Here is a 124416-nt window from a genome sequence, read left to right as displayed (position 1 = left end):
CTCATACACACTTACACTTGTGTACATACTGCCCCTCATACACCTTACACAAAGTGAAAAAAGGTTCCCGTGGCCAACGCACCTTGGTTAGTCCTGCAATGTGCAGGGACTCTGTGACAGTATATACTGCAAACTAAGCCCTAAAAGATAGATCACCACCTCTGCTCAAGACACGGGCCTATGCAGAGCTTTCTGGAAGTTTCCTTTCAGCCCAGCCTGGTGGTGAAGGCCTGTCATCCCAAGATACTCAGGAGGCTGATTCAGGAGCTCACAAGTTCAAGACCAGCCTGGACTTCAGAGGGAGTTCAGGGCCAGCTGATTGAAACCTTATATTGAGATAAAAAGTAAAGAGGATGGGTCTACAGAGCAGTACAGAGCCTGCCTAGAACCCCCCCAACCCCAGGGTCAGAGGGCATTGCTCTGTGATGGGCCTATGCAGGCCCCAAGTTCCATCCCCAGCCGCCCATCCTAAACACTGCTCCTACGGTGTGCTCAGAAATGGTTTCCCAAAACGAACCTCAGGCCCCTGGACCCTGAGATTTGTCTCAGATTCTTGCTTACTGTTCCAGCTTAGGCCATGGAGCCAGACTGCCTTGGGGGCGAGGTGGGTCCCCAACCTAACCTCTAACGGGCGGCCATGGAAAGTGACCCAGATCTCTGGAGGTCTCAGTTGCCCCTGTGGCTGCCGTAATGAGACACCAGACCAGAAGCAACTTGAGGGAGGGAGGGGGAATGAGAGTATAGGCCATCATGGCGTGGAAGGATGGTGGCTGGCTGGTCACATTGTATCCCCAGTCAAGCAGGGAGCGGCAGGAAGTAGGACCGAGACACAGACCCCTTCCACAATCTTGCTAAACAGCACCACCAACTGGAGAGCATGTACCCAGACACGCGGCCGAGGGGGCCGTTTCACACTGACTCCACAGTAGTTTCCCGGTGAGTAACTTGGCTGTGGCACAGGCCTCATGAGGTATTACTTGTCTGGGACTACAGCCTGGGCCTCAGTCCCGCGACACACCAGCAAAGGCCTTGCCCCAGGCTGGACCAGGTGGGAGAGCTGGAAAGCCTGAGGAGCTTCTTTAGGGCCTGGTGAAAGAGACCTGGGGAAATACACAGTGCATCAAACGAACCAGCGTGCGTGCGTGCGTCTGTGTCTGTGTGTGTGCGCGCGCGTGTGTGTCTGTCTGTCTGTCTGCGTATGTGTGCATGGCACTTGTGCACACGCAGAGGCCAGAGGAAGACATGCAGTGTCCTACTTCTTTAATCTCTGCCTTATTTCCTTGAGATAGGGTCTCTCATGGAACATGGAACTAGGCTGGTGGTCAGTAAGCCCCACCACCTCTCCAGTCTCCACCTTCCACAGCCCTGGGGTTACAAGTGTTCCGTTGCCCAGCCCCCACTTCCTTCGGGTGGTTTCTGAGGATTTGAATTCAAGTCATATGCTAATACAGCAGTGCTCCTGACCTGCTGAGCCATCTCTCCAGCCCTAAAATGTACCATCTTAACCATTCCTTTAAAAATTTATTACACTTTTTATTTACTGGGTGGGGGGGGGGGTGTGTGCAAGCTATGATTTGTGTGGAGAAGTGCTTTCCAGGAGTTGGTTCTCTCCTTTCATCTGTGGGACCTGGGGATCAAACACGGTCCATCAGGCATGGTTGCAGGTGCCTTCACTTGCTGAGTCATTTTGCTGGCTCCTCCTATCTTAATCTTTCTAAAAAGATGTATTTATATTTTTATTTGTGTGCAGATGTCTGTATGGGAGTATGTGCACATGCATTCAGGTGCCACAGAGTCAAAAAAGGGCATCAGACCCCCACTTTGAGCTGGAGTTGCTGAACTCAGGTCCTCTGCCAAACAGTGTTCTGGCTGGGTTTCTGTTGGTGAGATAAACACCATGACTATGCAGCTTGGGAAGGGAAGGTTTTGATTCATCTCACAACTCGGAGGTCACACTCTGTCACTAGGGAAGCAAGGGCAGGAACTCCAGGCAGGAACCTGGAGGCAGGGACAGAAGCAGAGACCATGGAGGAACACCGCTTCCACTTTTTGCCTGCTGTAAACAATGCTGCTGAGCAGACGTGTCTGTTCTGTCCCTGCCTGCAGTCTTCTCAGGATATAGCTAGGGGTAGAATTTCTGAGTCGTGTGTGTTGAATCAGTCCCGCAAACACAATCTTTCAGACCAGTCAACCTATAGGGTCCCAGCACATCAGCACCGTGGACAGCACAGTCTGACGTGCTACTAAGACCCTCTACTGAACCCCCAATGAGCCTACACCCTCCAGATCCCTGAGCTTCAGGGGTGAGGAAGCAGATGAAAATGAAAATTCAGAGACTGGGGGGCTGGCTCTGGTTAAGAGTCTTGATGTTCTTGCAGGGAATCTGTGTTCAATTCCCAGCACATACTAGCTAGTAACTGTCTCTAACTTCAGTTCTAGGGATCAGATGCCCTCTTCTGGCCTCTGCTGGCCTCTGCATGTGCAGACTTACATGAACGCAAAATACTGGTACACACAAAACAGTTATTTTTAAAAAATGAAAACTCCGTCTATGCCACATGGTAATGCCTCCATCCTAATCATCGAGTGCCTCCTTTCTCTGCTGTTCCAACTCCATCAGCATGGAGTTGTACTTTATGTTTACGGATGTTCTGTCTGCATGGGTCTCTGTAGACAACATGTATGCCTGGTGCCTTTGGAGACCAGAAGATGGCATCAGATTCCCTGGAGCCAGAGTTTCAGATGGTTCTGAGCTCCCATGTGGGTGCTGAGAATCATATTCAGGTCCTCTGGAAGAGCAGCCAGTGCTCTTAATCTCTCAAAAATTATTATGGACCTGTAGCTAGAGTTTTCCTGCCTGGCCCACAGTCAGGACAAATCTTTGTCTCCCGCCAGTCCCACAGCCGCTCAGACCCAACTAAGTAAACACAGAGACTTACATTGCTTTCAAACTGTATGGCCGTGGCAGGCTTCTTGCTAACTGTTCTTATAGCTTAAATTAATCCATTTCTATACATCTATACCTTGCCACGTGGCACGTGGCTTACCGGCATTTTCACATGCTGCTTGTCCTGGTGGTGGCTGGCAGTGACTCCTTCTGCCTTCCTGTTCTTTTATTTCTCCTCTCTGTTAGTCCCGCCTATACTTCCTGCCTAGCCATGGCCAATCAGGTTTTATTTATTGACCAATCAGAGCAATTTGCCATACAGACCATCCCCCAGCACAGCCAAGTGCAGACCATCTCAGACACCTGCACTCAGGCTTGTGGTCCTAATCATCCTCTATGCGGACCTGCTGGGTAAAGCCATGAGGAACCCAAGAATGGGCTCCCACAGGACATACAGAACATCCCATAGCATGGACCAGCATTAATAATCTTCCCCGGGGCCCAGAAGAGAAGCTATGAAGGCGTGGATTATTTTCGGGAAAAGAAGTACACCGAGCTCTTTGTCCATCTGCTTTATTCCTCTGGGATAAAATTCTGTCTACACAGCTTCAGTTCTGTTCTCATGCCTAGCTCCTTTCTTATCTGATTTCTCTCTACATTTATCTTCTGTCCCCTCTAAGCTCTATCTTAATTCTCTCATCTTAGTTCTGCCCCATCTGGCTCTTCCTCATCTTCCATCTCATTCTTCTAGTTCTCCATCTAGTTCTCCAGTCAAAATCCCCCTAAGTCTCTGAGGTTAATAGTTATATACCCATGCAATAGTAATGCTCTAGCTAAAGCAAGGTCACCAGACTTGACCTTACAGGGTCATAAAGGCAGACAAGAGTTTTCCTCAGGCAGTGACTGTCAGGCTTTCTTTCACAACCCAAAGAGTGGTAAAGGACTAAGAGCTAAAATCAGTTAATATATCAGAAAAAGGGAGTTTAGGTGCTCAAACTACATTCCTAGAGGTGGTTAGGTAAAACGTTAGGAGTCTATAATGTTAGTATAAATACCACTAAGGCTATGTAAGAAAGGAGGGTCTGGCCAGGCAGTGGTGGCACACGTCTTTAATCCCAGCACTCAGGAGGCAGAGCCAGGCGGATCTCTGTGAGTTCGAGGCCAGCCTGATCTACAGAGCGAGATGCAGGATCGGCACCAAAACTACACAGAGAAGCCCTGTCTCAAAAAACAAAACAAAACAAAAAAGCAAAGAAAGGAGGGTCTGAGCTTAATTTACCTTAATTCAGGAGATCATTTGATCTTGGATGCTTGGTAAGTATTTCAGATAAAATACACTGTTAGTAGTTCTCGGAAGCATATACAGCATATAAGAAAATCACTGCAGGAATCAGTTAATATATATACAAAAGCTTCTTAAGCTATGGCTTGACCTTCGGAAAGGTCCTTGTCCTCTTCCAGGAGTCACTTTTGTGACAGAGCCGGATTCCATTGTGTTTTCCTGCGGTTTGCAGCGTTAGTCACCAAGCCATCTCTCCAGCCCTGGTCACCTCCTGAGTTCTGGGAGTTTCACCATCAGTGCTTCAGTTCCTGCATCTCTATTTGTTCTTTATGTATTTGAGTAACTCTGCCCCAGAGCCCCTGGAACTGGGGTTACAGGTCCCTGTGAGCCGCCATGTGGGTGGGTACCAAACCCTGCAAGAGCAGCAGATGCTCTTAATGGCTGAGCCATCTCTCCAGCCCACATACTAGGTTTTGATTTCCCAGTACTGCAAGAAAAAAGAAGGTGCTTTGAGACTTAAGCAAGGGGAAATGTACATGCACTTAACTATATAAATATATCTTTCTCAGCCCCTTTAGCTTTGCTTGTGTGCATGTGACTTCAGGATTGATCACTTGGTATTGAATAATCAACTGGGGGCTCTTCCCTTGGAAAACTATTCTCCTGCTCTCCGCATTCCTTGTTTGCCTGCAGTTCTTTGTCTAGTGGTGGACCCCGTGAGATCTCCCTCTCCATGCTCCATGTCTACTGGTGTTATCATTGCCCATGTCTTGTTTCAGCACCCAGATTATTGAGCTATCATAGGTGAAGCTTCCTGTCATTTCTAGGAGACACCATCTCACAGCACATGTCCTGGTCTTTTGGCTCTTTCAATCTTTCTGCTCTCTTCCACAGTTATCCCTGAGCGCTAGGTGCAGGAGTTGTCTTGTAGATGTGTCTATCCACTGGAGCCCGTACCTGCAATCTGGAGTTCTCTGTGGGCTTTTGTTTGTTTGTTTTTTTCTTTCTTTCTTATTTCTCTCTCTCTCTGTCTCTCTCTGTCTCTCTCTCCTTCCTTCCTTCCTTCCTTCCTTCCTTCCTTCCTTCCTTCCTTCCTTCCTTCCTTCCTTCCTTCCTTCCTTTCTTTCTTTCTTTTTTTGTTTTGGGGCTTGTTTGGTTTTTTTTGTTTTGGTTTGGTTTTGGCTTATCAAGACAGAGTTTCTCTGTGTAGTCCTCGCTGTCCTGGAACTCACTCTGTAGACCAGACCTTGAACTCAGAGATCCACCTGCCTCTGCCTCCCGAGTGCTGACATTAAAGGTATGCGCCACCACCGCCCAGCTTGTTCTCTGCATTTTGACTAGCGGCTTTCTCTAATAGTCTCCATCTGAGGGGAAAAGAAGCTTCTCTGATTAAGGATGATATCTACACTTGTCTGTGGGTGTAAGGATTAGTTTTTAGAATGTAATGAGGAATTATGCTGGGTTAGGAAAGTGACAGTGGTCGATTCTCCTTTAAGATCCATGACCTCACCAGCCCTGGGAAGTTGGCCATGACACCAGTACCGCAGGTTTGCCTCCTGTGGAGTTCAATTAGACAATTGTTGCTTCTCAGCAGGAGCGAGTGTCAATGTTGCACCTTTTGAAATATGTTTGCAGAGCTGGTCATTGTTGCGAACCACAGGCTTTACAGCTGGGAGGGACTATTGCTTAACCGAAGTCTTGCTTTATTTTCTACCACTAGGGGGCTCCCATCAGGGATCCCATTCAGGGATCTGGTGGGAAGAAGGCAGCTTTCTGGGAGTACAGCAAAGGGAAATTGTAAGAATTAGTATGGAGGAGCCGGGTATCTCCTTGCCTTTATTCATCCATCCATCCATCCATCCATCCATCCATCCATCCATCCATCCATCCATCCATCCATCCTTCCTTCCATCCATCCATCCATCCATCCATCCATCCATCCATCCATCTATCTGTTTCGGTTTTTCTAGACAGGATTTCTCTGTGTAATTTTGGTGCCTGCCCTGGATCTCGCTCTGTAGACCAGGCTGGCCTCAAACTCACAGAGTGGTGGGATTAAAGGCGTGCACTACCACCACCTGGCTTTCTTGTCTTTATTTTATTGAAGGCAGGAGAGAAGTGTTATTATGAAACTCCTGGGTAACTAAAATAAGCTTAAAAACAAGTGAAACAACAGTAGCAGCCATAGGCGCTCCTCTGGAGACACAAGACCAGGTGGACACATGGAAAAAGATTTGAGGCCATTCCAGCACTCAGGATCAGAGGCAGCTGGATCTCTGAGAGGTGGAGACCATCCAGGGCTACACAGTGAGACTCGGTCTCAAGGAACAAACAAACAAAAATGAAAAAAGAAAAGAAAAAGAGTTTGAGGCCACCCTGGGTTATAGCATAAGACCTTGTCTCAAGAATTATAAAAAAAAAAAAAAAAAAAAAAAAAAAAAAGAGCTGAGGATGAGGCCCATTTGGTGGAGTGCTTGCCTAGCATGCCTAGCAGGCAGGAGGTCCTGGGCTCTGTCCCTAGGCCTGCATAAATCAGGAAGAGTGGTGCCCAAATGCCATTCTAGCACCTGGAGGTAGAGATAGAATGATCAGAAGTTCAAGGTCATCCTCAGCTACATAGATAGTTCAAGGCCAGCCTGGGCTATATAAACGCCCCCCCCCCCCCCCCATTCTTTCAAGACAAAGTTTCTCTATGTAACCCTTGCTGTGCTGGAACTCACTCTGTAGACCAGGCTTCGAACTCGGAACTAACAGCTTTTTCTCTTTTTTCATATTCATCCTCTTGCTCTACCCTCAATTTAAACATTGTTTTATACATTAAAAAAAAAAACAACCTTATTTATTGGTGATGGAGCCTTTAATCCCAGTACTTGGGAGGCAGAAGTAGGTGGATCTCTGTGAGTTTGAGGCCAGCCTGGTCTACAGAGAGCTCTAGGACAGCCAGGGATACATAGAGAGATCCCATCTTAAAAGTTAATAAGGAAGTCATTTATTGTATGTGTGGGCATGCACACACCGTGACTTGCATTTGAAGGTCAGAGAACAACTTACTGGGATCAGTCCTCACCTTTCACACGTGAGTCCCTTGGGTTGAACTCAGGTGTCAGACTTGGTGGCAAGCCCCTTTCCCAGCTAACCCATCTCGCAGGCCCCTTGATTTAAACATTCCAAGTTTGCTTTTACTGAAACTCAACCATGTGAGAGGGAAGACTGGATGATTCTAAAACACGCCAGAGAAAGAAGACAAACCACAGCCTGTCAGGAGGGATTTGTTCAGTTTCGTTTTGACCTCCTGTTTGGAAACACTTTAACCTATTCAGGTGTGTGGATCGAACCCAGCACCTTACAGCAGGCAAGTGCTATACTTGAGCTATGCCTTGGGTTGCAAGCCTAGTGGACTGTACATCTTGGCCTTCACCCCATGTGGCAGATGTTGTTCTTGCTCTGTCTGAGCAATAGAAACAGGTCCAGAGGCCCAAGTGACTCACCTAGTCATACTTCAGAGCTGGAAACATTACAGCTTTTTTTTTTTTTTTTTTTTGGTTTTTCGAGATAGGGTTTCTCTGTGTAGTTTTGCGCCTTTCCTGGAGCTCACTTGGTAGCCCAGGCTGGCCTCGAACTCACAGAGATCCACCTGCCTCTGCCTCCCGAGTGCTGGGATTAAAGGTGTGCGCCACCACTGCCCGGCTAACATTACAGCTTTTAAAGTATTTAATTTTTTTTAACTTAAAATACAATTCCATTATTTCCTTTTCTTCTCTCCCGGCTCCAACCCCTCTCTTGTTCTCAGAGATCAACCCCAGATCCCAACCTCCACCTGGATTTTTGTGTCGTTCTTTTGGTTTTGTTTTTTGTTTTTTTGAGACAGAGTCTCTATGTAGACCTGGCTGTCCTGAAACTCATATGTAAGCCCCGAACTCAGAGCTCTCCTGCCTCTCCTCTGGGATGCTGGGATGAAAGGTGCATGCCAATACACCTGGGTTTTTTTTTTAAGACAGGGTTTCACACTGGGACCCCATCAACTATGCTGGTCGGCCAGTGAGTCCCAGGGAATCTTCCTTACCTCTGCCTCTCCAGCACTGGGATTACACATGTAAGCCGGCTTTTCACATGGGCGCTAGGCACCCAGCTCAGGTCATCCTATCTCCACATGTCCTGTGCCTCCCTCCACAGTGCATTCAGTGTTGAGGACTGAAGCCAGGCCTTCATGGACACAAAGGTCAACACTCTGCCGTCTGGGCCACAAATCCAGCTCCTCTTTTTTAAGACAGGAATTCATGTGGTCCAGCCTGGCCTCCAACTTGATAAAACAGCAGAGACTGGCCTTGAATTCCCATCCTTTTTCCTCTGCCATGCTGGGGTGACCGGAATGCTCCCCAACACCCGACAATAGGTCACTGACTTTTAGCACTGAATAATATTGCTTTGAAAGAGCCCAGCTTCTAGAATCTTACAGGCAACTCGCAGATAGCTGAGTATCCCACCTCCGTAGCGCTCTCACACATTTTATTCTTATTCCTTAATTTGGGAAAAGGCTAAAAATATTAGCAAATCCAGCCTTACTGAGAATTGGATTAAAAAAGCTATTGAAACAGAAAACGACAATCATTTTTAAATCTGGTCTGTGTATATGTGTGTGCCTGTAGGTAAATACATATATAGATATAGATATAAATACACACACACACATATGAATGTATGTAAAGACAGGCACATGTGTGTTTGGAGGCCAGCGGTCAGCCTTGGATGTACTCATTCAGGAGTTATCTATCTTGGTGTGTGTGTGCAGGTGAGCGTGAGTGTGTGCAGGTGTGTGTGAATGCATGTGGTGGCCAGAGGTCAATATCAGGTATCTTCTTCCTTAGCTGAGCTCTATTTTATGCTTTATGTTATTGCTACATTATTATAACATATTATTAAATATAAATAAAATAATATATAGTGTTAATCTTACGTGTATGAGTGTTTGCCTGTGTGTGTGTGTGTGTATGGACATGACATGTGGCCAGAGGAGGGCATCAGACCCCCGAAAACTGGAGTTACAGATGGTTGTGGGACTCCAAATGGGTTCTAGGAACCAAACCCTGGTCGTCTGCAAGAGCAGTAACTGTCCTTAACCAATGAGAGCTCTCTCCAGCCTCACCCACCTTATTTCTTTGAGATGAGATCTCTCAACGAGCCTAGAGAGTACCAGTTCTGCTAATCTGGGCCAAAGAGCCTGGGGATCCTCACCTCTCTGCCCCCACTGACCACCAAGCAATAGGGTTACAAGCATATGCCATCACATTTTATGCAGTTGCTGGGGATCGAACTCAGGCCCTTATGCTTGCACAACAAGCCCTTTTCCAGCCCAGCCACCGCCTCAGTCCCCAACCAGCACCTTACTTTTATGAGACAAGGTCTCTTACTGGAACCTGGGGCTCACTTTGTTAGGCTCGTCGGACTGGCCAGGGAGCCGTTGGGATCTCTGCCTGCCTCTCCTTCCCCAGACCTGGGTTATAACTGTGTGCCACAGGGCCTAGATTTTTTCGTAGATGCTGGGAACTGAACTCAGTTCCTCATACTTGCGTGGAAAACACATAACAAATGGAGTTATCTCCCTAGCCACTGAAAGCTCCAGTGAAGACCATTTCTCCCCTTCCTTCTGTTCCCTCATTTCCCATTCCATCTCTTTCCTCCACATACTCATTTCTCCCTCCTCTCTCTCCAGGTCCCTTCCCTGTTCTCTTCCCCCTCCTATTCATCCCTTCCATTTCCCATCCTCCGTTCTCCTCCTCTCTCCCTTTCTTTCTTTTCCATCTGGGCCTCAGGCTGCCCAGGCTAGCCTCAAACTTCTATCTAGCCTAGGATAATCTCCTGCTTCTCCTGCTTCCACCACCTGAGCTCAGGATTATGGGACTATACCACCACACCTGGTTTATGCTGGCGATGGAACCCGGGGACAGACCTGGCGTGGAAATATTCCTCAGTATCCTGCTCTGTGGAAAAAGAAGCCAGGATGCTGAGTGCAGGCGGATTGCCCTGGAGGTGAGGACCATGAAAAAGGTGCAAGTAGGAGCATGCAGAGCGGTTGCAGTGAACTCCCTGAGCTCCCAGTGTTTTAACTGGGAAATCTCAGGGAGAAATGTCTGTGCTTCTGTTGTCTTCGCCCCTTTCAGAAGGAGGCTGTATTAGTTAGGAGAATTTGTAGAGCCCCAGGAGGTATCTTGTTATTGAAGGTGAAATATTCCTTGAGCCTCCTCCACCATGGTTGTTTTTAGCTTCATTGTCATAAATGAAATTGGGGTGGAGATTTCTCTTCCTCTTCCTCTTCCTCCTCCTCCTCTTCTCTCTTTTTCAGGTAGGTTTTTGTTTGTTTGGGTTTTTGTTTTGTTTTTTCAAGACAGTGTTTCTCTGTAGCCCTGGCTGTCCTGGAACTCACTCTGTGGACCAGGCTGGCCTCAAACTCGCAGACATCCCTCTGCCTTTGCTTCCTGAGAACTAGGATTAAAGGCGTGCACCACTACCCAGCTCTGGCGGGTCCTTAATATGTAGCCCAGGATGACCTTGAATTTGAGATCCTCCTGCCTCAACCTCTTCTTTTCATTTCCTTATCCCACCCCCCACCCCACCCCACCTCTGTCTTCCTCCCTACTTCCTTTTAAAAACTGTCATTACATTTATTTTTTGGGGGGAATACATGTCCTGCAGCAAGTGTATGGAGGTCAGAGAACAATTTATGGGAGTTTGTTCTCCTTCCACTACGGTTCGTGAGTCATAACATCAGACTCCTGCAGTAAGTCTCGGTTAGCCCAGGACGATCTCGAACTTCTGAACCTCCAGCTTCTACCTCCTAAGTGCTGGGATCACAGCACCTCCATGCCTGGTTTATCCAACACTTGGGATGGAACCCAAGCCTCCTAGCAGGCTAGGCAAGTGCTCTACCAACGTAGCCGCGGTCCCAAGTCCTCAGTGGCTGCTTCCCATCGACTCTGAGGTGTTATTGCAGTCCCTGAGTGAGGACATTCTTTCGTTTTCTCTGTTCCTGTTCTTAGGAAAAACAAACACTGGACCTGACGGCAGCAGCTCACGGCTGAGTAGTTTCTTTGTAGTGCTTGGGTACACTTGGCTAGGTTGCTCGGGAAAGGATGGAAAAGGTTTGCCGTCACCAGCAGCGGGTGGAAGGTCTTGTTTCATAGCGCAGTCGGAAACTCTTAGACAGGAGAGCCGGAAGAACTCTTGGACGCACAGAACACGGTTAGGACGCGCGAGGGAGGCCCTGGCACATTACCCCTCCCCAGCCAGACAACAACAAACTCGGCCCGGTGATAGTAGGGGTGGAGGCAGGAGGATGAGAAGTTGTGAGTTTGAGGCCAGCCTAGGCTACATGAGACCCTGCCCCCCCCCCCCCCACACCTCCAAGAAAGTCTAGGGCTGGAGAGAAGGCTGGGTGAGTAAACCGCTTGTCACCTAAGTGTGATCCCTAGAACCACGGGTGGAGAGAATGGACTCCACGAAATTATTATCTGACCTACAGGGACCATGGCATGTGCACGCCTGCATTCACACCTGGAAACCCACCAGATAAAAACCAGTCCCTTGTGGGACATGGTGGCATACTCTTTAATCATGAAGCAGACGCAGGTGGATCTCTGTGAGTTTGAGGCCAGCCTGGTCTACAGAGTGAGTTCCAGGACAGCTAAGGCTACACAGAGAAACCCTGTCTTGAACCCTTCCCCACAAAACAAACAAACAAACAAACAAACAAACAAACAAATAAATAAATAAATAAACCTTTCTTAAACTTCTGGAAAAATGATGGGGCTGGGTGTGGTTAGAACACCGTTGACTCCTAGTGAAAGACAAAAATCCCTGATAAACAGACAGACAGGGAGAGGGGCCAGGGCTAGGTAATAAAGGCGGCAAGCTTCCAAGATGTCAGCTTCTTCCTCACCCTGCTGACCAGAGACAAAGGCCTGGAAGCTGAAAACAAAGGCCTTCCAGGCTTTTGTCTCCACCGGCAGGACCCCGCTGCTCAGCTGGGTCAAAAACTTCAAGCCTGCTCAGTTGTGGGCCAATCAGCCATCCTGTCTTTCTTCAAACTGACCAACCCTAAATTAGAGAGGAAGACTTCAGAGACTTGAGAACCCCAGCCCTCCCAGCAGAGATGGGATCTTTCAGCCTCTGCTTTACAGAGTCTCTTTCTCTCGGCGTATCTGCATGTGTACGCTTCCTCATGCCTGTCTTCACGGCTGAGTCCGTCCGCTGCTGTTTTGGGGTGTATGCTTCCTCACGCCTGTCCTCACGCCTGAGTCTGTCCGTCCGCTGCTGTTTTGGGGTGTTGTCCATTTCCCACCGACACCTGCCATGCTGAAGATTGTCCTGCCTTCTAATTCTTTAATTGGAAAATGAGCCCGGTAAAGACCCTTAGACTGTATTTCTAGGACTTAGGAAGCAGAGACAGGTAGATCTCTGTGAGTTCTAGGCCAACCTGGTTTATATTGCAAATTCCGGGACAGCCAGGGCTACATAGTGAGACCATGTCACAGAGAAAAACAAAAGAAAAAGTTAATGAGCGCAATTTGTTTTTTTATATTGTCTCACAACATTTATTTTTATTTATTTATTTATTTATTTAGTGTGTGTGTGTGAGCACGCGCGCGCACGCGCGCGCGTATGTGTGGGCGCACGCGCATGTGGAGGTCAGAGGACAATTTGCAGGACTCAGTTCTCTCCTTCTACCTTGTGGACCTCAGCGATCAAGCGTCAGCTTATCAGGCCTGGTAGCCATTGTTTTTTTTAACTGGCTGAGCCATCCTGCAGCCCTCCATCCCCCGCCTCGCTTTAAAGTCTTACTTCAGTATGCAAATGCTTTCCAAGTCTCTGCTTCTGTGATATTTTTCTATTGGTCCAAACAAGTTATGTGATTGGCCCTGAGTTGGGGCAGGGGGGGGAGCACTCAGAGATGCAGACATACTGGGAGTCATTACTGCAGTAATCTACTACGTGATCCACGTGATCCTCTCTGCAGTAAGTTTCTGCTTCATGTTTCTTCATATTCGTAAGTAGCGATTTTGCATGACCAGCTTATTTACCTACGTGCAGTGAGAATATTGAGCGTGTGTGTGTGTGTGTGTGTGTGTGTGTGTGTGTGTGTGTGTGTGTGTAGACCCAAGATTAATCTTAGATATAGTTCCTCAGGAGCCATCCCCCTTGCTGTTGTTTAAATTTTCTTCTTCTTCTTCTTCTTTTTTTTTTTTTTTTTTTTTTTTTGTTGTTGTTTTTTCAAAACAGGAGACAGGATTTCTCTTCGTAGCCTTGGAACTGGAACTCGCTCTGTAGCCCAGGCTGGCCTCGAACTCACAGAGATCTGCCTGCCTCTGCCTCCTGCGTGCTGGGATTAAAGGTAAGCACCTTTTGTCCTAGCCAGCCCTAAATTTTTATTTAATAATTTAGTTTATGTGCATCTTCATGGGCCTCATTGTATGAGCACCATACACACACACACACACACACACACACACACACACACACACAGTGCTTGGGCAGACCAAAAGAGGGTGTTGGATTCTCTGGAACTGGAGTTACAGGTGATTCTGAGCTGCCCAGTGTGGGTGCTGGGAACTGAACCCGTGTTCCCTGCAAGGGCAGGTGCTTTTCTACTACGTCATCTCTTGGGCCCTTTTCAGTTTTTATTTTTTATTACATTTATTTACTTTAAATGTGCACATGGCACACCAGTGGAGGTCAGAGGACAACCTGCAGGAGTCAGTTCTCTCCTTCCATCGTGTGGGTCCCAGGGCTTGAACTCGGGTTGCCAGCCTTAGCATTAGCAGCAAGTACCTACCTCCTTTGCCCACTCAGCCACCTGGCTGATTTTCTCTCTCTCTCTCTCTTTAAGGCAGGGTCTCACTCTGTACCTCTGGCTGGCCTGGAACTTACTATGTAGACCAGACTGTCCTTGAACTCACAATGATCGTCCTGGCTCTGCCTCCAGAGTGCTGGGATTCAAGCGTGCCGCAGCACCCCAGCTAGCAGTGGCTTTTTGTATGGGTGCTGAGGATCAAACTCGGGTTGTTACACTTCTTTTACAGGGACTTCACTGACTGAGCCATTTTCCCAGCCTAAGATGTCTTTTCTTGTTTGTTCCTTTGAGACAAGCTCTCACTGTGTAGTTCAGGCTGGCCCCAAGTTCCCCACCCCCTTGCTTCAGCTTTTCAAGCATCCTGGATTACAGGTGTGCACCACCATACCCAGCTCAAGACCTCTGTGTTGATGGACTACCTGGCTATTCCTAAGCTCACTTCTCTTCCCAGCACTGTAATAACCGCAACTGTGTCCCCAGAACACGGGTCTCATGGGGATGGGATCTGCTTTCTTGTCTGTCTTCATCTACATGACATCCTTACCCCTAGCACATACCACGTGCTCTGTGAGCCCACACAGTGGGGTCGGTGAGCTGGATAGGCAGGCAGAGAGCAGTTTGCCTCACACGTGCTCTGTAGCACACCCGTGCCCCTCCACAAAGTAAATAATAACAATGTGTTAGTTACTTTCATGTTACTGTGACGAAATCCTGGGCAGAAACGACGTAAGGGAGTGTGATAGTGAATATTTTCAGCCTGATGGGGTCTAGAAGCACAGGGAGATGAAGCTTTCTGGGCATTTGTGTAAGGGAGTTTCTGGAGAGTCAACTGAGGTGTGAGGACCCACTCTGAATATAGGTGGCCCTGTCCCATGGGCTGGGGTCCCTGCTGCAATGAAAAGGAGAAATGGCGCTAAACACCAATACGGATGTAATATGGCCAGTGGTCTCACTCTCCTGCCACCCGCTTCCTCTGCCACAGTTGACTGCTCTTGAGTTGTGAGTCCAAAGGAATCTTCTCTTCCTTTAGTGGCTTTTTGTCAGGCACTGTATTATTACTCATTATGCTTTAATATGTGTGTGTGTGTATGTGTGTGTGTGTGTGTGTGTGTGTGTGTCTATGTGTATGTGTCTCTGTGTGTGTGTGTATATGTGTGTATGTGCCTGTCTCTGTGTGTATGTATGTGTGTATGTGTCTCTGTGTATGTGTCTGTGTATGTCTGTATGTATATGTGTGTATGTGTCTGTGTATGTGTCTCTCTCTCTCTGTGTGTGTATGTGTCTGTGTATGTCTGTGTGTGTATATGTGTGTATGTGTCTGTGTGTGTGTGTCATATACTTGTGCATGACAGAGGACAATTTATAGGAGTTAGTTCTCTCTTTCTACCATATGGTCCAGGGGACTGACCTCAGATCCTCAGACTTGTGGTGAGTGCCTTTACCCACTGGACCATCTCACTGGTATCTTGATGTCAGATATTTTTTAATAATGAAGGGGAAATTAAATAATACAGAGAAGAAAGGTTTATTTTGGCTCATGGTTACAGTTAGTGGCCCAGACCCAAGGGTGAATGTCACCTTCAAAACCCACTCATAGCAGGGTGTGGTGGTGCCTTTAATTTCAGCTCTTGGGAGGCAGAATCAGACACATCTCTGTGAGTTTGAAGGCAGCTAAATGATACACAGTAAGACTCTGTCTCAAAACAACAACAACAAAAAAAAAACAAACAACAACAACAAAATACTTCTAGTGCCAGCGATGTCCCACCTCCGAAAGGTTCCACAACCTCTCAAAATACAGCTAATCACCTGGGAAGCAAGTATTCAAAACAAGAGTATATGAGTACATGTCAAATTCAAACCATAACACATACTCAAAATGAAACCCTGTGACTTTTTTGCTTGTTGAATGGAACGAAGAACCTCATAGATACTAAGTAAATTTCTATCATTAGTCTACATCTCCAGCCCTCAAACCTGTGATTCCTGTGTGTGTATGTGTGTGATACGTGTGTGATATGCATGTATGTGTGTGGGGGGGAGTGTATGTGTGATATGCATGTGTACAAACAAGAGACAGAAGCTAAGCTTGGCATAGTGGTGCATGCCTTAAGGAGGAGAGACAGGAAGATCTCTGTGAATTTAAGGCCAGCATAGTCTATAAAGAGAGTTCTAGGACTGCCAGGTCTACATAGAGAGACCCTCTCTACCTTATTTTTAAAATTTATTTGTGTTTAATTTTTTTTTTTTTTTTTTTTTTGGTTTTTTTCGAGACAGGGTTTCTCTGTGTAGCTTTGCGCCTTTCCTGGAACCCACTTGGGAGCCCAGGCTGGCCTCGAACTCACAGAGATCCGCCTGCCTCTGCCTCCCGAGTGCTGGGACTAAAGGCCTGTGCCACTACCGCCTGACTTGTAGGGCATTTTCTTAATTGGTTTTTGCTGGGGGAGGGCCCAGCCCATGTGTGTGTAGCCATCCCTGGGCTGATAGTCTTGGGTTCTATAAGAAAGCAGTCTAAAGGTGGGCAGCAGTGGTGCACACCTTTAATACCAGCACCCAGGAGATAGAGGCAGGCAGATCTCTGAGTTTGAGGTCAGCCTGGTACAGAGTGGGCTCCAGGACAGCCAGGCTACACAGAGAAACCCTGTCTCAAAAAGCAAAGCAAAACAACAACAAAAACAGAAACAAGAAAAGAAAGGAAGAACGAAATAAAGAAAGAAAGAGGGAGAGAGGGGGGAAGGAGGGAGGGAGGAAGGGACAAGCCAGGAGGAGCAAGTCAGTAATGAGCACCCCTCCATGGTTTCTTCTTCATCTGCTCCTGCCTCCAGGTTCCTGTCCTGTATGAGTTCCTGTAATGACTTCTTTTCACGATGAACATGAACAGAGATGTGGAAGTGTAAGCCAAATAAGCCCTTTCCTCCCCAACTTGCTTCGGTCACGGTGTTTCATCCCAGCAATATTAAGACAGGATCTGAAACTCAAGCTTATGCAGGGGCACTTTACCTACTGAACCATCTCTACAGATCAAGCCTTTGATTCTCAGGTTACTCCATGCTGTGTGCATTGTAGTCATGTTTGGGACACAGTACTTAGTCAAGACACTGAGAAGTGAGGAGGGCAGTGAGGCTGGGATAATGGGAGACCAGAAATTCCTGGGATGGCTGGTGGCCTGGTTTTTTATTTCTGTTGCTGATCAAATACTGACATGGGCTGGAAAGATTGCTCAGTGGTTAAAAGTATTTGTTGCTCTTCAGAGGACCCAGATTCACTTCCCGGCACCCACACTGCAGCCCACAACTGCCTGTAAGTCCATTTCCAGGGGTCTGGCCTCCATGAGCACTAGCACATATGTGTACATATAAACACACACACAGGCACACACACACACAATAGACATAAAAATAAATTAAGCAAATGAATTTTTTTTTAAAAACTGAGCTAAAGCAACCTAGGGGAGAGAGGACTTCTAGAACCCCAGGGAATGGTGTCACCTACAAAAGACAGGTCCTCTGCATGAATTAATGAAGTCAAAACAGTCCCTCACTGACACGATGGCAGCCCAACCCCATCTAGACAGTCCCCAGGTGTCTTAGGGGTTCTACTGCTGTGATAAAAACACCAGGATCAAAAGCAACATTGCAGGGAGCAAAGAGTTTATTTCATTTTACATTTCTACATCACAGTCCATCACCGGAGGAAGTCAGGAACTGAATCCCGAGCCGTGGAGATTGCAGCTCACTGGCTTGGTCCTCATGGGTTGCTCAGCCTGCTTTCTTTTTTTCTTTTCTTTTCTTTTTTTCTTTTTCTTTTTCTTTTTTTTTTGTTGTTGTTTTTCGAGACAGGGTTTCTCTGTGTATCTTTGCGCCTTTCCTGGAACTCACTTGGTAGACCAGGCTGGCCTCGAACTCACAGAGATCCGCCTGCCTTTGCCTCCCGAGTGCTGGGATTAAAGGCGTGCGCCACCAACGCCCGGCCTCTGCTTTCTTATACAACTCAGGCCCACATGGCATGTGTGAGCACACACACACACACACACACACACACACACACACACACACACACACACACGTCTGTGTGCTGTCCCCCGCCCCTGGTGAATCATTAAATAGGAAAATGGCCCCACAGGCTTGCCTACAGGCCAGTCTTATGAAAGCATTTTCTCAGTTGTGGCTCCCTCCTCTGAGATAACTCTAGCTTATCACATTGATGGGGGGTTGGAGAGACGCCACAACCAGGACACCAGGTGATTCTAGATTGCGCCAAATTGACAGTTAAAGCTCTCTGCTTCAGCTGGGAAACAGACTCCACAAACGTCAATCATTTCACTCATGATTCTGCTAAAGGCCGAACTTTGTAGCTGAGAGACTCCAGACAGACTGTCTCTCAGTAGTGAGCTTCCTGTTCATGGACGAAATCAAGGAGAGAGCAGGCTCTTTGAGCGCTGGGTAAGGCTTTGGACTCACTGGTGTTGGATCTTCCTTTTCTCTAAGAATATCTGATTCCAGCAGAGGGTTGGAGAGACAGTCAGGAGCGGGGAGCGCCCACATGGCTGCTTACAACTGTACCTCCAGTTCCAGGGGACTCAGTGCCTCTTCTCACCTCCATAGGCTCCAGAACACACGCAGCATACACTCATACACATAAAATAAATATATTTCTAAAATTCCCCAGAGGAGATTCAGTTTGGGGGAAAGATGGAAGATATAAAAGGTCAAAAGATGAAGCTGCCGAAGCTGGGTGGTGGTGTCGCACGCCTTTAATCCCAGCACTCAGGAGGCAGAGGCAGGCGGATCTCTGTGAGTTCGAGGCCAGCCTGGTCTACATAGTGAGTTCCAGGCAGGCTCCAAAAGCTACACAGAGAAACCCTGTCTCAAACACCCCCACCCCCCAAAAAAAAGGCTGCTGGAGAGTGGAGAACAGTAGAGAGCTAATGTGCTGGAGGGAAGACTGGGGGAGGGCGGCAGACTTCAGGGGAACTTCCTGCTCTCATCTCCCCGGCAGGGGCTCATGAACCCCAGGCTGACCTCAGACTTGCTCTGCACTGGAGGGTGGCCTTGAACTTCTAGTGTTCCTGTCTCCACATCTGAGTGCCAAGGTGACGGATGTGCACCACCACAGCTGGATTTATGTAGTTCTGGTGAGGGAACCCAGGTCTGTGTGGGGCTGGGCAGCGTGACTAACTGAGCCGCATCCACAGAGCTTGACCTTGCTTTTCCTAGTTGCTAAGTCACTGCTTGCTTTGCCCAGACACCTCCTCCTCCCTCCAGAGGAGTGGAACTGAAGAAAGCGACCAAGTGGACAAAATGTTTCTTCTCATCAAGGACACACAAACGACCAAGGACGCACCAGCGAGCCGGTATCCTGAGCTGCTCCAGGACTGACAGTATACAAGTGTGTGAGTGTGAGTGCGTACGTGCATGCGTGTGTGTGTGTGTGTGTGTGTGTGTGTGTGTGTGTGTGCATATGTGAGTGCCCAGGGGCACATAGATATTTGTGTCCATGAGAGAAACCAGGTGAAATTATGGGGCACATTGATAGACAAGGAAGTGCTGATAGATAATAGTTCAGTAGTATGCCCATTACATGTATTCTTGCTTTACGTATTCGTGTGTGTAAGTGTGTGTATGTCCATGTGCACAGGGCTGAAGTCATCCTCAGGACCCCATCTTCCTTGCTTTTAATCTTTGTATTACAGTTTACTTATGTGCATGTGTGCGCACATCTGGAGGTCAGAGGACAAGTTGCAGGAGTCGGTCTTCTTCTGCCACGTGAGTCCCAGGGATCAAACTCACATCTGTAGTCTTGGTGGCAAGCACCTTTGTGCCCTGAGCCACCTTGCCTGCCCTATCCTCTGCTTTGAGCGGCTCTCTTACTGGCCCGGAACTTGCCACTTAGGTCATCCCAGCCGGCCAACAAGTCCTACCAACCGCTTGTTTGTCCCCAGGACGGAGATTAGAAGCACACGCCACCACAGCTGCCCTTTTCACAAGGGCTCTGCGGCTCACACTCCGGTCCTCGTGCTTGTAGAGCCAGCACTTTTCTCACTCTCTCCCGCTCTCTTCTTGTATTGAGATAGGGTCTCGTGTAGCCCAGGCTGTCCTAGAGCTTCCTGTGTGTCCGAGAATGACCTAGAGCTCCTAATTCTCCTGCCTCCACTTACTGAGTTTTGGGCTGACACACACGCAGCCACCATGCCCCTGTTATGTGGTGCAAGGGATAGAATCCAGTCCTTTGTGCATGCTGGACAAGGACTCTGCCGGCGGGACTCATCCCCAACCGCAGTAAGAAGCCTTTCAGATTGCCTTCTTCCCCTTTGTAGATTTCCTGTGTGTCTGTGGATCCCACTGATGCTGTACTGAATATGTGCAGACTTTTCTTCCTTGTTATCACTGCTTTCCAAACACAGTTGAACATCCATTTGCATCCCATTAAGAAATCATCTAGAGATGGTTTCTACTCTACAGGAGAAAGGCCTGGAATATCTCTCTCTCTCTCTCTCTCTCTCTCTCTCTCTCTCTCTCTCTCTCTCTCTCTCTCTCTCTCTCTCCTCTCTCTCTCTCTCTCTCTCTCTCTCTCCAGTCTCTCTATGTAGCCCTAGCTGTCCTGGAATGTTCTGTGTAGACCAGGCTAGCCTCAAACTCAACAAAGATCTGCCTGCCTCTGCCTTTTCTGAGTGTTGGGATTAAAGGGGCGCCACCACTGCCCAGTTCCTCACTCTTGAGGCTGAAGTAGAAGATGGGGAGTTTGAGGCTAGCCTGAGCTACAAATTGAGTTCCAGGTCAGCCTGAGCATATAGTGTGACCCTGCCTCAAAAACTGAACTCAGGCTGAGGATGTGGCTCAGCTGATAGAACGCTCGACTAGCATGCCCAAAGCCCTGGGTTCAATCCCCAGCACCACATAAATCAGGTGTGGTGGCCCACACCTGTCATCCGTGGAAGCAGGAAGACAGGAACTCAAGGTTAGCTTTGCGTACATGGGACCTGATCTCAAAGCACTCAAGTCCGGCTGGGGACGTAGGTCAGTTTAACAGAGCCCTTGCTTGGTCTGCAGAAGCCCTGCATTCCATTGCCAACAGCCTGCAAAACCACTGTGGTGGTGCACACCTGCAATCCTAGCACTTGGGAGGTAAAGGCGAGCAGTTTTCCAAGCCCCATTACCGTTTTGAGACAGTGTTGCTATGTCACCCTGGTGGCCTTGAACTCAAGATCCTCCTGCCTCAGCTTCCGCAATTCTGGGATGACAGTCATGTGCCACCTTGCATCGCCATAGGTGCCTTCTTTAAAAGATTTGTTGGGGTGTGTGTGTGGGGGAAGGTGTCATGGTGCCTGTGTAGAGGTCAGAAGACAGTTTGCAGGAGTTGGCTCTCTTCTGCCACTGTGTGGGTGCCAGAGATTGAATTCAGTTACCAGTTTGGCGGCAGGTGCCTTCACCCACAGAGCCACCTTGTAGCTCTACTCACTTTCTGTTTTGTCTTTTGAGTCAGGGTCTTTCTACACAGCCCTGATTGTCCTGGAAATTACGGGGTAGACCAAGCTATCCTCAAACTCACAGAGATCCACCTGTGCCAAGATGGCCCATCTCCACTCTCTTCTTAGCACTGGATGCTACATGATTTCCTTGTTCATTCACTTACTGAAGGGTGTCTTGGGTCATTCCAAATCCCACATGATATTGTATCAGTGGGCTGGGGAGTTTTGAGTCAACTTGACCCAAGCTAAAGTCACCTGAGAGGAGGGAACGTCAATTAAGAAAATGCCTCCCTAAGATCCGGCTGTAGGCAAGCCTATAGGGCATTTTTAAAAATAGTGATCAACGGGGGAGGGCCCAGCCCATTGAGGGTGGGGACATCCCTGGGCTGGTGGTCCTGGGTTCTGTAAGACAGCAGGCTGATGAGCAAGCCAGTAAGCAGCATCCTTCCAGGGCCTCTGCATTAGTTCTTGTCTCCAGGTTCCTGCCCTGTCTGTGCTCCTGTCCTGGCTTCCTTCAGTGATGGACAGCGATGTGGAAGTGTAAGGCAGATGAACCCTTTCCTTCCCAACTTGCCTTTTGCTTGTGGTGTTTCATTGCAGCAGCAGAAACCCTCACTCAGACAAACAGCAAGAAGGAATGGGGGGGGGGCTGGAGAGATGGTTCAGCAGTTAAGAGCACTGGCTGCTCTTCAGAGGACCTGGGTTCAGTTTCCAGCACCCAGAGGGAAGCTCACAACCATCTGTATACAACTCTAGTTCCAGGGGATCCAGACATACACACAAACACTCATACACCTAAAAAATACCATCAATTTTCCTGGGCATGCTGACACATCCTAGCACTTGGGCAGCAGAGGCAGGTAGGTCTCTATAAGTTTGTGGCCAGCCTGATCTACACAGTGAGTTCTAGGCTATTGAGAGCTACATTCTAAGACACTGTCTCAAAAATATATAAATAAGCTGGGCAGTGGTAGTGCATGTCTTTAATCTCAGCACTCTGGAGGCAGAGGCAGGCAGATCTTTGAGTTCGAGGCCAGCCTGATCTACAGAGAATACCAGGACAGTCATGGTTATGTAGAGATGTAGAGAGACCCTGTCAAAAAAAGAAAACAATAACAACAAAAACCAGAACCTAGTTTCTGGTGGTTTACTAGCCACTGTATCTGTATGTTACAAACTTCTAGCCTTCTTGATATCCCTTGGGGACCTGAAACTGAATCCATGCAAGGCGACACTAGCCATCCTCACCCAGCCCCTCATCGAGTGTCCTCAGCCCTGTACCTGGGAGCATCAGCTTCCTAGTTGAGAAAGGCAGAGAAATCTGAGTGTTTTCAAGGCCCCACCCCCGCCTCCCACTCTTGCCTTCCTGGGTACATTCATTGGCAAGTACTGTCAATTCTATCTCCAAAACATGTTCTGAGTCCCTGCATTCTTCCCGGCCCTAAAACCACACCCTAAGGTTGGCCTCTTTAGTGGAGTGTGTGTGGTCCACTGGGTACCAGCAGGAATGTCTTAGAAATGGTGGGTCCCTCAGGGCCAATCTGAAGCTCACATATGTGTATGAGCTCTCCCGGACCAGGTGTTCAGCTAGGCTCTGTTACTTGCACACATCCTTGGTCACCACACCCTCCCCTGCCTCCCTTAGTTGTACTAAAGGATTGAATTTAGGGCCTCATATGTGCTAGGTCAGGTTTCAACTGCTGAGCCCCACCCCTGGTATCTCACTGGTGGATTCTAGGCAGATGCTCATCTTCTGAGCCCCACCCCAGCCCCTCACTAACAGTTTCTAGGCTCTCCCAACAAAGCACACCTCCTTGCACTATAGACTACTTTATTTTAAAATTTCTATTTATTGTTAGAGTGCTTGTATTCGTGAGTGCGGGTGTGTATGCTGCCATATAGGTGTGGAGGTCAGAGGAGGTAAGAGAACAGCTTGCAGGACTTGTCCCCAATCCTGATGACTTCTGTTTGATCCCCAGAAGCCACATGTTGGAAGGCGAGAACTGGCTTCTCCAAATTGTCCTTTGAGACACACACATGCTGAACAAATAAAAACATAAATTTTAAACATTAAGGAAGCATTATATTAATTTTAATTTTAACTCACCATTTGTTGTGAAATATTATTTTAAGATGTGTTACATTTGTTTATGCTGTGGAACATTTGTTTAATGATGCCTAGATGTGTTGCATTCTTTTATGTTGCATTTGTTTAACTCTGTGAAGCTGTGTTACTTTGCCTGTCTAAAACACTTGATTGGTCTAATAAAGAGATGAGCAGCCAATAGCAAGGCTGGAGAGAGAAATAGGTGGGGCTGCCGGGCAGAGAGAATAAAGAGAAGAGAAAAAGAAAGAAGATTGAGGAGCGAGAAAAGAAGGAGGAAGACACCAGGGGCCAGTCATCCAGCCATCCAGCTACATAACAAGCCACAGAGTAAGAAGTAAAGAAAGGTATACAGAAATAGAGAAAGGAAAAAGCCCAGAGGCAATAGATAGACAGGATAATTTAAGTTAAGAGAAGCTGGTTAGAAACAAGCCAAGCTAAGGCCAGGCATTTATAATTAAGAATAAGCCTCCGTGTATTTACTTGGGAGCTGGGTGTCGGCCCCCTAAAGACCCAAAAGAGCCCAAACAGTAGAAAAAAACAACTATAACCATTAGTAACTAAGTCCACTCACTGCTTTGAGCGCCTCAGTTCTCCCAAAATGCCTCTTTTCTATTTCAGGACCTACCTTGGGTCCCAAATGACACTGCTTTTTTTTTTTTGTTGTTGTTGTTTTTGGATGAAACCAAGGGCCACAAACATGCTAGGCCAGTTCTCTGCGCCACACTCACAGGACCACATGTCACATAGTTATCAAGTTTCTCCAGATTCTTTTTGCCTGGGACAGTTTCTCAAATACTCCTTGTGTCTGGCTCTTGGCGGATTGCAGGAAGGCTAGGGTGTGCTGCAGAACTCCTCTGTCTTTCCGTCTGTCTCTCTCTGTCCTCCTCCTCCTCCTCCTCCCTCCTGCCAACAGGATCTTATGTCTCAATGTCTCATGTTACTTAGTCTACTAAGTAACCAAGGATGACCTTGAACTCCAGACCCTCTAGCCTCTATTTCACCACCATACCCCAGTTTGGAGGGTCCTGAGATGGATGGGATCCAGGGATTCCCTAATGGCAGGCAAATTCTCTCTCCTCTTTCTTCTATATATGTATCATCTTTTTCATCTCTCTCTCCATCCCTCTCTTTTTCTTGAGACAGACTATCACTATGTATTCCAGACTAATTTCCAGCTCTTAGCAATGCTCCTGCCTCAACAACCTTAGGTTGAGATTACTGGTGTATACCACACCTAGTCACCTAGCTTTTTTTTTTTTTTAACAGACAGATGTCATGTTGCTCAAGCTTGTCTGGAACTCCTGCCTCAAGTGATCCCCTGCCTCAGTTCCCCAACCATGCCTGGCAGATGCATTGCTTCTGTTTCACGGGTTAGAGAAAGGCTGAGCCAGGCATTGGAGACAGTGTGAGATATCAAAGAGAGCAAGCGCAGGAGCCCCTTTTGGGGGAGGGGGAGTTTGAGACAGGGTTTCTCTGGGTAGCCCTGGCTGTCCTGGAACTCTCTCTGTAGACCAGGCTGGCCTCAGACTCAGAAATCCACCTGCCTCTGCCTCCCAAGGACTGGGATTAAAGACATGCACCTGGCCTCGGAGCTCCTTTTAAATTCCTTATTCCACAGGGCACGTGCATCCCTGTTCATTCTGCCCCAGGGGCTCTGCCCTTACAGGTCCCTCTGTTTGGAATGTTCTTTGTGAAGTTATCTCCTATCATCCATCATTCCAGCATCTACTCTACCTCCATTCCTCCAGAAAGCCTTCCCATGACAATGTCCCAGCAGAGGTAACCTTCACCAGGCAGTATACACTCTTTCATGCAGAGGGCCTGGGTTCGAGTCCTGTGGGCACCTGCATGCATGCACACACACATAATCACAAATAAAGAAAACAAAAAATATTTGAAACTACACTTTGTTTATTTATTGTGTATGTGTGTATTTGTGTGGACACACTTGTGCCATGTGTGTAGAGGTCAGAAGACAGCTTCATTATGTGGGTTCTGGGTAGCAAGCTTGAGTTGTCAGACTTGGTGACAAGCCCCTTTAGACACTGGGCCACCTTAGCAGCTCCATGGTTAGTTTAGTTTTGTTTCGATTTTGAGATTAGGGTCTTGCTATGCAGCTTTGGCTGGCCTGGAACTCTGTGTTGACCAGGCTAGCCTGGAACTCACAGAAATCTATCTGCTTCTGTCTCCTGAGCCTAAGTACTGGGATTAAAGGTGTGCACCACCACCTGGCCTGTGGTTTTGTTTTTGAGGCAGAGCTTCATGGAGCCCAGGTTGGCCACATTTTTTAAAACTTTTTATTTTATGTACATTGGTCTTCTGCTTGCATGTGTGTCTGTGTGAAGGTGTCAGATCCCCTGGAAAGGGAATTACAGACAGTTGTGAGCTGCCAGATGGGTGCTGGGAATTGAACCCAGGGCCTCTGCAAGAGCAGCCAGTGTGCTCAACTGCTGAGCCATCTCTCCAGCTCCCCACAAATTTATATAGCCAAAGATGACCTTGAACTTGTGATCTTCCTGCCTCTGCCTCCCAAGATCTGGGTTGACAGGTGTACCCCACCATGCCCGTTTACGGGGTACAGAGGACAGAATGCAGGGCTTCCTGCCTGCTAGGCAGTTACTCCCCCCACTGAACTACATCCCCAGCCCAGAGACCCTCCACCTCAAGGGAGAATATCATTCTATTTTGTTTTTGTTTTTTTGAGACAAGGTTTCTCTGTGTAGCTTTGCACCTTTCCTGGAACTCACTCTGTAGCCCAGGCTGGCCTCGGACTCACAGAGATCTGCCTGCCTCTGTCTCCGAAGTGTGCCACCACTGCCTGGCAAAAATCATTCTATTAGCCTGTTTCAAGGGTTAAATTATTATGCTAAGATTTTGAGGGAGGATTAAGTGAGAAAAAATGCACACACAAGCAAAAATCTTGCAGATGACTTTTGTGGGAATTCACTGGCTCTCCCAAACTTAATCCTGAACACCCCTGACCTATAAACTTTCTAAGTCATCCCCACCCCCAAGCTTAATAACCAGGGCCTTTCTGTCTCAGGAGGTAGGAGGCGTGAGAGAGAATAAGGATCCAGGTGAGGGAGGAGGAAGGAGGCAGGAATTTGCTGGGAGCGGGAGGGAGGCTGCGGGTTGGGGGCTGCCTGTGATGTGTACACAGAAGAACCAGTGTGTCTGAGGCTGCCCTGGCTGCAGGAACAGGCCCCCAGGGGCAGGTGGGACCTCCATTCCAGCCTGCCTGGCCAGTGTGTGGGTGGGGCGGTCTAGCCCAGCCAGGCTTACAGGTCTGCCAGGTGTGGGGGCTGGGCCCCATGAGTGCCCCGAGGGCCCTGGGGTTAGGGCACTAGCCTGGCTTCTGCTAGGACACTTTTCCGATGCCCCCTGCCCTTCCAGCCCAGGGTGGATGAGAGTCTGCAGCCCTCTCCTGGGATGAAGACAAGTACCTGCACGTCCGCCGCCTTGTGTCTCTTGAGTGTTTGCAGCAAGCTGCAGGTGCTGTGGCTCCCCTAGGCTTGTCCTTGGGGTCCACAGAGGTCATGAGCACCTTCTCAGGAACAGCAAACGAGTGAGTGAGCCGGGTGGGACATGCCAGGCTCACAGTGGTGACAGGGTGGTAAAGGGAACACTCTTCCTTGCTAGGGAGTCTCCTCCGGTGTTCCCAGCCCCTTGCATACAGCAGATAAGGAAACTGAGGCTCAGTACAGACGTCACCTGGTATGCATGCTTTAAGAGACTGGGCCAGGAGCCAAGACATCCCGATGCGAAGGTGCACGTGTACGCCAACACACTACACACACTGGCCGCTTTGTGCACCCACACCCACTCCTGCTTAGGCACATCCAGACAGGAGGACACATGCCCCAGCTCCCCTCCCTCGGGCACACCCACCCCCCTGCCCAGTCACATGCTCTGCTCTCCACCGTGAGACCTAAGCCTGAGTAGGTATGTGTGTGATGTGCAGCAGGACATTGAACTTTCAACAGAGTCGGCCCTGGGGATGGAGAGCTTGAGGACCTGAATTTATTGATGATGATGATAACAGTAACTCCAGATCCAGGTGATCCAATGCCCTTTTCCAGCTTCCACTGGCACTAGGCATGAATGTGGTGCACACACATACGTGCAGGTAAAACATTCATACACATACAAATAAAAATAAATCTAATGGGGCAGTAGTGTTGCACACCTTTAATCCTAGAACTTGGGAGGTAGAGGCAGGGGGATCTCTGAGTTCAAGGCCAGTCTAGTCTACAGAGTGAGTTCCAAGATAGCCCAGAGCTGTTACACAGAGAAACCCTGTCTTGAAAAACCAAATAATAATTATAAAAAATAGCCTTAAAAATAAAGAAAATAGCATAATATTTGCATTAAATTTGTGCAATATTCTCATACACTTTCTATATTGTATGCATGTGTGTGCACAGCATGTGGTACATGACATGGCTGTGTGGGTGTTCGAACATTTGGAAGCCAGAAGATGTTGGATATCTTCCCCCACCACTGTTTGCCATGTACAACCAAGGAGCTCCCAGCATCTGCCTGTCTCTGACCTTGATGCTGGGATTATAGGTACACAAAGTCATACATGTCTTTTCAGGAGGGTTCTAGGGATTTGAACTCAGATCTTCCTGCATGCACAGCAAATGTTTCTATCCCACTGAGCCATCTCTCCAGCCCCTACCATATACATGGAGAGAGAGACATTGACAGACAGAGACACAGAGAGGGTTCCATCATGAAGCCCAAGTTGGCTTTGCCTTAAACTCACAGCAATCCTCCTGTTTCAGGTTTCTGAGTATGAGCATTTCAGGCTTACAGGTATTGTCTTTTTTTAATGAAGCAGAGTTGGGGTTTAATAAGAATATTTTAACATAGGCGTAAGCAGGAGAGTTGAGAAAGAGAGGAGCTCAGAAGAAACACACGAGAGCATGGGTGTCCCCTTCTTGGGGAGTTGGAGAAAGTAAGACATACCCAAGTGCCAAGCGTGGGCATGGACTCTTTCTTCAGGAGGGGTTTCATGTAGCTCAAGCTGGCTTTAAACTTCTAATCCTCCTATCCCTGCCTCCTAAGTGCTGGGGTCAGAAGTGTATACCAACATGCGTGATGATAAGGATGGAACCCAGGTCTTCATACATGGTAGAAAAGCACTCAGCCAATAGAGCTACAGCCTCAGTCCTCATATCCTTTCAATCATCTCTACATGACATGGTTAGTAATATATATATATATATATATATATATATATATATATATATATATATATATATATACCGTCATTATAGTGTTTGTTTGGCTTTTTTCTTGAGATAGGGTCTCACTGTGTTGTCTAGGCTGGCCTTGAACTTTGTATGTAGAGCAGCCTGGCCTGGACCTCACAGAGATCCGCCTGACTCTTCCTTTCTGAGTGCTGGGATTAAAAGCCTGCACCACCAGCCCAGTTCTGTCATCATATTGTATTGCTTGGAGAATAATTTTTTTTAAGTTTTTATTTATTGTTTACTTAGGACTCAGATTTGGGAGCTTGAGAGATGACTCAGAGGTTGAGAGTTCACGCTGCTCTTGCAGAGGACTGAGATTCAATTCACATTGGGAGGCTCACAACCATCAGAAATTCTAGATCCGGAGGGTTTGATGCCCTCTTCTGGCTTCCATGTGCACATGCACACATGTGTGCACACACATTCAAACTTAAACACACACTCAAACTTAAATACACACACACACACACACACACACACACACACACACACACGAAATTGTTAAAAAGTACTTTTTAAAATCTTAAATTCCTGATCTTCTGCCTCCACCTCCTGAGTATGATGTGTGGTACACCTGGGACTTAGACATCATCTGTTTGGTTTTGGTTGGTTGTTGGTCCTTTGTTGTTGTTGTTGTTTTGAGAGTTTCACTATATAGCACTGGCTGGCCTAGAACTCACACTGATCCACCTGCCTCTACCTTCAGGGTGCTGGGAGTCAAGGCATACATGACCACACCCAGCTTTTGTTTTATATTCAAGGCTGGTCTTAAACTCATGGACTATACTTTGGTCCCAGCCAAATCACTTATTCTTTGACAAGTTCATACATATATGAAATGTATTTTGATCCTATCCACCCCAATTCACCCTGGCACTGCCCCCAAAACATGGCCCCTCCCATCTTCATACCATTTTTTTGTAACCTACTGAGTCCAGTTAGTGCCGCCTGCTGAATATTGACCGGTAGTGCTATCATGGTCTTGGGCAGGTCTAATGCAAGTAGCCACAGCTGCTGTGAGTGCCATGGCCGTGTCCTATCCAAAGACTGCTTTTCATAACACTCCTCCCCGTCTTCCAGCTCTTCAGTTTTGCTGTCTCTTGTTCCATGTTGTTCTCCAAATCTTGGTGTATGTGTGTGAGTGACACAGATGGGCTATTATTTAGGGCTAAGCACTTAACAGTCATGTATCCTCAGCATTTGGGTCAGTTATTTCCAATCTGCAAATGATGAAAACCATGGCTGCTGAACCCCGAAAACACAAAAGACAGACTGTGTGTGTATGTACAAAAATTACACACCTAGAAATCATTACTCACAAACACAAAACCTCATGCATACAGCCACACCCACACACTCACATACAAACCCACTCAGACCCAGCATATCCTTACCTACACCCAGTAGAGTCCTCCCTCAACAAATACTGCAGATACCAAAGGTACACTCAAGGATATTTGCAAAAACACCTAGTAATAAACACAGAACCACTCTCTCTTACACCGCCTTTTTCCTGCCTAAATACACACACTCAGTATCTCCACCATCTTCCTGCCTTGATGGAATCAATAACCACACCCCTATATTATAGACAAACATGGTTAGAGTCACACACACACACACACACACACACACACACACACACACACACACATACACACACACACTTTTCAGTCTTAGAACACAGAAACTGTGTAATACAAATCTTTGATGATCGTTTATTGAGTCTTATGTAGCCAAGACTGACCTTGAACTCCTGAAAATTCTCTTCTCCCCACCTTCCTAGTGCTGTGACTACAGGCATGTGCCACCAGGCCTAGTTTATGTGGTGCTGGGGATGAACCCTAGGCTTTGTGCATGCTAGGCAAGCACTCTACCAACTGTGGTACAGCTGCAGCCCTGTATTACAAATCTTGTACATACAACATGTGTGAAACAGACACCTTTCCACACAGATGACATCACATAGCTAGGTACCTGTGGACAGAGACCGTTGCTTGAATCCGTTCACAGCTGCTCTCAGACACATGGATACAAACACATTCCTTTTCTTTTTAAACGAAGACAGCGTCTTGCTCTGTAGTCCTGGTTGACCTAGAACCCACTGTATAGACCAGGGTAGCCTCAAATTCATAGAGATCCACCTGCTTATGTGGGGGATCAAGGGCATGTGGCACCATTATTTTTCTTATACAGTTTTTAAAGTCCAAATTTTATTTAATTTAAAAATCACTATTAATGGAAGGGGACAAGAGGCAGGAATCAGTTTTTGCATCCCACCATGAGGGCACCAGGGATTGAATTCAAGTCTTCAGGCTTGTCAGCTAGTTAATTTACCTATGGAGCCGTGTCTTCGCTATCCCCAGTCACCATTCCTGTACCCACACAATTAGAACAGGTGCGACCACACACTATCGGCCCCTGACTGGGCCAAGCAGTATAAACGCACACAGGTGCTCACTCAGAGACCCGAATGTGGACACGAGCCTGCATGGACATCCAGGGTCCAGGGGTGAGCAAGATCTCACACACACACACACACACACACACACACACACACACACACACACACACACTCACGCAGACACGCACATGCGTTCCTCTGCAGCCCTTCCCTCCTCCGCCATCACCGCAGCCCTTTGCAGCAGAACTACCCACAGAAGCGTTGGTGGTGCCCGTGGGGACCCGTGTGGGGACCTAGGGGACCCGAGAGGACTGAGTCCAACCCAGGGGGCGGGGCGCACCTGGGCTCCTCCCCGGGGCGGGGTCGACGCAGCGTCGCCAGCGCGATCGGCCGCACCTGGTTCAGCGGCGCCTCAGCAGCAGCGTTAGCAGCAGCAGCAACAGCAGCAGCAGCCGCCGCGGCAGCGGGGACCGTGGTGGCGACGGCCCCGCAGCAGCGCAGCCCAGCCCATCCGAGCGCGCCGATCAGGGCGGCTGTAGCCCCGGCGTCGCCATGGTGGAAGCGGCGCCCGCGGGGTCCGGGCCACTGCGGAGGACTTTCCTGGTCCCCGAGATCAAGTCATTGGACCAGTACGATTTCTCTCGGGCCAAGGCGGCGGCGAGTCTGGCGTGGGTGCTGCGGGCCGCATTCGGGGGAGCAGGTAACCCGAGGGCCTTTGGGCAAGGGACAGGGGCGCCAGGCTGGGGCGCGGCAGGTGCGGGGGGCGGGGCGCCAAGCCGGGGCCGTGGGAACAATAGCATCGGGGCTGCCCAGGGTCCCCCGAGCTCTCGGTCTCTGCTAAGCTGGGCCTCCAAGCTTCCTGCTCGGCCTGGGCCCTTGGACTTTGCCCGCCCGGGTCGCTGGAACGCAGTGGGGGGTGGGGCCCGCCAAGCAGCTGTGCGCCGGGGGACCCTGGGATCAGAGCCCCCAGGTGAGCAGGGGCGGGGTCTGCAGACCAATTTTGGGTGTGTGGGGGAAGGGTCTCCTGCTACGGTCCTCTGCTTCCCGCCTCCACCCCCACTCCTCAGACCCCAGGGCCTCCCTGCATGGCCAACTCCCCTTTTACACACATTAAAAGCCTATAAGGATTCCCCCAACCCCACCCAATCCCCACCCCGCAACACATACCCTAGCTTGGACTCCCCGAGGAGCGTTTTAAGAGCTCAGATACACAGACCTACAGCTCTGTGACTGGGACACACACCCTGCATTGGCTCTGTCTGCGTTGCGGGTGACCAGAGTGTGTGTCGGGGGACTCTGGGAACCCTCTCCCGCCCACCCCCCTTTCGTCTCGATGGCTCTTGCTACAGGATGGCAGCTGTGACTTATTGCCCCATTTTCCCGAGGATTCAGGAGAGCATAAATGGCTCATCCACCAGGTGTCCTGGGGTGGCAGCCTGGCTGGCAGGCCTTCTCTTAATTGAAGCCGACCCTCTCTCTGCTCCTTCCTCATGCACACAGGCCTGAGGGATTAGGGCTCTGCCTGCTGGGGAGAATGGGGGTGGGTTATCAGACCTAGGAAGGCTCTCCACGTCCTGGCTTTGGGCAGTTTCAGCCACCGCAGGCCAGAGCTGGGAGGCCAGGCTTCGTCTTGGGAAAAACAGGGGTTAATTAAGGTCTAGGCCTTCCTGGGAGCAGCAGCAACAGTGTGTGTGTGTGTGTGTGTGTGTGTGTGTGTGTGTGTGTGTGTGTGTGTGTGTGTGTGTGTGTGGTGGGAGATGCCCTGCCCTCCCACTGATCTTGGCACTAACTGGGTACAGCCCCTCCCCTGATTCTGTTGTCTTCCCAGACCGACCTGTTCTGGGTGTGGGTCTCCTGTGAGAGCTGTCCATCATTTGCTTCTGCCCAGCCCTGTCTTTCCCACTTTCTCTCAGTCTCTTTCTGCACCGTCCCCGGATGGCCAGCTAGCTCCGACACCTGCCCACCCGCTAGGAGTTTGCTAGAGAAAGAAAAGATTTGGGAGTTGGGACCTATGTCCAAGTCCCTCACATGCTGAAAGAATTCGATTAGAAAGACTGGCTCCGTAGGCTTTTTAATTGATTTTTTTAGTATTATGCGTGTATATTAGTGTGGGTGTGCACCACAGCATGTACATGGAGGTCAGCAACGGTGGAGTCAGTTTTCTCCTTCCACCTTTATGTGAGTTCTGGACCCCTGAGGTCGTCTGGCTTTGGGAGTAGGCTCCTCTACCCACTGGGCAGTCCTGCTGGCCCAAGCGCACAACTGTGTTAAGTCATAATCAGGTTTGAGTCCCAGCCCCTCTGCAGTGTGGAAGAATAATTCAGATTCTCTGAACTTCTGTTTCTTTTTGTATAACAAAAAGGTGTTTGTCCGCTTCTGTGTCCGTGCCTGAGGAAAGAAGTTGCTTCCGCGTGGCACGTGCGGTGGTTTTCCACCCCAGTACTTTTTTTTCTTCGAGATAGGGTTTCTCTGTGTAGCCCTGGCTGTCCTGGAACTCACTCTGTAGACCAGTCTGGCCTTGAACTCACAAAGATCCACCTGCCTCTGCCTTCCAAGTGCTGGGATTAAAGGCGTGCACCACCACAGCCTGTCGACCTCAGTACTTTTTAAAAAATTATATTTACTTATTTGTGTGTGTGTGGGGGGGCACATATGTGGAGGTCAGAGAACAACATGGGTCCTGGGCACCAAACTTAGGTTGTCAGACTTGGTGGCAAGCACCTTTATCTGCTGAACCTAAGACCCCCAATACTTTTGGGGCCAAGTTGCTGAGAGGTAAATTCATTGTTCTGTGTGGCACAGGACACAGCTTGGTGGGCGCTCACAGTGGCTGCTGCCGGGACCGGAGAGAGTGGTGTTTTGGTAATGCCTTTCACTGTCCCTTAGCCGGAGCACAGTGCAGAAGGATCTGTATCATTTTATAGAAGGGAAGGAAAGCCCCTTGAGGGAGCCCCACGAGTTCAGATTAACCATTTCTCTTCCTATTGATCCAGCCCCTTCCACTGAACAATGGCTAGAGCTGCCCTGGGGATCAAATTCATATGTCATCTACCTGTCTGTCCCAAACAAGGGCGGCAGATGTTGGAGGAAGTAATGAGGAACAGAACTAGGCTAGATCAACCCCTAAAATATTCTTTCTGTCTATCTATCTATTTATCTATCTATCTATCTATCTATCTATCTATCAATCAATCTATCATCTGTCTGTCTATCTATCTATGTATCTATCATCTGTCTTTCTGTCTGTCTGTCTATCTATCTATCTATCGTGTGGCTCTGGTGTGTGTGGAGGTCAGAAGATGACTTGCGGGTGTTACCTGGTATAGGGTGTCAGGGATTGAACTCAGTTTGTCAGGCTTGGTGGCAGGCACCAGCAAAACCGTCTCACTCTTCCTGGTGTGTTTTGTTCGTTTTGGTTTGGTTTTTTAATTATCAGCACTTAGGTTGGAGCCTAGGGCCCACATGCTAGCAAGAGCTATGACCCCAGCCCCTCACTGGGGGATTCTAGGGAGGCCCTGTACCGCTGAGCCACACTTACAGACCCTCACTGGGGGATTCTAGGCCTGTGCTCTGCTGCTGAGCCACAGTCTCAGCCCTCTTTTTACTTTTTATTTTGAGACAGCCTCACTAAGTTGCCCAGGTTGATCCATACTCTCTCATTCTGTAGCCCAAGCAGGCTTTGGACTTCCTTTTCTGATAAAAAAAAAATTATATATATATATATAAAATTGTTTATGTGGACATGTGCACCACAGAAGGCATGTGGAGGTCAGAGGACAACTTTTGGAAGTTGGTTTTCTCCATTCATGTCTGTGTGGGTTCTGGGCATAAAACTCAGGTCACCAGGCTGGCAATGTTAAGCCATCTCGCTGGACCCCAGCTTTGATCCCCCTGCCTCAGCCTCCGGATTTGCTGAGATAATAGGCTTATGCCATAGGCCCTACAAACTTGATATTCTTTACAAATGCCTTTCAAGAGGCAGGCCATTGCTGGGTGCTGAGGGTGTGGAGGAGATGCTGGGAGAGATCCAGGAGAATGGGGATGGACACCAACTTAGATCCTGGATACCTATAGTGGTAAGACCTGGTATGGTCCAAGCAGCTAGGCCTGGAGGAGAAAATTCCCAAGATCTTCCAGAGAGAGAACAGGGGCCTCTCCCCCCTCCGAGAAGCAGTCTTGAAGGCCACCAAGGGGGAGGAGCTTGTGTATGCAAAGAACTCAGAGGAGAGCTTGAAGCTCCTCCCACCAAGGGGGAGGAGCTTGTGTATGCAAAGAACTCAGAGGAGAGCTTGAAGCTCCTCCCGGTGGCTGGAGGTCAGAGCAGGATGCAGAGTGCCCTCCAGAAGGGAGACCACTCAGACCAAGATCTGAGGGCACCGGGGAGTCAGAGAAGGTTTTCTGGGGACCAACAAGATCAGACCGGCAGTGAACTGGGGCCTGGGGAAGGGTAGTTCTGGTGTCCCCCAAGGCATGGGTGTGAGGAATGCAGGCTGGTGGGCTCCAAGGAGACAAACTTGGAGGTAAGGAAGGGTTCTAAGTCAGTCTGAGAACTGCCGAATGGCATTCCTTCAGGCCTTGAGAGTATGGCAGGGGTATGCGAGGAAAACTGGCTTCATTTGCCACCCCCACCCCCCACCCCCCACCCCCACCCCCGTTTGCTGGCTGTGTGATTCTGGACAAGTTAGCGCAGCCCTCTGAGTCCAGGTTTTCTTATCTGTACATGTACAGGTATTAGAATAAATGTCTCGGGCTAGGAGTGGAGCTCAGTCACACACAAGACAAGACCTTATTTGCCAGGACAACAACAGAAGTTTGCTTTGGGATTAAACACATAGAAGGTCATGGAATGGACAGTACTTGCTGTGTTATAGAAATGTTCTGCCCAGTAGGGTTGGGACTAGTCCCCATATGGTTATTGAGCACTTGAAATGTGGCTAGTATAATCCAGATGTGCAGTTAATATAAACACTGGAACAAAGTACGTTGCCACACACCTGTCCCCCTAATACTAGGGAGGCAGAAGCAGGAGATCATGGGTTCAAGGACCCTGTCTTAAAACAAAACAAATAAACAAACAAACAAACAAACAAACAAAAAAACCCAGCCGGACATGGTGGTGCCCACCTTTAATCCTAGCACCCAGGAGTCAGAGGCAGGCGGATCTCTGTGAGTTCTGGTCTACAGAGCGAGTTCCAGGATAGCCAGGGTTACACAGTGAAACCCTGTCTCAGAAAAACAAAGGAAAACGCCAATAACAACAAAACAGAACCCAGAATGTGGGGCTGTGGCTCAGTTGATAGAGTGCTTTGCCTGGCTCCAAGGAAACCTGGGTTCCATGCCCAATACCACATAAACTGGGCATGTCGAGGCACACCTGTCACCCTAGCGTGTGGGAGGTAGAGGCAGGAAGATCACAAGTTCAAGGTCATCTTCAGCTGAGTTTGAGGCCAACCTAGGCTATAAAAGAAAAACCCTATCAAAACGAAAATCAAAAATCAAATATCCTATTAATGTTTTGTTACTCATTATATATTGAAGTGGCTGTTAGGATGTGTATTGGGCTGAATAAACTGTCGCTAGATGAATGGTCTTTATTTTGACTTTTAACTTTATTTTTAGCATTTTCTTACTGTTTCATTTTTTAACTAAATTTTAGTGTGTGTGTGTGTGTGTGTGTGGCACATGCATGCAAGCATGCTTACCTTGTACATGCCATGGTTTGTGTTGCAGGTTAGGGTTGATCTCTCCTTCCATCATGTGGGTACCAGAGATTAAACTCAAGTTGTTGGGTTCCGTGTCAAGTGTCTTTACCCTCTGGACCATCTCACTGGTCCATTTTGTTTTGTTTTGTTCAGATAGTATTATACTCTATAGTTCCGGCTATCGAAGAGCTTACTGTATAGCCCATGTTGGCCTTGGATCTATCCTCCTGCCTCAGCCTTCCAAGTGTTGGGGTTACAGGCATGAGTTACCTCATCTGTCAATTTTGCCTTTTTGAAACAATTTTTACTATATAGTCCAGGATGGCCTTGAACTTGTGACCCTGTTGCCTCTGCTTCCCAAGTGTGGCACCATGCCCTGCTGGCTGTCTCTACATTGGAGGAAGATGGGACAGTCATAAATTTTGCTAGACCTCACACATTCCTACCTTGTGTCCCCTCACCCCAAATGTCAGTCAAGTGGGAGGACACTGGTGTAGAATGAGTGCTTGATAATACATCTGAGACGAGGGCTGTGGGTGTACCTTAGTTGATACAATGCTTGCCTAGCATGCTCAAGGCTCTGAGTTCAACCCCCAGCAAGGCATAGACTAGTGGTGGCACTTGGATGACTGTACTCCTGGCACTGGTAGGGTGGAGGCAGGAAAACTGGAAATTGGAGTTCGTCCTTGGCTATGTAGCAAATTTGTGGCTACTTGAGACCCTGTCTCAAAATAAAATGAAGCAAAAGACAGTGATAAGGGCTTCTAGGTCACTTTTCTTCCTCAGGGAAAGTCCTTACATTTTGCTCTTGGGAACAGGAAGTGCTCCTGGGGTGGGGGCTGGGGAGATGAGGAGGGTCAGGATTTGTGTGATGTCAGAAGGTTGGCTGCAGCGTGGGGCAGGTAAAGGCGGGGTGGTGATTTGTCGCTGGGATGGAGACTGGGGGGTGGGGTGTGTTGTGATGGCAGGGTGGAGGAACAGTGGGGCACATCCTGGTCTGCAGCAGGTGGCCATCAGATGGCGGCCATCAGATGGCCGCAGAGCCTACACAAGATGGGGTGGGGCTCGTTCCTCTGGAGTAAGATAGCAGGAGGAAGCCCTGGAAGGAGGTCCTGGGCACGGAGCCTAGGTGCACTGTGGACCTGTGAGTGTGTGTTTGGCTGGCTGCTGTTGGCCTTGGGGAGGCTAGGGACAGAACGGAAGCTGAGTCTAGGATGGCAGCCAGGACAGGGAGGTTGAGGTAAGGCCAGTGATGGGACAGTAGGGCCAGGGAGAGGAGGAGTTGAGCCTTTAAATTCTTCATCTTTCTTTAAAAATTACATTAAAAAAATGTTGTGTGGGCATGCACCTCTTGCGGCACAGATGTGGAAGCTAGAGAACAACTTTTGGAAGTGGATTCTCCCCTTCCATCACGTGCATCCTGGGCATCAACTCAGGTTTTGAGGCTGGACAACAAGTGCCTTTACCTGCTGGGCCATCTGGCCAACCTGAAATCTCTCATCTTTCAAGGAGCAAAGCTAAGGACTCTCCATAGGAGTACCCTTCCTGGGAAGGTCACGTGTGGCTTTAGGGGGTGTGGAAGAAGATGTGGCAAGACCGGGTTTCTGTCAATGATGCCAGGTCTTTAGGTCAAGCGGTCTCTTGAGAGCCTGGCTCTGAAGAATGAACGCTCTGGTCTGATGTATCTTGTTCACATTGTTGATATATCTTCTTCACTTGTGAAATCCAAAAGGCTCCCAAACGTGTTTCCCCCTCTGGTGCTGAGCCACACCCCCAGGCCCTCACTGGGGGTTCTAGGCAGGGGCTCTACCTCCTCCTCCTCCTCCTCCTCCTCCTCCTCCTCCTCCTCCTCCTCCTCCTTCTTCTCCTCCTTCTTCTCCTCTTCCTCCTTCTCCTCCTCCTTCTTCCTCCTCTTCCTCTTCTTTTCTTTTTCTTCTTTTCTTTGGTTTTTTGGAGACAGGGTTTCCCTGTGTAGCCTTGGCTGTCCTGGATTTTTACTGTAGACCAGACTGGTCTTGAACTCACAGAGATCCGCCTGCCTCTGCCTCTGCCTCCTGAGTGCTGGGATGCCTGGCTCCCTCACCCACTTCTTTCACACACATTTACCGGCTGCGCTGATTAAACCAGGGATTGAGGCTGTCAGTCCCTGACCAAGTGATCTTAATTAGTCACCTCCTCTCTAACCTCACGAGTTCTTCCTGGTTTTCTCCTCTTTTTAAAATAGACTTTGTTCTTTGATAGTTTCACACACTTGTGTATACAGTGTGTTTTTATCCCATCCACCATCAACTCCCCTCCCTGACTCTCCCTTGTTGTTGTTGTTTTAAGACAGGGCCTCTCTTTGTAGTCCAGGTTGGCCTGGAAGTTAATGTACCCATGTTGGCCTTGAGCTTGGAGAAGTTTTCCTGCCTCAGCCTCTTGAGTGCCAAGATTACAGGAGTGAACTGCCACACCTCATTGGTTTTCCTGCCTTGATTTTATTATAGATATATATAGTGTGTGGGGGTGGGGGTGGGGGTGGGTATTGATGCTGTGGTGCGTGCATGGAGGTCAGAAGATAACACTGAGGAGTTCGTTCTCTCCACCTTGATGTGGGTTCTGGAGAGTGACCTTAGGGTTGCAACTTTATCTGCAAGCGCCTTTGCCCACTTAGCCATCCCTTTGCCTTCTCTTTTGATTTTTTTATTTATGTGTGTATGCATGTGTGTGTGTGTGTGTGTGTGTGTGTGTGTGTGTGTGTGTGTTGTCTATGCTATGGTGTATATATGGAGGTCAGAGGGCAACTTGTGGGAGTTGGTTCTCTCCTTCCACCATGTGGGTCTTGGGGATGGAACTTAGGTTGTCAGGCTTTGTGGCAAGGTTGAGCTGTATTCTTGACCATTTCTTTTAAGACAAGGTCTCACTGTAGCTCCGACTGGCCTTGATCTCTCAATCTGCTTGCCTCCCAAGTGCTGCAGTTATAGACACGGGCTTTGGGTGGGCGTTTTGAGTCAGGGTGTCATAGCACAAACTGGCTTGTTACTGTTCCATAGCTTTTCTTTCTCAGTTTCCCAAGGCTAGGATTACAGCTGGGCACACTGGGCCTGCCTCTCGTCTGTACCCCTCAAGTATGGTTTTCCTGGCTGACTCAGTATTCCCCTAAGCCCCTGATCCTTATGTCCCCAAGGCCTGGCACACCCAGCTTTTACCTTGGCCTCTTGTCTCTCCTGTTTCTGCTCCCTCCCCATGGAGTCCTGCTCACCTTCTCCTCTCTCCCCTTTTTCTTTAGTCCAAATTTAACCCCCTTTGTCTCCTCAAGGAACCTGCTCTCTGCCTGCCTTTGGCACATACATCCTGGAGGCAGCCTCACAAGCACCCTAGCCACCAAGATGACAGAGGGTACAGGGTCTGCTTAAGGCCTGGGTTTGAGTGTCAGCCCTGCCATTGGAGACTCGCGTAGCCTTAGTTGGTCGCTCTCCTTCCCTGTGCGTTCTCTGTAAAGTGGAGTTTCTGGGGCTGTGGATGGGGCTGGCTGGGTAGAGTGCTTAGGAGCATGTGGGAAGCCCTTCGCTCTGTCCCCAGCAGGGTATAAACTGGGCATGCTGGTGCATGCCTGTGATCGTAGGACTCTGGGAGAGAAGATGGGAAGGTCAGAAATTCAAGTCATTCTTAGCTAGATGGCAGTTTTGAAGCTAGCTTGGGATACATGAGACTCAACCTCTAATATCCAGACATATAGGCACTGAGGAGATGCCTCAGTGGGTAGCATGTCTTGCTGGGAAAGCATGAGGACCTGAGTTCAGATCCCCAGCATCCAGAGAAAAAAGGACTGGACAGGCTGGAACCTAAGCTCTGGAGAGGTGAAGACACGTGGATCGTGGAGGGCTCACTGGCCAGCTAGTTCAGCCGGAATGGCAAAGCCCAGGTCCAGTGAGACTCCCAGGCTGGAGATGTGCTCAGCTGTCCAGGGTTCTTGCTGCTGTCCTAGCTCATTTCCCGGCTTCGGTGTCTGGTGGCTCGCAACTACCTGTAACTCTAGCTTCTGAGGGTCTGACTGGCGCCACCCTCTTCTGTCCTCAGAGGGCACCTGTTCAGGGTGCTCGTGCACATGCGCGCACACACACATTTTTAAAAATTTAGAGCCATGCAGGAACATAATCAGTAGGGGTCCTCTGGCTTCCACAGGCACACAAACAGGTGTGTGCACACACACTGGGCGGGGGGGTGGAGTGGGGAGTACCGTGTGTCTTGGCTGCTTCCTAGATTTGAAGCCTTAAAATATGAAACCAACACTCAGAATTCTGACTCCCTTCCCAGCTCAGGTGGCCTGGAACACCCTGCAGGAACCCTGGCTTGTACCTGCGCGTCTGGCCCTGTCTTCCTAGGCCAGACCCTCCCTTGCTCGGGATCATGTCTTTGTAGGGTAGGGAGGTGAGACGGTGGGCTGGGTGTTGATGCAACCCTCCGTGTCCCTCCCCACTGCAGAGCACGTGCCCTCGGAGCTGTGGGAACCTTTCTACACAGACCAGTACGCACAGGAGCACGTGAAGCCCCCGGTGACGCGGCTGCTGCTCTCTGCCGAGCTCTACTGCCGGGCCTGGCACCAGGCACTGCCACAGCTTGAGCCGCCCCCCAGTCCCTCTGCGCTGCTGGCCTTGCTGGCCAGGAGGGGCACGGTGCCCTCCCTGCCTGAGCACCCGGTGCGCGAGGCTGACCTGAGACACCAGCCAATTCTCATGGTAGGCTCTGCTCCTGGCCCGTGATGCCCCGCCTACCAGGCTCGGCTCCTCCCCTTAGCCACCCTGACAGCCCTGAGTTCACACTTTACCCATCTCCTTTCAAGCTCCACCCACTAATCCTGGTTTCTCCCACCAGTTTTTTTCTTCTCTAGCCACACCCCCATGCTCGACCTATTAGATATAGCTCCTCCCACAAGCTTAGCTCCGTCTGTCAAACCTATCTCCATTTTCCTAGCCTAGCTTCTCTCACCAAACTCAGGGCATCACACTCAGTTCTGACTTTCATGCATGGCTCCTCCCTCAAGCTCCTATAGCCCTCCACTCTTCAATCTCCTCCAACCAAGCCTGGTTCTGCCCCTGATTTCCATACATGGGCCACTCTTTTGTAAATCCTGGTGTTTAGCTTCAAAGCCTAGCCCATTCTGTGTGCCTCTCTCTAGCCCTCAAGGTCCTACCTGCCAATCCCTAACCCCATCACCAGTCCCTGGCCCAGCTCCTCCTACTTCCAAGTTTTTCCTCTTCTTTGGAACTAGAGGTGGAGAAGTAGCTCCCCGTCCTGCCTTCTGGTCTCATCTTCCAGCCTTTGCCCCCACAGGGTGCCCACCTGGCTGTCATTGATGCCCTCATGGTTGCCTTCTCCTTTGAGTGGACAAAGACACTGCCCGGTCCCTTGGCTCTGAGCAGCTTGGAGCACAAACTCCTTTTCTGGGTAGACACAGTAAGTAGGGTCAGGCCAGGCCATGAGTGGAGACAGTGGCGTTGGCCAAGTGATCAAGCACTGACTTCTCTCTTACCCCTAGACCGTTCGTCGGCTGCAGGAAAAGACAGAGCAAGAAGCAGCCCAGCGTGCATCTCCTGCAGCTTCTTTGGATGGGGCTGCTCCTGCCCAGCCCTCGGTGAGGCTAGGGCGATGGATGGATGGATGGATGGATGGATGAATGGATGGATGGATAGGTAGATGGATGGATGGATAAATGGATGGATGGATGGATGGAGGGATGGATGGATGGATGGGAGGATGGATGGAGGGATGAATGGATGGATAAATGGGTGGGTGGATAGATGGATGGATGGATAAATGGGTGGATGGATGGATGGATGGATGGATGGATGGATGGATGGATAAATGTGTGGATGGATGGATGGATGGGTGGATGGGAGGATGGATGGATGGGTGGATGGATGGATGGATGGATAGATGGATAAATGGGTGGGTGGATGAATGGATGGATGGATAAGTGGCTGGGTGGATGGATAGGTGGATGGATGGGTGGATGGATGGATGGATGGATAGATGGATAAATGGGTGGGTGGATGAATGGATGGATGGATAAGTGGGTGGATGGATGGATAGGTGGATGGATGGATGGATGGATGGATGGATGGATGGATGGATGGATAAATGGGTGGATGGGTGGATGGGTGGATGGAGGATGGATGGATGGGTGGGTGGATGGATGGATAGGTGGATGGAGGATGGATGGGTGGATGGATGGATAGATGGGTGGATGGAGGATGGAAGGATGGATGGGTGGATGGATGGGTGGGTGGGTGGATGGATGATGGATGGATGGGTGAATGGAGGATGGATGGGTGGATGGATGGATAGATGGGTGGATGGGTCGATGGAGGATGGATGGATGGATGGATGGATGATTGTATGATTGTGAGGCTGGGTGGGAAGGGATGGGCTGCACCTCCTGGCCGTTGCTGAGGTTGGGGGTGGGCCTGGAGGTGACTCTCTTTTCCTCTTTCTCTCTGCACCTCTTTTTGCACCGGCCCCTGCTGTCCCCTTCTCTGTCCCTCTGGCAATAGTGCCCCACACGCTGGTACTGGAAGCTGGTTCCTGTAAGTGGGGCTGTCTGTCTTGTCTGCCTGTTCTGCTTGTTTCTGTCTTGTCTGTGTCTGTTTCTGCCTGATGGCCTGCATCCTTCCCCACCCCCAGCTGTGAGCAATGGAGGTAGCACCCTGGCCCTGGGGATTGGGAGAACTTTTTGGAACCCAATTATGTGGTGAATCTGTCATTAGCAAGGACAGAGGTGGGCATGCTTTTGTATATCTGTAACCCAGCTTCTAGGAAACTGAGGCAGGAGTATTGCAAATTTCAGACTAGCCTAGGGTATATTTGGAGAACCTATCTTTAAAGAACCACAAGCAGACAGAGGGTTGAAGCTGGAGAGGTGCCTGTAACTTCAGCTACAGGGGATCCAACACCTTCTGGCTTCCATGTGCACCACATACACATACCCATTCCCATACACAGACAGACATAATCTAAAACAAAACAAAACAAAAACCTGAAGTGGACAAGCTTTTCATTAACTAAGAAGGCAGGACCTTCTGCGCCTGTCCTTAGCTTGAGGAGCAGGGTTCCTTCGCCTACCAGATACATAGACACTGACCATAAATTGCAGATACATGGAGGGAATCTTCCTAGCCAAGAAGATCTTCAACTTTCCTAAGGGGTGGGGGCCTGAGGTTTAGAAGATTTTAAGTTCTCTCCCCCTCACTAATTAGCCATGTGATCCTGCACAATGGTCTAAACTTCTCTTTGCTTCATATAATTTATTCCTGCAGTATATAAATAAAGGGAAAGTGGGGGCTGAATAGGGTCCCCGCCTTTGCTCACTGCTTCTCCCCACCCTGGGGTCTGGGTTGGGGGGTTGATTATTTCTTCTGCCTACCTGCTTCCTCTGCATCTTCTTCCTAAGCCGGGGCCTGGGCTTGTCATGGGAGGCTGCTTTTGTGGGGTTCCTCAGGGCTGGGAGGAGCTGGGGTCCCCGAAGCTGGCCAGAGTATGATTAGGGAGCTAGATGGCCAAGGCTCAGGACAGGGGTCAGCACTCCTCCTTTCCCCGGAGGAGGCTTTGGGGGTCCAGCAGGCCTTGCTGACGGCCGCTCCTTCCCCCCCCCAGCACGCAATTGCCTTCTGTTTGAAGGAGTCGGGGAACAAACCCCCTATGGTAATGTATGCCCCTTCCCTGGGGTCTCAGGAGGCCCCGTCCCTAGCCCCTGCTGCTGGCCTGGCTGCTCGCAGACAAGTCTTCTGCCTCTTGCTGCTCTCCCTTCCCTTGCTCCAGGCTGGCCCCCTCCCCTCCCATTCTGGCTCTGGGGATCCCGAGCTTCCCACCCCTTCATGGCAGAAATCCCGGTCTTCCCTATTCCAGCCTGCATGCCTGCCAACCTGCGGAGGGCCAGCCTGACTGCTAACCTCACTCTGCTCCTGTCCACAGATTCGATACCGCAAGGACCGTGCCATCGCCCGACGGGCCCCCTGCTTTCCAAATGTGACCACCCTTCAGGACCTGGCCAGTGGGGCAGCACTGGCTGCCACCATCCACTGCTACTGTCCCCAGCTGTTACGGCTTGAGGGTGAGTAGTGGATAAGTCAGCCCTGATCCTGGGAAGGCATCTCGGTCTGCAGGACCGGTGTGATTCAGGATTGAGCCAAGGTCTCACACAGCCTAGGCTAGCCTTGACCTCACTTTGAACTTCTCATCTTCCTGCCTTCACCTCCTGAGCGCTGGGATCACAGGTGTTCACTAGTTCACTGGTTCACGCAGTGCCGGGAATAGAGTTCAGTACTTCATGCACGCTCAGGGAGCACTCTCCCAGCTCAGTCACCTCCCCAGCCTCTAAGGTCTGCTTCTAGAACCAGAACATTGAGGCTTGCATCTCTCTCTTCCGTTATTAGCTCTGTGACCCCGTACAAGAGGCTAAGCTTCTCTGTGCTTTCAAGTGTTCGTGCTTGCCGAAGGTCATGTTCCAGACCCCACTTTAGGTGCCTTGAAACAGAGGCACACTCCTGACTTCTGGACATTCTGATTAGGGCAGTGGTTGGCTAAGAAAAAGAGACTTGTTTTGAGACAGAGGTCTCTCTGTAACCCAAGCTGGCCTCAAGCTTCCTATCTTCCTGCCTGAGGCCTCCCATGTGCTGGGATTACAGGTATGTGCTACTACATCTCCCTAGCAAAGAGTGTTTTGTTTTGTTTTTATTGAAGCAAGAGTCCTATATAGCCTAGGCTGGCCTCAAACTCACTGTATACCCAGGATAGCCCTGAACTCCTGATACTCCTGCCTCTACCTTCCAAGTATTGGGATTACAGATGTGTATCCCCCAGGCCAAATTTATGGGACACTTTGGGGGTGCAAGCCAGGCTTTACATATTCTATAAGCATTGTTCTAACTGACCTGTATTCTCAGCCCTTAGGAAGCTGGTTTTTTAAAGATGTTTTTAGTTTTTAATTATATGTATATGTGTGGGGATCTGTGCACATGTGAATGCAGGGAGCCCCGGAGTCTAGAAAAGCGTGTTGGATCTCCTGTAGCTAGACCCTTCTGATGTGGTGTTGGGAACCTAAGTCTGGTCCTCTGCAAGAGCAGTACATGCTCTTAACTGCCAGGCCATCTCACCAGAAAACGTGTTTTGAGAAGGATGGGAGATGGCTCAGTTGATAAGCTGGGTTTGCGTTCTCAGCATCTCTGTATAGCAGTGAGCACCCATAGTCCAGTGCCAGGAAGGCGGAGACAGGAGGATTCTGGGGACGCGCTGGCCAACTAGTCCAATCAGCAAGCTCCAGTTTCTGGGAGAGATTCTTAGGATCCTAAGGTAGAGAGCACGTGAAAGGAAGGCCCCCACTGTCAAACTCTAGCCTGCAGACTGGTGCACACACGTGCACACGCATGCACACAGAGGACAAGAACAGAAGAGCTCTTGAGTTAAGTCGTAGGGGGTCAGCACTTTATAGTGTGCACTTTGCAGAAGGTATAAGACCTGGCTCGTAGGAGGGCTTCCCTGGGACTCCATCTTCCTTTCCACTGAGTTGGAGACCCAGACATACTGTCCCCACAGAGGTGTGCCTCAAGGACCCCATGTCGGTGGCAGACAGCCTGTACAACCTCCAGCTGGTGCAAGACTTCTGTGCCTCCCATCTTCCTCGCGGCTGCCCCCTGTCCCTCGAGGACTTGTTGTATGTCCCACCACCCCTCAAGGTAAGGTCATCTTGGGAGTGTGGGGGTGAGACTCCAGGCCTGAGGTCCACATCCAGGCCTGTTCCACCAGTCAGCTGACCTCCTTCTGGCCTGCAGGTCAATCTGGTGGTGCTGTTGGCTGAGATGTATATGTGCTTTGAGGTTCTGAAGCCTGATTTTGTGCAGGCCAAAGACTTACCCGATGGACATGGTGAGCCCCGGGGTCCTGGCTTGCCTTGGGGTCTGGAAGAGGGCAGAGGGGCCTTGCCCTGCTTGATCTCTCTTTGTTCATCCAGTAGCTATCTCCCCGCGGGGTACTGAGACTTTACCATCTCAGAACAACAGCGGTAGCAGGTATGGGTCCTCCTCGGGGTGGATGGAGGTCCTCTTTCATGGGGGTTCTTCCTGCCTACCTGGATGCTAGGGCAAGCCTGGGGACACCCGCGAGAGGTGACTGAAGGCTGATGTGTGTCTGTTTGGCAGTTCTCCTGTGTTCAACTTCCGTCACCCGCTACTGTCACCTGGTGGCCCCCAGTCCCCGCTCCGAGGATCCACAGGTGAAGAGAGAATATGGCTTCTGTTATCAGGAAACTTCAGCCACAAGACTCCCCCAGCTGCCCTCATGTTGAGTCCTCCAGTGGCCCTCACTGGGGCTTTCTGGCTTCATTTTTGGCTAGCTTCAAGGCGCCTTGCATCAGCCGGTGTGGTGGCTCCCACCTTTAATCCTAACACCAAGGAGGAGGTAGATATAGGGGAATCTCTGAGTTGGCGGCCAGCCTGGCCTACACAGAGTGTTCCAGTCCAGCCAGGATTGCATAGTGAGATCCCAGCTCAACAAAACACAGAAGACGCCTTGTATGACACCAACCAGCCCCAACTGTTAAGATTTGGTCGTTTCATTTTAATTTTTAAATTGTGCTTATTATTTGTGCATGTGTGGGGGTGAACATGTGCCTCAATGTGTAGAGCTCCAGAGAGGACAACTTGCGGAAGTTGTTTCTCTCTGGTCACCCTGTAGGTCCCCAATATTGAACTCAGTTCATCAGGCTTGGAGGCGAGTGCCCTTATCTGCTGAGCCATCTCATCGGCCCAAAAGAAACTGCTAACTGTAGTTTGCAGTACTAGAGATTGAATCCAGGGCCTCACACATGCTAGGCAACTAGTACATCATTGAGCCATCCCAGAAGTTCCAGCCAGTCATTTTTGGAAACCTAGCACAACCGGACATGTAATGACCCATCAGTGACTCACTTGGTGATATTGCAGAGGTTGCCCCAGACACTAGCCAACCCCCACATCAGTGACCTCCCCCTCCACACTGACCAGTCTCTGTCCCTCCCCAGGCTCCCTGAAGTCATCTCCGTCCATGTCTCACATGGAGGCTCTTGGCAAGGCCTGGAACCGCCAGCTTAGGTGAGTGTGTCCTAAGGGGCCCTGCGGCCTTGGAGGAGGGATTGGGCTAATCAGGGCAGGGGCAGAGGCCTGTCCCAGGGGCTGACCCCTCCCTCTGGCCGCCCAGCCGTCCGCTCTCCCAGGCTGTGTCGTTCAGCACTCCCTTTGGCCTGGACAGCGACGTGGACGTGGTCATGGGAGATCCTGTCCTGCTCCGCTCCGTCAGTTCAGACAGTCTGGGTCCCCCACGTCCTGTGTCGTCATCGTCCCGGAATCCTGCTCAGCCAACCCCAGAATCTGGAGACCTCCCTACAATTGAAGAGGCCCTGCAGATCATCCACAGTGCTGAGCCCCGGCTGCTCCCTGATGGGGCTGCCGATGGCAGCTTCTACCTCCATTCTCCTGAGGGTCTCTCCAAACCACCGCTGGCCTCTCCCTACCCTCCTGAAGGATCCTCAAAGCCACTGTCTGATGGGCTCAACAAAGCGCCCATCTATATATCCCACCCCGAGACCCCTTCAAAGCCATCTCCCTGCCCAGCAGGGGAGGTATTGAAACCACCGCCCCCATCTGAGGGGTCCCCCAAAGCTGTGGCTTTGTCCCCAGCAGCCAACAACTCAGAAGTAAAGATGACCAGTTTTGCTGAACGCAAGAAACAGCTGGTGAAGGCTGAGGCTGAATCGGGAACGGGGTCTCCAACGTCCACTCCTGCCGCACCTGAGGCCTTGAGCTCAGAGATGAGCGAGCTGGGAGCCCGGCTGGAGGAGAAGCGCCGAGCCATAGAGGCTCAGAAGCGACGCATTGAGGCCATCTTTGCCAAGCACAGGCAGAGACTGGGCAAGAGTGCTTTCCTGCAGGTGCAGCCTCGGGAGGCTGCAGGGGAGGCTGAGGAGGAGGCTGAGCTGGGCTCAGTTCCTGGTGGGGAACGACCAGCAGGTGAGGGCCAGGGTGAGCCATCCTCACGGCCTAAGTCAGTCACCTTCTCTCCAGATCTGGGCCCGGTGCCCCCAGAGGGACTGGGGGATTACAATCGAGCAGTCAGTAAGCTGAGTGCCGCTTTGAGCTCTCTGCAACGGGACATGCAGAGGCTCACAGACCAGCAACAGCGGCTTCTGGCCCCTCCAGAGGCCCCTGGACCTGCCCCACCACCTGCAGCTTGGGTCATCCCTGGACCCAGCACTGGGCCTAAAGCGGCATCCCCTAGCCCAGCCCGCCGTGCCCCAGCTGCCAGGCGCAGCCCAGGGCCAGGCCCCAACCCAACACCCCGTAGTCCAAAACATGCAAGGCCGGCAGAGCTGAAGCTTGCACCCCTAACAAGGGTGCTCACACCACCCCATGATGTAGACAGCCTCCCTCACCTACGCAAGTTCTCACCCAGCCAGGTGCCTGTACAGACTCGCTCTTCTATCCTCCTGTCGGAGGGGACACCTCCTGAGGAGACCACCACCAAGCCTGCCCTAATTGAGATCCCCCTAGCCAGCCTGGGAGAGCCTACTGCTGATGAGGAGGGAGATGGGAGCCCCCCTGGGGCTGAGGATTCCTTAGAAGAAGAGGCATCTTCTGAGGGAGAGCCCCGGTCTGGGCTTGGATTCTTTTATAAGGTGAGTCACCTGGGCAGGTGAGAAAAGGAAGAGGTGAGCTGATAGGTGGATGTATGAATGGATGGAAGTGGGGATGTCCTAAGGGACTGGTAAGGGGGGTGGGAGGTAGTGGATAGGTGTTGGATGGGAGGGGGGGTCCTAGGGGGGTGGGAGGTAGTGGATAAGTGTTGGGTGGGAGTGGGGGGCCTAGGGGGGTGGGAGGTAGTGGATAGGTGTTGGATGGGAGTGGGGGGGTCTTAGAGGGCTAATAAGGGGGACAGGAGTTAGTGGCTAGGTGTTTGGGGATAGAGCTTTGGTAGGTCGGTGGGTGGATGGGTGGCTAGATGGATAGGTAAGTTGGGTAGGTGAGTGAGTGGTAGGTATAGGTTGACTAGGTAGATGGGTAGGTAGGTTAGAGGGAGGGGGGATGGATAGGTAGGTGGATAGGCTGGTCAAATAGATAGATGGAAGATGGACTGATATGTGGCTAGGTGGGTGAGCAGACAGAGGGAAGGTTGATTGGTAGACAGATAGTTGCTGGGCAGATGGATGGGGTGAGTGAGTGGGAGACAGATGGACTGGTGTGGGTGGCTGGACAAACAGGGCTTGGATGATCCTAGAGTTCCTCTTTCCTGACCTGTCCTCCATCTTCATGCCACCTGCAGCCTAGGCCACAGTAATGTTGTAACTGAACAAGGCATACTCAGTTCCTGCTGGTCTAAACACGTTCTTTTTGTTTGCTTGTTTTCCTGAGCAGTTAGGGATTTCGACTGCCCCCCTTTTCCCTGAGGACAAAAATCCTGCCCACTGCTTTGGGCTCTACTCCCTTCTGACCTTAACTTGTATCATTCTCCCCAGCTCCGTGCTCCAGACATACTGGTTTGTTCTGCCCTCGAGGGCTTTGAACTTTCTATTCCATCTGTCTGGAGAGTTCCCCTCCCTTCTTCCCAGTTAAGTCAGTCCCTTTCCCTATCCCTCAGGGGTCCTTCTGGGAAGCCTCTCTTGGTGCCCCAGAGCGGGGTAGACTGTGGTTCAGCCTGGCAGCACTCCAGGCATAGTCAGAGCAGGAAAGGTCTATCTATCACTTGATGGTCTTCCCTTTTGGTCAGATGCTTTAAGTGTGCAGCTCCCTGGTCTGTAGGGCTGAGCATAAAGTAGGCACCAACTACATACTCTGAGGACTTTCAGAACGGTCAGGTGAGCCACGGGCTGGGTCAGCGGGGAAGTCAGCCTCGAGCCATAGCAGGGAGAGGTGGTCAGCCGGACTCTGATGTCATCCTCCAGGACGAAGACAAGCCCGAGGATGAGATGGCGCAAAAGCGAGCCAGCTTGCTTGAGCGGCAGCAGAGGCGGGCAGAGGAGGCCCGGCGGCGCAAACAGTGGCAGGAGGCTGAGAAGGAACAGAAACGGGAGGAGGCGGCGAGGTGAGCCTGTGGCTGGAACGAGGGGACGCTGGTCTTCGATGTTGCTGCCTCGGTGCCCCATATTCTTCTCTGCTTGGTCCCCTTCTGTTCAATCTGCAGGCTGGCTCAGGAGGAGGGCCCAGGCTTGGCCTCCGCAGCCCCCGTTGCCTCTGCTGCTCCAGTGGCCACCCTGGCTCCTGCTACCAGAGCTGTGGCCCCAGCTGAGGAGGAGGTGGGGCCCCGGCGGGGGGACTTCACGAGGCTTGAGTATGAGCGCCGGGCACAACTGAAGCTGATGGATGACCTTGATAAGGTGCTACGGCCCCGGGCCTCAGGGACCGGGGGACCAGGGCGGGGCGGGCGCAGGGCCACCCGGCCACGCTCTGGTTGCTGTGATGACTCGGCCCTGGCACGAAGCCCAGCCCGCGGCCTGCTGGGTGAGGACCCTGTGGGAAGGGCCTACTTTGTGGCTGGGAGAGGCTCCATGGTTGTGGAGCAAAGGGAGCATCTGCAGAGGTGTAGTGATGGGACAGATGTGTGGGGGGAGCAGGACTTCCAGTGAGGTGAGGGGGCCTCCCTCCTTGTCTGAATTAGTGAGGAACTCCCTTCTCTGTAGGTATGTGGATGGGAGTGTGAAGTGTAGCTAGAGTGTTTGCAGTCTGGAGTGTATAATGCCGAGTTCAATCCCCAGCACTAGAAAAAAAATTTCTTCGCCATATTAAGCCCGGCATGGTGGCACCCGGCTGTCATTGCAACACTCAGGAGGCTGAAGCAGGATTTTGATGTTGATTCCAATCTGGGGTACTGAGCAGGTTTCAGGCCAGTTTAGGCTACACATTGAGATCCTGCCTCAACACACACACACACACACACACACACACACACACACGCACGCACGCACGCACGCACGCACGCACGCACGCACGCGCACACACATGCATACGCATGTGCACACAGAGGGGAAAGTTCAGAGGAGTGTTGGTGACCCAGTTGGTAGAGTGCTTGCCTAGCATACAGGAAGCTCTGGGTTCCGTCCCCAACATAAACCAGGTGTGGAGGTAGAGGCCTACAATCCCAGCACCCAGGAAGTAGACAGGAGAATCGGGAATTCAAGGTCATTCTCAGCAAATGGAGTTTGAAGCCAGCCTGGGCTACAGAGGACCCTGCCTTTAAAAAAAAAAGCCAATAAAGCAAACACTGGGAGTCAGGATGCAAAAGGCCAAAAGGGTCTTGGGAAGAGCAGACCCTGGGCCCTTGGGCATTAATGGAGGTAAAGGGGCCTTAGGTAGGGCTGACTGGCCCTGTCTCTTCCTAGGCTCACGGCTCAGCAAGGTCTATTCCCAATCCACACTGTCCCTGTCTACTGTGGCCAATGAGGCTCCCAATAACCTTGGTGTGAAGAGACCCACATCTCGGTGAGTTTGAGCAGACCGGGACTCAAAGCCCATCATTATATATAGACATCTCTGGAATCTAGGGTGGAATATGGATGGACTGTATAGATGGAAGGAAGCACATGTATGCACAGATAGGATCTGGGGAACCTAACAGGTCAGGAGAACATGCCCCCATGTAGTGTAGGTGCATCAGAGAGGCTGAGTATATGGGAGGGCGTGGCATACATGGACTTGGGGGAGTATGCAACACACATGTACCCCTCCTCTGCAGCGTGCTGTGCTTGCCTCTCCCCTCATCTCACTGTACACTGGGGGCGCTTCCCACACTACTGACCCCACTCCCACCCCTCCCGTCCCCTGTAGGGCTCCTTCTCCATCAGGCCTCATGTCTCCAAGCCGCCTGCCTGGCAGTCGAGAGCGGGACTGGGAGAACGGGAGCAATGCGTCCTCCCCAGCGTCAGTGCCTGAGTACACAGGTGAGTGCGGCTTGGATCGTGAGAAGCCACAGGCTCTCCCCCTGCCCCATCCCTGCTGACTGACTGCCCTCTAGGTCCCCGGCTGTACAAAGAGCCCAGCGCCAAGTCTAACAAGTTCATCATCCACAATGCCTTGTCACACTGCTGCCTGGCAGGCAAGGTGAACGAGCCCCAGAAGAACCGAATTCTGGAGGTGAGCCCTGCACCTGCCTGGGTGTGTAGGGCTGGTGGGTGGGTCAGTGGTCCAGCCTGACCAGCTGACCGGCTTCTTAACACCATCCCTCAGGAAATCGAGAAAAGCAAGGCCAACCACTTCCTGATTCTCTTCCGGGACTCAAGCTGCCAGTTCCGGGCACTCTACACTCTTTCTGGGGAGACAGAGGAGCTGTCGAGGCTGGCAGGCTACGGGCCTCGTACTGTTACTCCAGCCATGGTCGAAGGCATCTATAAGTACAACTCAGACCGCAAACGCTTCACCCAGATCCCTGCCAAGACCATGTCTATGAGTGTGGACGCCTTCACCATCCAGGGACACCTTTGGCAAAGCAAGAAGCCCACCACGCCCAAGAAGGGTGGCGGCACCCCCAAATAGCGCCACTTTGGGCGATGCACAGGCTGGGTCTGTTGTGTTTGGGCCACCGCACTCTTGGAGGACAATGCATTATTTCTGGATCCTGTCTGGTCATGCTGTGGGGGGCTGAGCTGGGAGCTTCAGGGACTCAGGGCTCAGTTCAGTCCCCTTGTCTGTCCTCCACTTTCTTGAATAAAATAATTGAAAAGAGAAGCTGAGACACGGTGTCTCCTCCCTGGGCTGGACCGAGTTTGTGTCTGGTATTCTCTCAGCAGCTCCAGCCTGTCTTCATTGTTTTCTTGCTGGCCCTGCGGTAGCCTCTGCCAAGGTCTGTGGTGACCTTCCTGTTGACACTCCCTCCCCCGGGATGTTCTCGGCCACCTCTGAACCGACCTGGCAGGAGGTTCCAGACCAGCTAGCCTCTCCTGGGCCTTCCCTGCCCCCACCTGCTAATTTTCCTCCTCCATGTGGCTGTTATTCATCTTCCCCGGCATTTGGTGTGCAGCCAGCTTCTAACTCGATCTCCGTTTCCTCTTGCCAACCTGCCTTCATTTCTGGGCTCAGTTACAGTCTCTGAGCTTGGGATTCTGTGTTCCTTCCTCAGAGTCCTATATCCAAGGATCCAGTGGCCACTGCAGGTGCAGGGCTCAGGTGTGAGGCTCACTACAGTCTGGCTTCCCAGACACTGCCAAATCATACAGCTCACCTCCTAAGCCACCTGACTACCCCATGATCCAAGCCAACAGCTGTCTCCAGCTGCCCCCTGCTCACATGGCAGCCTGCGTGACCTGCTCAAAACACAAATCTGATTATGTCCCCTGATGCCAAAAGCCCCTTAATGGTTTAGAGGCACTAATGGCTTCCTAGAACTTAAGCAATAGGCCTCCACCCTCCACCAGGATGTGGCCTGTGCACAAGGCCTGGTCCTGGCCTCCAGCCAGTGATTCAAGCGCCTTACTAGTGGGCTTTCCAGGGCCTGCTGACTACATGGGGCGCTCACGGGTCTGTGAAGCCGCAGGGCTGTGACACCCACACAAGAGGGGCCGGCTGCCCCTGAGCTTGAGGCTCGAGCAGGCTTCTGACTGGGCAAGCCTGACAAGAAGCCTGGGGTGGGGCAGGGAACTGGCCCTGCAGAGTCCAGAACTGGCTCTGCAGGGTGAGGGCAGACTGTCCACCTGCCACCGCCCCACCTCCCGTCCCAGCCAATCAGGGCTCAGGACCAGGCAGCTCTAAGGTAGCATGCCCCGAGGCACCTGGGCAGCAGGAAGGAGGCTGAGACAGTGATGTACAAAGAGGGGCTGTATTACAAGGTGGTTAGGGGGAGGGACCACGGAGGAAAAAGCGTGGAGGATGTCAGTCTTCCTTTAGGCTCCCGAACACAGCAGCTGGCACGCTCTGCTGCTCCAGTCGGACTTCTGTGGAAAGTGGTCACGGGTCAAGGTGGTTACTCCTGGGGGTGGGGGTGGAGAGTGGCCTACCTCTGCCCTTAACCCCGCCCCGGGCAGGCCACTGACCATTGGGCTCCAGGTCCATCTCATCCTCATCCTCGTCCTCGCCCAGCTGGATCTCCTCGGGGTTGGCCTGCTGAGCTAGCTCTGCCAGCTCCTCCCTGGATGCATCGCTCCTGGAGTTGGTGAGGGAGGGTGGTCTCAGTGGACACCTCCCCTGCAGCCTCCCTGGAACACCCCTTCCCTAAGAAGGGCTGGCCCACGTCCCTCCTGCCCTCACCTCACAAAGAAGATCTTGCTCTGTGCCCTTGGAGGCTGGTCCCGCTCAGCCTCAGCTGCGAGCTGCTCTGCCCGCTGCTCCAGCAACTTCATGTCATCCATGCCGCTCTGCCCAGGAGCCAGGTCAGACACTGCGGGTGCAGGGTGGGGGGGAGGAAAGGTCAGGGGCAGACCTCAGGCCCTATCCAAGGCCCATCAGACCAGCCCAGGATGGAGGGTCCCAGGATTGACTCCAGATGCGGCCAGACCTAGGAGGCCTAGGCTGGGTAGTGAGTGCTCTGGGATGGGGAGGACATGGCCCCATGTGGCGTGGCCACGGTAAGGAAAAGGAGGTTCCAGCAGCTCACCGGTGCCTGTGGCACTGCCTGACACCTTGAGCATCTGTGAAGCCATGAAGTTGACCTGAGTATTGTATGTGGCCTGCACACTCCGACGTATCCTCAGCATCTCCCTGATGGTGTCCTCATTGCCGTGCCGAACCTCAAAGTCCTTCCATGTTTGCCAGAATGCCCCAGTGGTCTGTGGGGGGAGCAGGTATGTGGGTGAGCTAGGTGCCTTGAACAGATCCCCACTGCTCACCCTTACCTTCCCGAACCCAGGCCCAGCCCTACCCTGGGATCACAGATCTGGGAGCAGAAGCTGTAGATAGCTCGGGCTCGGTCGATTTCACCAAGCTTGCACTCCATGTCTGCAAACCGCAGGCACATCTCACGGGCGTGCTCATCGGACAGCACCTGCACCATGTGGTGAGGGAGAGCAGGGGTGAGGGGAGGGGGTCGGTACCCGGCTTCAGGAAGGCCTTCCTCCACCCTCTACACAGGCAGGCTTCCTGGGATCCTTCTGTCTGCCCAAATGTCAACCCCACACCAGGTCACTAGTGGCGGGTACCTCAATGGCCTTCTGGTAGATGCCCCGAGTGTGGGTGACGCCATAGATCTCAGCAGCCCGCTTGATGTAGATGTTGAACATATCATACTGCTGGGCTGGCTCCACTGCCCGGGTAGCGCGGTCGTACACAGCCATAGCGTGACGGGCAAGGCCCCACTCCTCCTCCAGCTGTGCGTAAAGCAGGTACAGGGCTGCACAGGGTGAAAGTCCAGTTAGCAGTCCACAGCTCGGCCCACACCCCCATCCCCATGTCCTGTGACAGCCCACAGATCTCTCACTCTTGGCATATTTGGGTGGGCAGCCGTCTAGTGCCTGCTCGAAGAGGTCCCGTGCGCGCTCCAGCTTGCGGCCCCCATAGCGGGCAATGAATTTGGTCAGGTAGGTGCTCCAGATGTCTGACACGTTGGGCCACTTGAACAGCGAGATGCCACGCTCATATGCCTGTCTCCAAGGAAACCATGGAGGTATCGGTATCCCGATGCCCTTGGCTCAGGTCTCCCACAAGCCTGCCCAGGCCCCTTCCTTGTCTACCCTCCATCATGGCACATTTAAGTATGTCACCTGTCCCCTTCCACCAATGAGAGGGACCTAAGGTATGGGCACAACAGGGACTTTCTAAGAGTGTGGTACTTCATGGATGAGGTAGCTCCTAACCTCTACAGACACAGGCACCCAGGGTCCTGGGAAAGGGTTCACATTCCTAGGCAGAAGGATGGGGACGTGGATAAATGCAACTCCCCGTGTATCTGCCTGTGGCCAGCACAGACACACACACAGCCATGTACCCACCCACACCCTGTCACTTGATCAGTGGCCAACGGTGCTGCACACATGGCGCCCACATTTGTTCTATTTCACCCAAGTACTCGGAGGAAGAGTCAGTATTGGCTATGGGGAAAGTGCCCTATCCCATACCATTCACATGCTGAGGCCCTGGTGTCCGTCCTTCACCATGCAAGCATTTTATTTGGAAATGAGGAAACAGACTTAGAGTGATATTGTTAGGGTAGGCCTAACCAGTCATGACTGGTGGCTTTATGAGAGATCAAAGACTGAGATGTTGTTCAGTGCTTCGAATGCCCAAAGCCCTGGGTTCCATACATAGCTCTGCCGAAAGGAATAAAAATGGACCCATGACAGTTACTGCTGTCAGCGTAACACGATTCTAGAATAACCTAAAGGATTATCTAACTCGTGTTGACAGAGGCAGGAAGATCCATCCTAAATGTGTGTGTGTGTGGGGGTACCATCCATGGGCTGCGATCCTAGACTACGTACAAAGGAGAGACTGAGCCCATCACCAGCATTCATCCCTTTCTGCTCCCTGACTGCAGGTGCACCGTGGATAGCCACAGGATCTTTCTGCTGCTGTGCCTGGCCTGCCATGATGGAATAGAGCCTGACTGTGAGCCAGAATCAACTTCCTCCCTTGGCTTGCCTTTGTTCGACGGTCTGTCCCAAGAACAGTAAGAATAACTAATACAAGCCACCACCCCATGGTCCTGACGTGTCTAAACACAGATGTACAGACACTGACAGCGAGAGGACACAGACAAGTGGACATCTGCAGACAACAAGGAGCCGCCTTACTGCACCTTGGCCTTGACATGCAGCCTTAGGGCATGCCTCACCTTGAAGCTCTCCTCGAAGTACTTGTGCTCCTCCAGGAACATGGCGTAGTTGATGACGATCTGCGGTGTGGCTATGCGCAGGTCCAGGATCCGGTCGTACACGGCCTTGGTTGACTGTGGGGACAGACAGGTCAGGGAATGCTCCGCTCTGGGGCTGAGAACAAGCTCTGCCTCACCTTTGCCCATGGCAGCTGACCTGGAAGGTGCCCAGACTTTCCTCCAAGTCGGCAAGCATGGACCACACCTTCAGTGACTTGTATACACGGTTCTGCACGGGCTCCGAACCATCAAAGTACTCAGCCCGACGGGCAGGCAGCGCCGTGGCTTTCTGTGGAGAGATAGTGGCAGAGGCAAGGAGACACTGAGAGGCTGTCCTGGCCCCACTACACACCCCCGGCTGGTCTTCACATCCTTACCCGCAGCAGCTTCAAGGCCTCATCATAATTCTCATGCCGGAGCTCCAACTCCCCACACTGGCACCACACGCTTGCCAGGTCATCCACTTGCTTAAAGTTCACCTTGGTGGCCTTCTCTAGGATGACACGGGCCTATGGTGATGGGCAGAGACTGATTGAGGCCCTGCCACGTGGCCACCCCCAAGTCCCATGGTGAAAAGACCTGTATGTAGATGCATGCATAAATGTAACTCACATCATCCAGCTGTCCATTATCTTCATAAAACTTGGCAAATGCAACCCACAGTGTGTGGGGCTTGCCTGTGGCCTTGAAGGGGTCCACTGTCTGCACAGCCTCTGTGTACGTGTTGATAATCTGGAACAGGAGGGTCAGACAGTGAGGGCAGGGCTGGGCTCTAAGGGGCAGGGCAAGATGGGTCTGGGGACCGTCACGCACCTCCCGGGGGCGGCCCTGATGCAGGGCCACACGCTTGTGCCACTCGTGGACGTGGTGCGGGTTCTGGCGCAGCAGGACGCTGTTCAGGAGTAGGGGCCGCCGGCTAATGAGCTGCTCGAAGCGGGCCAGGCGCAACTCCAGGTCCACGTCATCTGGGAGCCAAACATGTTCATGAAGCTGGGGAGGTTGGAGGTGACAGCACAGGCCTCTGTCTCTAAGCTTCTCCCTCCCTGAGGAGCCGGGCTGGCCACCCTGCACGTAGCCCCAACCCTCCCGCCCCCCATGCTTGTACTCAATTATGGCTGTTCGAGGACACCCTGGCCCCAGCGTCCACCCAGCCTTTCTCCTTGCCAGCCTCTGTTCCACCACAGTGGCTAGGAATTCAACCTCTCCTCCCCAGCCCACTGTCCCACATCGCACCCTCCTCCTCGCGCCCCAGTTCAGAGGCAGTCTCCATCTTTGCCGCGATCATGCTCTCCTCAAACTGGGCATAGCTGTCGAACACCTGGGTGAAGTCTCGCACAGTCATCACGGTGCGGACAGCCTCCTCATACACGTCCCGAGCCTGTGGGGTTCAGACATGGCGTGAGGAAAAGTCTATAGGAGAGGCACACCCACAAGGACCCACTGATAGCAACCATGGCCTGATCAGTGCTAATCCTCTGGAGACTCTCCGAGTCCCACCAAACCCTTTCCAGCATGCCACTGGAAAGCAAGGATAGGGGCAGCCACAGTCAAACAACCTGAGGGGCATTTATCACATCGGGCGCCTGGTCAGCACTCGGCCTGTGCTGTGGCACAGTTCCTTACAGTGAAGTGCGGCCATCACCCCCATTTTGCGAACTGGGGCATCTGTGAGGGCAGCCTGGCTGCGACAGCTGTCACCCCATTGGATGCCAGAGTTGACTCGGCTGATTGGGCTGGCTAGGGAGGTGTCCTTTCCTTCCTCACCGCCCCATGTATGTCCCTCCCAAAGGGGCATGCCACATCACTATGTCAAAAGGACAATCTTCCCAGAACAGAGAAGCCTGGGCTTCAGTCAGGGTATGCGAGTGGCCACACTCCTCCAAACAAGCTTTCAAACAGTCAGGAGGTGAGAGAAGCAGACCCTGAGTCAGCCTGCCCTGTCTGCAGGCTGCTGAACCACCCTCACTGCTGGGATGGCAAGTGTGTGTGTGTGTGTGTGTGTGTGAGATGTGTCACACATAGCATGTCTGTGGCTGTTTCCTGCCTATGCACTCAGAGTGACCTCCAGAGACTCACAGCTCAGGCCTAGGCACCCACATACCTTCTCGAAGTGGCCACTGCGGATGTAGTAGTCAGCCAGGGAGCACCACAGCTTGCCCAGCTGGTCGGTGAAGCGGGTGAGCCCACCACGGATTATGGCGTCTACGTTGAGGGACTGTACCTTGTCCGGGTTCTGGGAGATAAGGTCGCACAGCTCGTGCCACAGCTGCAGGACACAGGGTGTCGGGGACATCTCAGTCTTGGTCCAGGAGGGAGGACACATCTCACCCAGCCTCTCCTCCAGGAGACCTACCTGGTAGTTGGACTTGCCTGCCTTGGACACAAAGCGCTCATCATTGACCACGGTGGCCAGGCGCTGTGCAGCCTCGTCCAGCCGGTCACTGGATTTGAGGTACTCGATGTACTCCTCGGCACTCTCAGGACTGAGCTGGAGAACACCCACCCCGCTGGTGAGTGGGGCTGCAGCAAATGACATCTCATTCCCGACTAAGTGGCTCTACGCCTCCCACCCCCATTTACCAGTTTTTTAGCAAACAGCCAGCCCAACTAAGCCAGCCTCAGCTCTCTGGAGGTCCAGCCTGGGCTCAACAGTCCAGCCTCGGACTTTACTGGTCTGGCCTTGGCTCCTCTGGGTCAGTCTTGACACCACGAGTCTAGCTTGGCTATAGTACTTGTGATGGTCAGTGTTAACTATCAACCTGGCAGACTCTAGAGATGGGCCTGTAGTTAGAGCATGTGTGTGACAGATTATCTGGACTACGTTCATTTATATGAGAACACTCATGTTACTTATGGCCGGGGTCATTTCCTGGGCAGGATCCTGTATGATGTGCAGAGTGAGCAGCACACAAGCATGCCTACAATGCTGTTTTCTGATCTTGGATGTGATGTGACTAGCTTCTCTTCTATGCACCCCTGAACTGTGAGCCACAACAAACCCTGCTCCTTTAGACTGTTTCAGGGTGTTCTGTCACAGCCACAGGAAGAGGAACTGAGACAGTAATCTAGCCTGGGCCTTCAGCCCTGAGTGGTCCAGCCTTGGCCTTTCCTTTAGCTTCAACAGCTTCCCCCGCCCCCAACCCTGTCCAACTTCAGTTCTAAGCAGTCCAACTTAGACTCTGATGGTCAGGAAAGGACCTGCTTCTGTCACAAGCTACACCCATGCAGTCCCATGCTAAGGAATTTACCATAACAGATATCAGAAGCCGGGCACAAACGCTCCGCCTGCCATGATGTCTACTGCACATGTGTCTTATCCCTCTCTGTTTCACACAGCTGGTTCACGCATGTGTCTACTGAAGGTCCTGTGCAGCCGGTGATGACTGCCTTATGCATGCTGTCCCTAGCTCTCATCGCTATACCTGCTGTGGAGCAGGTACAAGCTAAAAGCTAATTCCTTAAAAACTAAAGATAATAAAACCACAGTGGGTGGGGAGAAGGATCAGTGTACAAAGCATTTGCCTTGCAAGTACTCAAGTACACACGCACGCATGCATGCACGCACGCAGAAAGAAAGAAATCACAAATAAACTGTATCTATTCATAGGAGCCTCTTCGTGCAGCCTATCTGTTGCCTGAGGGCCCTTATCCCAATGAGACAAGGTTTGGAAGCCGACCTGGGAACTGGGCTATTCAATAGTGCTCACCTTGAGGAAGCGACGGTAGCCTCTCACAGCAGTCTCAGGCAGTGGGTGGGAGCGCAGGAAGCGAAGATACAGGGGCCAGATGCGAGAGTGCTGCGTGATGGGTAGTGCCCGGAGAGCACGGTCAAAGGTGCGGCGGGTGTGTGTGACGCGTCCCTGGTCCATGAGGAACTGGCAGTAGTCTAGCCACAGACGTGGCATCTGGAAATAATGGAGAGTGATGGGCTAGGTCTGTCTGAGCCACAGGCTCCATGCTTGCTTACCATCCTATCCAGAACATAAGGGCAACAGGGAGGCAATAGGTCTCATCACCCCTCACTCGGGCTCTGTAAGTCAGCCCAACAAACTCGTTAGTTCCTTGAGCTGGCGGGACATCCTGGTGGACCTGTGCTTTTGCTGGAGTACGATAAGGGTAGACGTCTGTTCACATCTCCCGTGGGAAATATTTCCCACTGCATCCCCTCTCTGGCTCCCCACCTTGTGAATGAACACACTGCATCTAACTCTCCAGCTCCCCACCTTGTGAATGAGCACACTGCACACCCCTCTCCGGCTCCCCACCTTGTACATGAACACACTGCACACCCCTCTCCGGCTCCCCACCTTGTGCATGAACACACTGCATCCCCTCTCCGGCTCCCCACCTTGTGCATGAACACACTGCATTCCCTCTCCAGCTCCCCACCTTGTACATGAACACACTGCATCCCCCTCTCTGGCTCCCCACCTTGTACATGAACACACTGCATCCCCCTCTCCGGCTCCCCACCCTGTGAATGAACACACTGCATCCCCTCTCCAACTCCCCACCTTGTGCATGAACACACTGCACACCCCTCTCCAGCTCCCCACCTTGTGCATGAACACACTGCATCCCCTCTCCAGCTCCCCACCTTGTGCATGAACACACTGCATCCCCCTCCTCTCCGGCTCCCCACCTTGTGCATGAACACACTGCATCCCCTCTCCAGCTCCCCACCTTGTGTATGAACACACTGCATCCCCCTCTCCGGCTCCCCACCTTGTGCATGAACACACTGCATCCCCCATCTCCGGCTCCCCACCTTGTGCATGAACACACTGCATCCGCTCTCCAGCTCCCCACCTTGTACATGAACACACTGCATTCCCCTCTCCAGCTCCCCACCTTGTGCATGAACACGAAGGCCCTCTCATGGCAGTTATTGACGTCTTCATAGGCAGGATCAGTCACACAGCGATGCTTCACCTGTGCCCGGCGTGCCTTCAGATAGCGGTACCAGAGTTTGTAGCTAGAGAGCAGGAAAGATAGATATGATGGGCTTTGGAACCCCAGAACCCTTTCTTTGCTTTAGAGGCAACTGTGGTGAAAAAGGGGACTGAGGAGGGGTGAGAGAGCTCAAGGAAGGGCAAGACTGGGACAGGAGGGAAGGTGTGGCCCACCAGGGCTATTTCAGTCAGGGAATATGCAGGGGTCACCTGGGGCGCATCCTCACTTGTGATGTGACTGTATGTGGAGGGTAGGGGCTGGTGAGCAGGGTAGCGGGGGGCGGGGGGGGGGGATTTGCACCTGCAGGGAAGCAGCTTGAGCGCCCGCTCGTACAACTGATTGAGCCGGGGTTTCGGGGCCCCCTGTTTGAACTCGATGTAGCGGAGCCAGCATTTGACGGAGAACTGGTTCCGCATGATTTCTTCCTCATAGGGAAGGTCCTCTTCCTCCTGCCAGGGCCAGAGAATGGGAGAAAAGAGGCCTTAGATGCAGTGGGGTCACACCCATACTGGGGCTCAGCCCCTAACTCCAGGCTTCCACTAAACGTCCACGCCCGGCCAAAGGCAGTGGTGGAAGTCTGCACTCCCATCGCTTCAGAGGCAAAAGGCCTCAAAGAATAAAACAAATTTGAGGTTGGTGAGAAGCCCAGTGGGTGGAGGCACCTGCCACCAAGCCTGAGGACCTGAGTTCAATCCACATGGTAGGAGAGAACTCAATTCCTTAAGCTGTCCTCTACTTTCCACATGCACACAGTGGCACACCACAGGACTTATCTCTTGCACATGCTAAAATAAAAAACAGCAACAACAACAAAACCAAAAGGGAGTGGAAAGATGGCCCAGTCAGTATGTACAAGCATGATTACCTAAGTTCAGATCCCCAACACCCATGTAATGGCATTGTGCATCTATAATCCCAAGGCTGGGCAAGCAGACACAGGTAGACCCTAGAGCTCATTGGCCAGCCATTTAGCTAGCCAGTGAGCTTCAGGTTCAGTGAGAAGACTTTCTCTTTAAAAGCAAGACGGAGAGCAACTGAGGAACACAGCTGAAGTCTATTTCTGGCCAATACATATTCACACATACACACTCCCACACCACATACACACCATACCTAAAAACAAACTGCTCTTGCAGAGGACTCGAACTCAGCCCTCATGTTCCCTGCACTCAATGTCCAGCAGCTCATAAGCACCTGCAACTCCAGCCTCTGGCCTCTGTGGACACCTGATTTACACACACATACTCAAACACACACACAAACACGATAGCAAAAACATTTTTAAACAAGCAAACAAACACAACACAGCAAGGTCCCAGGCATGGTTTCTTCCTCTGTCAAAACTGCATTATCAGTCACTCAGATGCTAGAGCAGCTGTTCTTGGCCTGTGGGTTGCCACCCCTTTGGGGGATGAAGAACCCTTTCACAGGCATCATCTAAGACCACCAGAAAGCACAGATATTTACATTGTGATTCATAACAGCAGCAAAACTACAGTTATGAAGTAGCAACAAAAATGACTTTATGGTTGGGGGTCACCACAACATGAGGAAAAGTATTAAAGGGTCGCAGCATGAGCAAGGTTGAGAACCATTGTGCTAGAGTGCCAGTTCAGACTCCTGGACTTTAGAATTCAACTGCCCATGCAGACTTCTCAGCTGTTAATGAAACCCCTGCCCAGATTATCAGCATTGGCCAGTAAATCCCACCGCCCACTCCCTGGTCCCAATTCCCACTCTAAAAAATTCTTTGACAATTTCATACATATATACAGTGAGTTTTGGACATTTTCACCATCCATTATCCTCTCTCATGCCTTCCCCATAATCTCTAGACTCTCATAACACTAGGGCACAGGTCCAGGTATCAGGCCTCCATGGAGAGCAGGTTGTATCTACACACAACACACTTCTTCCCAGACATCAGGCTTTTGATCCCACACACTCATACTGTCACCACCAGACCTATCTTCATGTCAGACCCAGATAATGAAATTTAAAAAAAATTTTTTTTTTTTCCCCTGAGACAGGGTCTCACTATTTGCTCTGACTGTCCTGGAACTCACTATGTAGACCACACTGACCTCAAACTCACAGAGACCTACCTGCCTCTGCCTCCTAAGTGCTGGGATCAAAGGCGTGTGCTATCACACCTGGCCCAAATTTTAAAGTTTTAAATCTTTTTTTTTTCCAGCCTCCTCTCGGGAGGCAGATACAGGTGGATCTCTATGAGTTCTAGGGGAGGCTGGTCTATAGTAAGTGTGTGTATACATTCACGTATACATATGTGGGAGCTGGTGCAGAAGCCAGAGGTCCTCCTCAATTGCTCTCCACCTTGTTTTTGAGACAGGGTCTCTCACTAGCATTTTATGTAGGTGCCAGGGGTCTGAACTGAGGTCCTAGGCTTGTACAGCAAGCACTTTACCAACTGAGCCAGCTCCTCAGTCCCGGTGACTAAATCTTTACTTAAGGCACCTAGTCCATCAAACTTCTGGCCTTTCAGGATCCCATTAACCTGTACTTAAGCTCAACTCTACCCCAGAAATTGCAAGCTAACGGGTTTTATCTCAGGAGGTGGGGTACATATGTGTGGGGGGACATAGCTCAATTGTACAGTGCTTGCTTGGCATGCACAAGACCCTTGGTTAAACCCCAGTAACTCAAAAACACACAGGCACGTTAATGGCCCTAAACCCACTGTGAACGCGGTTGAAATACGGGGCCTCTATTTCAGGCACCGAATTTTCACCTTTTTAGGATCCCCGGGGCCATCCGCATCACTAGTCTTTTCTTCATACTCCCAGGTTCTTGTAGCCCCAGAAGTCAAGGTGTTATCCGGAAGCCAGTACTCTAACCTGGTCACTAAGCCTATCCAAATCCATGCCGTTTCCCTGCTATTCCATTCCCGGCTCGACCTCACTTCTCCCGGCCCCAGACATCAAAACCTTAACCTCAACAGCAGCTCCTCACTCAGACCACGAGGGAGCTGGTTCTTTATTTCCCGCCTGGTCAGTGTTTTGACATGTCGCCTCTGGCTCGTTAGGGTCCCCCATGGACTGGGCATGCACAGTCTGGGCCTAAACCCCCCCGAGAGCCAGATTCCGATCCTAGAAGGAACCTAGCTTCGGATCCTCCCCGGCGGACCACCCTTGGCGTCGCCGCAGACTTACAAAAACAAGATCCGGCCGCTCGGGACGCGGAACGCGCGCCATCACCACCATCTTCCTGGCTCTCCAGGTACAGACGAGAGTCGCGCTCTGGTGGCGTCACGCACAGAAGGCCCGCCCTCTCCGACCAGACCCGTTCTCTATTGGCTGCGCCTCACGGACTGCCGGGCCTGCTCGGTTGAATTCTGTAGTGTCAAGGCTGTGGCCGGAAGCGGACAAGGGGCGCTGGAAGATGACGCCACCGATGCCGGGTTATTGGCCACTCCGCTCCAGCATCTGGTCTTGAGATGCACCAATGAGATTTTGCATTGCTGGAGAGTCGCCTGTGGGCGGAAGTGGCTTCGTAGAACCGCAGAGGCGAAGATGGGGGTGAAGCTGGAGGTGTTTCGGGTCAGTGAGCTCGGGAGTGGGTTGGACGTCTGGACCCGGGGTCTTTCAGAATGTGAGAATAGTTTTTGGACGTGAGAGAAGTGCAGAGCGGGGAGGTCCGCGGAGAAAGTATCTGAGATTTGTATTGGAACCGCTGCGGAAGGAGCTCTCCATGTGGGGGCTTAGAATGGAGAGTCTGGGTTTGGTCTGAGGAAGCGTCGCATACAGGGGTGAAGGGAGATTTCCGATCCAGGGCGGGATTCCCAGAAGGGAAGCCCTGGTTTCGTAATGGGTCTCAGATAGGCGGACTCCTAAATGTAGGGGAGTATAATTGGAAAAAAATGAGGCCCCTCTATTTGAAATGCTACGGGGATCAGGTTGGGAGATAAAATCAGGTCTCGAGGGTATGTCTTTGTAGTGGGAGCTCTAGAACCCCCAAAGCGTACCTTTGTGTAAGTTTGCGTGCGTGTGTGCGTGTGCGTGCGTGTGTGCGTGTGTGTGTGTGTGTGTGTGTGTGTGAGAGAGAGAGAGAGAGAGAGAGAGGCGGGGCTCCTGGCCTGTGTAGGAGGATAGATCTGCCTTCTGAGCTCTCCTTCAATCTCCCTGTACTGGGGTGGTGAGAGTTCTGGGCTCTGCCCATCCTCCCTTGCGTTTGCAGATGTCACTCTACCTCACTTTCCCCGTGGTTATGTTCTGGATCTCCAATCAGGCAGACTGGTTTGAGGACTATGTTGTCCAGCGCAAGGTGGGTATCAGGAGAGTTTTCGGGATCATTCCTGTTGTGGGGAAAGCGGGGTATGAAGCACTAACTTGTGGCTGGGGACCATTGCCTGCCTCCCATGAGTCAACCCTGCTCTGAATGTGGGACTCTGGAGTCTCCTGGCTTGTGTTCTCACCTGCTGACTTTGTTCCACAGAGGGAGCTGTGGCCACGAGAGAAGGAGGGCCAGGTAAGGAACCCGTTCTTCCTCCAAGGGGCAGTGTCACCTTACCCTGGATGGGCTTGGAATGAAAATTTCACCCTCGCCCATAGATAGGAAATTGGAAACAGAAAACAAATAGGAGTCCAGGCTATGCTGGGCTAGAGACCTTGTTTCCGTACAAGTTTCTTACTGTTCGTGATAGTATACACCTGTGACCTCTTGGGAGTAGAGGTAGGAGCATTAGCAGATTGAAGCCAGCCTGGGCTGCATAGGGCTGGAGAGAGGAAGTGGGGAGAGAGGGCTGTCATTCCAGCATTCCAGCGTTGAAGAGATGGATGCAGGAGGATCGGGGATTCTGGGTATTCTGGGCTGCATAGTGAGCTCAAGGCTAACCTGTGATAGGCGAGAAGACCCTGTCTTAGGGAGTGGGTGGACACAAATGGTTTCATAGAGTACCTTCTCCCTGAAGGGTGGGGCTGAACTCCTGGTCTGGTGGTTGTGATGGGCATGGGGCCCCAGGTCCATGGACACTGACCTCTTACGCTAAAGGGGGCTGGTGGCTAAGTAAGTCAGGCCTGAGGTGTGTGCCCCGCCTCCTTTCCCATCACACCCTTCCTCACTGCAGCGCCAGGAGCTAGAAGAGTTCAAACAGAAGATCCGGAAGCAGAGGGAAGAGAGACTCCTTCAAGCTGCTCAGCAGAGGTCCTGAGACCTTCAAGTCCTCCACCCAGAAATAACACACACTCAGTTCTTGGTTACTAGTGCCAAGCGTTTTATTGTTGTTTTCAGGGGCCGGTGGGGGGCCCAGGACGGTTGGAACTCTCAAGGAGCTTGTGTCTGGGGTTGGGGGCTGCTGTTCCTGCGGAAGCTGAGTGCAGCAGGGTCCTGAGGGGTGAGCAGGGGTTGAGGGCTGAGGGTCCCAGGTCGTTTCTGCATTCCATCCTGCAGATGAAGAGGGGGGGTCAGACAGAGAGGGGACCAAGGAAAGTACAAGCCAGAGGTGCCTCCAAACAACATTTCCCTTTGTCTGCCTTCATCTGCCCATCAGTGTGGTATTGGGTATGAGATGGTCAGCTCTCAGTGGGGTCTTGATCAGAACTTGAGCTATTGGTTTACACCTGTAACCCTAGCACTCAAGAAGCACAGGCAGGAGAATTATCTCAAGTTCAAAGCCACCCTGGTCTACATAGAAAGTTCCCGGCTTGCAACCCTGTCTCAAAAACAAATAAATGAGCCAACAAGATAACTCAGTCATTAAAATCTTTGCTGTGTGCACTTGAAGACCTGAGTTTAATCCCCAGCACTGAGGTGAAAAGCCAGATGTGGTCTTATGCACTTGTAATCTCGGTGCTTGAGGAGAGCCAGGAGGATCCCTAGGGCTGCCTAGCCAGGGAGCCTGGTCTACTTGGTGAGTTCCAGGGCAGCGAAAGGTCCTTTCTCAAATAACAAGGTGATGGCAGCTGAGGAACTGCTGGACTTGACTGCTGACCTCTACCCGCATGTGTGCACATGGCCTTGTAACATGTGTGCTAGTGTGCACAGACACAGGGCTGGGGTGTAGCTCAGCTGACAGAGAATGTGTCAAAGCTCTGAATTCCATCCCTAACCACACAGACCACTCCTGGTGGCTCATACCTGTAATCCCAGCACCAAGGAGGTACATGTAGAAAAATTATAAGTTTAAAGTCATCATTGGCTAATGGGTTTAAGGCCAACCGAACTACATGAAACTCTATCTCAGAAACAAAGAAAATGTCCCCAAACAGAACCCATGCTCTTGGTTAATACATGGGTGTGTGAGCTCATATGCCCTCCTCCAAGGAGCATCGCCATAGGAAACTCTGTTTTCTCCCTGTGGCCTCTCCCAGATACACAGATGTTGTGGCAGGAACCGTAACTTCCAGCCATAGTTCTGACACCAGTGTGAGTCCTGCATGATCCTAAGCCCCTCTGACATCCATCTCCACTTTTCCTTTTCCAGAGTTAGAGATCGGGTCCCGTCCTATCCTGGCTGGAGATGGGGCATAGATCTAGAGAGGAATACTGCTACACTCCATACAGGTTATCTAGACATCACCTACCTTGGGACCAATAGGTTGAAAGCCAGGCAGGGAATTGATGGTTACACGCTGGTCATCCATGCGGCGACCCTGGGTGTCGGCCAGCATATCCATGAGATTGTCCATCTCAGGAGCAGGGCCACCCTCTGCTTGGAGCAGAGACAGGTGGTCATGAATATAGACTCCAAAGGGGCTCACATGGTACTCTCCACCCTGAGTCCCTAGATCCACAAGACCCCAGAACCCCTGCATGCCTGCCTGCATGCTTCTCAGGCAGCACCCCCCTCCCCACCTCCGACCCCAACCCTGCATCATGCCCAGCTCACGGCTTTCTGGGGTCTGGCCTGGACCAGCCTGCAAGGAACAGCGCTGCTCCTCCATCCGATCGCCCTGCACGTGGCTCAGCAGGTTGAAGAAGCCTTCTTGGTCTGGCGAACCTGCCTTGGGGACAGACGTGCTTGGTTTAGTTGGGTACTGTACCGGTCCTGCCTTCGTGCCAGCTGCCACCCGAACCACTGCCCGCCTCCCCATCTCCGCTCTCACCATAGTCCTCACAGGTCTGTAGAGTTTCTCTAAATGAAGCCTGAGTCTCCTTCCCTGACCTCCCCCTACCCCCACCCCCCCACCTCCCGGCCTGGGGCCCCAGCCTGCAGCACAATTTCACAAGGTACTGCCTCTAGGGACATTATTCCACCACTGTCCTAGATCAAGACCAGACTGGGGGTGGTTTGGGGGTTGAGACACTTACCAGGGAAATGGGGCTCAGAAGTGCCCCTAAATCATAACACCTACTATCTCTTGGGGGGAACAGTGCCGAGAATCCATCCATTTGCCCTGGGCAGGGGGAGGGGCACTTATACCCTCCTTCCTATACCCCTCTTGTGTTACGGTAACTGGGTCAGGGGACCCCAGAGACTTGCTTGCTAATTAGATGCCCTACAAATGAATTAATCCTGTCAGTCACGGACTTCAAGAAGCTGGTGGTGGTGTCAGGCAGAGCCTCTTACCTTGTCCAGAACGTCTGAGACCCCCTGGCTCTTTTCTTCTTCCTGATCCATCATGTGCCTCCCACACTTTCCTCCTGGCCTGTGACAGGGCCCCCACACCTGAGAGGGCCTTTTAAAAGGCCAGGATGTGGGGGAAGGGGGAGCAGATACCTTTCCCCATCCCCAAATCCCCAGCTCACATCCCATCTGCTCCCACCCACGCTTAAGCCCCAGAAAGATGATCTCTAGGTAATTGTTCATCCAGACTGATGCTGAGGTGGGTGGAGGGGGCAGAGCAGTCCAGGTTTGGACCTCACTGGGCACAGCCATGCACACAGGGCCTTGAGGACTCTCAGATGGGGCCAGAAGAAGCCAGTGCGATGTTGACCAACCAATGGGAGGGTGGGACCTGCAGGAAGTCCCTCCCCAAGCCATCCAGTTCCCGTCTATATGTTCACCCCCCCCTGCAGCGCAGCTGACATCTGCAGGGGGGTGGCCAGGAGGGAGTTGGGGTCCAGGACTCCTTGAAATCCCTGCATCCTGCAAAGACACACAAGCCAACCTGGCTCCTGCTACTTCCCACTCCTGTGCCCCTGCAGCACCCCTAGGGTCTCCATGAAAGAAACTCTGGAGCTGCTGTCCATCTGCCCCTCAAAGCCACGCTGAGTGTCTTCAGTCTCCTGTTCCCACATGGAAGAGCAGAGGAAGTCCCTGTCCACCCCAGCAAATAGCTGTGGCTTTCTGACCACACCCTGAGAGCCTGGTCTTGTCTCCAAGATGCCCTTCAGGAAACCAACCACTTAAGCTTCTTTTCTAGGGCTGGAGAGACTGCTCGTGGGTAAGAGCACTGGCTGCTTTTTCAGAGTACTAGGTTCAATTTCCAGTACCCACATGGCAGCTCACAACCATCTGTAATTCCAGTTTCAGGGGACCTATTGCTCTCTTCTGGCCTCCCTGGGCACCAGGCACACTCATGGTTCACAGACATACATACATCCATACACAAAATAAAACAAACCCTTTAAAAAGTTTAAATAAAGTTAAAACGTTACTTCTTTTTCTTTTGGGGGTGAGTGGGGTGGGGTTAGTATATGTAGTATATGTGTGTACATGTGGTGTATGGGCCCATGTGGTTCGTGCACATGTGCATGCATGCTCCTGTGAAGACCAGAGGTCAACATCTGGTATCTCCCTCTATTGTTCTTTACCTTCTTTTGAGACACGTTCTGAAAAATTAAACCTCCAGCTCCTGGATTCAGCTAGGCTGGATGGACATTGAGCATCCTGGCTTTAATTTTATGTGTATGAGTGTTTTTCCTGCATGTATATTGCATTTATATATATGTACACCACATGTGTGATGTGCCCATGGAGGTCAGAAGAAGAACTGGATCCCTTGGAACTGGAGTCCTGGATGGTTGTGAGATGCCATGTGAGTGCTGGCAGTTGAACCTGGTTCTGTGGAAGAGCAGCCAGTGCTCTTAACCACTGAGCTGTCTCTCCAGCCCTCAGCGCTCTCTCTCTCTCTCTCTCTCTCTCTCTCTCTCTCTCTCTCTCTCTCTCTCTCTCTCTCTCTCTCTCCTCCTCCTCCTCCTCCTCCTCCTCCTCCTCCTCCTCCTCCCCCCTCCCCTCCCTCCCTCCTTTTTGAAATGTTGAAATGTGGCCCTGGCTGTCCTGGAACTTGTATAGATCAGACTGCCTTGAATTCACATCTTCCTTCTGATGCTACCACCCTGAACCCAGCTCTTTCTTTTACAGTCCGGGCTCACCTGCTCAAGGATAGCACATCCCACAGTGGGCTGGACACTCCACATCAATCAGCAGTCAAGAAGATGCCCCCACAGACCTGCCCACAGGCCAATCCGATGGGAGGCAGTTGTTGACTGAAGTTCTCTTTTTCCACGTGTGTCAACAACCGAGACTAGTCCTCATAGCCTCCTAATATTGTTGAGTCAGCACTCTTACCACCTGCCCCAGTTCTCATGCGACCGTCCAGGCCCCAATCCTCAGTAAACAGTATGCTGCTCTATTTGTTGTAGGATGTACACATTTCCTAAGGGCTCCTGGAACAGAGTGCCTCTCACAAGGTGGTTTAAAGCTGCAGGAATTTATTGGATCGATAACGGTGTCAGGGAGGCCATATTCCTTCTAAAACCCAGGATTCTGGGCATTCTGCCTTGCCTCTCCATACCTTCGGTCTCGGGGTTCCTTAGCTGGCAGCTGCTATACTTGGGTCCCTGCCTGAGTAGACAAACAACACTCTTTCTGTGTGTCTTCATTTTTATAGCTACCAGCTTTGGGTTTTTATTTGTTTGTTTGAGATAGATCTTGCAATACATGCCCAGGGGCCTAGAGCTTCTTGATCAGGCTGACCTTGAACTGGCACTGATACTTATCTCTGCTGCCAGAGGTGCCATCATGCCAGCGGCTATAAGGCCATTTAAGTTTGTATGCATTTATTGTTGTGTGGAGTGAATGCATATGCAGAGGACAACTTCCCGGAGTCAGTGCTCTTCTTCCACCTTCACGTGGATTCTAGGGATCTCACACAAGTTGTTAGAATTGTGCAACAAGCGCTTCCCACTGAGCCATTTTGCCACCTCAAGGCCATTTTTAAAAACCGTGTGTATCTGCAGGTGCATGTGTGTGTGTACATGAGTGTGCAGGCCAGAGGACAACTCCCTTGTCATTCTCAAGAAAGGTCCACTTCCTTTGAGACACACATCTGTAAACCCAGCACTCAGGAAGCTGAGTAAGAAAGATCTCAAATTCAAGGTCAACTTGGACTATAGAATGCTCCAGGTCAGCCAGAGTTGCATAATGACACCCAGCTTCAAACCACTCTGAGACTAAAACAGCAGCAGTATACCTAGAAAGTTAATGTGAAACCAAACAGGAAAATATACATTGCAGGTTAAGGGTTCTGTTTGCACTTAAGATAGTTAAGAATAAGTTTGTCCTTTGCAGCTTAAGGTTTCTGTTTGTAGTTAAAGAATAAGTTCCTGTTTGCCCTGTGTTTAAGTCCTTGCAAGTTAAAGTTTCTATTTATAATTAAGAATAAGTTCCTGTTTCTTAGATCTGATGTAAACTGCAAAACGTGTTTTGTAAACCTACACTAAACTTGTGACCCCGTTCACATGATGTATATTCTTCCCCTTTCCTTCCCTTTTATTGTATCTTTCTAACAATGGTAACGGCCACTCTGGCCCCTGTGAACACCTTATCTCTCCCGTAAAAGTTACTTCAAGAGACAGGCAAGGGTTGCTCTCTAAAATCTTGATTTAGGGAGAAGCAGCTGGACTAGCCAATCCCCGGTGCACCCCAAAATACAGCTTGCTTTAATACGACTGAATGAAAAAAAAAAAAAGAAAGAAAAAGGAAAAGAAAGGAAACATGACTGCTCCTATGTATGACGGAGAAGGTTTATTGTAGATACATGGCGAGCATAGCCAGAGGCAGAGGCAGGGACATCTGGGAGAGTCCAGGGTGGACATGACCAGACTGAACTCTGCCATGTGAGGAGGAGAGGGTGGAGGGGAAGGGGGAGAGGAGAGAAGCGAACCAGATACAGTAGCCAGGAGGCCCAAAGGTCCAAAGAGGGCAGGTAACTGAAATGGTTGATTATATAGGGAAGAGCGGCCCAGCCCCCTGGCCTGGAGAGTCCTGGGTAGGGGGCGGGGCATGCCAGCCAGGAGGACCCTGTAACAGGTAGGGGCTGAAGGATGCAGGGAGAACCTGGTGGCCAGGTCCACTTTATTGTGTTAAATAGACACCTCAGTCATTTGTTGCTGGGTTGAAACCTAGCACAGACAATCGTGGGCTTATTTCTTCTCCTCGTAATTCTCAGGTTTAGCACAACAACGAATAAATGGATTATGGCAATAGATGTATACCCTTTAATACTCCCAAAGCCATTAATTAATTTGTATACTTTTGGTGAGTGTCATGGCACATATGTGGAGGTCGGAGGACAGCTTTCAGGAGCCAGTTCTCTCCTTCCAGCATGTGGGTCCCGGGGTTGAACAGAGGTTGTCAGCCTTGGTAGAGAGCGTCTTTCCTTGACAAGCCACCTCACTGGCCTAGTGAAGGACTTTTCAAGAAAGCTGTTAAGAAGGAGGCAGGAGGAAGGAAAGGAAAGAAAGGAAGGTCCCCAAGTCCTCCTTAGGGTGGCTGGCCGTCCTTGTCCACCTGTAACTGTCAGATGTTATGGGTTGGTCCTGGGGATGCAGGTTTGTAACCCCAGTTACTCAGAAGGCTACAGCAGGAGGATTTCACAAGGCGTTTCAAATGAAAAAGACTGGAGATATTGCTCAGTAGAGAGAGAAAAAGACTTTTCTCACCGTAATCTTGGCTTGTGACCTGAGAAATCCATCAAAGAGGGATGGCTTAGTTTTGTTAGGTCTCAAAGAAACTCAGTATTAGGTCCCAAACCGGTTAACTGAGGTGCCTATTAGCACACCAAAGCACACTCTGACTGCCAACTCTCTCAGCACCCTTGGCTCCTCCCCGTTCCTCTCACCTCACCCCTACCTTAAACCTCTCCAGCCCAGGGACTTCATCCCCTCCCCCCCCTGCCCCCAGCTTCGGATTCCTACCCTCTCTCTCTCTCTCTTTTTTTAAAGATTTATTTATTTATTATGTATACAGAAGAGGGCGCCAGATCTGATTACGGATGGTTGTGAGCCACCATGTGGTTGCTGGGAATTGAACTCAGGACCTCTGGAAGAGCAGTCAGTGCTCCTAACCTCTGAGCCATCTCTCCAGCCCTCCTACCCTCTCTTTTGACTCACTCTTGGCTCTCTTGGTCTGATCCCCCATCCCCCTCCCCTCCCCTCCCCTCTCCTCCCCTCCCCTCCCTTCCTCTTCTCTTTTCTTCCTCTCCTGCTCTTCCTGTCTCTCTCTCCTCTCATGGCCTGGTTCAGTCTATTGGTCCTGTCTAGTCTACTACTTTCTCTTCCTGCTCTGGACTCCTCCAGAGGCCTCTGTCTGTACTCTCTCTCATATCTACAGTAAAATCCTTCTCAACCTTGGAGCAGTCATGTCCTCATTTTCATTCAAGTTTGACCTCCCTAGAAAGTCGGGCACTGCCTCTTCCTGCTTCTGTAAGCACTTCTGGTCATTGGTCATTTCCGGCTCCTGCCATCCACTGTCTGTTGCTGTCAGGCACTTCCCATTCCTGCTCCTGTCAATCATCCTCACACTTACCTTACCCTTACCTTATCTCACACACACACACACACACACACACACACACACACACACACACACATATATATATATATATATATATATATATATATATATATATATATATATATATATATTGAGACAGGGTCACTAGGGTCCTAGCCTGGCCACTAACCAGCTGTGTAGCCAAGTATGGACTTGAATTCTGATCCTCCTGTCTCTAGAAGTTGCTAGGATTACATGTGTAGGCCACCATGCTTGGTTTATATGGTGCTGGGTTTAGAACCCATAACTTTGTCCTCTACCAACCGAGCTCCATTCCTAGCCCCACCTGGAAGACTTACGCATCATCAAAAAACTGGTTCAGATGAGCAAGCTCACATCCACGACTATCACTTGCTAGATCTGCAACCTCACGCTTATGGGTGATGCACCCTTTGTCACAGGGTGTCAGCTCCTCTTTAGAGAAGCAACGGAACCAAGTTCCAAAGTTCTGAGTTTAATTTGATCGCCCCATTTGTGTGTGTGTAAGCACTTAATCTGCACACAGATATATCAGCACATTGTATATCAGCACACATATGCAATTGTCACCTTGTGTGTGTGGTTCTTGAGATAGTAAGAATGAAACAAACAGCTGGAGTTGTAGCTCAGTGGTAACGTGCTTGCCTAGTACATGGGAGATACTGGGTTAGATCTTCAGTCATCCCCCGGGGTCTCCCCCAACCCCCTACTCCCCCTCTTGACACACACACTTTTTAAAGAACCAGGAGCCTCCTCAAAGTTCAGGAAACATTGTGGAAGAGGGGGTGGGATGTGAAGGAGGAGGGAGTGATATGAAATGTTGTCTTCCGGACACGACGCGGCCATTAGAATCGTCAACTTCCTGCACCTTTGGTGTTACCTGCACAAGATCAGGCCAACAATATCCGTCAAAATTCCAGTAGGCAGCACTAACCGGACGGGTTACAAAACAAAATAAAACAAGAGAAGACATGAAGTGAGGAGGGCTAGGCATTGGGAGGTCTGGGGGAGCGGAGGAGGAATTGGGGGTGGATATGATCGTCACAGGCTCAGAAAGCCTCATTCTTTTCTGAACTAATGGAAGTTAGTATTTACTGAAGGAGAGGGGGACATGTTCTTCAGTGATGTAGCCACTGGTGAATTGCCTATGCTCCTGTAAGCAATCCCGGTTAAAACCGGTCGGTTCACACATACACGTGCAGGTAGAAGGGGGAGTGAAGGGACACTAGCCCACCCGAGATGTGGCCCTGGCACACCCTGCTCTTCTCCCCATTCCCTCTGCCTTGCTAAAACCCATTACATCCCTAAAGCTGGCCACCATGATCTGTTCCCTTATTTGGACACTTCCTTATGCCAGACTCATTCCTGAGGGTGAGTACCAAAGTCCAGCAATCAAAAGCCCCTTTGGTTCACCTGACTGACATGACCAATCAAAATAAGCCACTGCATCCTAGCAGATCCCATTTTAACACAGACTCCCCCTTTTCTCTTCTGAAAATTTACACCCGGGTCAGAAAGCAGTCATTTTAATTTTCTTTCCCTGCTTCATGAAGGATCTCTCTGTGGAAACAGGTGTTTGGGTGTGGTTTGTGCCTAATCCAAGGTCTGGGAGGCAGCCCCTCCTGTCCTGGGGGGGGCTCCTTCTGGGACTAGTTGGGAAGGGGAAGGGGACCATCCAGAATGGCCATAAGAGAGGAATAAGGGTGAATATGATCAGCATACAGTATATGAATGTATGAAGATATCATAGTGAGACTCACTATCATGTGCAATTAATATATTCTAGTAGAAAAGACTGGAAAGCATTTCTTCATGAACAGGCACAGATATATGGTCACAGTTCCCAAGTCTATGTTCCTGTTTCAGCACGGGTCTCTCACAGAAGGTTAAGACTGTAAGAAAACTGCACAGGAAAAGTTCCTAGTACCTGGTGGGGTCTCCAGGCCTCCGGAGGCTACCAAATGTTGCCCACTCTCGTGCTACCAGTCTCCGGATGCCAGAGGGCAGCTGCAACAGTTCCAGATCTCGAAGGCCCCGTTGTCCTTTGAGTGGGCACACTATATCACAGATGGAGGAACTTCTGGGTGGTACTGGTACCCAGGTGAGACGGGTATTTTTACTGCTCTGCCATCGCGCTGAGCAAACTGATCTCAATGTGTGTGAGCAAGGGAGCACTTAAACTCCCACGAGGGACTCCTCGAGGGCGCACACCGACTGGGGATTGTCCGTCTGGGCCCCTGTCAGTGCACCTGCCCTCGAAGTGGAACAATCTGCTGTTGCTGGGACCCAGTTTCCCGGAGACGCGGAACCGAGGGCCGCGGGGCGGGACCAGGTGCGCAGGGGGCGGGACCCGAGCCCGCGGGGTGTGGCCCACGTGGATGACGGGCCGGGCCACGCCCCCACCTTGGGACCGACCCGGAAGCGGCCGTACTCCTTGGGGGAAGATGGCGCCCTCGGGGCTGAAGGCGGTGGTGGGGGAGAGTGAGTGTCACCCCAGGGCGGGGCTCTGGTGTTCCCTCGGCTGTCCCTTGGGGGGCTGGAGGCCTCGGGAGAGGGCGGTGCACGGATTCTGGGACCCCAGGACCCTGACGGTGGGGAGAGCACCTGACTCTCGAGGGGACGGGCGGGGGACTCAGGCCCAGCTGGGCTGCCTGCCCCTCAAATGCAGCCCGCGGAACAGAGTGGGGACGCAGAGGACTCCAAGGAGCAAGGGGAGGGAGGCACGGGTTCGAGTCTAGACCCCCGGGCCTGCCCCAGCTGCAGCCTGTCGAGTGTCTGAACCCGGAATGTTGAGGGGCTGGACTCCGGAGGTCCTACAGTGCCTTGGTCAGCGACACCAAGTAGTGTGTGAGCACTCAGGTGGTGTGCACACTCCCCACCGAGGTGGAGAAGGGGACGCTCTCCCTTTTGCAGCGTGCCTAGGAGCTCCCTGCAGCTCGAGGATTGGCTTCTCCGCCTTTCAGGCTCAAGTTCTTGGTGGGGAGAAGAGGGTTTGAGGATTCCCCTCCCCCACCTCCAGTAGTTCCGGCCTCAGCTACTTCTTCCGCTCAGATAACACTGGACTCGACACTCTGGTGCACTGGCCAGGCTCTGGACAAGGCTACCTTTCTCTCCCCTTTCCCCTACTCCTACCTCTGGGCAGAACAGGTTTTGTGGAAAGGCCCAGTACCTCGGTTTTAGAAAGGAACCTCTCCTGCACAAGGGTTAGTGGGAGATGGGGGAAACAGGCTTGGAGGTTAAGAACCCTCAGGGCTGGGAACCAAGCGTTCTAGTCTAAGGGACACCAGGGGCCCTCACTGCCATCCACTCAGTGCTCCAAGATGTACCTGTGTTCTGAGCATTGTACTGTCTAGACGTGAGGGTGCTTGGGTAAATTACCCGACCTCACAGAACCTCAGTTTGACTATCTGTAAATTGGAGGTGATACCAGGAGCTGCCACTCAGGATCCGGGTTTGGGTCCAGCTCAGAGGACAAGTGTCACAAACCTTCTTCTCCCCTTCTTCCTTCCCTGTAGAAATTCTAAGCGGTGTCATCCGGAGCGTTAAGAAGGATGGCGAGTGGAAGGTAGGGGCTGAGACACATGTCTGGGTACTCAGAGGTGGTCTTTTACCCAACTCTGTGCAGGGACCCCAGAATGTGAGGGTTCCCTCAGTAATTCCTCAAAGAAGCTGTTGGTCCACAGGGCTTAGGTTGGGTAGATGCATGGCTCACCTTTCTATGCGTCTGTGTGTCCATCCATCTGGATAGGTGCTCATCATGGATCACCCAAGCATGCGGATCTTGTCATCCTGTTGTAAAATGTCAGACATCCTGGCGGAAGGAATCACCAGTGAGTGGATGCCCATGTTCCCCAGATCGAACCTGAGTGTGGGACCCCTTGATGTGGGGCCTCTGGGTGTAGCCCTTCAGATTGGTTTCACACATAATTCTCCCTACAGAGTGCAGAGCATGTGGCCAAGTGTGTTCTCTGTGCATTCAAGTCCTTGTAGGACTTCCTGATTGCAGCCCCTAGGGGGTCAGCCTCATTGACTGTAACCAGCTCAGCACCCTGGGTTGAGGGTGCAGCTCCATTGGCAGAGTGCTCACCCAGAATGAACAAAACCCTGAGTTTGATCCCCAGCACCACATGAAATGGGCGTGGTGGCAAATGTCTATAATCCCAGCAGTCTCTGTAAGGAGTGTGGGTGGACTCTGGGTTCTTTCTCTTATTTTGTTTATTTATTTATTTCTATTTTTTTTTTTGAGACAGAGTTTCTCTGTGTATCCCAGGACTCACAGAGATCCACCTGCCTCAGCCTCCTGAGTGCTGGGATTAAAGGCCTGCGCCACCACCGCCCAGCGACTCTGGGTTCTCAAGAGTATATAGACCCCAAGAGTATGGCTGTGTTCCTCCACATGTGCAGAACCCTGACTCTGTAGCTCTTTAAGTGGGGGGACCTTAGGTATAGATTTCTGTTTAGGAATCCAGGGGAGTAGTACAGCCCTTTAAAACACCCCCACCATGAGTCCGGTTCCCCAAACCCGATACTCCTCTGTCTGTTACCCATGTGTGTCTCTTCCTCGGTTGCTTTTAGTTGTGGAAGACATCAACAAACGGCGAGAACCCATTCCCAGTTTGGAGGCCATTTATTTGCTGAGCCCCACGGAGAAGGTGCCTACAGGAGTTAGACTGTGTGTGCCTGGGTTTGTGTGAACTTGCATGGTGCACATGTCAATGCATGTATCTGAGTGTGCATACACATGCCATAATGCATGTGTGTGCACGCACGATGCATACATGCACACATCACAATGCACGTGTGTGTATGCATATGTCAATGCATGTGTATATATATGTGCATATGTGTATACACGTGCCAGTGCATATATATGCTGAGTATGCATATGTACATGTCACAATGCATGTGTGCACGCATGCACATGTCAATGTGTGCACATCAGAATGCTATTTGTGCATTATGTGTGCACATGCCAGAATTTGTGTGTATATATGTGTACACCTTTCAGATTGCAGGCATTTGTGCATTCACATGTCAGAATGTATATGTGTGTATGTGTGCCTGAGTGTACATGTCAGAACACATGCATCTGTCAATGTATGTGTGCATGTGAGCCCTCCCACAATTGCACAAGGTGGGGGATAAGCATCAGATGGGGATCCCCTGCAGAAGACAGGTCCCGGTGCAGGTTCTGATTCCAACAGTAATCTGCACTCCCCAGTCGGTCCAGGCCCTGATTGCAGACTTCCGGGGGACACCGACCTTCACCTACAAAGCTGCCCACGTCTTCTTCACTGACAGTGAGTGAGGAGAACCAGGGGTGTTGGGTGCTGTGAAGAGGGGGCAGTGTGGTGACAGAACGTTGGTCTGATGGGCCCTCCCTGCCAACCGCAGCGTGCCCGGAGCCCTTGTTCAGTGAACTGGGCCGCTCTCGCCTGGCGAAGGTGGTGAAGACGCTGAAAGAGATCCACCTCGCCTTCCTTCCCTACGAGGCCCAGGTACAGCCCCAGCTTGTGGTGGGGAGGGGTGGGCCGTCCTTGACCAGGTGGGACAGCACCAGCAGGGAGTGAACAGTTAGCAGGCCCTCTCCTGGAATGCCAGCCTTCGGACATTCCTCACAGGCAGCATGGAGCACAGGACAGACTTGTCTCATTCCCCCAAGTGGGAGGGAACAAGGAGCTAGCTCTGTTCCCTTCCGTCATTAGCCGGGGCTACCCTAGCCTGCTTCAAAGTTGTCAAAACAGGTGCTGAAAGATGGCGGAGGCCCCCGGGAGAGGCAGGGACAGCAGCTGGAAGTGGGGTACCCCATAGCGTGGTCATGACACTTCTGCTCTCCCAGGTGTTCTCTCTGGATGCCCCACACAGCACCTACAACCTTTACTGCCCATTCCGGGCAGGGGAGCGCGCACGGCAGCTTGACGCGTTGGCCCAGCAGATAGCCACACTATGTGCCACCCTTCAGGAATACCCATCCATTCGCTACCGCAAGTGGGAACCCATCCCCACCCCAACCCAATGCTACCTTTTGACCTTCACTCTCATGCTGTGTCCATTTTCCCTGGGTTTGCCTGTGTTCATGTGTGTGCACGTGTGTTCATGTGTGTGCACGTGTGTAGTATGGAGGTCGGGGGTCCCACCTCAGGTGTCTTCCTCAGTCACCGTCCACCTTAATTTTTTTAAAGATTAAAAAAATAATTATGTGTATGTTTGTGTGTGTGCATGTGTGGGGTCTCACGTAGTCCAGAGAGGGTGGCCGACCTCCTGGAGCTAGAGTTATTGGTGACTGTAAGCCTTTGGATGTGGCTGCTGGGAGCTGAGCTCAGGTCCTCTGGAAGAGCAGTTTGAGCCTTTAACCACTTAGCCATGGTTCTGAGACAAGGTTCCTCCTTGGGCCCAGGGCTTCTGCATTTGACCAGACCAGCAGGCCAGGCCCAAGGACCCCTGTCTCCACCTCCCCAGAGCTGCAAGTTCAAGGACACCTTTAAAGCGTGGATTCTGGGGGATGGAAGCCGACCTCACGCTGACATGACAGTCATTTTACCGACTTAGCCGTCTCCCTGGCTCCTGTGTCCAGCCTTGATCCCCACCCTGTCCCCCGACCCCCGTCCTCACCCCTACCCTCGATGTCCTCCCAGCCCCCACTTCCTGACGCCCCTGTGTCTGCATCACCTCCAGGGGTCCAGAAGACACAGCCCAGCTGGCCCATGCAGTCCTGGCCAAGCTGAATGCCTTCAAGGCAGACACTCCCAGTCTGGGAGAGGTGAGGGGGATGCTGGGGAGGTGCCAGGGAGGCTTGGTAGGGTCCCGGTGAGTGTCTTCATCCCTCTCTCTCCTTGTGCAGGGCCCAGAGAAAACACGCTCACAGCTGCTCATAATGGACCGGGCAGCAGACCCCGTGTCTCCCCTGTTACACGAGCTCACATTCCAAGCCATGGCCTACGATCTTCTGGACATCGAACAGGACACATACAGGTAGACAGGTCCAGGAAGATGCCCTCCACCCGTCCTCTGCCGGCTTGGGCCCTCTGTCCTCCAACATGTCCTGTCCCTCCAGGTATGAGACCACAGGACTGAGTGAGTCCCGGGAGAAGGCTGTCCTCCTGGATGAAGACGACGATCTGTGGGTGGAGCTTCGACACATGCACATAGCGGATGTTTCCAAGTGAGGGTATAGCGCGGGTGCTGGAGAGGGGGCCCCGGCACCCAGGCCTCCTTCCTCACCATTGTCCCCTATAAGTTACATCCTTCAGGGGGACCCGTGACCTGCCTCTGACCGCACTTCACCCCAGTGCACCCCCACGGCTGGGACTGGTACATGCATCTAGGTGTCCCCCACCAGCCGGCGGGAAGAGGCCCTCAACTGTCTCCTCACCCTTTCTCTCCCCCTGCCCTTGCTCACGGTTAGGAAGGTCACGGAGCTCCTGAAAACATTCTGTGAGAGCAAGCGGCTGACCACAGACAAGGTAGTGGTCCATGGTGGGACAGAGCCCCTGCCTGTGTCCTCCCCTGGTGTCGTTAGTGCAGGGGCCTGGCCTCACCCCTCCCCTCTCTACCCTTTCCTACCCCTGCTTCAGGCCAACATCAAAGACCTGTCCCACATCCTGAAAAAGATGCCTCAGTATCAGAAGGAGCTGAACAAGGTGAGCTTGGACCGTGGACCCCCCAGGCTCAGTCTGGGCGTCTGACCGTCTCTCTTAACTCAGTCCCCGCCCCGCAGTATTCTACACACCTGCATCTAGCAGACGACTGCATGAAGCGTTTCAAAGGCTCGGTGGAGAAGCTTTGCGGTGTGGAACAGGTGGGGCCTCAGAGGGGTGCCCTAGGCAGAACCTGGGGAGGGCTGGGGCTCCCCAGGAGGTAGAGCTTGGGGGCAGTGAAGCCTGAAAGAGGTGGCCGGGCCCTTCATGGGGCAGAGCTTGGGGAGCAGGGTGGGGGGACTTACACAAGGGTCGGGGCCCTCTGGGGGAGACCTTGGGGAGGGCAGGGCCTCAGATAGAGGGGGGAAACTTTATAGTCAGCTTGTGGAGGGCGGTTTGGGGAGGAGGGGTCTTGGTGGGGTGTGGGCCCTGGTGAAGGGCTTGGACAGGTGGGCAGAGTTGTGCTTAGAGACGAGACCGGAATGAGAGAGAGGCCGGGGAGGGCGTGGCCTGTGCCCAGTTCGATGGGCTTCAGGAGACCAGTTTCTGGGAGGAGGCAGGGTGGGAACATCTTACCAAAGTCCCTGATTTGCCCTTGCTCAGCTACCGCCCACTGCAGCTGGCTGGGCAGTTAACTCTCATGCCATGCAGGACCTGGCCATGGGCTCTGACGCCGAGGGTGAGAAGATCAAGGATGCCATGAAGCTGATCGTGCCGGTGTTGCTGGATGCCTCGGTGCCACCCTACGACAAGATCCGCGTTCTGCTGCTCTACATCCTCCTTCGGAATGGTGGGTGACGGGGTGGCCAGGGGCGGTCTCAGTCCTAGAAACATTGCAGTACAAGACCCTCGTCGCCCTAGTCTGCTGTCTTAGTCTTGTTTCCTGTAGCTGTGATAAAATACCCTGATAAAGCTGGGCAGCGGCGGCGCACGCCTTTAATCCCAGCACTCGGGAGGCAGAGCCAGGCGGATCTCTGTGAGTCTGAGGCCAGCCTGGTCTACAGAGTGAGATCCAGGACAGGCACCAAAACTACACAGAGAAACCCTGACTCGAAAAACAAAAACAAAAACAAAAAAATACCCTGACCAGAGCAACTTAAGAGAGAAAAGGGTGTACTTGCCATCACCATCGAGGGGAGGTCGGGTGGCAGGAGCTTGAAGCAGCTGGTCAGTCATATCCGCAGTTGAGCAGGGAGCAGTGGATGCATGCTTGCATGTGCTTGGCCCTATTCCTCTACTCTTACACAGTTCAGAATCCCCTCCCCAGGGAATGATGCCACTCACAGTTGGCAGGCCTTTCCACTTCACAGGCATGCCCACAGGCTAGCCTATTCTAATTATTTTTTTAAAAGGTTTATTTTATTTTATATGAACGAGTGCTTTGCCTATATGTATGTTTGTGCACCATGTGTGTGCCTAGTACCTGTGGAGGCCAGAAGAGGGTGTCAGATCCCCTGGAACTGGAGTTCAGGTGGTTGTGAGTCACTACGTGGGTGCTGGGAACTGAATCTAGGTCTTTTGAAAAGACAGCTAGTGTTAATAACTGCTGAGCCATCTCTCCAGCCCATGTGATGCCCACTTGTAATCCTGGGTCTGGAGAGGCAGAGACAGGTGGACCCCTGGAGATGGCTGGTTAGCTAGTCTAGTTGAATTGGCAGGCTCCAGGCTATGGAGAGACTCAAAAATCAAGTGAAAAGTGATGGTCTTCAGCTTCCACATGCACATATATCCACATGCACACACATACACACACAGATAAACACCCACATGCACATATATCCACATGCACACACATACACACACAGGTAAACACCCACATGCACATATATCCACATGCACACACATACACACACATACACAGGTAAACACCCACATGCACATATATCCACATACACACACAGGTAAACACCCACATGCACATATATCCACATGCACACACATGCACACACAGGTAAACACCCACATGCACGTGTATCCACATGCACACACATGCACACACAGGTAAACACCCACATGCACACACGTAAATGTACACACACAAAAAGAAAGGTCGGCCAAGAAAAGACTCCCATCCTTGGCTTCTGTAGAGTTGGTGTTCCCTCAGCTGATTCTGTGAGGGGACGTGTGTGTGCGGCTCTGGGTCCTGTGTGCTCATGTGGGAGACCAGAGCAGGACATTGGCCTTGCTCTGCCAGTCGCTCTCTTACCCCTTTGAGACAGGGTCTCTCCCTGAATATTGTGTTAGACTGGAGTCCAGTAAGTCTGTGGTCATCCTGTCCCCATCCCCGAAGCACTGGGTTACAGGTGCACATGACTACTGGGTGCTGGGGATTTGAACTCGGGTTTTTTTGTATGCATGTGGGAAGATCAGAGTATGACATTGGGTGTTCTGTTGAGTATCAATACATTCTCTGCCTTGTTCCCTTGAGACAGGGTGCAGGGAAGCCGAGGAAGTCATGAGTGGATGCGTGTTGTTGGCCCTGGGCATAGCCATGTCAAGGACCCAATGCCTCAGCTCCGTGGGGCGGCAAAACCTTCCTTGGGTCAGGCTTGGCATGGCAAAGCTTCCCTCTGATGAGTGTTTTCAAACGACTGACCAAAAACCTGCGGCTGCGCCACCCCATCAGAGTGCACGGCCCGCGTGACCCCGCTTTTCTGTACATGTGCATTGTTTCTTTACTGTCTGCTTCTTCCCTCCCTCACTGCCTGGTCAGGTCAGGCCTCAGATCTCGAGTCTCAGCAACAGGGTCTCTCCCTGAACCTGGCCTAGGCTGGGGTCCAGACATTCCCAGTGATCTTCCTGTTTCTTCTGATGTGGGTGCTGTGGATTTGAACTCAGGACCTCGTGCTTGTGCTGCAGACACTCGTCCCACTCAGCCGTCTCTCCAGCTTTCTTCAGCTACTTCTGGAAGACCCCCCAGTCTACCTTTTCAGGGACAGCTGTCTACAATTCCTCTTTTCTATCAACCCCAGAAGCTTCTGGGTCCTGGAGGCACCCTAGCTGTGAGACTCTCTTTACAAATCTCTTCACCTAGGACGCTACCAGTCACTCACTCTTACCCTGTTGCCCTCCCCAGGTGTGAGTGAGGAAAACCTGGCCAAGCTGATCCAGCATGCCAATGTGCAGGCCTACAGCAACCTCATCCGGAATCTGGAGCAGCTGGGGGGCACCGTCACCAACTCCGCGGTATGTGCCGAGCTGATGAGCCGTGCGTGGAGCGTGGCCCTTGCAGGATTAGGGATGATAACATGCCCAGCCCAGGTGTACAAGCATGGCATGGCCTTTTGGGGACCAAGAGCACCAAGGCCTTCCCCAGTTCCCTAACATGGTGGGCAGTGGAGCTGAAATGGGCCCCCTAGGTGCTGGTACAGTATGGGTATGTGGCCCGTGCCCTCGGGCAAGTGGGAGAGTGAGCCACCATTAATGGGATACAGGGTCACCCGGGATTCTGGAGACCACAGGAATCCTCCTGCCCACTCAGCGCACATGGTGGTTTCTTGTGCTGTACTCTGTAGTCCGTCTCCCTGACCTAAGTGTCCAGCTTTGCTTGATTCTGCTCTACCACAAGCCTGGGACCCTGTCCCTTGTCCTTCCCCCCGTCCTTGTCTGCCTGTCCCACACATTCTTTTTGTTTTGAGGCAGGTTTCACTTTGTAGCTCAGGCTGGCCTTGAACTTACTCTGCAGCCAAGGCTGGTCCTGGTCTTTTTTTTTAAGACAGGGTTTCTCTGTGTAGTTTTGGTGCCTGTCCTGTATCTCACTCTGTAGACCAGGCTGACCTCGAACTCACAGAGATCCACCTGCCTCTGCCTCCTGAGTGCTGGGGTTAAAGGTGCACCACCACCACCCGGCTGCTAAGGCTGATCTTAAACTCACTCTGTAACTCAGACTGGCCTCAAGTTCATAGCCATCCCCTTGCATTAGCCTCCTGAGGACCTGGGATTGTGGATGTGAACTGCCATGCTTGGCTTGTCCCGTGCCTCTTGCTGTTTCCGTATCCTTCACCTGACTTCCCTCTTCCTTCTTTTCTTCCTTCTGTTTCTCCCTTCCCGTTTCTGTTTCTTCTGTCTCCTTTTCCATCCCTACCTCTCTGTCTCCCTGCCTCTCTGTCCATCTCTGCATCTCTGCGCCTCTTTGTCTTTTTTATCTGTCTCTGGCTGCATCTTGTATTTTTCTGTCTCTATCTCCCATCTCTGTCTGCCTCTATCTTCCCACCTTTCTCTGTGTGTCTGTCTCTGCCTGTCTGTATCTCTCGAATCCTCTGTCTCTCTGCTCTGCTCCCCTGTCTTTCTGTGTCTCCACATCTCTCTTTTTCTGTCCTTTTGCTACTGCTTCCCTGTATCTTTCTGCTCCACTTCTCCGTCTTTCTGTGCACCCATAGCCCCTTCCCATCAGTGATGGGCTTCCTTCCCTTCCCAACCCCATTCCGTCCCCACCTGGCCCCCTCTGTAGGGCTCAGGGACCTGCAGCCGGCTGGAGCGGAGGGAGCGCCTGGAGCCCACCTACCAGCTGTCGCGCTGGTCCCCAGTCATCAAAGATGTGATGGAGGTACACATGTTGGGGGCCCCTGTTCCTCTCTGCTGATCCCATTAGCCCTAAGCCCTCCACCCCACCCTCCCAGGCTCTCAGTGCTAAGCCTTGGGGCTTAGTGGAAAATCCTTCATTATCAGCATACCCCTGGCACCCTGTCTGCTCTGTGGGGAGGGGGGCACACACACTGCACCCCAGGAATTGGGGCTGCAGAGGAGCTTCTTGCTGGAGACTGAGGCTTTCTCCGTACCCTGTGCTCTCCTCTAATCTCTACCTCGCTACTCCAGAAGCCTCTCTGATGCTGGTCCCTGGCCACCCTGGCACCCCAAAGCCTCAACATCAAATAGTGTATCGGGGGCTCTGTTCTTCCTGATCCTTGGAAGGTTCTAGTACCTCCTGCTTGGGGGCCCAGCAACCTTGCACCTTGGCGTCCTGGACTCCTGGGTCCCCAAGAGACAAGGAGGTATAGGCAGTGGTGCTGTAGTCCACGGCCATTTCAGTTCCTGGCCTCCACTGGCCCGGGGCTCTTTAACGGTTCCTGTCTGGCCGCCCAGGATGTGGTGGAAGACCGGCTGGACCGAAAGCTGTGGCCCTTCGTGTCCGACCCGGCCCCTGTGTCTAGCTCCCAGGCAGCTGTCAGGTGAGGGTCCTGGAGAGGCCTGGCTGGGGGCTGGGGGCCAGCAGCCTGAACTGACCTCTGCCCATCACCTCATCAGTGCTCGCTTTGGCCACTGGCATAAAAACAAAGCTGGCGTCGAGGCTCGGGCCGGGCCCAGGCTCATCGTGTACATTGTGGGTGGCGTGGCTATGTCTGAAATGAGGGCTGCCTATGAGGTGACCAGGGCCACTGAAGGCAAGTGGGAGGTGCTTATAGGTGAGTATCCAGAACCGGGGTCCCTGGGAGCTTGACTCGGAGGATTCTTGGGGTTCAGGGCTGGACTTGGGGGTCCCTTGGAGTCTACAGTTGAATTTGGTACCCCAAAAAGCCTGAGACATGGGAACCCTTAAGACTTGGGGATGGATTTGGGCTTCCTTGGAGCGTGGGGCTAGATTCTGGGTCCCTAAAAGCTTGGGGCTGGACTCTGGAGTCTTTTGGAATCTAGGGCTGGACTCTGAGGCCCTTTGGGGTCTGGCTGAACTCTGTAGTTTGTGAGGGGCTGGGGCTGAACTCAAGAGTCCCTAAAGGCCTAGGATTATACTCTGAAAGTTTTGGGCTTGGGACAGGAGTCTGGGGTCTCTGAGGGGCTGGGGCTTGAGTCCCCAGGGAAGTAATCACTGGGGGCTGGACACCCATGTTCCTAAGCTTCGAGACTCTTGAATCATTGAGAAGACAGGGCCTTGATTCGCAGAGGGGCAGGAATTTGTTCTCTCCAGGAGGAGCAGACTCCCAGACGGGACCGCTACCTCCCCAACCTTCCCTTCCTGCCCAGGCTCTTCGCACATCCTTACTCCAACTCGCTTCCTGGATGACCTCAAGACTCTGGATCAGAAGCTGGAGGACATGGCCCTGCCCTGACTCAGCCCTGCCTCTGTGCCCTCCTCCTGTTCCAGAGAAATAAACTCCTCCTCCTATCTTTCCCTCAGGGCTCCCCTCATTTGCTTCCCAGAGGGAGCTGTGCTGAGCCAGGCCTGTGCTGCAGGCCTCCCATACCTTACTGTCCTGCTCAGACCTCTCCCCGGTTCTGTCCTGAAGCCTGACCCTGAGCTGTAGGTTCTCTATTGGCTTGAGGCTTGTAAGGCCCTGGCTATCTTGCTGGGAACCCCATCCAAAGCCCAGGGCCCGATTTTAGCAGACAGATTGCAGAGGAGAGAGCAGACAGGTACAGATGGGAGGATGGCAGAGCTGGGCCCCCACTGTTACTAGAATTCTTCAGAACTGTGGGACAGTTTTTAACCATTATTTTTATGTCATAGCTGCCATATGGGTGCTAACAATCACATCTGGGTCCTCTGCAAGAGGAGCCAGTGCTCTTAACCACAGGCATCTCTCCAGCCCCAGAAATAGCAGGTAGAGTAGCTCTGAATCCTGACTCTTCCCCTGCAACCTTCCAGAAGCTGCTGCAAGTGGAACTTGCAGCCACAATCCTAGGTATCAGAGCCAGCATTCAAAACACACAGCAAACTCACCCCCACCCCCTACCCCCAGCCCCAAGGTATGTCTGTAGACTCTAGTTGCAGGACTTATCAGAGCTTTTAGTGGAGATAGTATTTGTTCATTAGGGCCAACTTAAGTATCCGCAGGGCCTGGATGGCTCAGAGCTGAAGAGTGCCTGATGCTTACAGAGGACTAGAGTTTGGTTCCCAACACACATACTGGGTGGCTCACAGCTGCCTGCAACTCCAGCTCCAGGGGATTCAGTGCTGTCTCCTGGCCTCAGTGGGAACCCAGATACATGCATGTGTGTGCCACACGCATACACGTGCACACACAAATAAATAAACACACTCTGCATAACTTAACAGGAATTTGTTGTTCCACAGCTCTGGAAAGCTGGATCTTTATCCAGGTTGTTGGCTTGGTTGGTTTGTAGATAGCCATCTTTTGTTTTATTTCAAGAAACGGTATCCTGTACCCCAGGATACCAGGGATGACTTTGAACTGACTCTGCCTGGCTCTCCTGGGTTTTGGGGTCACATCCAAGCTCCACCATGCGGGTTATGCAGTGTGTGTGTGTGTGTGGGTGCACACAGTTCTCCAGGCTGGGCAAGCACTCTTCCAGCTGAGCCACATCTCTGCCCTGAGATCGGCCATCTCCCTGTGTCCTCACATAGCCCCTGACAGGTGTCCCAATTTCCTCTTATGACACCACATATTGGATTAGAGCCCACCCTGTGGCCTCATTTTTTTTTTTTAATTATCTTTTAAAAGACCTTGTTTCTAAATATAGTCCTTTTGAGATACTAAGGTTTGGGACATCAGCATGAACTATGGGGAACAGATACAGTTTAGCCCACAGCATTTTGGGTGACAGGAGATGTGTTTCACTGTAAATGATTTGGAAGGGTCCTTCTCTCTGGGGACATAGCCAGGCAGGTGTTGCAGGCAAAGGGCCCACGGGGGTGGGAGGCACCCCAAAGTGTTTCATCTGGAGGGGATGTGAGTAGAAGGGCATGGGGAGGCTCGAGGCTTCAAAGCAGGAAGTGAAAGGATGCCACATGGTGAGCTACTGACCATTGACAAGAGCTCCCGGGCTATAGAGCTTGCCTAGCATTACTGGAAGCCCTGGGTTCCATCCTTAGCGTAAGGTAAGAACTACATGGACTTTGTAGGCTTGTCGAAGATTTTGGTTACTGATGGGCAATTGGATACCTTGATTGCTCCTGAGCAGGGAGACCCAAGAAACGTGATCCAGGTTTGATAGTGGCCTGGATCGAAGCAGAACGTAGCGCCCCGAACGTAGCTCCCCCAGGCAGTGCGGTGTTTACTTCTCTTGGGTCCTTTGTGGGAATGTGAACCATGGCTTGCAGAATTGCTGACAGCAAGGAGGACCCTCTTGATTTTGAGTTCATGTAAGTCTCGAGGGAACCTAAAGACGTTTCCCAGAACAGTTGAGAACACAAGCCCCTAGGATTCTAACCAGATTGTACTGAGCGCCCCAACTCAGGACAGAAAGATCATGAAATCCGTGGGATGAATAATAGTGTGTGGGAGGACGTGAGTCGTGGCGGACCCACCCCATCCGCGAGACCGGCTGTCCTGGATTCAGTGCTGAAGGGATCGGGGCTAAGTGGATGAACGGTGTTTTTCCTGCTCTATAGCTCAGGCTGGCCTGGAACTCGCTATCCTCTTGCCTCAGGTTCTGAAGTGTTGGGGGCCGTCTGGCATGGGAGGTAATCTAAAGTTTTAAATGTAAACTCTATGATCCCTGGCGGAAAACTGCGGTTTCTTTCCTGGAATCTATTTGCATAGTTAAGCAAGGCCGGCGCCAGGGGACGCTGCGGCTCAATTATCCGGTTTCTTTGCTCCTTTCGGATTGTAACCAGGGCTTGGATGGACCTTAATCATAAGAGAAGCCTGGAAAGTGGGCTAAGGATGATTCGGTGATGCTCATCAGAAACAAAACTGTTGCTTAAACTACTCTCGACTCTCATAAGTAAATGAATGAATGAATGAATAAATAAATAAATAAAAAGTCACCCTCTGTAGTTCTGGCTGTGGGACCCTGTAATGATACCCACAACAAGTGACCTTACTTGTTACTACTGCTGTGATGAAACATGACCAAAAGCAATTTGGGGAGGAAAGGGTTTATTTCATTCCCAGTTCCATAAAGCAGTTCCTTATCAAAAGCAGTGAGGCCAGGAACCTGGAGGCAGGAGCTGATGCAGAGGCCATGATGGGGTGCTGCTTACTGACTTGCTACCCATGGCTTGCTCAGCCTGTTTTCTTATAGAACCCAGGACCACCAGCCCAGGGTGGCACCACCCACAATGGGTGGGCGGGGGCAGGGCCCTCCCCCATCAATCACTGATTAAGAAAATGCCCTGCAGGCTCACCTCCAGCCTAATAGAGGCATTTTCTCAGTTGAGCCTCCCTCTGACGACTGTAGCTTGTATCAAGTTGACATAAAGCCAGCCAGCACAGTGTCTGTACCAAAACACAAATATTGATTGTGCGAGTGTTTATTGGCCCCCATGGCTAATGTCATCATGTGATATCTTGGCAAACCTCCCACGTTACAAAGAATCTTTAGAACCCTCTCTGAGAATAGAATGTCTGCTCCTGCTCTCTGTGTTATGTGGGTGCACCCCTCAGGGGACTTCGGACCTTCCTCTGACCAGTGACGCTCTGTTCCCGCCACAGTGCTCCTGCTCTCTGTGTTATGTGGGTGCACCCCTCAGGGGACTTCGGACCTTCCTCTGACCAGTGACGCTCTGTTCCCGCCACAGTGCTCCTGCTCTCTGTGTTATGTGGGTGCACCCCTCAGGGGACTTCGGACCTTCCTCTGACCAGTGATGCTCTGTTCCCGCCACAGTGCTCCTGCTCTCTGTGTTATGTGGGTGCACCCCTCAGGGGACTTCGGACCTTCCTCTGACCAGTGACGCTCTGTTCCCACCACAGTGCTCTTGCGCCTGCAGCTCTCCACCTGCTGCCTCCCCTTAGCTCAGTGTCACCACAGCATCATTGCTTGTTCTTTGTGCTTATTGTCCTGCCCCGTGGAATGTCCCACATTCTGGGTTTGCTTGGTGGCTTCCTTGGCACCATCCATAATGGGTTCCCCAGCATCTGTGGACTCCCACCCCTGTCTTCCCGTCTTCCCTAAACAAACAGCATCCATTTTAATTTGACTCTGGTCTTAGCCAGAAGAATGCTGAGCTTGCTGGATCCTCCCTGTTGCCTCCCATCAGGGGCCTGTGTTGTTGTCTCGGGCTGTCCTTAGCCCTTGGTAACTCTCCAGGTAACATGCTAGGTGGGGCTATAGGCATGACCTAGCAGTACAGTGCTTGCTTACAATTTCCCCGAAAGGGGCTCGGGACATGGCTCAGGGGTAGAGCCCCTGCCTAGAGTCCAGTAGTGAGCGGGGGAGTGTGCCTCAGCAGTATAGGGTTGGCAGACTTTCTCTGTCCTGCCAGCTCCCAAATAACCACGTGAACTGCTTAGGCTCTTTCAACTTAAAATTAACACGTATTTGTATTTGCTAAACTACATGCTGCCATGTGGTTCACGGCTTAATGCCTCGTTTTCTACATGTCCTGCTTCCTCTGTATCTGGCTAGCCACTCTGTCCTTCTTCCCAGCTTTCTCTCAGTCTGACTCTCCTGCCTAACCTCTTCCTGCCTAGCTATTGGCCAGTTGGCTCTTTATTAAACCAATGAGAGAAACACAAATTCACAGTGTACAAAAGATTATTCCACAGCAGTACAGCATTGGCCTAGCAGCACGTTTAAGGCCCAAGATTCAATCCTCGATACTCCACAAATTAAAAAAGAGAGAGAGAGAGAGAGAGAGAGAGAAAATTAAAGGAAAAGTAGCCATCAAATTCTCCATCCAGAACATTTTTGTGTTGTGTGAAGTTGCTCAAATCTGGAAACACAAGTTAGTTGACCAACAGCTCCCGGCTGCCAAGAACATTGTGAAAATGTGTCTGGGGTGAGGGAGTGGCCTGCTAGGGGAAAGGGTGTTCTCTCTGGGGCAAGGATGACATTCCCTGAGCTTAGTGTTAGCAACACCTGGTGATTGGCTGTCTGCAGTTCTATTTTGTGTTTGTGTGTGATGCTTGAGATAGAACTCAAGGTCTTGGCATTCCCCCAAGCCACACCCCAGCCCTCACTGGGGGATTCTAGGCAGGTGCTCTACCCCTGGGCCACACCCCAGCCCTCACTGGGGGATTCTAGGCAGGTGCTCTACCCCTGAGCCACACCCCAGCCCTCACTGGGAGATTCTGAGCAGGTGCTCTACCCCTGGGCCACACCCCAGCCCCTCACTGGGGGATTCTAGCCAGGGCCTCTTCCCCTGAGCCACACCCCAGCCCCTCACCAGGGGATTCTAGGCAGGGGCTCTACCCCTGAGCCACACCCCAGCCCTCACTGGGGGATTCTAGGCAGGGCCTCTTCCCCTGAGCCACACCCCAGCCCCTCACTAGGGGATTCTAGGCAGGGCCTCTTCCCCTGAGCCATGGTCCCAGCTCTCTACCTTCTTTATGTTTCGAGGCAGGTGGTCTTTTTTTATTGATCTTGGAGCTTGCTGATTCAAGCTGGACTCTGTGGCTCGCCAGCCCTAGGGATCCTCCTGGTCCTGCCTCCCCACCACTGGGATTCCAGGTGTACAGGTGTTGTTTTTATGCGGGCGGCAGGAATTCGAATTCAGGTCCTCAGGCTTGCAGAACAAGCACTTGGCTGACTGAGCCACCTCCCCGGCTGTCCCAGTGACCTTCTGAGTGTGCATCCACCCCACGTGACATCAGTTACGCCATCTGTGAGATTGCACAGGACGTTGCGAGAATCGAGAGGGAGCGCTGTGGTACGTGTGGAGACGCGGGGGTTAATGGTAGAGGCAGAAGAGATGAGAGAGGGATGGCTCAACTCCGTTCCCGGAAACGGTGTCCAGATGGTCCTGGCCCCACGCCTCCCCTTCCTCAACACACCTTCTTTGGGAGGAAGTTTTGAGTTGCTCCATAAGCCCACGGCTTTTTTTTTTTTTTTTTTTTTTGGTTACTCCTGGCAGTAGAAATGCAAGGAAGGTAGCTGGGGAGGTGGCCCAGTGGGTAAGAGCTCTTGCTGCTCAAGATGAGGACCTGAGTGTGGATCTCTAGCACCCACTTACTGTGTGCTTGCCCCTAGCCCGAGCAGTAAGTGTGGCAGAGACGGGAGGTTTGCAGGCCTTGCCAGCTATCAGTCTAGGTCCAGGTCCAGTGAGAGATCATGTGTCAAGGGAATCAGATTGAGGGTGATGGATCTGGGCACCTGACATCCTTCTCTGGCTTCTGCATCTATGTACCGGGGTACACACACATGCACATACATCACACACAGTCCTGCACAGACAACACACACACAAGGTATGTTTAAGGGAGTGTCTCATAAAGTTGTGTATTTGGGGGTTCCTTTTAACATTGGCATATTTTGTTAACTAAGGTGAAGAGGAAGTGGAAATGTAGCTTGGAGAATACAAGGTGTCAGGCGTAACACGGTGCAGTATAATGGAGCTTGGAGGAAGGAGCCTGGAATCCTAGCATTTGAGAGGTGGAAGCAGCAAGGTTATTAGTTCAAGACTGGGCCTGGGGAGATGGCTCAGTGGTTAAGAATGCTTGCTGCTCTAGAAGATCTGTGTTCGGGTCCCAGTACCCATGTCAGGTGGTTCACAAACCACCTGTAATTCCAGGTCTGGGGCATCTGACCTCCTCTTCTAGCCTCTGAGGCACAGCCCCCTACACATATAAATAAAATATAAATACACATAACAAAATAAATCTAAAGAAAATTAGTTCATGGTTACTCTCTTCCTACCCTTGGCTACATAGGGAGTTCAAGGACAGGTTGGGATTCATGAGGCTTTGTATAAACAAACAATCCAAAAATGGGCACTGGCTGCTCTTGCAGAGGATCCAGGTTTGGTTCCCAGTACCTACGTGGTGGCTCCCAGGCACCTGTCACTCCAGTGCCAAGGACCCCAGGGCTCTCTGCTGGCTCCCATGGGCATGGTACTCATGTAGGAGACAGACAGATACATAACTAGAAGTTAAAACAAAAACAGCACTGGGTCTCTTTGTCCCTTTCCCCAATGTGGCTACGTTGAATAAATCTTTCTTTTCTGCCTTTCATTATTAAAAAAAAATCTTTGAAACCAACAGCAGCATAGGGGTTATAGGTAATAATATGCGGGTGGGAGGGGGATGCAAGCACAAAGAACAAAACTTGTTAAACACTTAAAGAGGGGGAAAAGTTCCCTTCCCGCCAGGCCAGGGGAAGTGCACAGAGGACTCTTTGGGTGTATTGAGAAAGATGTGTTCATCTTCCTGCCCTTTGAAGACCATTGGGCTCCCCCTCCAGAGTGATGGGCTTGCCTGTGAGGTTCTCTACAAGGATCTGCACCCCACCTCTGAGATGAAGCAGGCACAGGGTAGACTCCTCTGGGATGTTATAGTCACACTGGGCGTGGCCATCTTCTAGCTTCTTGCTGGCAAAGATCAGCCTGTGCTGACTGGGGCCGGGGAGACACTGTCCTTGCCTTGGGTCTTTGTGTTGACATGATGATGTCACTGGGCTCAACCACTAGGGTGATGGGCTTACCAGTTAAGGGTTTTTCTTTTCCGTTCATGCCTCTGTGACATGCCTCTGTGTCATGTATGTGCATGTGAGTGCAGGTGCCCACACAGGCCAGAAGTGGGTGTTAGATCTCCTGAAACTGGAGTTCATAGGTGTTTGTGAGCCACATGATGTGGCTGCTAGAACTGAATATCACCAGAGCAGTAGGCACTCTTAACCACTGAGCCATCTCTGATCTCAGCTAACGTTTTAACTGATAGCTGCATTGTAGTAATGTAGCAGTCCTCACAGAAAAACAGCTATGGTCATAATGGATCTAACTCCAACATCAGGCCTTTGAGACAGGGTCTCATGTAGCTCAGGCAGGCCAGGAATTCACTATGTAGCCAAGGATGAGCTTAAACTCCCAAGCCTCAGGCCTCTACCTCTAAAGTGTTATGATTACAAGTGTGTGCCTTGCCCTGCTTAATAATGCTGTACTGTGGATGACGAGCTGGCTCATTTGGGCAAAGGAATTTGCATCCAAACCTGAGGATCTGAGTTCAACCCCTGGGACCAACATGCTAGGAGAGAACCAACTCCTGAATATTGTCCTATTGTCCTCTGATTTCCACACATGCACTGTGGACACACACACACACACACACACACACACACACACACACACACACACACACACAGACGGACAGACAGACAGACAGACAGACAGACAGATACACACACACACAAACACAGACAGACAGACAGACAGACAGACACACACACACACACACACACAGACACACACACACACACACACACACACACACAGACACACATGCTCGCCTGTGCATATGAATTCTAGAGGTTAACACTGGGCATCTTCCTTAATCAGTTTTTCGCCTTTTTTTTTTTTTTCTTTTTGTGGAAAGATGTCTCTATGTAACCCTAGTTAGCCAGAAACTTCCTATATAGACCAGGTTAACCTGACAGAGATCTATCTGCCTCTGTCTCCCAAGTGCTGGGGCTAGAGGCAGTGCCACTATACTTAGCATGCAAAAGGCTTTTTATGTGGTGGCTGGGGATCAGAATCCGGTCCTCATGTTTGGGATGTAGGCTAAGCTTGGGCTATATAAGATCTTGCTCTAAATCAATAAGTATTAAAGTATCTTTTCTCTCTTTCTCTCTCTCTTTCTTTCTTTCTTTCTTTCTTTCTTTCTTTCTTTCTTTCTTTCTTTCTTTCTTTCTTTCTTTCTTTCTTCCTTCCTTCCTTCCTTCCTTCCTTCCTTCCTTCCTTCCTTCCTTCCTTCCTTCCTTCCTTTCTTTCTTTCTTTCTTTCTTTCTTTCTTTCTTTCTTTCTTTCTTTCTTTCTTTTTTAGACAGAGTTTCTCTGTGTAGCTCTGGCTGTCCTGGAACTTGCTCTATAGATCAGGCTGGCCTCGAACTCATAGAGATGTGGAATTAAAGGTGTGTGCCATTACTGCTGGCATATTAAAGTCTTTTCATTTGTCCAACTTATAATTTCCTCTGCTAATCTCAATTTTGCATCAGCCACTGTCTAATTAAAAGATGGAGAGAGCTGGGTGGTGGTGGTGGTGGTGGCGGCGGCGGCGGCGGCAGCAGCGGCAGCAGCAGCGGCGGCGGCGCACGCCTTTAATTCCAGCACTTGGGAGGCAGAGGCTGGTGGATCTCAGTGAGTTCAAGGCTAGCCTAGTCTACCAATCAAGTTCCAGGATAGCCAGGACTGTTACAAAGAAACCCTGCCTGGAAACCGCTACCCCCCCCCCCCCAATAAAAACAAAGAAGAGAAAGACAGAAAAAGATGGAGAGATGGTAGCATAACAGCTCCCAAGCCTGCCAGCCCGAATTCAGTCGTCCTCTGACCTCCACATAGGCACAGTGTGTGACCCACACACATCACATGCAAGTAATAAGAACAACTGAATAACACAGAGAAGGCAGAGAAGGTAAACCAGGTTCCACTGGTCATTTACATACATGAATATTCTGTATTCAGGCTGCAACTATGACCATCCACTGCGTATCATCTAAATTACGTGTGAGAAAGAGGGATTTCCAAAGGATCCAGAGGGTGGGGTCCCTTGCTCCTTGCACCAGAAAGTAGAGCTCTTGTCTAGAATCCCCAAGTGAGGTTCTTCTGGTGATGGCTGAGAGGTAGAGTGACTTCCTGGCATCTCCCAGGAAGGGACTGGGGGCGTGGCTCCTTGGTAGAGCTCTTGCTTAGACTCCCCCAGTGAGGGGCTGGGACTGGAGCTCCATGGTAGACCATGTGCATAGAGTACACCACTGGAGGGCTGGGGTGTAGCTCAGAGGGAAATCACCTGCCCAGAATCTTCCAGTGAGGGCCTGGGGACATGGTTCAGAGGTAGGGGCCTGCCTAGAATCCCCTAGTGAGGGGCTGGGGGTGTCTCAGCAACTGAGCACCTGCCTAGAGTGTATATCTGCAACCAAACACAGAAATGTGCATGGAGCTGTGGTCACACAGGGACAGTGTCTCGGTTTGCACCTCCAGCCCCTCCCTGAATTCCGGCCTCTCCCACTGTGGTCCCTGGAGTTATCCCCAGACATCACCTCTGAGCAGTACCTGATGCAGGAAGGGCTTTGCAGGAGGGAAGCCCCTCCTCTGGGGCCTCTAGAGTCTGCTTCTCTTGACTCAGATGTGGCAATGGAGGGCAAGTGGCCAAGGGACTTATTACTCAAGGCAGGATGGGCCACATCCAGAGGTCTACAAGAAGGAGCTGTGGGACAGGAGTTCCTGTCCAGAACTGATTTGTGTCCTGCTGAGTCCACTGCCACAGTAAGTGACAGCCCTCCCCTAGTCAGAGCTCCCATGTGGGGGACCTAGGGCCACTGAATGTCCATCCCTGTGTCCTGCAGGGATGGAAGGACATCGTGGTCTGACTCTCTCCAGCATGGGGCAGGTCTGGTCTAAGGTGGGGCTCTCGGTTGTCTCTTGCAGTACCTACAGGATGGAAAACCTCTCACTCCTCCTCCTCTTCCTCCTCTTCCCTGTCCCGGGGTTGCTGGGCTCCAGCAGGGCTCTGTGTTCGATGGATGAAGCCATGGATGAGAAGATGAAGCAAGGCTTCAGCTCCCTGTGTGAGGAGCCCTTCCCCCAGCCTTGCTAAGGGCCTCTGAGGCTTCTCTCATCCCTGATGGGGACACAGACCCACCCAGCTGCAAGGCCAGCCTCAGCCTCAAACTCACCCTGTCTACAAGTTCCGACCCAACCTCACCCTGCCCTACCTTCAACCGCAGCTCCAACCCACAGCCTAACTTCTTCCCACCATCACCTCCAAACCTCCCCTCACCCCAAAAGGCCTCTCATTGTGTGTTTGGAGTCCAGGTGTGAGCCACCATGCTGGACTCTCTGGGGCCAAAACATTTTACTGTGTTTGTGTGTGCCATGCATGTGTGTGTACATATGTGGTGCACAAGTGTGAAGGTCATGTGTGTGCATAGGCACACGGAGGTCTGAAGTTGGTGTAGCGCCATCGTCCCAGATCACTCTCTGCTTTGTTGAGGCAGGGTCTCTCAGTTGAGCCCAGGGCTTGTGAGCTTGGGATAGTCTAGCCAGCTTGCTCTGGGGGCCCTAACTCTGTGTCCTGGACGCTGGGATTATAGGTGGCCCCACACATGCCCGCCTGGCTTTTAGGTAGGTTCAGGGGATCTGAACTCTCGTCCACACACTCTGCTGGGAAGCATTGGACCCCTTTGTTAGTGCCAAGCCCAGTGATGTCCCCATGCAAGGATGCAGTTGGGACAGCCTGGTTGTATCACGCCTTCCATTCTCCTTTCTGCAGTGTCAGAAGTGGTAAAGAACATTGGCATACAGTGCCGGACAGTCTCTTCCCGAGGGGAGTTGGCCTCCTGTCCAGAGGGTGAGTGCACACTGTTGCTCAGACTTTCCAGAAGTCCCCCCGAGACTCCTCTGCTTTCCTCAATCCTCAGTATTGATTTCCTTAGGGCTCTGTCCCAGCCTTCCCATCTTCTCGCCTCCCAGCCCTGCTCCAGGTCTCCATTAGTTCCCCCATCCAGTCGTCCCGCACTCTGCTTCCTGGGCAACAGTCTCCAGCCGCCTCAGCCCATCTCCACCTCCCACTCCTGCAGGTCTCCCAGCTTCTCAAGGGCTTCTCTTCTTGCAGGCTTAGCAGTCACCAGCTGCTCCTGCGGTTCTGCCTGTGGCTCGTGGGACGTTCGAGAGGGAACAATATGTCACTGCCAGTGTGCAGGCATAGATTGGACCGCAGCCCGTTGCTGTGCCCTGGGGGTTGGTGCCTGAGGTCTTGAGAGCTGAGCTGGCCTGCCATGTGCTGGAGCAGAGGGATGGGGATGGGGATGGTGAGAGGGCAGGGGGCAGGTCCAAGATGAGGGGCTGGAAATACGGAATGAGATGATGGTGATGTTGCTGCTGATAGTGATGATAAAGATGCATGGTGAAGTGGACATGAGCCTTGTGTGGTTTCTTTAGTGGAGAAGGAGGTGTATGGGAATTGCTGTATGGCAATTTTATGAAAGTTTTTCTCCCTGTCTGTCTGTCACTCTGTTTCTTTCTTTTTCTTCCCCCTACCCCACCTATCTGACAGGGTCTCATGTAGTCCAGGCTAGTCTTAAACAATCCTCACCCTCACAGATGACACTGGACCTTGTCAAGATTGGGATCCATAGCTCTCAAGTCCATTTTCCACCTCTGTGGATGCAGTGTCAGAGGCACCCAGGACACTTACACCCCCATGAACGCTAGAATACAAAGGCCTAGGGCAGAGGATATCTCTTTCCTTCTATCTTGAGCTTAAAATAGAGCACGGCCTGGAGGTGCGGGTAAGTGTCTATTGGACGATTCCGTGGGCAAACATGCTTGCTGCCAGGGTTGATGATCTGATTCCTGGAACCTATGTGGTGGAGAGAGAGCCGACCCCCGCAAGTTGTCTTCTCACTTCCACGTGTGCACTGGGGCACTTGTGCACCATGTGTTCACACACGATACATAAATCATAGATAAGTGCAATAAAATATTTGTTGAATTAATAACTATGATGGTTAATCTTGATTGTCAGTTTGACAGGATTGAGGCTTACCTAGAAGACGCACATGTCTGTGAGAGGGTTGGTAAACTGAGTCAATTAAGGTGGGAAGAACCTGAATGAAGGTGCTACCATTCCACTGTCGAGGTCCTGATTGAACAGAAAGAAGAAAGTGGGAGCTGGAGAGAGTTCAGAGGTTAAGAGGGGGTTGCTGCTCCCTCAGAGGACCCAAGTCAGTTTCCCTGTGCCTGTGTTGGGCAGCTGACAACCATTTCTAATTCATGTGCCCCCCCCCACCAGCCATGGGTCCTGCAGAGATGGCTCATAGGTTAAGAGAGCACTTGCTGTTCTTCCAGAAGACCCAAGTTCATTTCCCAGCACCCACATGAGATGGCCCACGACCATCTGTAACTCCAGCTCCAGGAGATTGACAACTCTGATCTGTGCATGCACCTGTATTCATGTGCAAATATCCACATTTAGAAACACACATCCCTACCCGTAATTAAAAATAACAAAGATAAGCCAAGTGTAGTGGCACAGGTCTTTAATCCCAGCACCCCAGAGGCGGAGGCAGGCGGATCTCTGTGAGTTTGAGTCCAGCCTAGTCTATGTAGTGAGTTCCTGGACAGTCAGAGCTACATAGTGAGAGCCTATTTTGAGAAAAAAAAAAAACAGAATTAAGAAAAAAGAATAACAGTAACAACAAGCCTACACACATAAGAAATTTAGGAGAGCCAGGTGGTGGTGGCACACAACTTTAATCTGGGAGGTAGAGGCAGGTGGATTTCTGAGTTTATGACCAGCCTGGTCTACAGAGCCAATTCCAGGACAACCAGGGCTACACAGAGAAACCCTGTCTCAAAAACAAAACAAAATAATTAAATACATAAATAAATAAAATGTAAAAAAAATCGGGAACTGGATGCTGGAGAGATGGCTCAGTGGTTAATAGCACTGGCTGCTTTTCCCGAGGACCCAGGTTTAATCCCCAGCATATGGCAGCTCACAGCTGTCTATAACTCCAGTTCAGGGCTTCTGACACCCTCACACAGACACACATGCAGACAAAATACCAATGCACATAAAATAAAAACAAATTATAAAAAAAATGGGGGCTGGAGAAAGGTGGATCAATGGTTAAGAGCATGCCTTGCTTTTTCAGAGGATGTGAGTTCAATTCCCAGCACAAAAACCTGTTACTCCAGCTCCAGGGGTGTCTGAGGCCTTCTGGTCTTTGCAGGCACCTGCACTCATGTGCACACACCCACACATAAGTACACAGAATTAAAAATAAGACAAATCAGGCTGGGTGTGGTGGCCTCATACCTTTAATCCCAGTACTTGGAAAGTAGAGACAGGACTGTTAGTTTCAGGCCATCCTGGTCTATCTGGTGAGTTCCATGCTAGCCAGTGCTAGATAGTAAGACCCTGTCACAGTGAATGAATGAATAAAATATTATATAGTGTCTTTGATTTTGAAAGTTGTTTCATGCAATATATTCTATCAGGGCTTCCCCTTTCTATCTCCTCTCCACCTCCCCACCCCATCCAGCTCCATACCTTCTCTCCCCCTCTCTCTCTCTCAAAAAGAGAAACCATGCCGGGCGGTGGTGGCGCACGCCTTTAATCCCAGCACTCGGGAGGCAGAGGCAGGCGGATCTCTATGAGTTCGAGGCCAGCCTGGGCTACCATCCAGGAAAGACACAAAGCTACACAAGAGAAACCCTGTCTCGAAAAACCAAAAAAAAAAAAAAAGAAACCATATCTTAAGAAACCAAAACCAAACAAAAAACCAAAAAAACCTCTCAGAATAAACCAATAATAATAATAATAATAATAATGATAATGATAATAATAAAGAAAAACCACAAGAAACATGCCAAAAGCAAACCAAACCCAAAACAAAAAATAAATAAATAAAAAACCCAAGTCCATAAAAACACAAAATTGGAAAGTATAATGTACAAGCAAAAGGCCAGTAAAATGAAAAAAATTATGAAACAAAAAGTCTACAAAAACACCATTGAGTTGTTTCTGTGCACGGGTCCTGCCCCTAAGTATGGTTCGTTAAACCAGCGAGACTGCATTTGAGAAAATCAAAATTTCCTTTGCAATTATCAAGCGGAGATGGCTTCTCGGTTAGGGGTGGGAGCCATGTCCGCTTCCCCCCTCTGTGCTGGGACTCTGTCTGAGTCCTGCTTGGTCTGGAAGGCCCTGTTTCCTTGATGTCGCCCTCTCCTCTTCTGCATGGCTCCCTGAGTCCTGAAGGGAAAGGTTTTGGTGAACACAGTCCATTTAGGACTGAGTGTTCCAAAATCTCTCTCTGCACACTGTCCAGTTTGGGGTCTCTTTGTCAGCTCCCATCTACTACAAGAAGAGGCTTCTCTGATGACGGCTGAGCAAGACACTGGTCTCTGGGTATTGCAGAATGTTGTTTGGAGACATTTTATTGTTGTATTCCTTTAGCATAACAATAGTATTCAGCTTTCCCACAGGCCCATGGCCCGTCCAGTCTCAGGTTCCTGGCACTGTCAGGAGAGGGTACCACCTCATGGAGTGGGCCTCAAATCCAATCAGATAGAGGTTGGTTGCTCCTGCCATGTTGTGCCACCATTACATCAGCATGTCTTTCAGGAAGGCTAGTGCTGTGGGCCACGGGGCTTGTGGCTGGGCTCGTGGTTGCCCTTTTCCTGTGGTACCAGGCAGAGTGCCTTCCAGTACCGTGAACACTAGTCAGCAGGAGTGAAAGTTCTAGCCAGGCACCAGCTCCAGTTCTCCGTGTTCAGTGAGTCATGTAGGTGTCGTCTTCAGCAACAGGGCCTTACTATCAGTTTGTGGAGAGCAACCAATAGCCTTGGCAGTAGCTGGGGTTGTTTGGGGGTTCCCATGGGGGTCCCTCTGTCTGACAATTCAAGTAGATGTAAATCATTCCTGACACTGGAGGGTTCACTTGGTGGTGAAAGATGTCTAGCTGGGGCACTGTCGTCCTGTTATTTTGTGACACCATCTAGATCTTCCTTTCACCTTCCCATTTAATCCTCCCACTCTGGTCTCCCCATAACTACATCTTCTATTTCCTCTTCCTTGAAGATTGCCCCTCCCCCAGTCTCTATACCTAACTTCTGCGGTTTTACAGATTGTAGTATATATGCTGAAGGCTTAAAAGCTAACATCTACACATAGAGAATACATACCATATCTGTCTTTTGGGGTCTGGGTTATCTCATTCAGGATGGGTTTTTTTGTTTCTAGCTTTATCCATTTACTTGCAAATTTCATGATTTCACTTTTTTCTTTTCCTTTGAGACAGTTTTTCTCTGTGTAGCCATGGCTGTTCTGGAATTTGCTCTCTAGCCCAGGCTGACCTCAAACTCACAGAGGTCACCTGTCTTTGCCTCCCACATGCTGGGATTAAAGGCACCACCCCTACCTGGCATGATTTCACTTCTTTTAATGGCTGAATAATATTCCATCGTGTGAAGGTACTAGATTTTGATTATTCATTTGTTGATGGACATCTAGGCTCTAGTAGTCCTTTGGGTATATGCCCAAGTGTGGTATAGCTGGTTCTTGAGGTACATTTATTACCAGTTGCCCAAGGAACTGCCACACTAATTTCCATAGTGGTTATACAAGTTTGCAGCCTCACCAGCAACGAATGAGCGTTCCCCTTTCCCAGCATGAGCTGTCATTTGTTTTATTGATCTTGATTGTTCTGATAGGTGTGAGATGAAATATCAAAGTGATATTTTTAATTTGCATTTTTAATTTGCATTTCCCTGAAGGCTAAGTGTATTGAACATTTCTTTAAGTGTTTTTGAGCCATTTGAGTTTTCTCTTTTGAGAATTCTTTTTTTTTAAAAATATTTTATTTTATAGGCATTGGTGTTATTGCTGCATTTTATGTCTATATGAGGGTGTCAAATCACTTGGAGCTGGATTACAGACAGCTATGAGCTGCCATGTGGTTGCTGGGAATTGAACCCAGGTCCTCTGGAAGAGCAGCCAGCGCTCTTAACCACTGAGCTATCTCTCCAGCCCCCTCTTTTGAGAATTCTGTTAGTTCTGTATCCTATTTTAAATTGGGTCATTTGTTTTCTTGCTGTCCAGTTTTTAAAGTTCTTTATATATATTGGATATTAGCCCTTTGTTAGATGTGTACTTGGTAAAAATCTTTTCCCATTCTGTAGGCAGCTGCTTTGTCCGAATGATGGTGTCCTTTGCCTTACAGATGTTTTTCAGTTTCATGAGGTCCCATTTATTAATTGTTGATCTTAGTGCCTGTGTTCTGTTCAGAAAGTCTTTTCCTGTGCCCATGAGTTCAAGGCTATTCCCCATTTTCTTTTTCTCTCAGAGTCAGTGGATCTGACTTTACGTTGATGTTCTTGATCGTTTTATAGTTGAGTTTTATGCCAGGTGATAAATATAGATCTATTTGCATTCTTCTTTGTAACATGAATCTATAAAGGTATTATTAATAAAAAAACCTGGAGCCAGATATTGGGGTGAAGTTGAGAGATCAGAGCAATAGAACAAGCCAGCCACAAGTACTTACAGCTAGGAAATCCTCAGCCCAAGAGAGCTACTTCCTGTATCCTCACGCCTATATACCTCTCTGTGCCCTGCCATCTTACTTCCTCTCTCCACCCAGCCACATCACTTCCTCTTTTTGCCCAGCTCTATCACTTCCTGTCTATCTGTACAGACCTCCAGATCTCTATGGTTAACTAGTGCTGGGATTAAAGGCGTGTGCCACCATGCCTCGATGAATCTCTGCCTCTCAAATGCTAGGATTAAGGGCGTGTGCTACCACTGCCGGACCTCTACGTTTAATATAGTGGCTGGCTTTGTCCTCTGATCCCCAGGCCAGCTTTATTTGTTAGAGCACGGATAGAGAATGTCACCGCACTTCATGCAACCATCACGTTCGACCAGCACTACTTGTTGATGATGCTATCTTTGTTTCAGTTTGTATTTTTGGTTTCTTTGTGGAAAATCAGGTGTCCATAGACATGTAGATTTATGTCTGGACCTTCAATTAAATTCTATTGATCAACATGTCTGCTTTTGTGCCAATACAATGCTGTTTTTATTACTATAGCTCTGTAGTGCAATTTGAGGTAAGTGATGGTGATTCTTCCAACAGTTCTTTAAATAAATAAAGTCTTAAAAAATTTAAGACATCACTTAGAATATAGACACTCCATGCAAATGTGCGTGCATATGCATGTGGACATCATATTACAAAAGAATGCAAATGAGCGTGTGGCATACACAGGTGAGCTGTGACTGAAGGCATTTGGAGGTTTGCATGTGCATGTATGTGCATGCCTGTGTGTGAGCCAGGTAGCGGAGCGGATAGATGGAGTGAGTGCCTTTTTCTCCTGGTGTGTCCACGTTGAGGGGGAGAATACCCTGGAGATTCCATCAGGGCAATTTCTCAGGATATGGGTCTGCCCTCAGTATTGGATGTAAGTGTGGGGTCAAAGCGGTTTTCCCTCCTTGCCTCACATCCGTTTTGCTCTCTGTGGCGCCTCGGAGAGCGCGACCTTGGCTCCCGTGGCGCAATCAGTTAACATGTGTTACTTATATGAAAAGTAGAACTTGGATGGGGTGGGGCTGAACTATGGTGTGGGGCTGAGAGGGAAGGTGTTGTGGGGAGAGGAAACTCAGCCATTGTTCTAAAAGTCCGAATCTTAGTTGATATAGCTTTTTTTGTGGAGACAGAAAACAGCAGAAAAGCTGGTCATGTGGGGCACAACTGTAATCCCAGCTGGGGAGGTGGAAAGAGGGATCCTTAGGGCTTGTGGTCAGCCAGCCTTGACTACTTGGTGAGCTCCCGGCTAGTGAGAGATGCCGCCTTAAAAACAAGGTGCCATTGCCTGAGGATCAATAGCTGGGGTTGTCCTCTGCACACCCTCCTCCGCCATACACAGAAGTCAGGGAGATGAAGTCAGGCACATTCTATCTGTCTGTTCCATCTGTCTGTCTTCCACCCAGACCCCCTGGCTTCCTCAAAAACCTTTCTTCTGTCCCCACATGTAGGGTCCCTTCTTGGCCATCCATGAAACTTCTGTTGCTCTAAAGACTTGATGTGGACGCTGAAGACGCCTCTGAGCAGGAGATGTGGTGTGGATCCCTGAAAGGAGGTGAGGCCTCCTTCCTTCCCCTCCACCCTCAGATTTCCCCATCTGTCTTGATGCTTTCCGGTAGGTGGGGATGTGTGGACACTTGGAGGTCCAGGGTCCAAGACTGTGGTAATCTACTTGAATCAACCAAGCAGAATGCAGGCATCAGCCTTCCAGGATAAGAACCGGAGGAAGCCAGACCACAGTGAAGGTCAGGACACTTGGGGTGGGAATAGGAAATGAAGAAGCTAGAGGTGGGACTGGTCAGGACAGAAGAGCTTCCTTCGAGGGGCTCACAACACCTGCACTGCTTAATTATAAAGCTGACTTTGGTCCTTCATGCCTGCTTTATTATAACCACCAACTCCCCAAATATCTGGATGACTCTCAACATCTCCTCTCGCCAAATCACACACAGGTACTCACGATCCTAACTATGAGAATATAACCTTGCCCTTCAGAAACAAGGACCAGCTCAAACTCAGTGAATCAGCACCCAGGAAACAAGGTGAGTGGACACCTGCTTGCCCACCCCCACCCCAAACTTAAGGAGTATGTGGAGAGGGTGAGTGCTGGGGAGTGTGGTATTGGTGGCATGAAAGATGGCGATGCAGCTGTGGTTTTGGCTCAGTTGGTAGAGAGCTTGCCCCGTATGCACAAAGCCTTGGGTTCAATTCCCAGCTCTGTATAAACTGGGTGTGGGCACACACCTATTATGCCAGCATTTGGGAGGTCAAAGTAGAAGTTAAAGGTCATCCCTAGGCTACATAGAGAGGTGGAGGCTAGCCTGGGATACGGGAAACCTTAGCTGACTAACTCGACTGTGGAACTGGGGAGGTGGATAACTCAGTGGTTAAAATTAATGCTGCACAAGGATAAGGACCAGGTTCAGATTCCAGCACCCTCAGAGCAAACCAGGTGTCCTGTGCACGCCTGTCACCCCGGCACCGAGGGGTGGAGATAACAGGGTCACTGGGGCTTCACTGAATAGACAGGACAGTCTCGGCCTCAAAGAAACAGGTGGAGAGTGACAGAGGAGGATACCCTATGCTTCTCTCTCTGTCTCTGTCTCTCTGTCTCTTACACACACACACACACACACACACACACACACACACACACACACACACACACACACACTACAGTGATGGTACTCCGGTGGGAGTAGCGTTGCCACTGAGATGATGGAGGTGGGGTTTCTGAAAACGCTTCTGGCAGTGCTGTTGGCTCCACTTTTGTCTTTGGGTGACAGAATTGGTTGAGAGGGATGTGAGGGTCAAAATGTAAGGAATACAAATTGGTAGTATTGGTGCTGACCGACGGGGGATGTCCTGGGTGGTCCTCAATACTGGTGACAGGTGTTACAGACAGTACTGATGGTCTGGCTGGGGGAGGGGGCTGGGCTCCGCAGCTCATGTGTCCTGTGCTTCTGTCCCAGCCCAGCCCAAGCCGTCACTGGACACACCCCAGGTCCCCCCTTGGTTGCACAGAACCATCATGATCTTGTATGTCCTCCTCGCTTTCATCTTTTTGTCATGCATCATCCTCTCCGCTTTGGTCCTGGTCAAAAGTAAGTGATCCTGGGAGCTGAGATTCCGGGATTTCCACCGGTTCTTCTCCCTGCTCTCAACCCCGTTTCCAGGAAGGCTAAAGGGGGCCTGGGGACTTCAAAGCTTTCCTATCCTCTCCTAAACAGATTCGGAAATGTCCAGGGAACTGTGGAGCCTGAGAGAGGAGCTTTCGAATGGTGAGTGGGAGGTGCAGAGGAGGCCCACCGTGGTGCTGGCGGGTACAGGAGCGGTGGCCATCTGAACATCTCAAACTCCATGCCCTTAGTCTCAAACACGGTGCTGAACTGCCAGGACCAACAAAGGAATCATTGGAAAGCGGCGCAGCAGGGCATCCAGGAGGCCAAGACCAATATTGGTGTGGTCTTGAGCAGAGTGCAGACTGGAAACGACAGGCTGAAGACGGTGCCAGCAGGTACTCCTTGCAGGCCCGCCCTCTTAGGTGAACGTGTTTGGACAAACAGGGTGCTGGTTACTCGGGAAGAGATGGGTGGGTCCTGCTCTCGAGACTTGGAAGGGGGCAATAGATGTTTCCTCTGAGTTCAAGGAGAGGATGTTTAAACACTACTGAGGCTATGGAGGTGGCCCAGTCAGTAAAGAACAACATGAAGACCTGAGTTTAGATTCCTGGGACTCACGTAGGAGCTGGGCTTGGTGGCACGGGTCCATAAGCCTAGTGGTTGGGCAAGGGTGTGGTGGTAGAGATAGGCAGATATATGTGGCTTACTGGTCAACCAGTGTAGCCAAATGGGTGAAACCCCAGGTTCAATGAGAGACCCTATTTCAAAAATAAGGTAGATAGTCCTAAAGGAAAACAGCTGGTGACATCAGCTTCTGACCTCTTTACATATTTGCATATAGAAGTGCAAACACATATGAACACATACACATGCACACACTACACACACACCGTTCCAACTGTGACCCTCCAACACCCGAAGCTGCTTCACTCAAACTGGAAACTGCTAATGATATCAGGGCTTTGCCTGCGGTCCCACCCCAGATGTGCCTGTCTCCTCTCCTCCCACCAGATATCACGGAAATCAAGAAAACCCTCGAGAGTCTAGAGAAGAAAACACCTGCTCGTAAGCCAGAGCCAGAGGTGGGCTGGGGTGGAGTTCCAGACCTAGTGCTGGTCTGCCTGACCTCACGTCTCTCCTCTCTGACAGAGCCCAGTAAATAAGAGAACATCACAGCCACACCTGGAAGGCCTCAGGATTGCACCTGCTAGTGAAGATGTCTGGAGTGTGAGTCCACCATTCATCCTCACAGAGAAAAGTATCCATCCGGAGGGATGGGTGTTGAAGTGTGTGCCTGCGGAAGTGAACATTTTGGGGCATATGGAGTTTCCATGCATCCAAGGAGAAGTTATGGTGGAAAGAGAACATGGAAGTCACTGCATGCGTTACTCTTTACGGGTGTGTGGCCAGACATATATGAGGATAGGCCTGTCCTGGAAGAGCTGTTCCTGTGAATCCCCCAAAGTATGTCATTGTGAGTGTGGGTGTAGGTGACATGTGAGATGTGTGCATCTGGCTAGTGTGTGTGTGTGTGTGTGTGTGTGTGTGTGTGTGTGTGTGTGTGACTGCAGTGGTGGGTGATGTCCACTCTGGGGATGTACTGTGGTGCGGGTCATTCCTGGTGTTCCTGGCTGTGTCACCTTGTGTGTTCAGAGCATGTGCACCCATTAATTTCTGCACTTGTATTTTATGATTCATGAAGATAAATGCCAAGAGAAATGATGACTCTAGAGCTGTTATTGGGTTGTCTGTGGGACAGAACTTCGGGACCTGGAGGGGACACTGGATTTAGGGCTTAGATTTGGGGATGAGACAAAACACTCAGCACTGTAAGCCAGGCATGATGTAATTCCATCACTTGAGATGCTGAGGTAGGAGGATCATAGGTTCAAGGCCAGCTCTGGCTACAAACGATGAGTTGGCGCAGAGCTACACAGAGAAACCTTGTCTCAAAAAACCAAAAAAAAAAAAAAAAAAAGATGAGTTGGGGTGTGTAGTGAGCTGGCGCAGAATGTAAAAGGCGCTTGGCCAAGCCTTAACTGAGTTCCATCCTTGGGACCCCCACAGTAGGAGAAGAGAAGGATCCCCCACCTCTGACCCACACACGCATACCGTGGCATATGCACACACAAATACTAAAATAAAAATAAAATTTAAAAATACCCGAAGGTATCTATAGCCTACCACAGAGACACTTGCTCACCCATGCAATGGATGATAGACTAGAGCTTATTGCTGCTCTATTCACAATAGCCAGGAAATGGAAACAGCATAGATGTCCATCAACTGATGGTTATGAAAATGTGGTGCACGCATACACCATGGGATTTATTCAGCACAAAAGAAAAATTAAATCTGCAGGAAAATGGATGGGACTGGAAACCATTGTGTTAAGTGAGATAAGCCAGACCGAGAAAGACAAAGACTATATGTTACCTCTTGTACGTGGAGTCTAGCTCCACACCCGCATCAGTGGAAGAATACTGGGGCGGTAGGGTCCTAGTGGGATTGGGACCAGGAAGATGGAGGAGCAGAGAATTGAGGGGAGAATCAACCCCAACTAGATATCTATGAAAATGTCATAAAGTAAGCTAATTCAAAACAGCAAAATGCTCAGGGTAGATTTCAGCTAGGCAGCTGAGCCGGGTGGACACGCGCGCCCCCTTGCGGCTGTTCTCCCGCACAGCCTGGCTGTGCCTCTCCCCGCCCCTCCCCGTACATGAGCCCGCCTGGCACCCTTTTTACTACTCAAAGCGCTCGTGAACCACCCGGTGCAGTTTCGGTGAGACCCCAGCCCTGCCTGCACCGGCGTCGTCTTCCTCTGCATCTCAGCCGCGTCTCCCATTCTGTCTGCTTTGAATTGTTCTGGGGGTGACGGGGAGGTCTCGAGGCACCGGGCCTGGAGCAGCTCAGCTCAGTCTCCCACGCATTCTGCACAGTCCCCTTCCCCGCTGGCGTGCAGTACCGCCCAGTCCCAATCTCTGCAAACCCGGGTCCTGGTGCATGCGTAGTGGGGAAGGACTCTTCAACCCATTCCACAAGAGTGTCCGCTGTTGCTTCACCCGGGGCTCCACTTCGCTTCGGAGATCTTTTCCTGGAACCTCCCGCTATCCAATTCCAGCTTCTTGGTCTGCTGTGGCTTCCTGCTGTGGTAGCGATCGTCTTCTCTAGGTGGAGGCGGCCCTTGTCTCCTCCCAAAAGGGTTAATGCAGTGGGGGCAGGTCAGGGTCCTGGCAAGGGGACCACCCGTGGGGAGGTGGCTTTACCTTCCGATGATGGTACTCGTTGGGCTAATTAGGTTCTGCCGAGTCTATAAGCAACCCGCCCCCCCCCGAGCCCCCACCTTTTCTTTTCTTTTAGGGTGATGGCTATAGTCTGAGCATGTCTTTAAATTTCCCAACGGTCTGGCTTGGGCTTCCTTAGTCATTTTTCTGAAGCTCCAGTCCCTACCACGTGTGACCTCCATGACAGCTTATTGTCTCCGTTCTCCTCTGGGCACCTCGCCTGCCCTGAGACCTGCAGTTTGCCCTCCCTGGGCTTTTCATTTTAAACTCATATACATTGCCCTCAAGACTCCGTCTGAGTCAGCTCTTCCCGCCTCAGTGTCTTGATTCTGACTTTTTTTCCTGGAGCTGTGGGGACTTCATAGACTTGTATCCCAAATAGAATTAGGGGGTGACACAAATCTGTGTTCCCTGGGCTACGACCATTGATAATTTGCCTGCAGAATAAATTATCTCTTATCTCTTTTGAAGTGAGAGTTTGCATTGATAGGGCAGAGGCAGGAGGATTGCTGCAAGTTCAAAACCATCCTGGGATAGATATAGCCAGACTAAAAAAATGTAATTATGGTTATGGGGGGGGTGTTATTAGATGGCGGTGGATGCAAAACGCTTGTCGACGAAGTGGAGAAATCTCTGCTATAGGTCTCAGGTGTCGTCTGAGGACAGCGTTTTAGTTCCTGGACCCTAGTATTCTGCCAGTTGATACATCCCAAAAGGTCAGACAAAGAGAACCCAACATAAATTGTACTTAGGTTCTGGACCTGCAACATTCCAACCTCTCCACAATTACCGAATCTCTATCAGTGGATCAGCCTTGCAGAAGGTTCCATAAAAGGTGCAATTCCTTTGCTCACAGCCTCCGGTGTGTTGCAGGTACCCTCAGGGCTTTTGGGCTTGGGATAGTCTAACCAGCTTGTTCTGGGGACCCTAACTCTGTCTGAGACCTAGATGCTGGGATTATAGGTGACCCCACACATGCCTGTCTGGCTTTTAGGTGAGTTCAGGGGATTTGAGCTCTGTAGGTGGAATTTCTATGTGTCCCAGTAGTTGCTCTCAAATAATTACACACACACACACACACACACACACACACACACACACACACACACACACACATTAATTATCTACCCTATGCCACATGGTGGTACCTTCTTTCAACATAGCACGCCCATCTTGCTTCTTTCTGTGTCCCTCTTGACTCCTCAGACTCCGCCCCTTTTCCTCCCAGCATGCTCTGTGTCTTGCTGTCCCGCCTATACCTCCTGCCTAGCTACTGGCCAGTCAGCTCTTTAATTAAACCAATCAGAAGGTGCCTTGGCAAAGACACATCTTCACAGTGTACAAAAACATTATTCCATAACATTTCCCCCTTTTGGTCTAATTAAAAGAGAAGGTTTTAACTTTAACATAGTAAGACTATATACAACAAAGACATTTATCAAGTAAGAATTACAACATCCAGTTCATTTTTATTTGGAAAAATTAGAGAAAATACTCTATTTATCTTATCTTTGTGAGTCCAAAGTTTTATACCTAATTTACTTTTTATCATAGCTAAGGAAAACTATAAGCTTAATTACTAAGTCTTTGTTAACTCCATCAAAGACCCCAGAAGGGTGTAATATTACCTGAGTAAACAGGAAGTACAGAGCAAACAACTTACAAAACTAAGAAATGACAGAAAGAGTTGGCTGCCTGGACAGTCATCTAAGGTTCCTATGCAATGTTGGGGGCATCCATCTTTGGACTACAGGCCTAGCATATCTGACAGACTTTTCTGTCAAGTAGGAATTTTGAAGGATTGTCCCACCTTGTCTTGGCAAAGTTCAACAGTTGCTTTCTTTTGTGTCCTGCTTTTTGTGTCCAATTTGAACAGCAGACTGTCAGCAGTTTAGGCAAGGGCAAGTTTCTTGCCCAGTGGCTAACTATTGCCACAAAGAAAGCAAACTCCATATGGAGTTTCTTCAGTGTCCATCATCTTCACTGAAGTAGATTGGTGCTGCCAGGAGCAGACATGTCTCATTGTCATAAAAAGCCTTATGTTATTAAAACATTTTAAACGCCGTACTCTTTAGATCTATGAAGTATTTGAAGACAACCTGTTTATCTAAAATATATTTGTTTGACCTTGAAAACATCTAACATGACTACAAGTTTGATTATACAAGTTTGATTATTATTATAGATGATGAACTACTCACCTGTATTTCTTAATTATACATCATATTTTTAAATGAGCTGTATAAGCACAATACACCAAACAAGAGTAGAAACATAAATATAGTATAAAAAATAACTTTAAATTTGTATCAATAAACCAAAATCCCCACCAATGTAAAATATTTTGAGATTAATAGTTGTTTTTTTGATTAAAGGAGATTCAATAATCTACCCCTTTTCCCTATCATTCCTTATCATATCCCTTTTTCCCTTTAGATATTTTTTGAATTTAATTATTGTTTAGTCTTTTTTTTCAACTAAGACCAATAACAATTTGTAAACCCTCCCCCCACTTAGATAATAATAAATGTCCATAACCCATTTCTTGGGAATGTGGGCATTGTTCTCTAGACTATTTCCTGATGTTTAGGGGCATTGGAAACTTTGGGGAACCCTGAGTAAATTCAGGATAACGGTTAAGTCTTGGCTGGAGTAGTTTGTGTGGCTGGACCATCTCAACCAGCAGCCTTGAAGCTATTTTGATGCAGAACTCTGAGGAAACTGCAACAGAGGCACTCTGAGGTGCTGGATCACCTGGGCCATTTGTTTTCATTGATGTAAGTTCCCCTTGCTCTGAAAATACATAAACTTTTAAAATGTAACATACATATCTGTATTAGTACAACTATAGACTGTGTGTTGTACACGAATTAGCCAAAGATGATTTTTTTGTTTTATGTTTGAGCAGGTAAAATATACATTACATGTTTTGTAGTTTTTTTTAAGGCTTATTTCTTTATGTCTGTAGTAAGGATTTTCAGGGGTGTTCCTTGACCAACCCTGATCATCTTTAATCTGGAATAAATCCGCAGCCTCTCATTTCCTGTGGAAATAAAAGCATAACCTCTCTCCCAAAGCAACACATCTTTTGACTTCCATTTTGAAGTCAAGACATTTTAAAAAATATATACATTGATTTAATCTAGTAGTTTTCATAATCCAATGTCTTAGCAGCTGTTCTTTATTAGCAATCAGAAAAATCTAAAGACAACACAATAACGTACAGAATCCAGATTCTCTGTGTATTTTCCATCTTTACATGGCTTATTATATTTTTTTACTTTATACCTTTTTAAGGACTTTATTATTTTTAAACTATTTTTTAATCTATGACTGTCTCTATCCTTTCTTTTTTCTCTCCCAAACCTAGATATATTTTTAAACACACTGTGACCCATTTAGAGTTGTTTTTTCCATCTGGATCTGTTTTTACTGAGCATCTGTATTTTTTTTTTTTTAATAGGATTTATTTATTATGTATACAGTGTTCTGCCTGCATGTGTGCCTGCAGGCCAGAAGAGGGCGCCAGATCTCATTACAGATGGTTGTGAGCCACCATGTGGGTGCTGGGAATTGAACTCAGGAACTCTGGAAGAACAGCCAGTGCTCTTAACCGCTGAGCCATCTCTCCAGCCCCACGTATTGCTTTGTGATCACATGAGACGAGTCTTAAACTGCTATGTCAGCAGACACTGGTGTAGCTTAGTTTAGTGCATGGTGGCTGGCTCTTCCCGCAGTCAGCTGCTGGGAGATGAGTCTCAGTACTGCAGCCGGCATGAGAGATGCAACATCAGGAAGCTGAGTTTGGCTGCATTTTTGTGTGTTTAGAACCTTTTTAAAGCTTTCTCAGATTTTATGTGGATGTAGGTGCTGGGTATTTGGGCACTGTTTGTAGATGGAATTTCTCTGTGTCCCAGCACTCACTCCCAAATAACCATTCAGAGGCTTATTATTAATTATAAATACTTGGCTGATAGCTCAGGCTTGTTGCTAGCTAACTCTTACATTTTAAATTAACCCATTTTTTAAATCTATCATCTGCCACATGGCTGTACCTTCTCTACATGGCACGTTCATCTTGCTTCTTCTTTTTCCTTTCTTTCTTTCTTCTTTTCTTTTCTTTCCTTTTCTTTTCTCTCCTTTCCTTTCCTTTCCTTTCCTTTTCTTTTCTTTTCTTTTCTTTTCTTTTCTTTTCTTTTCTTTTCTTTTCCCCTCAAGACAGGGCTTCTCTGTGTAGCTTTGCACCTTTCCTGGAACTCACTCTGTAGCCCAGGTGGGCCTCGAACTCACAGAGATCCACCTGGCTCTGCCTCCCAAGTGCTGGGATTAAAGGCGTGCACCACCACTGCCCAGCTCATCTTGCTTCTTTATGAATCCCTCGAGACTCCCCAGACTCTGCCCTTCTTCTTCTCAGCATCCTTTGTGTCTTGCTGTCCTGCCTATACCTCTTGCCTAGCTACTGGCCAGACAGCTCTTTTATTAAACCAATCAGAAGGCACCTTGGCAAAGACTCATCTTTACATTGTACAAAAAGATTATTCCATAACATAACTCTGGTCCTCACACTTGTGAGTCAAGCTCTTTATCCACTGAGCCGTCTTTCCTTGTTTAAGCTCCAAGGTCTCCCAAGGAGAGGATGGATTGGGGGCAAATTGGTATTACATTTTCTCTTCTGCAGTTTCAGATGGACTAAAGCCTGTTCACATGGATTGAAGAACTGTTCTCTCCACACGGGGCACTTTGTGTGTCTGCAAGTGATGTCTGACTGTTGTTCAGACTTCTCAGAGTCCCCTATGAGTCTCCTGTCTTCCTTGCCCTGAGCATCAGTATCTACTTCCTTAGAGTTCTGGTTCAGTTCTACACACACACACACACATATGCACACGCACACGCACACGCATGCGCGCGCGCACACACACACACACACACACACACACACACACACACACACACACACACACCGCTCAGTCTAGCTCCAGGATTTCATTAGTTCCTCTCCTGTCACACATTTCGTTCTCTGGGCAACAGCCTCCAAGCTGCCCACATCCTGATTGTCTTCCCTGATTGCAGGCTTTGGAGCTCCAGCCTGTGAGTGTGGCATCGAATGTTGCTCCTGGCAGTGGGGTTTGCTTGGCTCTTCCCCGTGTGTGCATGTAAAATTGGCAGCAGCCCATTGCTGTGCCTGCCAATTGGTGCTTCCTGTGTGGGCAAGAGGACAAGCTATAGGGCTAGAGATATACTGGGATGTCATGATGGTGATAACGGTGATCAAGATGCACGGGGAGCTGGACATAGGCCCTGTGTGGCTTCTGTAGTGGAGGGGGAGATGGCTGCACAGGATCACAATTTGGCTTCCCCTCTCTCCTCCTTCCCCCTTCTTTCTTTCCAACAGGGTTCATGTAGTTGAGGTAGCAGGCTGGTCCTGAGCTGGAGCCCACACTGGCCTTAAGCAATAGTCACCACTATAGATGAGAATGGATGTTGGCAGGACTGGGGATTCATAGCTCACAAGTCCATGTTCTCACCTTTGAGTGCAGTTGTGTATACCTATCACAGCCAGAGGCTTACACACCTGTGAACACTAGAATATAAAAGTCCAGGTATCTTCCATTCCTCATCTCTCCAGGCTTCGAATACAGCATGGCTTGGAGGTGCTCAGGAAAAGTCTGAATGCGGGCCAGTGAGATGACTCAGAGGGCAAAGGTGTTTGTTTCCAAGGCTGGTACCCAGATGGTGGAAGGAGAAAGTCACGGTGTCCTCTGACTTCCACTGGTTGGCCCGGGCACTTGTATACCCACACATGCCTGTGTACACATACAAGCTCACACAGAGAGAAGAAATTAATACATGTAATAAAAATTTAAAGGTCTATTAAGTGACTAGTGATGCTGTGATGGTTAATCGTGGTTGTTACCTTGACAGGGTCAAGAATTCTCTAGAAGACACACATCTACCAGTGCCCATGAGGTGCTCTCTAGAGGTGGTCACGCTTAGCTGCAAGCACTTTTACTCACAGAGACATGTTGCTGCCCCTTTGCTACTTGGTTTTTGAAATGGGGTTTCTTTCTTTCTTTTTAAAAAAAATTTTAATTTATTTTACATACCAAATACAGTTTCTCCTCTCTCCTCTCCTCCTATTCCCTTCCCCCACCTCCTTTCTTTCTCCCCCTTTCTACTCCTCAGAAAGGGTAAGGCCTCCCATGGGAGTCAACAATGCATGGCGTATCAAGTTGAGGCAGGACTAAGCTCCTCCCCACTGCATTGAGGCTGAGCAAGGTATCCCTCCATAAGGAATGGGCTCCAAAAAGCCAGCTCATGGAATTTGCTTAGAACACGCTGATTAGGCTAGGCTGACTAGGAGGCCCAGGGTCTATCTCCCAAGTTTTAGATCCAAGCAAGAGAAACAGGCAACGACAGTTTGCCCATGCCTCTGCCCATCAGAGCAGAGTCACTGGTGATCGGTTTATACTCTCTGGGATGTGAGGTCAGAAGTCAATTGTAACTCAATGGCTGGCTTCGAATCGCCATTACATTGATCTTTTCTAGAGAAACAGAATGTGGCCTCAGAATAGAGGACCATTCCAAAGAAAATTCAATTTAGCTGGAAAACTCAAATCAAAATGTACAGTTCTCACTGCAGCAGTTAGGCAGTCAATCAACCTTTCTCCTCCTCCTCCTTCCTCCCCCCTCTCTCTCCCTCCCTTTCCTCTTTTTCTTTCTATCTCTCTTCCCTCCCTTCCTCCCTCTGTGCCCTTCAGACAGGGTCTCATGTATCCCAGACTGGCCTTGAACTCAACATGTAGTCGAGGACAACCTTGAATTTCTGATTCTCTTGCCTCTGTCTCCTACGTGCTGATGTTACAGATGTCCAGCACCATGCCCAGTTTATGTGCTGTTGAGGATCAAACCCAAGGCTTTGCACATGGGAGGCAGGCAATCTTATCAATGGAACCCCAGGGTCCACTTTTCTCTCTCACTCTTTTCCTCTCATTGGTTCTTTCGAGACAGGGTCTTACTCTATAACCTTGGCTGGCTTTGAAGCCATTCTGCTTTAGGCTCCCAGACGCTGAGGTCATAGTCATGAGTCTCTGTGCCAGGTTTCTTTTTCTTTTTTTTTGGGGGGGGGCGGGGAGGGTGTTTTGTTTTGTTTGTGACAGGGTCTCACTATGTGGCTTTGGCTGCTGTGGAGCTTGCTGGCCTCAAACTCAGTGAGATGCACCTGCCGCTGCCTGCTGAGTGTGGCCTCAAACTCAGTGAGATGCACCTGCCGCTGCCTGCTGAGGGTTGCGATTAAAGGCGTGCAGCACTTGGCCCAGCTGAAAAGAGGAAACGATAACACTCACGCTGTCCAGCAGCAGATGTCATATCCTCCAAGTGTGAGCTGTGTCTACCTGAAAATACACACTGTTTTATTAACCGTTAGTTGATTCTTTGGGAACTTCGCATCATGCACCCCAATCCTATTCATCTCCCAGTCCCTCCATGTCTGCCTCCCACCCTTGTAGCATCCTCCCTCAAAAGAAAAAAAACAACAAAACACTTTGCTCCTCCGTCTTTCCCACCTCTCCATCACATATTCATTTGTTGTAGTGGCCTTGGAAGATGCTACGGATCATGCTCTGGACCCTTTGCCCAAAGAGCTTTACTTGCAAATGTTCATTCTAATGAGTTGTTGGCCTGGCTCAAGGCCTTTGGCTTCTGGTATACCATCAATATTGGACCCTTGCCGAAACTCCTCTTGGGTATTCTACTTGTCCAGAGTCATGGAGATCCTGTAGATATGGTTCTGCAGGACCAGTCCCTTGATGCACTCTGGCAGTTCATAGATGGGGTAGATGTTGGGGTGAGCTAACTCAAAGCCTTGGATGTGGGCCTGGGTGGTATTTGAGTTGGTCAGTCTGGACCTCCACTGAGATTGCCCCTCCTCCCAGGCAAGGGTCAGGGCCAGCTCTCCTGCTGGAATAGTGAGGGGTGGGGTCAGCTCTCCCATGCTCATGCCACTGGGGCCAGTTCTGAAGGGATGGGAGGGATGATAGCTCTCCTGCTGAGACAACTGGTAAGGGGTGGGAACAACTCTCTGGTTCCTAGGTCACCTTGGACAGCTCTCCCATGGCCCTCAGTGGTAACATGGGCTGCAGTAGGACCACAGATCCAGACATGGCCCTCCACCACAGCTGGGGCCCAGATGTCATCATATCCTTGAGTGGCAGTGTAGGTCACTAAGATTAGTATGGCCCTAGGGGTAGCATGGCCCTCTGATATCAACATGGCCTCTGTTGGTGGCCCAGACCCTGAGCACTCCCACAGCCTTCAGTGGTAATGTGGGCCACAGACATTATCACAGACCCCACCTGTAAATGGACATTTCCTATCCCAACCCCAGTCCCAAATAACCGACTCAAAGACTGAATATGAATTATAAATGCTCGGCCAATAGCTCAGGCTCATTACTAGCTAATTCTTACACTTAAATTAACCTATATTTCTATTTATGCTTTGCCATTTGGCTCATGGCTTTTTACTTCATTTTTTTTACCCTTCCTGCTTGCTCAGTGGCTGGCCGGAATCTCTCTTCACTCCAGCCTCCTCCTCCTCCTCCTTCTTCTTTTTTTTTTCTTCTGAAACAGGGTTTCTCTGGGTAGCTTTGTGCTTTTCCTGGATCTTGCTCTGTAGATCAGGCTGGCCTTGAACTCACAGAGATCCGCCTGGCTGTGCCTCCCGAATGCTGGGATTAAAGGTGTGCACCACCACCGCCCGGCCACTCCAGCTTCCTTCTTCCCATCATTCTCAGTTTTGCTTTCCCACCTAACTTCCGGCCCAGCTACTGGCCTGCCAGCTCTTTATTAACCAATGAGAGTAATACACATTCATAGTGTAGAACAGGATTGCTCCACAGCACCCACCTGCAGTACGGTCAGGGACCCAGACATGGCCCTCAGCAGCAGCACAAGTCTGGATATCATACGCTCACAGGTGGCAGCCCGCTCCTCACCACCATTGCGATTGAATTTCGATTTCCTCCACAGTTCATAAACCACTCCACTCCTCCTTCTCTGCCATTTCTCCACCACATACCTGTTCATCACAGTGGTGCCCGTCTGCCCAGGCTGAGGGCGCCCGGCACGCCTGTGGCTGTCTTCTGTCCACTGTCTTCTGTCCACCCTGACCTAGGCAGGCCTGTGGCTGTCTTCTGTCCACCCTGCCCCAGGCAGGCCTGTGGCTGTCTTCTGACCGCCCTGGCCACTCTTGATTTTTAATACTAGGAAAAAATGGCAGCAACAAAGACAAGAGGAAACAGAAATGGAAAAGGAGGGGGAAGGAAAACAAAGAATGTGATCTCAGTATCTATTATAGTGTTTTTTTTTATAGGGAGAGTCTCGGTAGTGTTGCTTAGGCTGGATTCAAGCAATTCTCCTGCCTCAGAGTATCTGGGGTTATAGGTATATACTATCATGCCCAGTTTCTTTTTTCTTTTCTTTTCTTTTTTTTCTTTTGTTTTGTTTTGTTTTGTTTTGTGTTTGAGACAGGGTTTCTCTGTGTAGCCCTGATTGTCCTGGAATTTGCTCTGTAGATCAGGCTGGCCTCAAACTCACAGAGATCCGCTTGCCTCTGCCTCCCAAGTGTTGGGATTAAAGGTGTGCACCACTATTGCCCAGCTCATGCCCAATTCCTTTAATGATTTTAAAATAGCATCTATATGATGAAACGATAATATTTTGTGTCTTAGAGTTTCTATTGCTGTAATAAAATACTACAACCAAAAGCAACTTGGGGAGGAAAAGGTCTATTTGGCTTACATGTTCACATCACAGTTCATCATCTAAGGAAGTCAGGGCAGGAACTTGAGGCAGGAAGTGAAGCAGAAGGCATGGAGGATCACTAGTTACTGGCTTGCTCCTCTTGGCTTGCTCAGCCCACTTTCTTATACAATCCAGGATCACCTGCCACAGTGAACTGGGTCCTCCCACACCAATCACCAGTTGAGATAGTGCCCCACAGGCTTGTCTTAGGGAATCTGATGGAGGCATTGTCTCAGTCAAGGTTTCTCTTCCCAAGTATGTCTAGGTTTGTGTCAAGTTGATAAAAACCCACCAGGACGATATGGGAGGTATTATACTAATTAAAAACTGCATTGGGGCTGTTAACCTGAATTTTATCCCAGGACTCAAATGGTAAAGAAGAGAAACAACTCACAAAAGTTGTCTTCTGACCTCTACTCACACTGTGGCACACACACATACAAACACATACATGCATACAAAATTAATAAAAATGTAATAAATTTATTAAAAATTTAAAATGAGATTTATTCATTTTATACTATGGGTGCATTGACTGCATGTGTGTATATCCACCACATGCATGCCTCATGCCTGTAGAGGTCAGAAGGGAGCATTGAAATCCTGGAATGATTGTGAACCACCACGTGGGTACTGGGAATTGAACCCTGGTCCTCTGCAAGAGCAACTAGTGCTCTTTGAAGGGACACTAGCTCATTTGAGCATGTGGCTCTGGCAGGGCTTACCTTTCTCCCCGATTCTCTCTGCCTTGCTAAAAACCATTAGATTACCCAAAGCTAAAGCTAGCCACCAAGGTCTATTCCCTTATTTGGCCACTTCCTCCTCCTGAGGCTGACTACCAAAGTCCAGCAATCAGAAGCCCCCTTTGGCTCACCTAATTAGCATGCCCAATTAAAATTAAACACCTCACCTAACATGGGGTTTCCCCCTTTACCTATATAAACCGCCATTTTCCTACGGGCCACGTCTGTCTCCTCTCTATCCAGAGGCGGGCCTCGGTCGCTCTGAGACAAATTTCCCTGCCCCTCTCCCTGGTTCCCGTCCCCTTCTCCCTCATCCCCTATCTCCTTTCCCACGGCACCCTAGCCCATTCTAACACAGACCTCCCGTTTTCTCTTAAGAATGACACCTGCAAGGTCATTGGCTGCTGTTTTTCTGCCAGAGTCAGACAGCAGCCACTTGAACCTTTCTTGCCCACTTAATAAAGGATCTCTTTCTGGAAACTGGCGTTTGGATGTGGTTTGTGGCTAATCCGGGTCTGGAGGGAGCCTCTACTGTGCGGGAGATCTCTTCACTCTTAACCACTGCGCCGTCTGTCCAGCCCCCAAATGTAACAAGACATTTAAAAAATGGTATTTTAGGCCAGGGGATTGAAGGGCTCCAGTAGACCTGAGCACGGCAAACATGGACCTGAGCACGGCAAACATGGGCCTGAGCACGGCAAACACGGGCCTGAGCATGGCACATATGGATGAGCACGGCAAACACGTGCCTGAGTATGGCAAACACGGGCCTGAGCACGGCAAACATGGCACCAGCAAGCTTTGTCCTTTGCCCTTCCCTCCCCCTTGCTGAACCGTTAGATGATATCCCTGAAGCAGCCTCCAAGGTCTGTTCCCTTATTTGGCCACTGACTCATTCCTAAGGCTGATCACCGAGATCCAACTATCAAAACATCAAGGTCCAGCAATCAAAATTATTGTTTGTCTTGTGAGACCAAAATGAGCCATCTTAGAAATAAGACCAAAATGCTTTCACCCTAAAATTAAGGCCTAAGATTTCTCCTTTTGGAAATAGGCCATTAGTTACTGAAGCCCGTCAGTTCAGATTCCAGAAACCAGGAAGTGTAGAAGTTCAGAGTCACAAGATAGTCACGAGGTAATGCCTGCCAGACTATGGAATGTCCTCTCCCTGGTTTCCAGGGTAACTGACCACAGAAATGCCCCCACCTGAGGGCAGCCAATGAGAAATGGTGGCGGGCAACCACTCCTTTAGAAGTAATTTCTAGAAGTTCCTAGAAGCGAGCCAATCAGAATTGTACCTGTACTAGCACCCCTAAATGAAGTAACCTTGTGACTTTTCCCTTTAAAAACTGAGCTTGCAGACAGGTGGGCACTTCCTCCAGCCTCCACTACGTTGGATGTATTGGACGAAGTCCCTGCCTAGGCTTGTATTGCTTTTGGATATCCAGAATTAAACCTTGCTTTTGCATTCCGGCATGCTCGTCTTTGGTGGTCTCTCTGGGGGTCACGATCTGGGCACAACAGGCTAACTAAATTTAATACCCAATTAGAACTCACCAACAC

The 124416-nt window shown here is 50.6% G+C and overlaps 7 protein-coding genes across 18 annotated transcripts; 5 read left to right on the top strand and 2 right to left on the bottom strand.

The window, feature by feature from the left end:
• The first annotated feature begins 31641 nt into the window (after nt 1-31641).
• On the top strand, nt 31642-53673 carry Camsap3 (calmodulin regulated spectrin associated protein family member 3). 8 transcript variants are annotated; one of them, XM_006970179.4, is made up of 19 exons: nt 31642-31950; nt 41417-41670; nt 42266-42388; nt 42471-42566; nt 43486-43518; nt 44585-44632; nt 44903-45041; nt 46523-46662; nt 46759-46852; nt 46938-46995; nt 47125-47198; nt 47985-48054; nt 48161-49634; nt 50898-51037; nt 51137-51453; nt 52332-52431; nt 52777-52889; nt 52964-53082; nt 53176-53673. In XM_006970179.4, exons 1-19 carry the CDS (start codon nt 31803-31805, stop codon nt 53479-53481), a joined length of 3846 nt encoding a protein of 1281 aa, XP_006970241.2. In that variant the 5' UTR covers nt 31642-31802; the 3' UTR covers nt 53482-53673. The 8 variants fall into 8 exon arrangements, with proteins under 8 accessions (XP_006970241.2, XP_006970248.2, XP_006970242.2 ...); XM_006970180.4 differs by having other exon boundaries at nt 31661-31950; nt 46941-46995; XM_006970182.4 differs by lacking the exon at nt 43486-43518 and having other exon boundaries at nt 31661-31950; nt 46941-46995.
• A 1068-nt stretch (nt 53674-54741) lies between these two features.
• Xab2 (XPA binding protein 2) lies at nt 54742-66023 on the bottom strand. Of its 2 annotated transcripts, none has more exons than XM_076560729.1 (19): nt 65869-66023; nt 62999-63147; nt 62597-62720; nt 61453-61650; nt 60099-60233; nt 59847-60011; nt 58979-59123; nt 58559-58710; nt 58358-58477; nt 58123-58254; nt 57903-58034; nt 57707-57820; nt 56354-56516; nt 56076-56266; nt 55799-55921; nt 55535-55706; nt 55189-55318; nt 54975-55084; nt 54742-54875 (listed from the first exon to the last, which is right to left on the bottom strand). In XM_076560729.1, exons 1-19 carry the CDS (start codon nt 65917-65919, stop codon nt 54814-54816), a joined length of 2568 nt encoding a protein of 855 aa, XP_076416844.1. In that variant the 5' UTR covers nt 65920-66023; the 3' UTR covers nt 54742-54813. The 2 variants fall into 2 exon arrangements, with proteins under 2 accessions (XP_076416844.1, XP_076416845.1); XM_076560730.1 differs by lacking the exon at nt 65869-66023 and adding an exon at nt 65448-65858.
• Nucleotides 66024-66096: 73 nt separating this feature from the next.
• On the top strand, nt 66097-67914 carry Pet100 (PET100 cytochrome c oxidase chaperone). Its single transcript, XM_006970175.4, has 4 exons — nt 66097-66255; nt 66893-66979; nt 67151-67183; nt 67782-67914. Exons 1-4 carry the CDS (start codon nt 66229-66231, stop codon nt 67863-67865), a joined length of 231 nt encoding a protein of 76 aa, XP_006970237.1. The 5' UTR covers nt 66097-66228; the 3' UTR covers nt 67866-67914.
• Nucleotides 67915-67959: 45 nt separating this feature from the next.
• Pcp2 (Purkinje cell protein 2) lies at nt 67960-70792 on the bottom strand. Of its 3 annotated transcripts, XM_016009318.3 has the most exons (4): nt 70224-70712; nt 69543-69657; nt 69238-69362; nt 67960-68098 (listed from the first exon to the last, which is right to left on the bottom strand). In XM_016009318.3, exons 1-4 carry the CDS (start codon nt 70635-70637, stop codon nt 67979-67981), a joined length of 774 nt encoding a protein of 257 aa, XP_015864804.3. In that variant the 5' UTR covers nt 70638-70712; the 3' UTR covers nt 67960-67978. The 3 variants fall into 3 exon arrangements, with proteins under 3 accessions (XP_015864804.3, XP_076416846.1, XP_076416847.1); XM_076560731.1 differs by having other exon boundaries at nt 69238-69657; nt 70224-70792; XM_076560732.1 differs by lacking the exon at nt 70224-70712 and having other exon boundaries at nt 69543-69791.
• Nucleotides 70793-77781: 6989 nt separating this feature from the next.
• On the top strand, nt 77782-89157 carry Stxbp2 (syntaxin binding protein 2). Of its 2 annotated transcripts, none has more exons than XR_001580192.3 (19): nt 77782-77894; nt 78929-78978; nt 79162-79243; nt 79989-80065; nt 80635-80713; nt 80808-80911; nt 81253-81401; nt 82089-82173; nt 82255-82385; nt 82468-82575; nt 82819-82876; nt 82988-83053; nt 83131-83211; nt 83702-83840; nt 86127-86236; nt 87430-87596; nt 88133-88218; nt 88295-88452; nt 89009-89157. XR_001580192.3 is itself a non-coding variant. In XM_006970174.4 (19 exons), exons 1-19 carry the CDS (start codon nt 77792-77794, stop codon nt 89092-89094), a joined length of 1848 nt encoding a protein of 615 aa, XP_006970236.2. In that variant the 5' UTR covers nt 77783-77791; the 3' UTR covers nt 89095-89157. The 2 variants fall into 2 exon arrangements, 1 of the variants encoding a protein (XP_006970236.2); XM_006970174.4 differs by having other exon boundaries at nt 77783-77894; nt 87501-87596.
• Nucleotides 89158-98930: 9773 nt separating this feature from the next.
• Retn (resistin) lies at nt 98931-100729 on the top strand. Its single transcript, XM_006970173.4, has 4 exons — nt 98931-99080; nt 99243-99382; nt 100087-100164; nt 100429-100729. Exons 1-4 carry the CDS (start codon nt 98941-98943, stop codon nt 100563-100565), a joined length of 495 nt encoding a protein of 164 aa, XP_006970235.2. The 5' UTR covers nt 98931-98940; the 3' UTR covers nt 100566-100729.
• A 6763-nt stretch (nt 100730-107492) lies between these two features.
• Mcemp1 (mast cell expressed membrane protein 1) lies at nt 107493-110765 on the top strand. The gene is made up of 7 exons (XM_006970224.4): nt 107493-107649; nt 107857-107946; nt 108877-109008; nt 109135-109185; nt 109275-109421; nt 110038-110091; nt 110176-110765. Exons 1-7 carry the CDS (start codon nt 107595-107597, stop codon nt 110187-110189), a joined length of 543 nt encoding a protein of 180 aa, XP_006970286.2. The 5' UTR covers nt 107493-107594; the 3' UTR covers nt 110190-110765.
• Nucleotides 110766-124416: the final 13651 nt, after the last annotated feature.

Source organism: Peromyscus maniculatus, chromosome 23, assembly GCF_049852395.1.
Source record: "Peromyscus maniculatus bairdii isolate BWxNUB_F1_BW_parent chromosome 23, HU_Pman_BW_mat_3.1, whole genome shotgun sequence".
NCBI classification, from domain to species: Eukaryota; Metazoa; Chordata; class Mammalia; order Rodentia; family Cricetidae; genus Peromyscus; species Peromyscus maniculatus.
Note: the sequence above shows the minus strand (reverse complement) of the source record. Positions and strands in the feature narration are given on the sequence as shown.

What these genes read in the sequence shown, in the direction of transcription:
- Camsap3 (XM_006970179.4), top strand. Translation starts at nt 31,803, where the DNA reads ATGGTGGAAGCGGCGCCCGCGGGGTCCGGGCCACTGCGGAGGACTTTC. An exon ending in CAGAACAACAGCGGTAGCAG is followed by an intron (nt 46,996 to 47,124) that starts GTATGGGTCCTC and finishes TCTGTTTGGCAG; the next exon opens with TTCTCCTGTGTTCAACTTCC. An exon ending in GCCTGGAACCGCCAGCTTAG is followed by an intron (nt 48,055 to 48,160) that starts GTGAGTGTGTCC and finishes CTGGCCGCCCAG; the next exon opens with CCGTCCGCTCTCCCAGGCTG.
- Xab2 (XM_076560729.1), bottom strand. Translation starts at nt 65,919, where the DNA reads ATGGTGGTGATGGCGCGCGTTCCGCGTCCCGAGCGGCCGGATCTTGTT. An exon ending in ATCAGGGCCGCCCCCGGGAG is followed by an intron (nt 58,478 to 58,558) that starts GTGCGTGACGGT and finishes CTCCTGTTCCAG; the next exon opens with ATTATCAACACGTACACAGA. An exon ending in ATAATGGACAGCTGGATGAT is followed by an intron (nt 58,255 to 58,357) that starts GTGAGTTACATT and finishes CCATCACCATAG; the next exon opens with GCCCGTGTCATCCTAGAGAA.
- Pet100 (XM_006970175.4), top strand. Translation starts at nt 66,229, where the DNA reads ATGGGGGTGAAGCTGGAGGTGTTTCGG. An exon ending in TGAAGCTGGAGGTGTTTCGG is followed by an intron (nt 66,256 to 66,892) that starts GTCAGTGAGCTC and finishes TTGCGTTTGCAG; the next exon opens with ATGTCACTCTACCTCACTTT. An exon ending in CACGAGAGAAGGAGGGCCAG is followed by an intron (nt 67,184 to 67,781) that starts GTAAGGAACCCG and finishes TCCTCACTGCAG; the next exon opens with CGCCAGGAGCTAGAAGAGTT.
- Pcp2 (XM_076560731.1), bottom strand. Translation starts at nt 70,637, where the DNA reads ATGGCTTGGGGAGGGACTTCCTGCAGGTCCCACCCTCCCATTGGTTGG. An exon ending in TCTCAGACGTTCTGGACAAG is followed by an intron (nt 69,658 to 70,223) that starts GTAAGAGGCTCT and finishes TCTGTCCCCAAG; the next exon opens with GCAGGTTCGCCAGACCAAGA. An exon ending in TTCAACCTATTGGTCCCAAG is followed by an intron (nt 68,099 to 69,237) that starts GTAGGTGATGTC and finishes CTTCATCTGCAG; the next exon opens with GATGGAATGCAGAAACGACC.
- Stxbp2 (XM_006970174.4), top strand. Translation starts at nt 77,792, where the DNA reads ATGACGGGCCGGGCCACGCCCCCACCTTGGGACCGACCCGGAAGCGGC. An exon ending in GAAGGCGGTGGTGGGGGAGA is followed by an intron (nt 77,895 to 78,928) that starts GTGAGTGTCACC and finishes CCTTCCCTGTAG; the next exon opens with AAATTCTAAGCGGTGTCATC. An exon ending in CACATAGCGGATGTTTCCAA is followed by an intron (nt 82,576 to 82,818) that starts GTGAGGGTATAG and finishes GCTCACGGTTAG; the next exon opens with GAAGGTCACGGAGCTCCTGA.
- Retn (XM_006970173.4), top strand. Translation starts at nt 98,941, where the DNA reads ATGTGGCAATGGAGGGCAAGTGGCCAAGGGACTTATTACTCAAGGCAG. An exon ending in CTGCTGAGTCCACTGCCACA is followed by an intron (nt 99,081 to 99,242) that starts GTAAGTGACAGC and finishes TGTCTCTTGCAG; the next exon opens with TACCTACAGGATGGAAAACC. An exon ending in GCAAGGCTTCAGCTCCCTGT is followed by an intron (nt 99,383 to 100,086) that starts GTGAGGAGCCCT and finishes TCCTTTCTGCAG; the next exon opens with TGTCAGAAGTGGTAAAGAAC.
- Mcemp1 (XM_006970224.4), top strand. Translation starts at nt 107,595, where the DNA reads ATGCAGGCATCAGCCTTCCAGGATAAGAACCGGAGGAAGCCAGACCAC. An exon ending in GAAGCCAGACCACAGTGAAG is followed by an intron (nt 107,650 to 107,856) that starts GTCAGGACACTT and finishes AATCACACACAG; the next exon opens with GTACTCACGATCCTAACTAT. An exon ending in ATCAGCACCCAGGAAACAAG is followed by an intron (nt 107,947 to 108,876) that starts GTGAGTGGACAC and finishes CTTCTGTCCCAG; the next exon opens with CCCAGCCCAAGCCGTCACTG.